General features: G+C 43.3%; 3 protein-coding genes and 1 pseudogene across 9 annotated transcripts in view; all 4 read right to left on the bottom strand.

Moving 5' to 3' along the window:
• Window positions 1-24,923: 24,923 nt before the first annotated feature.
• Window positions 24,924-57,708, bottom strand: LOC129816661 (ly6/PLAUR domain-containing protein 6B-like). Of its 2 annotated transcripts, none has more exons than XM_055871413.1 (5): window positions 57,507-57,708; window positions 28,525-28,651; window positions 28,294-28,392; window positions 27,941-28,071; window positions 24,924-27,354 (listed from the first exon to the last, which is right to left on the bottom strand). In XM_055871413.1, the coding sequence occupies exons 2-5, from the start codon at window positions 28,625-28,627 to the stop codon at window positions 27,157-27,159; spliced, it is 531 nt and encodes a 176-aa protein (XP_055727388.1). In that variant the 5' UTR covers window positions 28,628-28,651; window positions 57,507-57,708; the 3' UTR covers window positions 24,924-27,156. The 2 variants fall into 2 exon arrangements, with proteins under 2 accessions (XP_055727388.1, XP_055727389.1); XM_055871414.1 differs by lacking the exon at window positions 57,507-57,708 and adding an exon at window positions 44,697-46,242.
• A 100-nt stretch (window positions 57,709-57,808) lies between these two features.
• Window positions 57,809-89,366, bottom strand: LOC129816180 (kinesin heavy chain-like; annotated as a pseudogene).
• A 12,681-nt stretch (window positions 89,367-102,047) lies between these two features.
• Window positions 102,048-112,842, bottom strand: LOC129816664 (enhancer of polycomb homolog 2-like). 2 transcript variants are annotated; one of them, XM_055871418.1, is made up of 14 exons: window positions 112,419-112,842; window positions 111,269-111,428; window positions 110,765-110,910; window positions 110,385-110,591; window positions 109,643-109,791; window positions 108,783-108,918; window positions 108,310-108,522; window positions 108,103-108,186; window positions 107,757-107,905; window positions 107,229-107,554; window positions 106,576-106,712; window positions 106,254-106,404; window positions 105,780-106,059; window positions 102,048-103,355 (listed from the first exon to the last, which is right to left on the bottom strand). In XM_055871418.1, the coding sequence occupies exons 1-14, from the start codon at window positions 112,569-112,571 to the stop codon at window positions 103,283-103,285; spliced, it is 2,364 nt and encodes a 787-aa protein (XP_055727393.1). In that variant the 5' UTR covers window positions 112,572-112,842; the 3' UTR covers window positions 102,048-103,282. The 2 variants fall into 2 exon arrangements, with proteins under 2 accessions (XP_055727393.1, XP_055727392.1); XM_055871417.1 differs by having other exon boundaries at window positions 108,079-108,186.
• Window positions 112,843-113,281: 439 nt separating this feature from the next.
• LOC129816662 (methyl-CpG-binding domain protein 5-like) overlaps window positions 113,282-144,179 on the bottom strand; it is a 48,271-nt gene continuing 17,373 nt past the window's right edge. Inside the window, exons 2-10 of one of the 5 annotated variants that reach the window (XM_055871415.1) lie at window positions 142,415-143,110; window positions 128,763-128,865; window positions 128,377-128,557; window positions 124,654-126,813; window positions 120,671-120,906; window positions 119,499-120,530; window positions 118,419-118,495; window positions 116,224-116,299; window positions 113,282-116,065 (exon numbers count right to left, since the gene is read on the bottom strand). In XM_055871415.1, the coding sequence (XP_055727390.1) occupies window positions 116,003-116,065; window positions 116,224-116,299; window positions 118,419-118,495; window positions 119,499-120,530; window positions 120,671-120,906; window positions 124,654-126,813; window positions 128,377-128,557; window positions 128,763-128,865; window positions 142,415-142,524 (4,038 nt within the window). In that variant the 5' untranslated portion in view covers window positions 142,525-143,110 and the 3' untranslated portion in view covers window positions 113,282-116,002. Of the gene's footprint in view, window positions 116,066-116,223; window positions 116,300-116,774; window positions 116,993-118,418; window positions 118,496-119,498; window positions 120,531-120,670; window positions 120,907-124,653; window positions 126,814-128,376; window positions 128,558-128,762; window positions 128,866-142,414; window positions 143,111-144,179 lie in introns of those variants that run through there. The other 4 variants (XR_008753585.1, XR_008753586.1, XR_008753584.1 and 1 more) reach the window with 4 other exon arrangements.

Consider the following 144,179-nt stretch of genomic DNA (forward strand, 5'->3'; position numbering starts at 1 on the left):
ACATCAGAACTAGAGTGAAGGCTATTGTTCATTGCAGCTACATTAGCATGATGTCAATTTCATTTCAAATAGTGTATTATAGTATTGATTAAAAAAAACGTTGATGACTCATTATTTTGTGGATCAAATCAATTCAAATATTATTTGTCATATATTTCGTAAACAACAGTGAAATACTTACTCATGGGCCCTTCCCAACAATGCAGAGAAAATATAGAAACAATTGTATCACAAGGAATAAATCCACAATGTGTAACGGTAACTTGGCTACGGTGTACCAGTACTGAGTCGATGTGCAAGAGTACGAGGTAATTGAGGTAGATACACTACATGACCAAAGGTATGTGGACACCTGCTCATCAAACAACTCATTCCAAAATCATGGGCATTAATATGGAGTTAGTACCCCTTTGCTGCTATAGCTGCCTCCATTCTTCTGGGAAGCCTCCATTGTTCTGGGAAGGCTTTTCACTAGATATTGGAACATTGCTGCAAGGACTATCTTGCCACTTGCTCCTGAGTGGTGCAGCGGTCTAAGGCGCTGCATCTCAGTGCTAGAGAAGTCACTACAAACCATGGTTCAATTCCAGGCTGAATCACAACCGGCCGTGATTGGGAGTCCAATAGGGCGGCGCACAATTGGCCCAGCGTTGTTCGGGTTTGGCCGGGGTAGGACGTCATTGTAAACCAGAATTTGTTCTTAACTGACTTGCCTAGTTAAATAAAGGTTCAATTTAAAAAACGATTAAAAAAAACAAGAGCATTAGTGAGGTTAGGCACTGATGCTGGGCGATTAGGCCTGGCTCGCAGTCGGTGTTCCAATTCAATCCAAAATTGTTTGATGGGATTGAGGTCAGGGCTCTGTGCAGGCCAGTAAAGTTCTTCCACACCAATCTCGACAAACCATTTCTGTATGGACCTCGCTTTGTGCAGTGGGGCATTGTCATGCTGAAACAGGAAAGGGCCTTCCCCAAACTGTTGCCACAAAGTTGGAAGCATAGAATTGTCTAGAATGTCATTGCATGCTGTAATGTTAAGATTTCCCTTCCCTGGAACTAGTCTGAACCATGAAAAACAGCTACAGACCATTATTCCTCCTCCACCAAACGTTCTACTGCCAATGTTTGTCTATGAAGATTGCATGGCTGTATGCTAGATGTTATACACCTGTCAGCAATGGGTGTGGCTGAAATTGCCGAATCCACTAACTTGAAGGGGTGTCCACATACTTTTGTATATATAGTATATGTACATATACTGTAGGTAGTGGTCAATTGACTAGGCAACAGGATAGATAATAAACAGTAGCAGCAGCGTATGTGATGAGTCCAAAGAGTTAGTGCAAAGAGGGTCATTGCAGAAAGTCCAGGTAGCTATTTGGTAGTCTAATGGCTTGGGGGTAGAAGCTGTTCAGGGTCCTGTTGGTTCCAGACTTGGCGCATCTGTACAAAGAGAACAGTCTGTGACTTGGGTGGCTGGAGTCTTTGACAATTCTTAAGTCCTTCCTCTGACACCGTCTGGCATAGATGTATTGGATGGTAGGGAGCTCGGCCCCAGTGATGTACTGGGCCATACGCACTACCCTCTGTAGCTCCTTGCGGTTGGATGCCAAACTAAGCCTTACTAAGCGGTGATGCAGCCAGTCAAGATACTCTCAATGATGTAGCTGTAGAACTTGTTGAGGATCTGAGGGCCAGTGACAAATATTTTCAGCCTCATGAGGGGGAAGAGGCGCTGACGTGCCGTCTTCACAACTGTGTGGGTGTGTGTGGACCATGTTAATTATTGAGTGATGTGGACACTGAGGAACTTGAAGCTCTCGACCCGCTCCACTACAGCCCCGTCGATGTGGATGGGGGCATGCTCCGCTCTCGGTTTCCTGTAGTTACCTATCAGCTCCCTCCACTGGTCAAACTTTAATAGGAGGGAGCGCAAACAAACAAAACATCCCTCATGCTTATAAGACTACTTACAGGGTAGGCTAATATATATTTTTTTTTACAGTGTGTGTGTTTGTGCTTGTGTGAATGCAGCTGTGTGTGTGTCAGGCTTGGAGTTAATTCGAATTGAAGGCAGTCAATTGAGGAAGTGATTTGAATTTATAATTGAAAAAAGCTCAAATGTACTTCCTGAACTGACTGACTTAATTTCAAATTGACCCCAACCCTGTGTGTGTGTGTGTGTGTGCATACGATAACTGTTGAACGACAGGTAGGCCTATATGACATTTGATGACACAACAAATCACAGTACCAACATGTACTAACACTGTAGGCCTGTATGCGAATCGTCTCTCACTGACGCTATAACAGATTTACCACAGAGACATAAATGGGGGCATGATTTACGTGCTGATTATGTCTTTTAAAGATCTCCGCTTCCTTTGCTGAAACCAAATGGGAGGGTTGTTCGCTCTTGATAAGTAAATAAATCAAGGACACATTAAACGATCTGCCTAAAGTTACACCTCAAATGGAATGTGCCCAGGTTCTACTGTATGTCTGGATGTTGAGTTTGATTTGTGTTGTGCGGATCTGAGAGTCAGCGGAACGGAACAGCTTGTGGATGAAAGTCATGTTATTTGGTGGAAGCGTTGATAGATAGATGGCTGGTGCATTGTCCCATGAGGAGGGAAGGGGTCCTTTTCTCTGGTGCTTCTTGTGATCTTGGTCTAGTCTTAACTCTAGAGCTAAGAGTTCTGTTGTTACTAGTAAATGTTGGGATTCAGCTGTTGAACGGGTTTGAAGCAGGCTGTAACGATCGTCGTCTTCCTCGGATGAGGAATAGGAAGGATCGGACCAAAACGCAGCGTGGTAAGTGTCCATGTTAATTTTAATAAATAAACTGAATACTGCAATAACAAAAATACAAAAAAAAGAGAGTGAAACACTTCTGTAAGGTGAAGACACACCAAACAGAAAACACCTACCCACAAAACACAGGTCGGATAAGGCTACCTAAGTATGGTTCTCAATCAGAGACAACGATAGACAGCTGCCTCTGATTGAGAACCACACTCGGCCAAACACATAGAAATATAAAACATAGAACAAAAACATAGAATGTCCACCCCAACTCACGCCCTGACCAAACCAAAATAGAGACATAACAAAGGAACTAAAGGTCAGGGCGTGACACAGGCTTTCTAGCTCAACTATTTGTTTATCTTGTATAAGGGCAACTATTATGTAATTAATACATTTTTCAAAACATGAATTCATCAATATATTTCAAATCACGGCTTCAATATTTTTTTCAAATTTGAACATGTTCAGGGCGGGCGGCAGAATGAAACAGTTGTACGGGCCTTTGATTTGTAAAGTGGGGGGGGACGTTTTATCAAGAGACCTCCTGTGTGTTCAGGCGCTTGCCGGTTCACCATTTTTTGGGGTGTTATGGTAAAGAATAGACCAGAGACAGCTCATGAGTTTCAATTTTGGGGAAACGTACAATTTAGCCTACCATTTCTACCGATCTGTGTGCCAGTTATGATCAATCAATCAAGTTTATTTTATATAGCCCTTCGTACATCAGCTAATATCTCGAAGTGCTGTACAGAAACCCAGCCTAAAACCCCAAACAGCAAGCAATACAGGTGTAGAAGCACAGTGGCTAGGAAAAACTCCCTAGAAAGGCCAAAACCTAGGAAGAAACCTAGAGAGGAACCAGGCTATGAGGGGTGGCCAGTCATCTTCTGGCTGTGCCGGGTAGAGATTATAACAGAACTATTCCAAGATGTTCAAAATGTTCATAAGTGACAAGCATGGTCAAATAATAATCATGAATAATTTTCAGTTGGCTTTTCATAGCCGATCATTAAGAGTTGAAAACAGCAGGTCTGGGACAGGTAGGGGTTCCATAACCGCAGGCAGAACAGTTGAAACTGGAATAGCAGCAAGGCCAGGTGGACTGGGGACAGCAAGGAGCCATCATGCCCGGCAGCCCTGACGTATGGTCCTAGGGCTCAGGTCCTCCGAGAGAGAGAAAGAAAGAGAGAAGGAGAAAATTAGAGAGAGCCAAGATTTTCAAAATGTTCATAAATGACAAGCATGGTCAGATAATAATCAGGAATAAATGTCAGTTGGCTTTTCATAGCCGATAATTAAGAGTTGAAAACAGCAGGTCTGGGACAGGTAGGGGTTCCGTAACCGCAGGCAGAACAGTTGAAACTGGAATAGCAGCAAGGCCAGGCGGACTGGGGACAGCAAGGAGTCATCATGCCCGGTAGTCCTGACGTATGGTCCTGGGGCTCAGGGCCTCAGAGAGAAAGAAAGAGAGAAGGAGAAAATTAGACAGAGCCAAGATTTTTTATGATTATTTTATATGCGCATTTTCGTGGAACAGTTTAATTTCAATAATAACATTTTTGTTTCTCAAATTCATTGTCACATGGTTAATCCTAAAAATCTGAATTCAAAAATATAAATGTTAAAATGTAACTATGGCGAAACTAATGCGCACTAATTGGCGGGAGACAGCTGAGCGCATTCTGGGAGAGCTGAGTGCATGTATGCTGGAGAGAGACGCGCTATATCTTCTCCACACCCTTCCCCTTCTTCTTGTTGCAACATTTTCTATTATACTCAAGACACATATTTTAGATGCTTTTCGCTGACAGCAGCAACTCAATCAGCTAGGCCGCTTAAATGCGTGTTTCCCATAATAGGCATAAGCCTATCTATGCACTTGGGATTTGAAACAATCCACAGCTATTTTTTAAAGAAGCTAATGATCCTCTGTGGCTAATTCGTGCTGTCTGGTGAAGTATATTGAATGATTTTATTTAGACAGGAGTAATTGTATAATTTTGGCAAGACATCCATTTGCTTTAGGGGAAGCCAGCAGCCGAACAGTGCAATGTGCTATCACCAACTTTCCTTTCCATTTCGCAAGAGGCTAAAACCAGAGATCTGTATAATGATGAGATGCTCATGTCTCCGCCCTAACAATGGGAGTCATTGTCCCAAAGGTGGGAAGACACTAGAAGCTTAGTCCTGCTTAATATGCCCATAAAAAACGCATTCAGCGTTTTCTGGACGGACTTGGGCAAGAGTGAGCCCTCTCCCTTTGCTTCTTCCTCTCTGCTTAAACTATCACCGGAGAAGGAGTTAGAGTGAGCTACACATGGGATAAACAAGCGTACAGTAAATAACACAATAGAAACATCTATATACAGTGTGTGCAAATGTAGTAAGATTAGGGAGGTAAGGCAATAAATAGGCCCTGGTGGCGAAATAATGACAATTTAGCATTAACACTGGAGTGATAGATGTGCAGATGATGATGTGCAAGTAGAGATACTGGGGTGCAAAATAGCAAAAAAATAACAATATGGGGATGAGGTAGTTGGGTGGGCTATTTACAGATGGGCTGTGTACAGGTGCAGTGATCGGTAAGCTGCTCTGACAGCTGATGTTTAAAGTTAGTGAGAGAGATTTAAGTCTCTAGCTTCAGTGATTTTTGCAATTAGTTACAGTCATTGGCAGCAGAGAACTGTAAGGAAAGGCGGCCTGACAGTGACTAAGATGGGTTATCTAGGTGATTAATTATCTATGTTGGCCTGGTATGGTTCCCAATCAGAGGCAGCTGTTTATTGTCGTCTCTGATTGGGATCATATTTAGGCAGCCATTTCCCTATTGTGCTTTGTGGGATCTTGTCGAGGTATAGTTGCCTGCGAGCACTACTTTGAGCTTCACGTTTGTTTTCTTTCACTTTATTGTTTTTTCTTTGAGTTTCTCTTCCAAAATAAAAGGATGGAAACATACCACGCTGCATCTTGGTCCACTCCTTATAACGATCGTGACACGGCCAAATGAGGTGATGGCTTTGGGGATGACCAGTGAGATATACCTGCTGGAGCGTGTGCTACGGGTGGGTGTTGCTATGGTGACCAGTGAGCTGAGATAAGGCGGGGCTTCACCTAGCAAAGACTTATAGATGACCTGGAGCCAGTAGGTTTAGCGACGAATATGTTATAAGGGCCAGCCAACGAGAGCATACAGGTCGCATTTTGTAAATTACATTGCCAAAGTCAAGGATCGGTAGGATAGTCAGTTTTACGAGGGTATGTTTGGCAGCATGAGTGAAGGAGGCTTTGTTGCGAAATAGGAAGCCAATTTTAGATTTAATTTCGGATTGGAGATGCTTAATGTGAGTCTGTAAGGAGAGTTTACAGTCTAACCAGACACCTAGGTATTTGTAGTTGTCCACATATTCTAAGTCAGAACCGTCCAGATTATGCTAGTCGAGCTGGCGGGTGCGGGCAGCGATCGGTTGAAGAGCATGCATTTAGTTTTACTAGGATTTAAGAGCAGTTGGGGGCCACGGAAGGAGTGTTGTATGGCATTGAAGCTCGTTTGGGGGTTTGTTAACACAGTGTCCAAAGGGCCAGAAGTATACAGAATGGTGTCGTCTGCGTAGAGGTGGATCAGAGAATCACCAGCAGCAAGAATGACATCATTGATATATACAGAGAAAAGAGTTGGCCCGAGAATTGAACCCTGTGGGACCCCCATAGAGACTGCCAGAGGTCCGGACAACAGGCCCTCTGATTTGACACACTGAACTCTATCTAAGAAGTACAGTCGTGGTCAAAAGTTTTGAGAATGACACAAATATTAATTTCCACAAAGTTTGCTGCTTCAGTGTCTTTAGATATTTTTGTCAGATGTTACTATGGAATACTGAAGTATAATTACAAGCATTTCATAAGTGTCAAAGGCTTTTATTGACAATTACATGAAGTTGATGCAAAGAGTCAATATTTGCAGTGTTGACCCTTCTTTTTCAAGACCTCTGCAATCCGCCCTGGCATGCTGTCAATTAACTTCTGGGACACATCCTGACTGATGGCAGCACATTCTTGCATAATCAATGCTTGGAGTTTGTCAGAATTTGTGGGTTTTTGTTTGTCCACCCGCCTCTTGAGGATTGACCACAAGTTCTCAATGGGATTAAGGTCTGGGGAGTTTCCTGGCCATGGACCCAAAATATCGATGTTTTGTTCCCCGAGCCACTTAGTTATCACTTTTGCCTTATGGCAAGGTGCTGCATCATGCTGGAAAAGGTATTGTTCATCACCAAACTGTTCCTGGATGGTTGGGAGAAGTTGCTCTCGGAGGATGTGTTGGTACCATTCTTCATTCATGGCTGTGTTCTTAGGCAAAATTGTGAGTGAGCCCACTCCCTTGGCTAAGAAGCAACCCCACAAATTAATGGTCTCAGGATGCTTTACTGTTGGCATGACACAGGACTGATGGTAGCGCTCACCTTGTCTTCTCCGGACAAGCTTTTTTCCGGATGCCCCAAACAATCGGAAAGGGGATTCATCAGAGAAAATGACTTTACCCCAGTCCTCAGCAGTCCAATCCCTGTACCTTTTGCAGAATATCAGCCTGTCCCTGATGTTTTTCCTGGAGAGAAGTGGCTTCTTTGCTGCCCTTCTTGACACCAGGCCATCCTCCAAAAGTCTTCGCCTCACTGTGTGTGCAGATGCACTCACACCTGCCTGCTGCCATTCCTGAGAAAGCTCTGTACTGGTGGTGCCCCGATCCCGCAGCTGAATCAACTTTAGGAGACGGTCCTGGCGCTTGCTGGGCTTCTTGGGCATCCTAAAGCCTTCTTCACAACAATTGAACCGCTCTCCTTGAAGTTGTTGATGATCCGATAAATGGTTGATTTAGGTGCAATCTTACTGGCAGTAATATCCTTGCCTGTGAAGCAAAGCAATGATGACGGCACGTGTTTCCATGCAGGTAACCATGATTTACAGAGGAAGAACAATGATTCCAAGCACCACCCTCCCTTTGAAGCTTCCAATCTGTTATTCGAACTCAATCAGCATGACAGAGTGATCTCCAGCCTTGTCCTTGTCAACACTCACAGCTGTGTTAACGAGAGAATCACTGACATGATGTCAGCTGGTCCTTTTGTGGCAGGGCTGAAATGCAGTGGAAATGTTTTTGGGGGATTCAGTTCATTTTTATGGCAAAGAGGGACTTTGCAATTAATTGCAATTCATCAGATCACTCTTCATAACATTCTGGAGTATATATTTTTGTCATTCTCAAAACTTTTGGCCACGATTGTAGTTGGTGAACCAGGCGAGGCAGTCATTTGAGAAACCAAGGCTATTGAGTCTGCCGAAAAGAATGCGGTGATTGACAGAGTTGAAAGCCTTGGCCAGGTCGATGAATATGGCTGCACAGTACTGTCTTTTATCGATGGCGGTTATGATATCGTTTAGGACCTTGAGCGTGGCTGAGGTGCACCCATGACCAGCTCGGAAACCAGATTGCATAGCGGAGAAGGTACGGTGGGATTCGAAATGGTTGGTGATCTGTTTGTTAACTGGGCTTTCGAAGACTTTAGAAAGGCAGGGCAGGATGGATTTAGGTCTGTAACAGTTTGGGTCTAGAGTGTGGTTCTGATTCTGTCTGGCTAAAAATAGGATGACATGTCATACTATTTTTGTCCAGACAGCATCAGATGCATGGTCTACACATACTAGGACAGAGGGGCGCTGTTTGGCTCGATCAGATGCTTTATCTGAGAATGATGCATCTTTCTGTCGGTGTGCGACTCGGTCAAATGAATTATAAATATTTCAATATTTTATTTGGACGGGCAAGGAGGTACTGTAGGGCAGGCAGGCCCTCTAATGCCATCCATAACACCGTCCCTGGTCATCTTACAGAGCAGTTATTCATTGGCCTATATATGTTTTCCAGCATATAAACTCAATTAGGCTCTGGGGAACCAAGCTAGAGATGGTATCCTTTAAGAGAGTTGGCATGATGCAAATTTAATTCATGACCAAGTGACCTCAACTTGCAGTTTGAATAAGAAACAGACATGTTTCAGAGTAGAGGTCTGTAGCCTATGCAAAAATGTGTTTGATATGCACAATGTCTCACTGATGAAATTAAGACAAACATTTTGTCATTATCATTTTGGGATCTCAGTGCAGGAAAAAACTAAATGGACTGGACACTCATTTAAAAATACCCATTGATTTAATTAAGTTATGCGTCTTGTGAACACATTTTTACTACATAAATCAAATAATTATATTACCCAATTGCGTCCATATTAAAATGTTGACTTATTTTCCCTCCTTCCGTACACTGCCTCCTATTCATATAATCCAACTGTCGTGAAAAGATCATCGGTTCCGTGTACAGATTTCAAGCATGACTGGATTCCACGTGCAGTTAAGCTGAAAAAACAACAACAGTAATTTGCCATAATTACAACCTCCTCCTCCCTGAGGATCAGGTGACTTCTAATGGTGGAGTGAGAATGTCAGAGGGCCCATCCTCCAGATAATGATGGTTTCTCTTCAGGATAAAAGAGAAAGGAGAGAGATCAGGGGGGAGGGGGGGGGGGGTGTCTGAAGAAGAATAGGGGTACCTAAGGAATGGAAGCTGAGAGAGAGGTGACCATAGGTTCACATATTAACACTCAATAACATATAAAGGGATGAGAAAGAGAGAGGGAAAGAGAGAAAGAGAGTGAGAGCACGCAACACACACTCCTTTGGCCTAACCACGTCACTCAGCCTGACGTGTCATAACTAGATTTATCTGTGATGGTGTGTGTACAAAATGCCTACAGAAAACCCATTGCAAGTACAGCTCAGGCAGACCATCAAAGCATATTCATATTTCAATATTGCTTCTGTCTATTTTTAGGCATTGTATTAAAGTTCCATTAATGAATCATCTTCCCTCGGCCAACTACGCTCGACCATATCTTGTTTCCATTCCATTTTTCTGAAAAATAACATGGTGAAGTTATAGGCCTATCTCTTCCTTCTGACAGGGGATGCTGCCTGCAATGCAGTCTGGGATATCACATCCTTTAACGTTATCAGAGTTGGTCCTGTCAATCAGGAGAGACAATGGTTACAGTGAGGAGGACAAGTCTGCAGACAGAGGCCCATTCATATAGTGGTGAACATCAACTCTGCAGTCGCACAGAGGAGATAGGAGAGAGGCCAGGGCTCAGGTCTACCGCTCCACTGCAAGACAAGACCTGAGAGCATTTTTTGGATGTCCGATATTGGCCTTTACACCCATTATTTATCAGTATATCCGACACAAGAGCTGGGCTCATCCCATCTCACACGCCTGTTTGAAGTGCACTTTGAAAACGGCTGCATGACGAAGCAAACGGAAACTTTTCCTCTAGAACTCTCTGGTATTTGTCATGTGGATGTACAGTGAGCAAAATCTGAACACAAATATAGCTGGGATTAAAACCCTGGATAGCAGAAATTATTAACACTGTACTGTATATATTTGTGACATTGTCTTTAAAGGGGAATGGAAACACTTTAGGAAATAAATCTCTCCTGCCAGTGATGCAACAACACCAATATGGCGATTTACAGTTCTAGTTTTCTGGCGATGAAAATCCTAGTGTTTCCATTCCCATTTAAAGAGCCATTGAAGTGACCTTTACTGAACCTTCTATTTGCTTTTCACATCTTTCTAATACATTTAAACCCAACAAAAATCTCCTTCAGCCCAGAGGGGTGTGTTACTGTGTGCATGTCGAGTCTAAGTGTTTTGTCCACACATCAGAGCAGAGCTGTAGAGACAAGGCCCTGGGCAAGGGAAGCCACTGACAACACCCTTGGCCTCCTCTCTCAGCACCTCAGACAGGGTAGCATGTTTGGACTAAATGCAACCATCTGTATCCTAAACAGGGTTGGAGAGTAACTGATTACATGTAATCTTATCACAAAAAGCTGTAATCAGTTACAGATACTTTTGAAAAACTAGATTCATCTTTTACTTTTAGATTTGTGAGTATTGTTGTGAATTGTTAGATATTACTGCATTGTTGGAGCTAGGAACACTAGCATTTCGCTACACCCGCAATAACATCTGCTAAATACGTGTATGTAACCAATAACATTTGATTTTGATTACTTATTGGATTACTTTTAAATTTAGGAAGAACGTTACCGATAAAGTATCTCATATCTTTTACGCCTCCTGATACAGTATGTCTGACATGCTGTGAACAATCTACAGAATCTCATTAAAATAACATTTGATTAATTATTTTAGGAAACCGTTATCAACAATCTAATCTGTATATAGAGATTCCAGATATTTACGTATGTGAAATAGAGAATATATACTTCAGACACCCTAGAAAGGTTGCTGGTTCGAATACCCGAGCCAACAAGGTAGCTCTGTCGATGTGCCCTTGAGCAAGGCACTTAACCCTAATTTTCTCCAGGGGCACCGTACTACTATGGCTGACCCTGTAAAACAACATATTTTTCACTGCACCTATCCGGTGTATGTGACAATGAAACATCATTGATTTTATCTAAGGAAACAAGTCACCCTCTCCAAACTGTGAATGATAGGAGCCACCTGTCTTGTGACCCGGGTCAGAGGCAGGGGCATTCCACCCCATGGTCCCTACAAGGGGACCTTAGTCTGTGGCCAATACCTGACACCCTGCTCATGGCCATCAAATGACATCTCCTAAAACCTGGGGGAGATAGACAGGGACAGAAAGATGACGTGAGACAGGATATCTCCTAAAACCTGGGAGAGATAGACAGGGACAGAAAGATGACGTGAGACAGGATATCTCCTAAAACCTGGGAGAGATAGAAACAGAAAGATGACGTGAGACAGTGTTACTGTTTCAGTCACAATGCTTGTTGATGGTTATCAACATAACAATTATAATGAATAACAAAATACGTCATAATATCAGACAATACATTTTATTGAATGCATTGGAAATTCCCCAAACTGCAGAAGGACAAGAGGCTGAGAACAATTAGTGAGAGTATGGACATCTTTGATGTGAGACCAATAAGCAATCTCTGACTGTTGATAATTGGACATCTCAACTCAGTCAACCAGAAAGACTAAATACAGGTCTTCAAGTAACTGCTCTGACAGGTTTCAGCTTATGTTCTGTGGAGGCTTGACAGCATGTTGAGGAGTTTCCCTCTGTACCGTCTTAGTTATTGCACCTGGACATTCCCGGGCTCTCAACTGTCCTTTAGACTTAGAACGTAAATCATAGACCACAGACGCCGAGACGCGATAGTCCAGCTTTCCATCGTGACATAGCTTATTGGCTCTGATACCAGCCCAGAACACACCCCTTAACACAATTTCCAACCAACCGTGGCTCCAGTACACGCCCTCTATGAATTTGAATGTGTTGACAGTTGGAGAAATAGCTTGAGCTGCGCCCTCAAACTCAAAAAGTAGGAATGCCAATAGTCCAATATTTTCGAACACTGCTGTGTGTACACATACACATTCGGTACTCTGATAGACGGTTAACAGACAACAACATTGATGAAAACGCTGATTCGGTGAGCGAGTTCATTAGCAAGTTCATTGGCGATGTCGTACCCCCAGCAACTATTAAAACATTACCCAACCAGAAACCGTGGATTGATGGCAGCATTCGCACAAAACTGAAAGCGCGAGCCACTGCTTTTAACCAGGGCAAGGTGACTGGAAACATAACCGAATACAAACAGTGTAGCTATTCCCAACGCAAGGCTTTCAAACAAGCTAAGTGTCAGTATAGAGACAAAGTAGAGTCGCAATTCAACGGCTCAGACACAAGAGGTATGTGACAGGGTCTACAGTCAATCACGGATTACAAAAAGAAAACCAGCCCCGTCGTGGACCAGGATGTCTTGCTCCCAGACAGACTAAACAACTTCTTTGCTCGCTTTGAGGACAATACAGTGCCAGTGACACGGCCCGCTACCAAAACCTGCGGACTCTCCTTCACTGCAGCCAATGCGAGTAAAACATTTAAACGTGTTAAACATCGCAAGGCTGCAGGCCCAGACGGCATCCCCAGCCGCATCCTTAGAGCATGAGCAGACCAGCTGGCTGGTGTGTTTACGGACATATTCAATCAATCCTTATCCCAGTCTGCTGTTCCCACATGCTTCAAGAGGGCCACCATTGTTCCTGTTCCCAAGATAGCTAAGGTAACTGAGCTAAACGACTACCGCCCCGTAGCACTCACTTCCGTCATCATGAAGTGCTTTGAGAGACTAGTCAAGGACCATATCACCTCTACCTGACACCCTAGACCCACTCCAATTTGCTTACCACCCCAATAGGTCCACAGATGACGCAAACACAACCCCACTGCACACTACCCTAACCCATCTAGATAAGAGGAATACCTATGTGAGAATGCTGTTCATCGACTACAGCTCAGCATTTAACACCATAGTACCCTCCAAACTCGTCATCAAGCTCGAGACCCTGGGTCTCGACCCCGCCCTGTGCAACTGGGTACAGGACTTCCTGACGGGCCGCCCCCAGGTGGTGAGGGTAGGTAACAACATCTCCACCTCACTGATCTTCAACACTGGGTTTCCACAAGGGTTCGTTCTGAGCCCTCTCCTGTACTCCCTGTTCACCCACGACTACGTGGCCATGCACGCCTCCAACTCAATCATCAAGTTTGCAGACAACACTACAGTGGTAGGCTTGATTACCAACAACAACGCCTACAGGGAGGAGGTGAGGGCCCTCGGAGAGTGGTGTCAGGAAAATAACCTCACACTCAACGTCAACAAAACAAAGGAGATGATCGTGGACTTCAGGAAACAGCAGAGGGAGCACCCCCATATCCACATCAACGGGACAGTAGTGGCGAGGGTAGAAAGTTTTAAGTTCCTCGGCGTACACATCACGAACAAACTAAATTGGTCCACCCACACAGACAGCGTGGTGAAGAAGGCACAGTACCCTACATTACTCATCTCATATGTATATACTGTACTCGATACCATCTACTGCATCTTGCCTATGCCGTTCTGTACCATCACTCATTCATATATCTTTATGTACATATTCTTCATCCCTTTACACTTGTGTGTATAAGGTAGCTGTTGTGAAATTGTTAGGTTAGATTACTCGTTGGTTATTACTGCATTGTCAGAACTAGAAGCACAAGCATTTCGCTACACTCGCATTAACATCTGCTAACCATGTGTATGTGACAAATAAATTTGATTTGATTTTGACTTATGGGTTAACAGACTCTAATGGGTTAACAGGGTCTCTGTACAATACACATTGAGAGGAAGAGGTTGGAGTAAACAGGCCAGGAGCCTTAAAGATGAAAGATTAATTAAAGGGTTGGCTTTAAGGGGATACTATGAGGAAGACAAGAAAAATTTTGCCGCCTCAAGATATGATCTATCCATCAACACATTTCTTTAAAAAAATGCCGGCCACATTTGGAACCTCATTCATATCATATAAAAAGTTGACTGCCAAGACAATCTGAAATACAGCAGTCAGCTGATAGGAACTAATCTTTTCTCGTTTTTCAGTTTACCACCTTTATTTTCAATCGTCAACTCCTCCTCCTGTTTTGCACCTCTTCCCCTTCAGATCGTTGAAAAGGTTTGGCATGGGCCCTCAAATCCTCAAAAAGTCCCACAGCTGCACCACTGAGAGCATCTTGACTGGCTGCATTACTGCTTGGTACGGCAACAGCACCGCCTTCGATCGCATGGCGCTACAGAGGGTGGTGCGGACAGCCCAGTACAGCAATGGGGCCGAGCTCCCTGCCATCCAGGACATCTATACCAGGCGGTGTCAGAGGAAAGCCTGGAAAATCGTTTAATACTCCAGCCACCCAAGCCAGAGACTGTTCTCTCTGATTTCGTACCGCAAGCGGTACCAGTGCATCTAGTATGACACCTGAACAGCTTCTAACCATGAGCCAGAACAGTACTAAATAGATAACAAAATGGCTACACAGACGATCTGAGTTTTATTAGTTTTTATTTTGCATTATCTCTATGCACACTCACAGGACTCTACACACTTATACTGCTGCTACTCTCTATCATATATATCATGATGCCTAGTCACCTTACCCCTATACATATCTACCTCTATCTCTGCGCAATGTCAATATGGTAAATGTTCTTCTTATTTCTATTTCTCATGTGTTTTTGCTCTCCTTATAAGGGCACACGGCGAGACCCAGATGCAGACACAGGAGGCAGATGGTTTGAGTCTTTTATATTTATTATATCCAAAAGGGGTAGGCAAGAGAATGGTCGTGGACAGGCAAAAAGTTCAAACCAGTTCAGAGTCCAGGAGGTACAGAATGGTCAGGCAGGTGGGTAGAGTCCAGAAAACAGGCAAGGGTCAAAACCGGGTGGACTAGTAAAAGAGAACAGAAAAGGCAGGCGCATGGGAAAAACATGCTGGTTGACTTGGAACGTACAAGACGAACTGGCACAGAGAGACAGGAAACACAGGGATATATACACCAGGGATAATAAGCGACACCTGGAGGGGATGGAGACAATAACAGGACAGGTGAAACTGATCAGGGTGTGACTCTACTTGATTTTATAGTACTACTGATATTGATTACTGCATTGTTGGGTTTAGAGATGGCAAAAAAGGCATTTCACTGTACTTGTGCACATGACATCAACCTATATCTTAGTCTTTAAAAGTCTCCCTTATTAAGAGAGAGAGAGAGAGAGAGAGAGAGAGAGAGAGAGAGAGAGAGAGAGAGAGAGAGAGAGAGAGAGAGAGAGAGAGAGAGAGAGAGAGAGAGAGAGAGAGAGAGACTGTGATCTATGGTTGAGTTGCTACTGTCTCTCTTTTCCACACCTAAAGCCACAGCCACCTACTCAGCTCTGGATGGATCCCCAGTAGCATAACCAGTCTTTGGGTAAACAGGAGGAGTGAGATCCCAGTAGGGTCTCTGGCATCATACAGGAGGAGTGAGATCCCAGCAGGGTCTCTGGCATCATACAGGAGTGAGATCCCAGCAGGGTCTCTGGCACCATACAGGAGGAGTGAGGTCCCAGCAGGGTCTCTGGCATCATAGGGCCTCTCCTGCTGGGACAGAGTGAAAACAAATCACAGGGATGGTCTGAGGAGCCTTGAGTTCAGTGTTTTCACTACACTACAGGGGAAGGCAAGGGCCTGACCTGCCATTACATCTCCAGACATGAAGGGGTGTCTGTGGGGTGGGCTGGAGGACCGTGACCCTCTCTGCAGGATCCTCTAAGCCCTGGGCCTCAAATCTGAGAGGGCATAATGACTAACCCAGACAACATGTGTTGACACCTGGCAGGGGATGAGGCTGGTGACAATTGATGAGAAGACCTGTAGAACCAAATCAAAAATACCAGCCTAGTCAATCAGTATCACTGATGTTGAGAGCCAAATCAATGACAACATGGTGGTTCCAATTCTTCCCATAAGTATGTACATACAGTGCCTTCGGAAAGTATTCAGACACCTTGACTTTTTCCACATTTTGTTATGTTAGAGCCTTATTCTAAATGTGCATAAGTATTCATACCCTTTGCTACGATAGTCGGAATTCAGCTCTGGTGCATCCTGTTTCCATTGATCATACTTGGAGATGTTTCTACAACTTGATTGGAGTCCACCTGTGGTAAATTCAATTGATTGGACGGGAGTTGGAAAGGCACACACCTGTCTATATAAGGTCCCACAGTTGACAGTGCATGTCAGAGCAAAAACCAAGCCATGAGGTCGAAGGAATTGTCTGTAGAAGTCAGAGACAGGATTGTGTCGAGGCACAGATCTGGGGAAGGGTACCAAAACATTTCTGCAGCATTGAAAGTCGCCATGAACACCGTGGTCTCCATCATTCTTAAATGGAAGAAGTTTGGAACCACCAAGACTCTTCCTAGAGCTAGCCGACCGGCCAAACTGAGCAATCGGGGGAGAAGGGCCTTGGTCAAGGTGGTGACCAAGAACCCGATGGTCAGTCTGACAGAGTTCTAGAGCTCCTCTGGGGAGATGGGAGAACCTTCCAGAAGGACAACTATCTCTGCAGCACTCCACCAATCAGGCCTTTATGGTAGAGTGGCCAGACGGAAGCCACTCCTCAATAAAAGGCACATGACAGCCCGCTTGGAGTTGGCCAAAAGGCACCTAAAGACTCTCAGACCATGAGAAACAAGATTCTTTGGTGAAACCAAGATTGGTTTGTCATGATAAAACCAAGATTGAACTCTTTGGCCTAAATGCCAAGTGTCACATCTGGAGGAAACCTGGCACCATCCCTACGGTGAAGTATGGTGGTGGCAGCATCCTGCTGTGGGGATGTTTTTCAGCGGTAGGGACTGGGAGACTAGTCAGGATCGAGGCAAAGATGAACGGAGCAAAGTACAGAGAGATCCTTGATGAAAACCTGCTCCAGAGCGCTCTGGGGACGAAGGTTCACCTTCCAACAGAACAATGACCCTAAGCACACAGCCAAGACAATGCAGGTGTGGCTTCAGAACAAGTCTCTGAATGTCCTTGAGTGGCCCAGCCAGAGCCTGGACTTGAATCCGATAGAACATCTCTGGAGAGACCTGAAAATAGCTGTGCAGCAACCCTCCCCATCCAACCTTGAGAGGATCTGCAGAGAAGAATGGGAGGAACTCCCCAAATACAGGTGTGCCAAGCTTGTAGCGTCATACCCAAGAAGACTCGAGGCTGTTATTGCTGCCAAAGGTGCTTCAACAAAGTAATGAGTAAAGGGTCTGAATACTTATGTAAATTTCCATTTTACATTTTTATAAAATTAGCAAACATTTCTAAAAACCTGTTTTTGCTTTGTCATTATGGGGTATAGTGTCACGCCCTGACCTTAGTTTTCTATATTTTCTGTATTATTTTGGTCAGGTCAGGGTGTGACGAGGGTGGGTATGTGTGTTTTTGTCTTGTCTAGGGTTGTTGTCTAGGGTTGTCTATGGGGATTTTGTATGTCTAGATAATGTAGGTTTATGGTGGCCTGAATTGGTTCCCAATCAGAGGCAGCTGTTTATCGTTGTCTCTGATTGGGGATCCTATTTAGGTTGCCATTTCCCATTTAGGTTTTGTAGGTAGTTGTCTATGTGGAGTTGCATGTCAGCACTCGTTCTATTTAGCTTCACGTTCGTTTTTTTTGTTACTTTGTTAGTTTGTTCAGTGATCTTCCTTGATTAAAAGAAGAATGTATTCATATCACGCTGCGCCTTGGTCTCCTCAATACGACGAACGTGACATATAGTGTGTTGATGAGGAAAAAAATACTATTTAATCTATTCTTGAATAAGGCTGTAAAGTTACAAATATGGAAAAAGTCAAGGGGTCTGAATACTTCCCGAAGGCACTGTATGAAAAATATAGGATAAAGTCAAGGAGTCTCTAATCTGTTTTACGCTGACACAAAATATAAACACAACAAAGATATAACTGAGTTACAGTTCATATAAGGAAATCATTCAATTGAAATAGATTCATTATACCCCAATCTATGGATTTTACATGATTGGGAATACAGATATGCACCTGTTGGTAACATGCCTTAAACTGCCAACGATTAAAATGCAATTGTGTTCGTTGTCCGTAGCTTATGCCTGCCCATACCATAACCCCAACGCCACCATGGGGCACTCTGTCCACAACGTTGACATCAGCAAACCACTCGCCCACATGACACCATACATGTGGTCTGCAGTTGTGAGGCCGGTTGGACATACTGGCAAATGTTCTAAAACGACGTTGAGGGGGACTTATGGTATTTATGGAACTTATGGTACTTATGACTTATGAGAAATTAACATGAAATTCTCTGGCAACAGCTCTGGTGGACATTCCTGCAGTCAGCATGCCAATTGCACGTTCCCTCAAAACTTGAGACATATGTGGCATTGTGTTGTGTGACAAAACTGCACATTTTAGAGTGGCCTTTTATTGTCCCTAGTACATGGTGTACCTGTGTAATGATCTGTTTAATCAGCTTATTGATATGCCACACCTGTCAGGTGGATGGATTATCTTGGCAAAGGAGAAATGGTCACTAACAGTGGTGTAAACAAATTTGTGAACACAATTTGATAGAAATAAGCTTTTTGTGCGTATGGAACATTTCAGGGATCTTTTATTTCAGCTCATGAAGCATGGGACCAACACTTTACATGTTGTTTTTATATTTTTGTTCATTTTACATTTATAACCTGAGACTTTTCTAAGACTGAAGAGACTGAACTTTTAACCTCATCCACACACCCTGATCAAACATTGATGAGGGAGAATTGTTCCCCAAAAAAAGGAGCAGTGACCCTCACTGCACCATGGCTATGAATAATACATTCCGAGGGTACTAGGAATATTAAAATACTACTGGCCCAGTTTAACTTTATACGAGTCTGCTTTGGTAAGAATCTCTCTGGGGTCTGGCTAGGCCTTTCGTAAGAGTCTGTGTGGTCAGGCCAGGCCTTTTGTAAGAGTCTGTGTGGTCAGGCCAGGCCTTTTGTAAGAGTCTGTGTGGTCTGGCCAGGCCTTTCGTAAGAATCTCTCTGGGGTCTGGCTAGGCCTTTCGTAAGAGTCTCTCTGGGGTCAGGTCAGGCCTTTTGTAAGAGTCTGTGTGGTCAGGCCAGGCCTTTTGTAAGAGTCTGTGTGGTCAGGCCAGGCCTTTTGTAAGAGTCTGTGTGGTCAGGCCAGGCCTTTTGTAAGAGTCTGTGTGGTCTGGCCAGGCCTTTCGTAAGAGTCTCTCTGGGGTCAGGCCTTTTGTAAGAGTCTGTCTGGGGTCTGGCCTTTGCTCCTCACCTTAACCCTGTATCAAGGGGCTAAGATCTCCGTATCAAGGGGCTAAGATCCCTGTAGCAGAACAAAGTGCTGGGATTTCTCCCTCCGAAACCCTGTCAGCCAATTAGCACAGTGAACTCTGCCCTCAAATCGAAATGTTAATCCCTGATTGGCCGTCACCGTGTAAACATACAGTACCAGGACAAATAATTATGTTAAGTAACCTAAACCCGCCACCACCGACCAATACGGTCACTGTAAGATCAGGCCAACTAGGGGCCTGGGGATCAAACAAACATATTGTCCACAGAGGGTAAATGGTCAGATTTGCTATTAAACATGAGTAAGAGGTAAGTGATATCTCCTTTTAGAGTCCTACCCTACAACACCAGAGGGAGAGTATCCAGCCAAGAGAGGAGTTGGGGGGGGGGGGGGGGCAAGAGGTGAGTGGATTGATGTGCATACACCACTGGGAAACAAAGCACTGCAGGAAGTCTTGACCGTGCTTAGTTGATTATTGGCGTCTTGGCTCAACCATTTCATTATAGTAGCATTATGAGATAAGCCTAACTGTAGTTATAAATGTGGTTTGGTTTCCTAAATAATTGCCCAGACCACTTCAAATGGGCCTTCAATCACTACGGCGCCAACAATGAGAAACACTATTGATATAAGTCATAAAACCCAATACCAAACAAATGCTTTTCCATTTTCAATCCATCAATTCGTTTTTTAATAACTTAAAAGTATTTATTTAAAAAGGTCAAATAGTGTGTGGTGTGAAATGGACATGTTTTTTTCTTCTTCCATAGCCCACTCCCCTTGAGGCACCCTCGGAGTGGGGTCACGGCCAGGGATCAGCCACTTGCTCAAGGGCAGATTGACAGCTGCTTCACCTAGTCAGCCCAGGGATTCAAACTAGCAACCTTTCGGTTACCGACCCATTGCTCTAACCGCTAGGCTACCTGCTTCCCATTCAATTGAAAACTGTGCTTCAGCGCAATAGAAATGTATCAAGTTTAATGCAATAGAAGATCACATAAAGAAAATTGTTACGGCATAGTAAAGCAGGGACTAAATGTTGTCCATGTCAGACGTTACTTAACATCTCTCTGTCAATAGCATTCACTTAAGATGTACTCCAGTACCTCAGAATGGCTTGATCAAGCGATTGTTTTAAATCGGAGCAAGCAATGCATTTAGGCAACCTCCTATAACGGCTGACAGTAAATTACTGAGTCACAAAACAGCCATCGGGGACCAGTCTGAGGGGGTGTATGGGGGGGGGGGGGGGGGCAGGAGAGTGCCAGTGGGTCTTTGTTAGGCTGATGACTCCGAGAGGGCGGAAAGTGACAGGCTCTACGCCTAATAAAGCCAGAACAAAGAGAGCAGCGGCCAGAGCACATACACACACGCACACACACAATCAACGGCTGTCCAATGGGGGGTCTTCTGTGAAGCCAAAACACCCAGACAGTGACACACACACACACACACACACACACTTTCACTGGTCTCAGACAACAGAAACCCATCCCCCACATATCACACCATACATTCTCTCTCACTGTTTACCTGTATCGTTCTTAGATCAATGGTTATGTAAACCAATGGTTTGTTATGTAAATGTTTGGCTTGAAGAAAAAACATCAGACAAGGTTAAAAATGAGAAGGTAGCCCAAGGGCCTGATTTTAGGAAGTGAATGTCTTGTTTTGACATTCCCTTCAACACCGTCCTTCATGGTACACGCAAGGGCAGGGTGCAGGTGGTGCCCCTACTGGCTATACTCTCACTGGATAGGGGTGTTATGGGAGCTGTGATGTGAGACGGGCCGATACATCACAACCAACCATGCTATTCAATCAGCAACATCTTCGCTGCAAGCCGAGCTGAGTGCCACTCCTGAGAAAAGAAAGCAAACAGAAGAGCTTCTGATAACGTCCCTCCAGTTCCCATTAACGCTATCACAACAAATACAGATCGCCTCTCCGATATATGGGGTATCGGTCATTGTACCATATGAACCTTGCACCCAGCTAGCACTTAATGTTCTGAGAACCATATGTTTCTTAGAGTGTGGTTGTACTGTGGTTATTTTGCATACAACCTTCCTACAACTTTCTGGGAATGGTGCAAGGATAGTTGCTTGGCTTTGGAACATTCTCAGCACATTTAAGGAATTGACAACAACAAAAAAATCTTAATACTTCATTGCTTTAACAGAACGTTTGCTAAAAGTTCAATCATGGTTACATTTCATTAAAATGTTGGTAATGTTCTAGGAATGTTCTCCAATTGGTTTGACTGGGGAATGGCCTCAAATAGTTCAGAGAACGTTAAGAAACAATTTCATTACTTCAGCTACTTTTAAGTTATTCCATTTGCACAACAGCATGTGACATTTATTGTCAATCAGTGTTGCTTCCTAAGTGGACAGTTTGATTTCACAGAAGTGTGATTGACTTGGAGTTACATTGTGCTGTTTAAGTGTTCCCTTTATTTTTTTGAGCAGTGTATATATAATGTATATATATTTTACATTTGTATATATATACATGTATATATATTACATTTGATTTAGAATTTAAAAGTAATAACTTGTTGTTCTTGTCTATAACCGTTCTGTACTTTGTCATGCATTTGTATGTAGTTTGTAGAGTGTAGTAGCTAATGGGGATCCTAATAAACTAAAGTTAACAGGCAAAATGTTCACTTCTGTTCTCAGAACGCTTAAAATACGTTCAGTTTAACCGGTCAGGAAACGAATGGCTTCATTACCAGAAAGAATCGGGAAACCAAGACTTCCAAGGAACCAAGTGTGTGTAACGTTCGTCTAATTCCTCCTCCTCAGATGAGGAGGAGGAGTAAGGGTCGGACCAAAATGCAGCGTAGGTTGAATCCATGATGATTTATTATAACAAGACGAAACACGATGAACACTTGGAAAATTACAAAACAACAAAACGACGTAGACAGACCTGAACATGGAACTTACATAATAACACGAAGAACGCACGAACAGGAACAGACTACATACACGAACGACAACGAAACAGTCCCGTGTGGTGCGACATACACAGACACGGAAGACAATCACCCACAAACAAACAGTGAGAACAGCCTACCTTAATATGGTTCTCAATCAGAGGAAACGTCAAACACCTGCCTCTAATTGAGAACCATATCAGGCAACACATTAAACCCAACATAGAAACACAACACATAGAATGCCCACCCCAACTCACGCCCTGACCAACTAAACACATACAAAAACAATGGAAAACAGGTCAGGAACGTGACAGTGTGCTAGGTGCATAAGGTGGAGATTGAGCAAATATGAACTGCCCTTTTACGATTCCTCACAAAACTAATAAGGTTAGTTTGAAATCATCTTTTAGCTTTTGCCATTTGATTGGATCCAGGCAGTCACAGTCATCAAGCTCTGAGAAAACAAGTAACAACCAATATTTTATAGCAGTTCATAGGAAAAGTTATTACTTGGTCATAAATAATGCAACATTCCCTGGGTTCTTGACATATTCATTAGATATCAATAAAACACGATAAGAAGGTTAATTCCCTAGGTCAACCTTTATGTTGCTGACAGAGAAAGTCATAATATCCCTTATCTCTCACAACTTTATGGCAATGATAATTTTTGCATTTAACTGACCAGACATTGCATGTTTTTATGTAAGTAAATGTCACATTCCATCTTAGTGCTTGTTTGTCAGGTTTCCAGTTCTAAGATCAGATGTGATAAAACCTCTTCACAACATGACGCAGAAACAGTGACAGTATAAAGCCTGGTGTTGCGTGTCAGCCTCACATGCTAGGATCTATAGAAGGGTTATGATGCGCACCATATGATCAAAGACATGGGTCTTCTGCAATGTTACTGATAAATGTAGTCTCTAGATTTAAAGAGATAATACATCTGGTAAATGTAGTCTCTAGATTTAAAGAGATAATACCTCTGGTAAATGTAGTCTCTAGATTTAAAGAGATAATACATCTGGTAAATGTAGTCTCTAGATTTAAAGAGATAATACATCTGGTAAATGTAGTCTCTAGATTTAAAGAGATAATACCTCTGGTAAATGTAGTCTCTAGATTTAAAGAGATAATACATCTGGTAAATGTAGTCTCTAGATTTAAATAGATAATACATCTGGTAAATGTAGTTTCTACATTTAAAGAGATAATACATCTGGTAAATGTAGTCTCTAGATTTAAAGAGATAATACCTCTGGTAAATGTAGTTTCTACATTTAAAGAGATAATACCTCTGGTAAATGTAGTCTCTAGACTCTACAGTAGTTTAATACTGTGTCGGGGCTGGGTGAGGGAACAGTCTCATGGTCTCTACAGTAGTTTAATACTGTGTCGGGGCTGGGTGAGGGAACAGTCTCATGGTCTCTACAGTAGTTTAATACTGTGTCGGGGCTGGGTGAGGGAACAGTCTCATGGTCTCTACAGTAGTTTAATACTGTGTCGGGGCTGGGTGAGGGAACAGTCTCATGGTCTCTACAGTAGTTTAATACTGTGTCGGGGCTGGGTGAGGGAACAGTCTCATGGTCTCTACAGTAGTTTAATACTGTGTCGGGGCTGGGTGAGGGAACAGTCTCATGGTCTCTACAGTAGTTTAATACTGTGTCGGGGCTGGGTGAGGGAACAGTCTCATGGTCTCTACAGTAGTTTAATACTGTGTCGGGGATGGGTGAGGGAACAGTCTCATGGTCTCTACAGTAGTTTAATACTGTGTTGGGGCTGGGTGAGGGAACAGTCTCATGGTCTCTACAGTAGTTTAATACTGTGTCGGGGCTGGGTGAGGGAACAGTCTCATGGTCTCTACAGTAGTTTAATACTGTGTTGGGGCTGGGTGAGGGAACAGTCTCATGGTCCCTACAGTAGTTTAATACTGTGTCGGGGCTGGGTGAGGGAACAGTCTCATGGTCTCTACAGTAGTTTAATACTGTGTCGGGGCTGGGTGAGGGAACAGTCTCATGGTCTCTACAGTAGTTTAATACTGTGTCGGGGCTGGGTGAGGGAACAGTCTCATGGTCTTTACAGTAGTTTATGACTGTGGCAGGGAAGGGGCTGGGTGAGGGAACAGTCTCATGGTCTCTACAGTAGTTTAATACTGTGTCGGGGCTGGGTGAGGGAACAGTCTCATGGTCTCTACAGTAGTTTAATACTGTGTCGGGGCTGGGTGAGGGAACAGTCTCATGGTCCCTACAGTAGTTTAATACTGTGTTGGGGCTGGGTGAGGGAACAGTCTCATGGTCTTTACAGTAGTTTATGACTGTGGCAGGGAAGGGGCTGGGTGAGGGAACATTAATTTAGGGCTCTGGAAGACGCTGGGTGAGGAAACAGTAGTGTAAGGCTCTGGAAGACGCTGGGTGAGGGAACATTGGTTTAGGGCTCTGGAAGATGCTGGGTGAGGGAACATTGGTTTAGGGCTCTGGAAGACGCTGGGTGAGGAAACATTGGTTTAGGGCTCTGGAAGACGCTGGGTGAGGGAACATTGGTTTAGGGCTCTGGAAGACGCTGGGTGAGGGAACATTGGTTTAGGGCTCTGGAAGACGCTGGGTGAGGGAACATTGGTTTAGGGCTCTGGAAGACGCTGGGTGAGGGAACATTGGTTTAGGGCTTTGGAAGATCCTGGGTGAGGGAACATTGGTTTAGGGCTCTGGAAGACGCTGGGTGAGGGAACATTGGTTTAGGGCTCTGGAAGACGCTGGGTGAGGGAACATTGGTTTAGGGCTCTGGAAGATGCTGGGTGAGGGAACATTGGTTTAGGGCTCTGGAAGACGCTGGGTGAGGGAACATTGGGTTAGGGCTTTGGAAGACGCTGGGTGAGGGAACATTGGTTTAGGGCTCTGGAAGACGCTGGGTGAGGAAACAGTAGTGTAGGGCAGGGCTGGGTGAGGGAACATTGGTTTAGGGCTTTGGAAGATGCTGGGTGAGGGAACATTGGTTTAGGGCTCTGGAAGACGCTGGGTGAGGAAACAGTAGTGTAGGGCAGGGCTGGGTGAGGGAACATTGGTTTAGGGCTTTGGAAGATGCTGGGTGAGGGAACATTGGTTTAGGGCTCTGGAAGACGCTGGGTGAGGAAACAGTAGTGTAGGGCAGGGCTGGGTGAGGGAACATTGGTTTAGGGCTTTGGAAGACGCTGGGTGAGGGAACATTGGTTTAGGGCTTTGGAAGATGCTGGGTGAGGGAACATTGGTTTAGGGCTCTGGAAGATGCTGGGTGAGGGAACATTGGTTTAGGGCTTTGGAAGACGCTGGGTGAGGAAACAGTAGTGTAGGGCAGGGCTGGGTGAGGGAACATTGGTTTAGGGCTTTGGAAGACGCTGGGTGAGGGAACATTGGTTTAGGGCTCTGGAAGACGCTGGGTGAGGGAACATTGGTTTAGGGCTCTGGAAGACGCTGGGTGAGGGAACATTGGTTTAGGGCTCTGGAAGACGCTGGGTGAGGGAACATTGGTTTAGGGCTTTGGAAGATGCTGGGTGAGGGAACATTGGTTTAGGGCTCTGGAAGACGCTGGGTGAGGAAACATTGGTTTAGGGCTCTGGAAGATGCTGGGTGAGGAAACAGTAGTGTAAGGCTCTGGAAGACGCTGGGTGAGGAAACCGTAGTGTAGGGCAGGGCTGGGTGAGGAAACAGTTACTGGGCCTCCATCTTTGAATCAGCAGTAGATATTAGACAGACTTATGATGGGCAAAATGGAACAAACCATTATCCTCCTTGAACCCTTCTGGCTGCTCTGCTAGCCAACTCCCCTAGCCAACAAACTACAGTAACTCTATGCATCTGCAGTCCGATGCTCTGCATCCAGTTCTGTAGATCCACTGACCATTGTTATTGTTCCTCTGGCCAATTCTATTGGTTCCATGGATGTTTTTCTCCAGTTCCATTGGCTTATGTAGATCCAACCAGTGTCATCAGTGGTCATTGGTAAACCAAGCATCAGTCATTATGACACTGCTGTAGTCCTTTGTGATTGATCGATCCATGTGACATCTTTATCACAGATTACCATCAGACTTGTAAAAACACACATCCTCCATGTTCAGAGGGACATGTTGTTCTGGTCCAGTCTGGTCCCCTCTATGGGGACCTGGTTTTAGGGACATGTTGTTCTGGTCCAGTCTGGTCCCCTCTATGGGGACCTGGTCTGAGGGACATGCTGGTCTGGTCCAGTCTGGTCCCCTCTATGGGGACCTGGTCTGAGGGACATGCTGGTCTGGTCCATTCTGGTCCCCTCTATAGGGACCTGGTCTGAGGGACATGCTGGTCTGGTCCATTCTGGTCCCCTCTATAGGGACCTGGTCTGAGGGACATGCTGGTCTGGTCCAGTCTGGTCCCCTCTTTCGGGACCTGGTCTGAGGGACATGCTGGTCTGGTCCAGTCTGGTCCCCTCTTTCGGGACCTGGTCTGAGGGACATGCTGTTCTGGTCCAGTCTGGTCCCCTCTATGGGGACCTGGTCTGAGGGACATGCTGGTCTGGTCCAGTCTGGTCCCCTCTATAGGGACCTGGTTTTAGTGACAGTAGTTTCACAGTAGGACCAGCCTGGTCAGCCCCAGGCCTAGAGTGGACAGTAACGTCAGCCAGCAGCAGCTCCACGTCGTCCTAACAGGAGTCTGGGATGGGGCTGAGCTGTAGGCCTGCTGCCTCATGGCAAACACAGCATTGGTGTGGTTGGTAGGGACCTCCACGTTGCAGATCATACCCTCACAGCATGACACACACTCCTAGAGGAACACAAGGACAGGGAGACGAGAGAAGAGAAGAGAGAGAGTGGAGGAGTGTGTGACAACAAATTCAAAACACAAGGGCAGCAGTAATGGCAAATACTTTTTAGATGATTCTACAAATGAGACTGAATAGATAATGGTTAGTGATTTACGGTGTGTGTGGAGGGGTTTAGGTGATTTACTGTGTGTGTGGAGGGGTTTAGGTGATTTACTGTGTGTGTGGAGGGCTTTAGGTGAATTACTGTGTGTGTGGAGGGGCTTAGGGGATTTACTGTGTGTGGAGGGGTTTAGGTGAATTACTGTGTGTGTGTGTGTGTGTAACAGTATAGCTTCCGTCCATCTCCTCGCCCCTATCTGGGCTCGAACCAGGGACCCTCTGAACACATCAACAACTGCCTCCCACGAAGCATCGTTACCCATCGCTCCACAAAAGCCGCGGCCCTTGCAGAGCAAGGGGAACAACTACTTCAAGGTCTCAGAGCGAGTGACGTCACCGATTGAAACGCTATTAGCGCGCACCCCGCTAACTAGCTAGTCATTTCACACCGGTTACATGTGGAGGAGTTTAGGTGTATGGACTTACAGTGTGACCTGTGTCCCTGTGATGTCTACAGCCAGACGTATGACACTCCTCACGAGCAGCACACTTCTTGGTTACAAACTTGGTCTTGCCGTGACTGGTGAAATGGTGCACTGTCATACAGAACTGGCTATCTGAGGAAAGGATAACCAATAAATATACATTACTCAACTGGTTAGCTGGTTTTGTCATGCATTGGCTATAACTGCATAATCATAAGCTATTATAATAGTGTAACAGCAATAACAACAATGGTCATTAAGTACTGGTTAGCCCCATCAGTAATGCCAATGAGAAACAATAAAGACATGCATAATATCTGACAGTATCATTGTGTAACAACAGAGGGAACTCACTCGGTGGACACCACTTGTCCTCAGCCCAGCGGTTGCAGGTGTAGTTGTCTGCAGCTCTCTCACAGGTGAAGCACTTGAAGCTCTTAGGGAATGGAGTCGCTGTAAAGAGATGTTTTCACTCAAATTCCTCCTGTTCAAACTTCTCTTTTGATGGATATCAATGTTACTTCAGGTAGTTGATGTCATTGTTCAAGAAATTACATACATTTCAACCAGTAAGCAGAAACGCACCTTCCACAGGAGGTTTGACATTGTTGAAGTTGATGCGATGAGATTTAACCCGGTCACATATTACCACCAGTGCCAGGAGATGAACAGCAGTGGTGAATGACATCTTCACAGTCCCTCTAGCAGTAACCTTCAACACAGACACAGAAGCGATCAGGATGGCTATATAGTCAGGGATTCTAGTTAGTCATATTTGAGAAGCATTGGCTGTGATCTAGAACCAGGAGGGGCGGAATGGAAACGAAGAGAGAAAGGGGTGACTAGAAGGAGTAGTTCATATCGAGACAAACATAAATAAAGAACAGTTGACCCTCTCTGGGACATTGAGAAGGTGGATTACCACGGTATTGAATAACTCCATGCTGAGGGGTCTGAGCTGAAGGGTAGGACTCCAGAGAGCTTTTGAATGGCTCTGTTCTTTATCAGGTCTCGGGCCCTCCAGCCTCTGAACCTTGACCTCTGGTCAGGTAACCTGGGGTACAGGTGAGTGGGGCGGGGTAATCAGAGACATCAGGAGTTACGGCTCAGGGAGCACACTGGCTCACTGGGATCCGCAGAGGCTGTAGAGGGGATAAAGAGATGATTCCCTCCCTGTATAGCTGATATTTGAGCAGGCAATGGAGAGTAGCCTACAGGCCCTCATAGGGACCTCTGGGGCCACTTATGAGAGGAGCCAAGAGCGATCGACCGCTGCTCTTTTGGGACTTTATGATGAACAGAGCAAACAGGCTGAATCTTGGCTGAACATGTTGTTATATGTTGTTAATATCACATTATTATTATCAATTTTTTTAATCAAGCATCATTAATGTAATGGTAGTCGTAAGTAGCAAAGGCAGGCAAAACAGAAGAGTGGAGAGGCCAAAACACAAAGCAGCGTCAGCTGAACACGAGTCTTGTGTCACGTTAAATACTAGCAGCACATTATTGGGATTCTGATAACATTCAAATTACAAATTGGAGGCATTTGAACATAGAGAAAGTCTAGCAGCACATTATTGGGATTCCGATAACATTATGTTGAAATGCCTCCAATTTCTCATCTTAGATCAAAGAGACAAGTCTTTTAGAGACAGAAGTGACTGCAGGGAGTTGGTCGCAGGATGAACCCCAAGGCACATGATTCAAATATCGAATAAGTTCATTAAATCAACCAAAGGAATTGATTCTACATTGTCTCAAGTCACCATCTTTAGGCTCTCTCTCATATCCAACTGTCCTCAGTCCCAGTCAGAGTTGAGAAAACACACCTTTTGGCATTTCCAAATCACAAGCGGTTGAGTCATCACTCTGAAATAATTACTTAATAACTATAACATTATGGAACTATATTGTAATGCCTTTAGAGTTTGAAAATGCTGACAGTCCGTCATCTATTATTTGTCAAGTAACGATGCCAATGAAAAACAAGATAAAACAAAGCACATTTTCCCAGAGGCGATAATCATTGAGTTTTCAGACGACACCCATTTCCTCCTCCTGCCTGGTGGTGCAATAGTGGCTGGTGTTGATTCAATCACTTCCTGTGTCTGGGCCGACACCTCAATAACAAATAGACCCAAGTCACCCAAAAACGATTACCATTTTATAACCATTCTACAACACAGACAGTTTCTTTCAGGTTAGCATAGAGCTGCGTTTCTTAATTAAAGTATGGGTCGCGACCCACCTGTTAATGGTTCGTCGCGACGTAAATGTATAAATATTTAATTTCTGCAGTTTTCCTGAAGATCACTGTGCGACCCACACGCTGCAGCGCTGTTGTTCAAGCCACTGACTTGTTATTCCACTCGCCATCCCTTACCTCTGTCATGAAATGGACTCATGATAGCCATAAGTTCTGACTGAGCTCAATCGTCATGAAACACAAATACAGTGATGACTTTTTGTCTGTTTCATACAAACTTTGAGAAATAACAAGGAGTGCTCACAATGTGTTTTGTGTGGGGAAGTGCTTAGTAATGAGTCTCTAAAAACGAACAAATTAATAAAACGACATGTCCTGACCAAACATCCAGGCACAACATAACGGTAAACCCAGGGAGTTCTTTCAGAACAGGGCAGAATGCTTCAGGAAACAGTGCTTCGAAAGTGTAAAAGTAAATCAACTAACATGGCATTGTTGTCATTTGATAACAGGTGATGATTAGCAGAAATAAGGGAGCACTATATCTCCGAGTAGTAGTTGTGAATGTCTTTCAAACAATCCCCTAGCCTTGTAACGTTACACAGCTAACGTTAATAGCTAACGTTAGCCAAAACAAGCAAACTAGCTACTGATAGTAGTGCAACCATAAGATACAGTACAAGTGAAGATGAAAAATTATCAGGCTTACTGTACATTTTACTGTATAAATTATCGTTGAAAACAAGTCTAGGTTGGAACTGTTGCAAGTATTAATATTGTAACGACCCTGGGTTTATAAGCGCGGAAATCGACATTGCCGCTTGAGCATGCTTTTGCAGCACAGTCGATAGCGCGCCGGACTTCGGGCTAGAAGGTCGAGGGTTCGAGACCTGCTCCCTGCTGTTTCATTACAATATTTATTCTGAACTGGAATAAACTGATTGAAGCAAGATGCTTTTTGAGACAAACAGTCACACATAGTTCTGGGTTGTTCATCTGAAGCAGAAAGCGGTCTCCTGCCTGACTGAGAGAGCAGTAGATGTTCTGATCCAGTTTGGCACCACATTCCTATGCAAGCCAGGGTTCTGAAGTACAGAAACAGTGTCATTGCTGAGCATCACCTCAGTGTTGCACTGTCTAAAGCAAAGCCCAGAATAGACCTGCTTGTTGAAAATTTCAACCAGACACACACCTCTCATTAGGACTGTGTGTATGTGTGTGTTTTCTGGTCTACATTTGTGTGATGTGATCAATCCGTTTATTCCAGCTCAGAATGATATAATTTATTGTATTTTAACAGCAACAGTTTCAACCTAGACAGGTATGTAAGAGTGTTTTTAATGGAGAAAAATAAACATGAAAATATATTTATGGGTATTTCATTGTTATTTGTTTTTGTCTATATTGCTTTTTCTTTTTAGGCATAAAGGCAATGAAAGCCGATATTTACGTATAGTTGCATATTTTCCTAAGCTTCGGTCCCAGGAAAACACAGAATTTCTATTTTGGGTCTCAGGCTGAAAAAGTTTAAGAACCCCTGGCATAGAGACACAGATTCAACTGCACTGACAAGTCTTCGGATTTTTTTTATTTTTCGGCCAAATTTGTAACGATTATCTAATTAATTGGGATAGGGGGCAGCATTTTCACTTTTGCATGAAATGCATGCCCAGAGTAAACTGCCTGCTACTCTGTCCCAGATGCTAATATATGCATATTATTAGTAGTATTTGATAAAAAACACTCTGAAGTTTCTAAAACTGTTTGAATGATGCCTGTGAGTATAACAGAACTCATATGGCAGGCGAAAACCTGAGAAAAATCCAACCAGGGAGTGGGAAATCTGAGGTTTGTAGTTTTTCAAAGCTTGGCCTACCGAATACACAGCATCTATGGGGTTAAGTTGCACTTCCTAAGGCTTCCACTAGATGTCAACCGTCGTTAGAAACTTGTTTCAGGCTTCTGCTATAAAGGAGGGGGGAATGGGAGATGAATGAGTCATGGGTCTGGCAGAGTGTCTCAGGCTCGTGACGCGCACTCCCGACAGAGTTAGTTCTTGTTCCAGTGCTTTGCTGCAGACAATGGAATTCTCCGGTTGGAACATTGTTGATGATTTATGTTAAAAACATCCTAAAGATTGATTCCATACATCGTTTGATATGTTTCTACTACCTGTACCGGAACTTTTCGAGTTTTTGTCTGGACGCAGTGCTCATGAAGATAGATTACTGGGCTGAACACGCTAACAACTAGTGGCTATTTGGACATAGATGATGGACTTTATGGAACTTTATGGAACAAATCAGTCATTTATTGTCGAACTGGGATTCCTGGGAGTGCATTCTGATGAAGATCATCAAAGGTAAGTGAATATTTATCATGTTATTTCTGACTTCTGTTGACTCCAACATGGCAGATATTTCTTTGGCTGGATTGGGCTCTGAGCTCCGTACTCAGATTATGCTTTTTTCGTAAAGTTTTTTTGAAATCTGACACAGCGATTGCATTAAGGAGAAGTCTATCTTTAATTCTGTAAATAACACTTGTATCTTTTATCAATGTTTATTATGAGTATTTCTGGGATTTCTGTGGCTATCTGCAAAAACACCGGATGTTTTGGAATCAAAACATTACTGCACGTAACGCGCCAATGTAAACTGAGATTTTTGGATATAAATATGCACATTATCGAACAAAACATACATGTATTGTGTAACATGATGTCCTATGAGTGTCATCTGATGAAGATCATCAAAGGTTAGTGATTCATTTTATCTATATTTCTGCTTTTTGTGACTCCTATCTTTGGCTTGAAAAATGGCTGTGTTTTTCTGACTTGGCTCTGAACTAACATAATCATATGTTGTGCTTTCGCTGTAAAGCCTTTTTGAAATCGGACACGATGGGTAGATTAACAAGATGTTTATCTTTCATTTGCTGTATTGGACTTGTTAATGTGTGAAAGTTACATATTTCAAAAAAATATTTTTGAATTTCCCGCGCTGCCTTTTCAGCGGAATGTTGTCGAGGGGTTCCGCTAGCGGAACTCCTGCGCTAGAAAGGTTAAAGTAGCATTGATTGCCCAACCAAGCACGCAGACTGATTAGAGAAGTAGCAAATGTAATCCTTCCTTAAAAAGACAGTTCACTACGCCAGGCTGTAAAGACAGTTCACTATGCTAGGCGGTGAAAACAGATCACTACGCCAGGCGGTGAAGACAGTTCACTACGCCAGGCGGTGAAAACAGATCACTACGCCAGGCGGTGAAGACAGTTCACTACGCCAGGCGGTGAAAACAGATCACTACGCCAGGCGGTGAAGACAGTTCACTACGCCAGGCGGTGAAAACAGATCACTACGCCAGGCGGTGAAGACAGTTCACTATGCCAGGCGTTAAGACAGTTCACTATGCCAGGCGGTGAATATAGCCAAAATGACATGCTAATTAAAACATGAACAGTAGCCTTACCTTAGGTTCAAATTAAGTGAAACCTTATCCACGTGTATGTATCCACAGAGACAAAGTAAGAGCCTTGTTTAACCGATCTTTCCAGTCAGGTTGAGTGTGACAAGATAGAGTCCTGGTTTACTAGAAGCACTAGGAAGTCATTTAATTCCCTGCCACCCCCTCCTTAAATCAGAGTTCCAAGAGGTCAGCGACCCTCAACTTCCTGACACTGCAGCAATGTGATTGGACGACAGGTTGGGGGAACTATGGGAACAGTCACTATCTATCAGGAGTGTGTCAGCTAGTCTGTCTGCCGGCCCACCTCATTACCAATCACACCACACACACACACACACACACACACACACACACACACACACACACACACACACACACACACACACACACACACACACACACACACACACACACACACACACACACACACACACACACACACACACACACACACACACACACACACACACACAGGGAGGGCAAACTCCAAAATACCCCTTATCTAGTGAGTTTGTCCATCAAGCAGCTAAAGGCAGCCCAGATAAAACATGTGCCTGGGAGAGAGATGAGTCATATCATGACAAGTCATTTTCTCCTTCACAAAGCTAAGCCAGGTGGAATCATGGGAAGAGTTGACAGGTTAGTGCATCGATGTACCTGTTACTGAGTCACAATCTCTAGTATTGAACAGTTAAGTCTGTTGCGGTCTCCTGTGACCTATCAGTTCAGTACTGATACTCTGTCTCCAAACATCTTAGCATACTGGTAAGTCATTCATCTGCTACACACTCCCCATTATCAAACACTTGAGTGGAAACAGTATAATTGATAAGACAGTTTGTGCTCTTTGGAAATGACAAGGTTCTCTCTGGTTTCAGTAGTAACTACAAAACATCACCTTCCTTCAACCCTATTCCCCTCCTCCTCTATTCCCTTATTCCTCTCCTCCTTTAGGAAATCACCAGGTCTTCCCCTGAAGGTCACTGGGATCAGTGTAGGAATCTAGTTCACATGATAAGGAAGGAAAGGAGTCTGAAATGGAAACAATCCACTTCCAAGCGCACTCTCTGCAGGGGTCCAGACATTTTTAAGAGGGGTTTTAAACCACTTCCAGAGTTCTGAGTTCCGGTGAAGATCAGCTATGTCTGGAAAACACATTCCATTGGAGCGGTGCACCTGACTGGCTTACTCAGTTAACCAACCAGCACCTGGCTCTGATAACACAGTACATGTGGGGAGAGAGGAGAACGCAGCACAGCAGCCTTTTTCCCCCCAGCTTTTATTTTAAGCCCCTCAGCTTTGTTTCACTGAGTCAGGTTGCAAATTGCCCCTATTCTCCATGTGGGTTACCATGAGAAGCTCATATTGTATTTAAGGCAGTTGGCTTTCTGGTGAATTCCTCAGTGAATGGCCACGGTCACACTAAAATCTTTGCAGTATGTTGAGTGTTGACCTAGGAGATATGCATGCAATAACTTTTTTTCAATCATATAGTATTTATTTTTTTATTTTTTATATCTGTCCATATTGTCCATGAGTTTCTAGTAGATAGACAATATGGTTCAAGAAAAAAATAGCCTAATTAATGAAAAAAGCATCTAAATCAACAACGGCATTATTTTAAATGACCTCTGCAACTCGTCCAGCTATTGACTTTTTTCACAACTGCCACCAAAACACTGACAACAAATACATACTAACATAGTAGTAAAAAAAATGAAAGTGTGTAAAAAAAGGATATTTCATGCGGAAACCAAAATGGTATTCACTAAGTTGATGGTTTATATTTAGGATAACGATTTCCAGCTTTGCCATTCTATTTTTTATTATTTAATTATTTCATATGATAAGGCCACACAGAGGGCAAGAGATTACAGACACCTGTGATAATCTGAAGTACCCAAAACGGCCACTAGATGTCTTGTGATAGAGTACATAAAATCCCTTAAAACTGCAATATGTATCTTTTTGGGCGACCCAACCAAATTCACATAGAAATGAGTTTTACAGATCTGTCATTTTCATTGAAAGCAATGAAAAAGCAAGCGGTAAATCTGTTCTATGTGCACTATTTCTATGCTTCCCGTTTTTTAAGTTTAGTTTTTGCGTCTTTTACTTTCAGTTTTGTACACCAGCTTCAAACAGCTGAAAATACAATCTTTTTTGTTATGGAAAAAATATTTCACAGCGGTTTAGACCGAACAGTAAATTCTTTACACTATACTTGATCGTCTTGTCACGTAAACAAAAATGTGGCAAACTTTTAGAATTTTAGCAACCAGGAAATGGCGGAGCGATTTCTGCATAGTGCAGCTATAAAGAAACCAAAGTTCTAATAGTTCATTGGTAAACTTTGAAAGTTTCCAGTAATATACCCTCCCGAGGGCCTCCCGGGTGGCGCAGTGGTCTAGAGCTCTGCACCCACCAGAGTCTCTGGGTTCGCGCCCAGGCTCTGTCGCAGCCGGCCGCGACCGGGAGGTCCGTGGGGCGACGCACAATTGGCTTAGCGCCGTCCAAGTTAGGGAGGGTTTGGCCGGTAGGGATATCCTTGTCTCATCGCGCTCCAGCGACTCCTGTGGCGGGCCGGGCGCAGTGCGCGCTAACCGAGGGGGGCGGTGCACGGTGTTTCCTCCGACACATTGGTGCGGCTGGCTTCCGGGTTGGAGGCGCGCTGTGTTAAGAAGCAGTGCGGCTTGGTTGGGTTGTGCTTCGGAGGACGCATGGCTTTCGACCTTCGTCTCTCCCGAGCCCGTACGGGAGTTGTTGCGAAGAGACAAGATAGTAATTACTAGCGATTGGATACCACGAAAAAAATTGGGGAGAAAAGGGGATAAAATTAGAAAAAAAATAATAATAATTAAAAAAAATAATAATAATGTACCCTCCCTTTGCAACCCTAGACATGACCATTCAATTAAAGTAATGCAAATCAAAGACAATATATCCCAACTGTGACAGCTTCTACAAGTCCTTTTAAATGGTTGATAGCGTAGGGGGTAAGGGAACGGAGAGTGTAATCCGATAAGGAAACGATCAAAGCCATCATCCACTAACGACTCCTACTAGTGCCCCACAGGTCCCTCAAGGCTGACACACTAAACTCAGGGGCGATAGCACAACACACAGTGTTGTTAAAGTGCCTCCCGTCAGGGAAGTTGACTGCATATTGTGAAGAAGAGGCATACAGTACAATAATTTAGGCATATGTCTAAATGAACAGAACATTCCCCAAATCCATCAACATCAAGACAATGTAACACTTATTGGTTCTCACAGACTAAAAAGACACGTCAATGTAAATAACCATACCTGGCACTCCGTAAATACCATTATCACCCTGGTTAAGCAGGTTTCCAGGACTGTCAAACAAATATGCTTTGGTTTACTTGAAATATGGTGCCTGGTTTACTTGAAATATGGTGCTTTGGTTAACTTTAAATAGCTGCTCAGTTTACTTTAAATATGATGCCTGGTTTACTTTAAATTTGGTGCCTGGTTTACTTTAAATATGGTGCCTGGTTTACTTTAAATTTGGTGCCTGGTTTACTTTAAATTTGGTGCCTGGTTTACTTTAAATATGGTGCCTGGTTTACTTTAAATATGGTGCCTGGTTTACTTTAAATATGGTGCCTGGTTTACTTTAAATATGGTGCCTGGTTTACTTTAAATTTGGTGCCTGGTTTACTTTAAATTTGGTGCCTGGTTTACTTTAAATATGGTGCCTGGTTTACTTTAAATATGGTGCCTGGTTTACTTTAAATTTGGTGCCTGGTTTACTTTAAATTTGGTGCCTGGTTTACTTTAAATATGGTGCCTGGTTTACTTTAAATTTGGTGCCTGGTTTACTTTAAATTTGGTACCTGGTTTACTTTAAATATGGTGCCTGGTTTACTTTAAATATGGTGCCTGGTTTACTTTAAATTTGGTGCCTGGTTTACTTTAAATTTGGTGCCTGGTTTACTTTAAATATGGTGCCTGGTTTACTTTAAATATGGTGCCTGGTTCACTTTAAATTTGGTGCCTGGTTTACTTTAAATATGGTGCCTGGTTTACTTTAAATATGATGCCTGGTTTACTTTAAATTTGGTGCCTGGTTTACTTTAAATATGGTGCCTGGTTTACTTTAAATATGGTGCCTGGTTAACTTTAAATATGGTGCCTGGTTTACTTTAAATATGGTGCCTGGTTTACTTTAAACATTGTGCCTGGTTAACTTTAAATATGGTGCCTGGTTTACTTTAAATTTGGTGCCTGGTTCACTTTAAATTTGGTGCCTGGTTTACTTTAAATATGGTGCCTGGTTTACTTTAAATATGGTGCCTGGTTAACTTTAAATATGGTGCCTGGTTAACTTTAAATATGGTGCCTGGTTTACTTTAAATTTGGTGCCTGGTTTACTTTAAATATGGTGCCTGGTTTACTTTAAATATGGTGCCTGGTTTACTTTAAATATGGTGCCTGGTTTACTTTAAATATGGTGCCTGGTTTACTTTAAATTTGGTGCCTCGTTTACTTTAAATATGGTGCCTGGTTTACTTTAAATATGGTGCCTGGTTTACTTTAAATATGGTGCCTGGTTTACTTTAAATTTGGTGCCAGGTTTACTTTAAATATGGTGGCTGGTTTACTTTTCAGTCATGGTGGCCTCCTCGGTTTGACATCAAGCAGAGAGGGGATAGTAGAGGGAGAGAGATATTTTCACACCACAGATATGGAAGTGTACTGTATACCTCTAGCAGAGGAGGCTGGTGGGAGGAGCTATAGGAAGACGGGCTCATTGTAATGGCTGGAATTGAATTGATGGTGAATAGTCATATGTTTGATACCGTTCCATTGACTCCTTTCCAGCCATTACAATGAGGCCGTCCTCTTATACCTCCTCCCACCAGCCTCCGCTGACCACTAAAGGCAGGAACACTTGGCAAGAAACTGATTCTTCAACTATAAACTGACAAAAAAAGAACAATAGATGTGGGTAAACATCCCATAAGGCTGAATATAAAACACTGGAGGAGTCCAGCCCAGACCACACAGTGTTACACTTATGTAGCTGACTCACAGTGATACTATGGCAAACGTTAAACAGAGATGATAAATACCTGGTATCATTCTGTGAGAAACTAAGAATGCAAACTAAACTGTCCACCTAAAAGTCATGGTGTGGTTTATCCTGAGGGCAACAGCATTTTCACTTTAGTTAAGACTTACTTTAAACTGGGTGGTTCGAGCCCTGAATGATGATTGGCTGACAGTCGTGGTATATCAATCAGACCGTATACCACGGGTATGACAAACCATTTATATTTACTGCTCTAATGACATTGGTAACCAATTTATAATAGCAATAAAGCACCTCGGGTGTTTGTGGTATATGGCCAATATACCAAGGCTAAGGGCTGTATCCAAGCTCTTAGCCATTGTATATTGGCCATATACCACACCCCCTCATGCCTTATTGCTTAAATAGACCAGAACGACTGGATTTTAATAAGATATGCAGATATTTTCACAATACACATGACTCAAGACTCAATTAAATAATACTGTTTTGACTTCTAAGAATGAAGAGTCCACTTTGATTGATTTTGATGAAGAGAACCTCCCCTGACAGTTTTGATTTCTTCTTGTCAAGACCAGTACGTAGGGCATCTAGTTTCAGACGTTTATTTTACGCCCGCTACGTTAGGTTAATAGTGTAATGACTGTTTATGGTGGCTGTCTCAATTAAAGAGAGGTTTGTGGAACGGTGACCGTCTACTCAGACCAGATACATCAATGAAATAAGAAGTACAGAGACTGCTGAGACAAAAATCTTCAGGCAGCTTTACACTGAAATGTTTATGCTATTTTCTGTATAGCGTTACACCCTACCAGTTTGGAAAGCCCTGGGCCAATCCAAATTACAGATTTATAGCTTTGTTTTTGTTAAACGTACAGAGGTAGAGAGACGGGGAGTCGCGTCATGACAGGGACTGTATGTAGGTGGACACACCAGTCACTAGTGTCAGCATGGCTTGACAGCGTGACAATGCTCAGTGACGCCTCGAGGGTTGTGGGTACCTCAATGGACACGGAATACAATGTGCGTCCCTATTTTTAGCTGCAGCTGATTGTGGGGGAGGAAAATGGGAGAAAGGCTTGAGTCATGGATTCAGAGGTGTTGTAGAACAGGATGGTGGTAACAAGCTGCTGATTCAGGGACAGTTATGCCTTCTGTTTTATTGAACACAACCTATACAATAGCTATATTTTCTTATACCCTTTTCAGTTGTGACATTACCCACTGCCTGCCTTGTGACAAGAGACAAAGAAATGGGGGGGGGGGGGGGGGGGGGGGGGGGGTTCTGGCTGCATCAGGTCTGCAGAAAGAGAGAGAGCTTCCATCGGCACCTTCCTGACCTGGCACAAAAAAACATCACGTCTATAGAGAGAAACCATCACCTCTACAGAGAGAAACCACCATGTCTATAGAGAGAAACCATCACCTCTACAGAGAGAAACCACCATGTCTATAGAGAGAAACCATCACCTCTACAGAGAGAAACCACCATGTCTATAGAGAGAAACCATCACCTCTACAGAGAGAAACCACCATGTCTATAGAGAGAAACCATCACCTCTACAGAGAGAAACCATCACGTCTATAGGAGAAACCATCACGTCTACAGAGAGAAACCATCACGTCTATAGAGAGAATCCATCACGTCTACAGAGAGAAACCATCACGTCTACAGAGAGAAACCATCACGCCTATAGGAGAAACCATCACGTCTATAGAGAGAACCCATCACGTCTACAGAGAGAAACCATCACGTCTATAGAGAGAAACCATCACGTCTATGGAGAGAAACTATCACGTCAATAGAGAGAAACCATCACGTCTATAGAGAGAAATCATCACGTCTAGAGAGAGAAACCATCACGTCTATAGAGAGAAACCATCACGCTTATAGGAGAAAGCATCACGTCTATAGAGAGAAACCATCACGTCTATAGAGAGAAACCATCACATCTATTAGAGAAACCATTGCGTCTACAGAGAGAAACCATCACGTCTACGGAGAGAAACCATCACGTCTATGGAGAGAAACTATCACGTCAATAGAGAGAAACCATCACGTCTATAGAGATAAATCATCACGTCTAGAGAGAGAAACCATCACGTCTATAGGAGAAACCATCACGTCTACAGAGAGAAACCATCACGTCTATAGGAGAAACCATCACGTCTACAGAGAGAAACCATCACGTCTATAGAGAGAAACCATCACTTCTATAGAGAGAAACCATCACGACTTCTACAGAGAGAAACCATCACGACTTCTACAGAGAGAAACCATCACAACTTCTACAGAGAGAAACCATCACATCTATAGAGAGAAACCATCACGTCTAGAGAGAAACCATCACGTCTATAGGAGAAACCATCACATCTACAGAGAGAAACCCTCACGTCTACAGAGAGAAACCATCACGTCTATAGGAGAAACCATCACGTTTATAGGAGAAACCATCACGTCTATAGAGAGAAACCATCACGTCTATAGAGAGAAACCATCACGTCTATAGAGAAAAAACATCACGTCTATTGGAGAAATCATCACGTCTACAGAGAGAAACCATCATGTCTATAGAGAGAAACTATCACGTCAATGGAGAGAAACATTCACGTCTATAGAGAGAAATCATCACGTCTAGAGAGAGAAACCATCACGTTTATAGGAAAAACCATCACGTCTACAGAGAGAAACCATCACGTCTATAGGAGAAACCATCACGTCTATAGGAGAAACCATCACGTCAATAGAGAAAAAACATCACGTCTGTAGAGAGAAACCATCACGTCTATAGAGAGAAACCATCACTTCTACAGAGAGAAACCATCACGTCTAGAGAGAGAAACCATCACTTCTAGAGAGAGAAACCATCACGTCTACAGAGAGAAATCATCACTTCTAGAGAGAGAAACCATCATGTCTATAGAGAGAAACCATCATGTCTATAGAGAGAAACCATCACGTCTACAGAGAGAAATCATCACTTCTAGAGAGAGAAACCATCATGTCTATAGAGAGAAACCATCATGTCTATAGAGAGAAACCATCACGTCTATAGAGAGAAATCATCACGTCTATAGAGAGAAACTATCACGTCAATGGAGAGAAACCATCACGCCTAGAGAGAGAAACCATCACGTCTACTGGAGAAACCATCGCGTCTACAGAGAGAAACCATCACGTCTACGGAGAGAAACCATCACGTCTATGGAGAGAAACTATCACGTCAATAGAGAGAAACCATCACGTCTATAGAGAGAAATCATCACGCCTAGAGAGAGAAACCATCACGTCTACTGGAGAAACCATCGCGTCTACAGAGAGAAACCATCATGTCTACGGAGAGAAACCATCACGTCTATGGAGAGAAACTATCACGTCAATAGAGAGAAACCATCACGTCTATAGAGAGAAATCATCACGTCTAGAGAGAGAAACCATCACGTCTATAGGAGAAACCATCACGTCTACAGAGAGAAACCATCACGTCTATAGGAGAAACCATCACGTCTACAGAGAGAAACCATCACGTCTATAGAGAGAAACCATCACTTCTACAGAGAGAAACCATCACGACTTCTACAGAGAGAAACCATCACGACTTCTACAGAGAGAAACCATCACAACTTCTACAGAGAGAAACCATCACATCTATAGAGAGAAACCATCACGTGTAGAGAGAAACAATCACGTCTATAGGAGAAACCATCACATCTACAGAGAGAAACCCTCACGTCTACAGAGAGAAACCATCACGTCTATAGGAGAAACCATCACGTTTATAGGAGAAACCATCACGTCTATAGAGAGAAACCATCACGTCTATAGATAGAAACAATCACGTCTATAGAGAGAAACCATCACCTCTACAGAGAGAAACCATCACGTCTATAGGAGAAACTATCACGTCTACAGAGAGAAACCATCACGTCTACAGAGAGAAACCATCACGTCTATAGGAGAAACCATCACGTCTACAGAGAGAATCCATCACGTCTACAGAGAGAAACCATCACGACTTCTACAGAGAGAAACCATCATAACTTCTACAGAGAGAAACCATCAGGACATCTACAGAGAGAAACCATCACGTCTATAGAGAGAAACCATCACGACTTCTACAGAGAGAAACCATCATGTCTATAGAGATAAACCATCACGTCTATAGAGAGAAACCATCACGTCTATAGGAGAAACCATCACGTCTACAGAGAAAACCCCTCACGTCTATAGGAGAAACCATCACGTCTATAGAGAGAAACCATCACGTCTATAGGAGAAACCATCACATATACAGAGAGAAACCCTCACGTCTATAGGATAAACCATCACGCCTATAGGAGAAACCATCACGTCTATAGAGAGAAACCATCACGTCTACAGAAAGAAACCATCACGTCTATAGAGAGAAACCATCACGTCTATGGAGAGAAACTATCACGTCAATAGAGAGAAACCATCACGTCTATAGAGAGAAATCATCACTCTTATAGGAGAAAGCATCACGTCTATAGAGAGAAACCATCACGTCTATAGAGAGAAACCATCACATCTAGAGCGAGAAACCATCACGTCTATAGGAGAAACCATCACGTCTACAGAGAGAAACCATCACGTCTATAGAGAGAAACCATCACTTCTACAGAGAGAAACCATCACGACTTCTACAGAGAGAAACCATCACGACTTCTACAGAGAGAAACCATCACGATTTCTACAGAGAGAAACCATCACAACTTCTACAGAGAGAAACCATCACATCTATAGAGAGAAACCATCACGTCTAGAGAGAAACAATCACGTCTATAGGAGAAACCATCACATCTACAGAGAGAAACCCTCACGTCTACAGAGAGAAACCATTACGTCTATAGGAGAAACCATCACGTTTATAGGAGAAACCATCACGTCTATAGAGAGAAACCATCACGTCTATAGAGAAAAACCATCACGTCTATTGGAGAAACCATCACATCTATTGGAGAAACCATCACGTCTACAGAGAGAAACCATCACGTCTATAGAGAGAAACTATCACGTCAATGGAGAGAAACCATCACGTCTATAGAGAGAAATCATCACGTCTAGAGAGAGAAACCATCACGTTTATAGGAGAAACCATCACGTCTACAGAGAGAAACCATCACGTCTATAGGAGAAACCATCACGTCAATAGAGAAAAAACATCACGTCAATAGAGAAAAAACATCACGTCTGTAGAGAGAAACCATCACGTCTATAGAGAGAAACCATCACGTCTACAGAGAGAAACCATCACGTCTAGAGAGAGAAACCATCACGTCTAGAGAGAGAAACCATCACGTCTACAGAGAGAAATCATCACTTCTAGAGAGAGAAACCATCATGTCTATAGAGAGAAACCATCATGTCTATAGAGAGAAACCATCACGTCTATAGAGAGAAATCATCACGTCTATAGAGAGAAACTATCACGTCAATGGAGAGTAACCATCACGCCTAGAGAGAGAAACCATCACGTCTAGAGAGAGAAACTATCACGCCTAGAGAGAGAAACCATCACGTCTAGAGAGAGAAACCATCACGCCTAGAGAGAGAAACCATCGCGTCTAGAGAGAGAAACCATCACGCCTAGAGAGAGAAACCATCACGCCTAGAGAGAGAAACCATCGCTGAGAAGTGCTGCCAACAAGAATGTGTTGGCTTTTAGAATCCCCTATTAGGAAGTAGAGAGAGGGGCTCGGGTTACTGTGTGTGTGTTTGTGTGTGTGTGTGCGTGCGTGCGTGAGTGCTTGTGTGTGTATGGAGAGCAGCAGACTCGTTGAGCCTGTCGCAAAGACTGAAAGAGATGCACAGTTTCCCTCCCTGTATCATTTCCCTGGAAGGCCTTCCAATAATGCCAATAGTTATAAAAGTTGACCTATAGGATACAATCACAAACAAATAAAAACATGTTGCAGAATGCCCAGAAGGACAACAGAGATGAGAAGCAGAGTGAGGAACATCAACGTAAGGGAGCATGACAACCTAGAAATAACAGAATTACCTGAGATATCCTGATACAATCTTCAGTCAGAGTGTTTCTCTCAGTCTTCAGTCTTCTTTTACATAAAAAAAGAGAAGGGGAGGTGGTGAGAAAAATATCCCCAGTCTTCTCCCGACACTGTCTGCTCTAAACAAGATCCCGTCTCTGTTCTCGTCTTCTCCCGACACTGACGCTTCACTGTGGATCATCCTCCATTACAGGAAGTGACTGAGGGACTGGTCACTGCTCTTTCACAAACCCCTCAGGCCTAAGCGCCTATAAAACCCAAGGGTCCTTTACTTCAGCCTTTACTGCTCTTTTGTGTGTGGGTCATTCTCCCTCTTGTTTGACAATACCAGGCAGAGCACAGGCAGGCACAGGGGTTGTAAAGCACTCAGGCTCTGTAGACAACCCTCTGATCAACACCAGGGTCTTAGTGATGGCCATTGTGAGCTACAGGGCCAGAGGTCTCACCTGCTGTGGATGGCCTAGCAAGTCTAGACTAGAGGTTGACCTCCCTTCGGTAGGCCTATAGCCTGGGCTGAACGCTTTTAATAATGACTATTTGAGGAACAACTTGCAGAGGGATTGGCTACATTTTAAAGCAAGTCAGGAAATTGCATTAAAAAATACCTTATCATTATGGAAATCACTGTAGATGCTGTTCTTAGAGAACACCTGTATTTTCTTCATTTGCTATGTGCTCTCTAAAGTTTAGCCATCAGATTAGTCAGCAATATGCTGGTTAAACTATGTTGGTTCACATGACTGGGCTCCCGAGTGGCGCAGCGGTCTAAGGCACTGCATCTCAGTGCTAGAGCTGTCACTACAGACCCTGGTTTGATTCCGGGCTGTATCATAAAGGGACGTGATTGGGAGTCCTATAGGACGGTGCACAATTGTGTTAGGGTTTGGCCGGGGGTAGGCCGTCATTGTAAATAAGAATTTGTTCTCAACGGACTTGCCTAGGTAAATAAAGGTTCAAAAAAATAATAATAACTGGTCTCATTTAGGGAATATCCTAAAGACAGAGGATTATAGTAAACAAAGCCAGTAAAGTGTGAAAAAGGACTTAAGAGAATAGCTGGGAGCAAAGCAATCCTCTAGCCTCAAAGGCTGCTCAGAAATCTAGGTTATGTCTGTGGTCGGTCAGTCAAAAAACGCCGTTGGGAAGAACGGGAACTTTCATCTTTCTTCTTTAACTTTTTCTCTCTAAAATCAGATTCCGTCAGTCAAGATCTCATCTATAGTTCTCTCTGAAAGCTTTGAAATGCTAATAAAACAAACACAGAGCCTAAACTAATCCAGGTGGATGGAGTTTACTGCGTTTTTACTGCCTGGTAATGGCCATATAAAAGCTACCCTAAGTGTTCTACGCGGGACTCTTTCCAACACAACCTTAACACAACCATCTGATTAGAGTCAACCATTAGCTAGGAGGTACAGTATTTATTTAGTCATTTTACAGCATGATGTTCATCAGTTTGGACATTTCTCAACTTTGCCTTTGACTATGATGGCTGATACTAAAACTGTGTGTTATATACATTGCATGTTACATTTAAGCAATAAGGTACAAAGGGGTGTGGTATATGGCCAATATACCATGGTTAAGGGTTGTTCTTATGCACAACGCAACGCAGAGTGCCTGGATACAGCCCTTAGCCGTGGTATAATGGCCATATACCACAAACCCCCGAGGTGCCTTATTGCTATTATAAACTGGTTACTAACTTATGGCATATGGTATACGGTCTGATATACCACGGCTGTCAGCCAATCAGCATTCAGGGCTTGAACCACCCAGTTTATAATTTAGCAATAAGGCACGAGGGGGTGTGGTATATGGCCAATATACCATGGCTAAGTGTTGTTCTTATGCATGACAATGCCCAGAGTGCCTGGATACAGCCCTTAGCTGTGGTATATTGACCATATACTGTTCCACAAACCCCCAAGGTGCCTTATTGCTATTATAAACTGGTTACCAACGAAATTAGTAAAAAGTACTTGTTACAGCATTCAGGGCTAGAACCACTCGGTTTATAGTCGGTAGTTTCCTGTCCTACATGGTGCACTACAATGTTTTACAATGACAACAAAAACATGGTGGGAGATGAAAAGACTGGGGGAATCACCTTGGTACTAAATTTGTGCGAGTCCATTCATTTAACCTAGAAAATGTCTTATTGGCGTGCCAGAGACAGCCCTCTCATTAAACACAGGTGGGTATACAGTGATACAGTGGAGGACGTGAGGTGATGTATTGAGGTAATAAATTGGCGAGGGTAATGTGTGGTTGTTATCTGACCTCGTCCTTTCATGCCTCAGTGAGAGGCGAGGGGTGGAGCAGAGCAAAGGGGAGGATCCTGATTGTTTGCCCCTTGGATATAGGTTTGTTTTCCTGCGTGCTGAATCTTGGGTCATGCTGGTTCTGAATGACGTTCCAGAAAAAGAGCGGGAAAGAAAACACCCGTTAAATGATTTATTCCGGTTGCATCATGTTAAAGACAATGTCACGTTCTAGATATAAGACAAACATGGCAGCTTCTAGTTGTGCTGTCGACAGTGCAGAATCTCCATCTTATGTGGACATTATTGGCAATGGAATAATTTGTGTAGCTCTCAAAGACATTCTAAATGGGGATATTGAAGACAGAAATGCAACATTGTTGCATTTGAATAAATTGTCTTGCATTAGCCTAATAAATGTCTAGCAGTCTCATTCAATGGGCAAAGAATAGGAAATGGTTTGAAGACGCATAAAACAAATCTGACTATGACCGAGGGTGTGTTAAATTCACTTATCCCTCAAAGTGAAGTGAGAAGAGAGATACTTTTCAGGAGGAGGAGCAAGGGATCCATATAAACAGGTTAATCCGTTTCAGATGCCTGACCAATTATGGCTAAGTTAAACAAAACATACAACTCTATGGTAACAGAATGACGTTTTGTGCTGTTTGTGCCGTCATTCTGTCACCAAACTTTGCATCTCCACTGTTCTTCAAGTAAAGGTTCTTCAGTGGAAATTGTTAAAAGTAGTCCTTGTGCATAGAGTTTAACTTTGCAATCATTGATTTTTGTTTGACGTACATTTAAAGTGAGTCTCGGCATCACTGTGGAATTAGCTCTCACATTTCATTATTTTCTCTGAAATAGTCAGTCAACTTTTCCTTGTGCATCGTTTTCATCTGGAGAAATGTCTAAAGTAACTGCCAATCCAACATGCTTTAGGATTACTTGAGTAATGTGTATCCCAGGCTAGCTGATCGTCAAACAGTAGCCTAAACAGCCCAGAGTTTACCCAAATCCAGGAAACACACCACTAATCTGCATACTAAGAAAAACAAATTTACATCCAGTAGCCAAATTAAAGTTTGTCAAATAGAGTTTATAGAGCTCGTTTAAAAAGGAAATTTACTGAAATGATTTAACATTGCAGACTCTTACAGTACCCTGATGTCTAGATTAAATATAACTTTCAACTTTTGTGCCATTTGCTCCACGACATCAAGGCATCACGACACCATCACCACCTTTACTCTCCTTCTCAAGACAGCACTTCCTCCAGAGAACTATCCTTTGTCATTATACAGGTGTGAGAGAGACTAGACCGGGTCATTACACAGGGGCGAGAGACCAGGGTCAGTTTAATTGACCGTCTTATTCTGCCCCTCTGCATCCCCTTACAGCTTCTTAACCCCCCCCCCCCACCCACCCCCCCTGCCGCTCCTACCCTACTCCTCAGGTTCCAGCCCGTTAGGTCCAGGAAAAGGGAGATACAAGGACCGTCTTTGTATCACCCCACTCTGCCAGGAAATTGAAAACGCTTTTGCAGTTGAGACCGCAGAGAGGAGAGGACATGGTCCTAGAAAATCACCTGAGCCATCTCAGGTATCGTTGTGATGTCCACTGATCTCCAAGATGGCGTAGCAGTCAGACGTCTTTGTCCTCATCCTGTCCCGTGTATATATCTTTTGTATCTTTTTACTTCGCATATCTTTATATTATATATATTTTTCCTAAACCGCAACTTCAATATACTCTCCTGCAACCCGCCTCACCCAATGTGGTACGGATCTGGTATTTTCCAAAGTATTTTTCTTTACTTTCGAACCGGATTCCCCCAACAGAAGCTAGCCAGCTAACTAGCTACTAGCTAGTAGTCAGCTAACCACTGCTAGCGGTCATCAGCTAACCTCTAGCTCGGAAATCTCTCGCCAGTTTGCACAACGCGATTCAAACCAGAGCATACCGGACTTATTTTCTCTCCATACCCCCGGATTCCTAGAGAAAGCTCTGAACCTTTTCACCTGGATCATCGCAGCTAGCTAGCTGCAATCCGAGTTGCTACTCCTGGCTAACGTCTCTGTCCTGAAGCAAGCCCCAATTAGCCTGGAGCTAGCCCATGCTAGGCCCATCTCCCGGCTAGCTGAAGAGGTCCATCAGCCACTCCTTTTGGCTACAATACCTATTTTGGACCCCTTTTACTACACAAAGCCCAGCTAATCCATCACGACTGGACTACCGACGTAATCTGCCCGAGGGTTATTTTTGCAACAGGCCCCTCCGTCGCGACGTCCCCTGAATGCCCATCTGCTAGCCTGCTATCTTTGGCCCGCTAGCTGTCTAGAGCATATCGGACTGTTCGCTGAATAGGTCCATCGGACAATTTCTTGGACCACTATACCTATTTTGCCAATTGGACTGGGCACCTTTACTACACGGAACCCTACTAATCCATCACGGCTGGTCTGCCAACGGAACCGGACGAGGAGGCTCTGCACGAGGAGGCTACAACAGACTTCTTCCGTCGCGATGTACCTCTAAGGCCCTTCTCCTAGCTTGCTAGCCCCGGCCCGCTAGCTGTCTGAATCGCCGTGTCTCCAGCCAGCTTTAACTACTCACTGGACCCCTATGATCACTCGGCTACGCATGCCTCTCCCTAATGTCAATATGCCTTGTCCATTGCTGTTCTGGTTAGTGATTGTCTTATTTCACTGTAGAGCCTCTAGCCCTGCTCAATATGCCTTAGCTAACCCTTCAGTTCCACCTCCCACACATGCGGTGACATCACCTGGTTTAAATTATGTTTCTAGAGACAATATCTCTCTCATCGTCACTCTAGGTTTACCTCCACTGTATTCACATCCTACCATACCTTTGTCTGTACATTATGCCTGGAATCTATTCTATCGCGCCCAGAAACCTGCTCCTTTTACTCTCTGTTCCAAACGTACTAGACAACCAGTTCTTATAGCCTTTAGCCGTACCCTTATCCTACTCCTCTGTTCCTCTGGTGATGTAGAGGTTAATCCAGGCCCAGCAGTGCCTAGCTCCACTCCCATTCCCCAGGCGCTCTCATTTGTTGACTTCTGTAACCGTAAAAGCCTTGGTTTCATTCATGTTAACATTAGAAGCCTCCTCCCCAAGTTTGTTTTATTCACTGCCTTAGCACACTCTGCCAACCCAGATGTCCTGTCTGAATCCTGGCTTAGGAAGACCACCAAAAACCCTGAAATGTCCATCCCTAACTATAACATTTTCCGACATGATAGAACTGCCAAAGGGGGCGAAGTGGCAATCTACTACAGAGATAGCCTGCAGAGTTTTGTCATACTATCCAGGTCTGTGCCCAAATATTTCGAGCTTCTACTTTTAAAAATCCACCTTTCCAGAAAATAGTCTCTCACCGTTGCCGCTTGCTATAGACCACCCTCTGACCCCAGCTGTGCCCTGGACACCATATGTGAAATGATTGCCCCCCATCTATCTTCAGAGCTCGTGCTGCTAGGTGACCGAAAATGGGACATGCTTAACACCCCGGCCATCCTACAATCTAAACTTGATGCCCTCAATCTCACAGAAATGAGCAATGAACCTACCAGGTACAACCCCAAATCCGTAAACACTGGCACCCTCATAGATATCATCCTAACCAACTTGCCCTCCAAATACACCTCTGCTGTCTTCAACCAAGATCTCAGCGATCACTGCCTCATTGCCTGCATCCGTAATGGTTCTGCGGTCAAACGACCACCCCTCATCACTGTCAAACGCTCCCTAAAACACTTCAGCGAGCAGGCCTTTCTAATCGACCTGGCCTGGGTATCCTGGAAGGATATTGACCTCATCCCGTCAGTAGAGGATGCCTGGTTATTCTTTAAAAGTGCCTCCTCACCATCTTAAATAAGCATGCCCCGTTAAAAAAAATTAGAACCAGGAACAGATATAGCCCTTGGTTCACTCCAGACCTGACTGCCCTTGACCAGCACAAAAACATCCTGTGGCATACTGCATTAGCATCAAATAGCCCCCGTGATATGCAACTTTTCAGGGACGTTAGGAACCAATATACACAAGCAGTTAGGAAAGCTAAGGCTAGCTTTTTCAAACAGAAATGTGCATCCTGTAGCACAAACTCAAAAAAGTTCTGGGACACTGTAAAGTCTATGGAGAATAAGAGCACCTCCTCACAACTGCCCACTGCAATGAGGCTAGGAAACACTGTCACCACCGATAAATCTACGACAATAGAGAATTTCAATAAGCATTTTTCTACGGCTGGCCATGCTTTCCACCTGGCTACCCCTACCCCGGTCAACTGCCCTGCACCCCCCACAGCAACTCGGCCAAGCCTCCCCCATTTCTCCTTCACCCAAATCCAGATAGCTGATGTTCTGAAAGAGCGGCAAAATCTGGACCCATACAAATCAGCAGGGCCTGACAATCTGGACCCTTTCTTTTTAAAATAATCTGCTGAAATTGTTTCAACCCCTATTGCTAGCCTGTTCAACCACTCTTTCATATCTAGATCCCCAAAGATTGGAAAGCTGCCACGGTCATCTTCCTCTTCAAAGGGGGAGACACTCTAGACCCAAACTGCTACAGACCTATATCTATCCTACCCTGCCTTTCTAGGGTCTTCGAAAGCCAAGTTAACAAACAGATCACCAACCATTTCGAATCCCACCATACCTTCTCCACTATGCAATCTGGTTTCCGAGCTGGTCATGGGTAGACCTCAGCCACGCTCAAGGTCCTAAACGATATCTTAACTGCCATCGATAAGAAACAATACTGTGCAGCCATATTCATTGACCTGGCCAAGGCTTTCGACTCTGTCAATCACCACATCCTCATCGGCAGACTCGACAGCCTTGGTTTCTCAAATGATTGCCTCGCCTGGTTCACCAACTACTTCTCTGATAGAGTTCAGTGTGTCAAATCGGAGGGTCTGTTGTCCGGGCTTCTGGCAGTCTCTATGGGGGTGCCACAGGGTTCAATTCTTGGACCGACTCTCTTCTCTGTATACATCAATGATGTCGCTCTTGCTGCTGGTGAGTCTCTGATCCACCTCTACGCAGACGACACCATTCTGTATACTTCTGGCCCTTCTTTGGATACTGTGTTAACAACCCTCCAGGCGAGCTTCAATGCCATACAACTCTCCTTCCGTGGCCTCCAATTGCTCTTAAATACAAGTAAAACTAAATGCATGCTCTTCAACCGATCGCTGCCTGCACCTGCCCGCCTGTCCAACATCACTACTCTGGACGGCTCTGACTTGTGGACAACTACAACTACAGAATATGTGGACAACTACAAATACCTAGGTGTCTGGTTAGACTGTAAACTCTCCTTCCAGACTCACATCAAACATCTCCAATCCAGAGTTAAATCTAGAATTGGCTCCCTATTCCGCAACAAAGCATCCTTCACTCATGCTGCCAAACATACCCTTGTAAAACTGACCATCCTACCAATCCTCGACTTCAGTGATGTCATTTACAAAATAGCCTCCAATACCCTACTCAATAAATTGGATCCAGTCTATCACAGTGCCATCCGTTTTGTCACCAAAGGTCCCATATACTACCCACCACTGCGACCTGTACACTCTCGTTGGCTGGCCCTCGCTTCATACTCGTCACCAAACCCACTGGCTCCAGGTCATCTACAAGACCCTGCTAGGTAAAGCTCCCCTTATCTCAGCTCGCTGGTCACCATAGCGGCACCCACCTGTAGCACGCACTCCAGCAGGTATATCTCTCTGGTCACCCCCAAAACCAATTCTTCCTTTGGCCGCCTCTCCTTCCAGTTCTCTGCTGCCAATGACTGGAACGAACTGCAAAAATCTCTGAAACTGGAAACACTTGTCTCCCTCACTAGCTTTAAGCACCAGCTGTCAGAGCAGCTCATATATTACTGCACCTGTACATAGCCCATCTATAATTTAGCCCAAACAACTACCTCTTTCCCTACTGTATTTATTTATTTTGCTCCTTTGCACCCCATTATTTATATCTCTACTTTGCACATTCTTCCACTGCAAATCAACCATTCCAGTGTTTTACTTGCTATATTGTATTTACTTCGCCACCATGGCCTTTTTTTTTGCCTTCACCTCCCTTATCTCACCTCACTTGCTCACATTGTATATAGACTTTATATAAACTTTTCATGTGCATTGACTCCCTCAGCACCATCAGTTTCGAAGAGGAACTATTCAGTTGGGTGGAGTCTCTCTCTCTAGTTTAAAAGGCTGTAAAATTGGACCGTTCAATCCTTCAGTGACACAGAAGAGCAGGCTATTGGGCCATTGCCCCAGTCAGTCTGCCTCTACCTTCGTCGACCTTGCACCTCCGAGATCTAATCTGTAGAGATGATGAGAGATTGGATTCTATCCCGGAGTACCCTTGTCCGATTAAGATTAAATGACATTTCTTGACCGGTCCCACCTGGGCCCAGAGCCAAGGTAATTGAATAGAGATGTCTGGACGTTTTATCCAGCTAGGTTTCTCCTATGTCACCTGAGTGCAAAGCCGGTGATGGTGATGCGACCTGGGCATTTTATTGGGCAGTGCCATGGCGAAGATTCAATCAGACAACGCCCTGCGTAGGTCTCTCCTGGGTCAGAGTTGTTGGAGCTACGCTTAACTCAACAGTCCAATGATGAACCATTTGCTTAGGCATTCATCTTTTTCCAGGACAAAACACCTTCTGGTCACAGGTGCCAACATTAAGATCAACACATTTGGGACAGGATTAGAAATGAAGATTTGGGTGTTCTGTTTATGGCCATGAGGTCTTTCCACAACACGTATGATTCACCACCTTGGAGACTAACCAGAGAAAGCCCACTCCCACTCTGAAAGGCAGATCCATGACAGAGTTTAGTAAGTATTCACAAGTCAGTAGTGCAAGAAATTAAATAAAGCTTTTGCACTTTCTTATTCAATACTCTTGCTTTCAGACAAATCTCTCCCACCTTTCTTTCTGCTTTACCCTATCTTGCTTAAAATGTTGATTAAAGATAACCTCATGAGTTCCTACACGTTTTCCTCAGGTAGGACACAATGGGAAATGTGCCAACGGTCGTAAGCCACTCTTATCAGTCATTGTAGCAACCTGTTTGTCTTTGAGCCATAAATTCACCCCTGGACAGGGACCATCACCTCCCATCATCCACTCCCTTTTTTCAACAATTACACATCTATGGGGATTATTTCTTTTGACATCATGGGTTGGAAACTACCAGTCAAATGAGAATAATGTGGAAATGTTGTAGAATATCTCATATCCATTTAATTTGACTGGGGATTTCTCAAGACCCCACAGGGAGGCAGATTTCCTGAGGTAACTATGTTTAAGTATGGGGGGGAAGCCTGAGTAGGGGAAGTCCATCAATCTCTCTCTACACACAATGACATCCTGTCCTCATCTTGTCAATGACATAAACCGGTAGGTAGGCAGCACGACAATGGCATGACACCTTTGACGGATGTGTACTGCAGCCTCAGGGCTGAGCCGTTTTGCATGGCTTCATTAAGATCCTACACCTCAAAGCCCTGATGTGAACAAGATATGGGTTCTTACTGACCCTGTATAATTATTATACTACATATTCGTGTAATGTTATGTTCTCATTTTGCTCCTGACGGAGTTGCTTCGATGTTTCACTAAGGTTAACTCCTTGCTGCAGGGGAGTTTATCTAAACGCCTTCTGAACAAAACTGTTTCCATCTGGTCATCCAACTTGATTCTCTTTGGCAAGATTCCATTGAGTCTTAAAGTGAAGAAAATGCTCACAAACTACTGTAAGTGAGCAGCTATTTTATATAATAGTTTATATAATATGTAGCTTTCTTTTAGTGTTAATGCATGTATCTTTGCATTGTCACTTTACCCCTACCTACGTGTACAAATTACCTCGACTAACCTGTACCCCTGTACATTGACTCGGTACCGGTAAGTAAGCATTTCACTGCAAGGTCTACACCGGTTGTATTCGGCACATGTGACAAATAACATTTGATTTGATTTATTACAGTAGGTTTGTTGCAGGGGTTTATTTGGAGGGAGATACAACGGGGGGTTAAAAACTGAGAAGACTGAATGAAAACTGAAAACAAATGTTCCCTCTCCACCTTTGCCATCTCTCTGGTCATCTTACCCCACACCATCCTCCATCACTCTCTCACTCCGTCTATACATCTCTCCATCTGTCTCCTTCCCTCTCTCCATAGGGAAAATCCAGACAGTGAACAAGGCTTGGATCCACATTGTAGTTACTGTTGATAATAGTAACTACAATGTTACTGTTATGTAATTTAGTTCATTCTGTTGTTCGTTACATCCAGACAGTCTCTTGAAAAACACAATGACTTCTCCAAAGAAGATACTTTTAAACAAAAACAAAAAAACATTGATATATTTTTAATATATTCCGGCCTCTTTAGTATCTTGATTTGAAACCAGCGCTACCACTTATTTACTGCTTTGCTGAAACAACAAAAAAACATGTTCAATACATCTACTGTACGTACTTGTCAAGTTTCAGATTAGGCCCACTCAGAATGTGGTGGTATATTATATTAGATGGTATCACCAATGCTTAATTATGACATGTGTTCTTATCAGATAAACTCTGAGTCGTAAACCAATAATAAAAAAAATCATATTCTGTTATCTAATCTATCCATAGCATTAGTAGTAGTCGGTCTTCACAGATTGTTTATAGTTATTTATCCTGCTACAAGTCACTGTCCTAATCCCTCGCCTACATGTATATATCTGTCTCATATTACTCCAGTATTCCTGCATTGTACACAAAATGTCTTGTGCTTTCTTTTATTATGTATTATTTTTATTAGGTAGCCTGGGGGGTAGGAGTGTTAGGCCAGTAACTGAAAGGTTGCTGGATCGAATCCCCGAGCAGACAAGGACAAAATCTGTCGTTCTACTCCTGAGCAAGGCAGTTAACCCCCAACAACAACTGCTCCCCAGGCCCCAATGACGTGGATGTTGATTAAGGCAGCCCCCCCTCTGATTCAGAGGGTTAAATGCAGAAGACACATTTCAGTTGACTGCATTCAGTTATACAACTTACTAGGTATCCCCCTTTCCCTGTTTGATATTGATTGCTGCACTGTTGGGTAGAGCTTGCAAGTTAAGCATTTCACCATACTTGCGCATGTGACAATAAAAGGTGAAACTGAAACGTGCTTCTCCTTTACTATAAACTAATAACCCAGACGTCTGATGCCGACACTCCGTTTTTTTAAACTTTAAAATCTGTGTTAAACAAAAACCAATGATTGCAAAGTTAAACAAACCATACAACTCTATGCACAAGGACTCATTTGTACAATTTCCACATATTTACAATGCAGACGCAAAGTTTGGTGACAGAATGACGGCACAAAGAGTCACCACACTTTGCATCTGCTCTGTTCTGCCATTAAATGGGAGGTGGGGTGAAGCCAACACCTTGCCCCCTACTCTTCCCACACACATAACATCAGACTAGTCTGGGAGTAGTCACTTTTCAGCTTGTTTTAGTTGTGTGGCAGCCGTTGGTGTGTATGGGACCAAGCGGAGAAGCCTAGCAGCTGTCTGGACAAAGCGCACCAAGAGTACCCTCTAATCTAGTGAGTGCAGATGCTTCAGCAGGCCTTGGTTAGATTTAGTTTCATATCAAATATCTTTAATGACCGAACACAAACATAGGTAGCGTATGATTTCAGAGCTATATACTGTATCAGCTGTACATTTACATGAGTGACAGCTATATGTTGAGTGAGAGCAATACTCAGGACATTTCAAATAAATACACTTATAGAAACTGTCAAAGGCAATATATTTCTGTTGGGTGTGCCTTTCTGTTTCCTGAAAGCTGTGTGGCCATGGCTTGGCCATGGGTGACAGATTGACACAGGGGTCAGCAGTGGATCCCTGGGCAGGCAGGACACACAGAGAGAGGCCATGTGCCACTGCAACTGTCATTACTGAACATGAACTGAGAAAGAGGGAGGGGTATGGGTGTCTGGTTGGGTGGTTTCCAGACCACTAGAAAAAAAACTAAACTGATTTAAATGTAGGCTAACTACTAAAAACACAATATGGTATACTAAATGCATTATTCTGTCTCATACTTGCTGAACAATCAAGTTTTGTGTTACACTATTTCAATGGGCCAAATACAATGGCCTTTGTTCCATGGTTAAACATGTCTCCAACAGCTGTCTGCTGGGTGGATAACAGTTCACAACAATGGACTACAATGAATGTAGCAGTCGTTGATAAGATTTGCGCTGAGGAGGAACATTCAATATTTTACATGGTCTACACCGCTGCTTCTGGGTCCCCACAATTTAACACTTCTGTAAACATTTCCATATCCGACGATGGTTTTTACAGTTTTCTGTAATACTGACAATAATGCCTCTATATAAAATATAAACTGTAGCCTGTTCTCTATCAATCACTTATTGCGCTTTCCTCCCACGTGAGCCAATGCAACACCGTGTAACCGCGCAGTTGACTTACTTTTGGCAGTGTCTGTTCTGGATTCAGTTGAAAACGGAGAGGTGTCTTTATCGTCGCCTACAGCTTCCGTGGATGAACCATGTTGACTCTACCCGGTGGTTGGCCTGGCGGCGGGCGCAGTGGGACCGGGTAAGAGGCGGGAGAGCCAACCGGAGGGCGGAGCTGAAGGGCAGGTGAAGTTTTTTCCGCGAGGATAAGTGGATGTGGAAGCTTGCGTGGGCTAATGTCATGACTCAAATCTCCCCCGCACATGTTTGAATATGAAAATTGCACAATTTCCCAAGAAAAAAAATACATATTGATTAAAATAATATTCAGTGTTTTATTCTGTCTGAAACAAAGGGTTCAGTATAGGTCCAATATTATTATGTAGACCTATGTAAATAAGTAGCCTTGGGCTATTGTTTGCTAACAATATACTTGTTCAGTGTCATCTTAAAAAAAAATATACATCTTGACATCTGATAATTGAGTTTCACACCATGCAGTCATCACCTGCACAAGTTTGACCAAAAAGAACAGTTGTGGTAGCCAATAGGTACAGGACAGATACAAATGGTGATGGACATCTATCATTGCATTTGATGAGAAAACTGCTATATACAGTTGAAGTCGGAAGTTTACATACACCTTAGCCAAATACATTTAAACTCAGTTTTTCCTCACATTAATCCTATTTAAAAAATCCCTGTGTTGGGTCAGTTAGGATCAACACTTTATTTTAAGAATGTGAAATGTCAGAATAATAGTAGAGAATTATTTATTTCAGCTTTTATTTCTTTCATCACATTTCCAGTGGGTCAGAAGTTTACATACACTCAAATAGTATTTGGTAGCACTGCCTTTAAATTGTTTAACTTGGTTCAAACGTTTCAGGTAGCCTTCCACAAGCTTCCCACAATAAGTTGGGTGAATTTTGGCCCATTCCTCCTGACAGAGCTGGTGTAACTGAGTCAGGTTGTAGGCCTCCTTGCTCGCACATGCTTTTTCAGTTCTGCCCACACATTTTCTATAGGATTGAGGTCAGGGCTTTGTGATGGCAACTCTAATACCTTGACTTTGTTGTCCTTAAGCCATTTTGCCACAACTTTGGAAGTATGCTTGGGGTCATTGTCCATTTGGAAGACCCATTTGCGACCAAGTTTTAACTTCCTGACTGATGTCTTGAGATGTTGCTTCAATATATCCACATAATTTTCTTGCCTCATGATGCCATCTATTTTGTGAAGTACACCAGTCCTTCCTCCAGCAAAGCAACCCCACAACATGATGCTGCCACCCCCGTACTTCACGGTTGGGATGGTGTTCTTCGGCTTGCAAGCGTCCTCCTTTTTCCTCCAAACATAACGATGGTCATTATGGCCAAACATTTCTATTTTTGATTCATCAGATCAGAGGACATTTCTCCCCAAAATCTTTGTCCCCATATGCAGTTGCAAACCGTGGTCTGGCTTTTTTATGCCGGTTTTGGAGCAGTGGCTTCTTCCTTGCTGAGGGGCCTTTCAGGTTATGTCGATATAGGACTCGTTTTACTGTGGATATAGATACTTTTGTACCTGTTTCCTCCAGCATGAGTGTGACACCAAAGTACATTCATCTCTAGGAGACAGAACGCGTGTCCTTCCTGAGCGGTATGACGGCTGCGTGGTCCCATGGTGTTTATACTTGTGTACTATTGTTTGTACAGATGAACGTGGTACCTTCAGGCGTTTGGAAATTGCTCCCAAGGATGATCCAGACTTGTGGAGGTCTACAATTTTTTTTTCTGAGGTCTTGACTGATTTATTTTGATTTCCCCATGATGTCAAGCAAAGAGGCACTGTGTTTGAAAGTAGGCCTTGAAATACATCCACAGGTACACCTCCAATTGACTCAAATGATGTCAATTAGCCTATCAGAAGCTTCTAAAGCCATGACATAATTTTCTAGAATTTTCCAAGCTGTTTAAAAGCACAGTCAACTTAGTGTATGTAAACTTCTGACCTACTGGAATTATGATACAGTGAGTTATAAGTGAAATAATCTGTCTGTAAAAATTGTTGGAAAAATTACTTGTGTCATGCACAAAGTAGATGTCCTAACCGACTTGCCAAAACTATAGTTTGTTCACAAGATATTTGTGGAGTGGTTGAAAAACAAGTTTTAATGACTCCAACCTAAGTGTATGTAAACTTCCGACTTCAACTGTATAGCTTCTCTTTAACTGTGGAAAACCGTCTGATCAGCATTTTCCCCTGTCTCACAGTCACGAAACACTTGCAGTGCATTGTTGCCTCAGAAACACTTGCTTCACAAACCTATCAATCATACAAAGAGTTAGGCCTACTAACAGTGCCCAAAGACACATGGAGAGACAGAGAGAGAGAGGCGATCAGATAAATTAAATTAAAAACAGGAAATGACGTTTAGCTCAGTATTTTAACAGAAGACAGCAGTCATCATTCAGTCATCATGATAATACCTTAAGGACAGGTCAATCATATTTATAAGACATCAAATCAGGAACATAAATAAATTGATGACTTTCACCAGGAACCAAGTATGAAGGGTGAAAGAATGCCATATACCCTGTTCAAAGATACCGTAGTAGAACACATTTCACAACAGCATAATGTGGTGGGATATTTGAGACTGGATTTTTTTTAAACCTCGTACAAAGTTCAGCAAAATACTTGGCTTTGTGAACTAGAATGAAAGAAGCATCAATATCAACAAAGCATCGATATCAGCAAAGCATCGATATCAGCAAAGCATCGATATCAGCAAAGCATCGATATCAACAAAGCATCGATATCAACAAAGCATCGATATCAACAAAGCATCGACATCAACAAAGCATCGATATCAGCAAAGCATCGATATCAGCAAAGCATCGATATCAACAAAGCATCGACATCAACAAAGCATAGATATCAGCAAAGTATCGATATCAGAAAAGCATCGATATCAACAAAGCATCGATATCAGCAAAGCATAGATATCAACAAAGCATCGATATCAGCAAAGCATCGATATCAGCAAAGCATCGATATCAGCAAAGCATCGATATCAACAAAGCATCGATATCAACAAAGCATCGACATCAACAAAGCATCGATATCAGCAAAGTATCGATATCAGAAAAGCATCGATATCAACAAAGCATCGATATCAACAAAGCATCGATATCAGCAAAGCATCGATATCAGTAAAGCATCGATATCAACAAAGGATCAATATCAACAAAGGATCAATATCAACAAAGCATCGATATCAGCAAAGCATCGATATCAACAAAGCACTTCATTTGATACATTAGACAGAGCCTATATCTACATAAACATTTGTCTGACTATCACTTAGCACTGTGAATACAAGTGGATCACAAGTGGACAAGTGACATGGAGGAAATAGACCAGTGATAACAATGACAAGCATTCATCCTTTATAAACAATTCTGATTGCGGAACTTCTTTCGAGGGGAGAGCGTAAATCCAAAAAGACCAAACATGAAATCCCTGATAAACCCTATAACTCAAATACTCCAGTTCAAACAACCCATACACTAGAAGATGTGCTGATTGGATGATCAGCATCATGGCAGAACCAACCAATCACAGGTCTCATCATCATCAACTTCGGAATACCACAGATATTCAATAATCTTTTTGGTCCGTGTTTCTATACCTTCATTTACAAAAGGTCAGTTATTCACAATGCACTCTGCTTTAAAAAAACAGCCTGGAATGCGAAACGTTCTAGTCTAAAACACCAACACGAAATCCAGCAAAGGAAGGAATAGAATAACCATCTTTTAGTTCAAATTCCTCACAGTTTAATATTTTCCTAAGCTGTATGATCCCTCAGTTTTGGCTTCGTATCACCTCATTCCCGTATTTCGACTCGGTTTGCATGTGACACATATTAAAAGATTCAACTCCCCCTGAAACCTAAAAAGAAATTCAAGGTTGTCTCTCAACAATTTATGCACCAATGCTATTTTAGACTGTTGCTACTGTAGCTTGACAATGATTAAACACATATTGGATACATAATTGGAATTCTAAAAGTTGAGATAGTTGTTCTGTATCTTACCCATGTGCTTCTCAAACACATATGAGAAACATACTGTATATATAAAGTAGATTAGTCATCTCTGATCATAAACTCTTCATGTTACTTCAGTGGTGTGTGATATTGTCAAAGCAAATTTTCAAATGTCTAACATCAATGTTGCATAACTAAAATGTATAAAATAAATAGCCGATATCAAAGTTGTGTAAATAATGAAATCAACAAAATTGTTGTACTCCTTTCAAAACACTAACATCTACTATTGAAAGTGATCCAGAGAGCCATCAGTAACACCATGTGAGTTCTAAAACACACTACAATCCTAACAGTGTCAGTTTTTTAAAACCAGTTTTAATCTTTAATAACATCTTTGGCCATTCTAGTGTTTTTGAGGGAATTGGTGTCAGGCAGAAACCCCTAAACAACCATATTCAATGTGACCCTCCAGACCATCTTTTCTCATAATTTCTCTTATAGGAAAACCAGCCTGTTTCACAAGATACAACATTTACATTTTACATTTAAGTCATTTAGCAGACGCTCTTATCCAGAGCGACTTACAAATTGGAAAGTTCATACATATTCATCCTGGTCCCCCCGTGGGGAATGAACCCACAACCCTGGCGTTGCAAGCGCCATGCTCTACCAACTGAGCCACACGGGACGTGTGAACACTGAACGGGCGTCAGAGAGAGAGGAACCTCAACAGCATACAGTAATAGTTCATTACACAATTTCACTCAGAGAGAGAGAGAAAGAGAGAGAGAGAGAAAGAGAGAGAAAGAGAGAGAGAGAAAGAGAGAAAGAAAGAAAGAGAGAAAGAGAGAAAGAGAGAAAGAGAGAGAGAGAGAGAGAGCACCAGACACAGAGGTAGAGTAAGAGCGATTCAAGGAGGAGATGAAAAGCACTTGTTCAGCATTAAGGAGCCTCTCTTTCCTCTTGGCCATGAGGAGAGGAGACCTTAATAAGGATATCTGGCGTAAAAAAAAATCAGAGTGTTTTTTTGGGAATGAGGAGTCTGAAGCCCCAGTAAAGGCAGAGTGGTGAGAGAAGGAGAGGAGGATTGTTCCCAGTGGTTAGAAAGACAGGTCCATGGAGAAAGAGAGTATCCAAGACAGTCCCAGTGTGGGTTCAGGTCCAGAACGGAGAGATCTGTACATCCAACAGGAAAAACCAGCTACCACCTGCCGCTATTAAAAAACGAGAGACAGACTTAGGGAGACTCAGAAATATATTGTTTATGGGTCTATTGACTAATATTGCACTGTAAGTGTGAGTTAATAGCATAAGATCGGTGATGCACAGTATATCCGATAGCATGAGGTTATGAAAGGGACAAAAACACAGTTCTGATTTTATAGACATGTGCTGCCCCCTTTTGGACCAATACTGAACTTTACATTTGAGATTTAGAGGCTAAAGTGCTTCTGAACACTTTCCTGGGGACCCTAAGGGCTCCGAGACACCAATAGCTTTTGATGGCCGAGAGTACTTAGCACGTCTGAAGGTAATTTAACAAACGAGTGTGAACCGATTTTACATGTAGAATCGCATGAACAATGTCGGCAGTTAAACATCTACAGCCGGTGCTCCATAAAACACAGTGTGCTGAACGATCGGCCGACGAATGCTAGATCCATATTCAGTGCAATGTGTGCGAGACTTAATGCTCTTTAATATTTAAATCTCTTGTACTTGTTTCTAGAATAGAGTGAATGCTTTGGTCCTGACATGGCTATTGGCACCAACACAGATGTCAGTGAGGCCTTTGGCTTTCTCTATAAAACTCAAAGCTGGTTCAAGCCTGAATTAAAGCCTTTGAAACTTCATTAATTAATGGCTGGTTTCCTGACGGTCATTCATTTTTTCAAAGGCCAACAGCACCAGAGTGGTCCAACACCAGAGTCCAACATCAGTTAGACCAATATGATTAATTCATGCTAAACGCATGACACAAAGAGACGTGGCCACACAGCTGGGCACAGGGTTCTACCACAGTCATTTCTTCTAAGATGTGATTTGGATGAATCAAGCGTTCAATAGGTGTATTGTTTCAATCTGGCTGTTGAAAATTGAGCAGTGTGGGAAGTAGGACTTTGGAAACTTGGAAAGGTCATTGGAGTCTATCAGAGAGAAGTGAACTACTAAGCTTTCTGGAGCAATCGCTAAGCACACCCACCTGTTTGACCTCACTAAGTGTTAAGTTCATGTTTTAAGTATCCCTATATTTCTGTTATTACAGTGCTATCACTCTGTTATTAGTACGCCTGCGCAGTAGTCTGACTGGAGATGTACCTGTCCTGGGTGTGATGGCGACTATGTACTGTGGTAATACGGTGAAGCAAACGTTGTTCAACTGGAGCCTAGTCGTTGTGTCATTTTGAGTTAACATTGGTAGCAGAGGATGGTTAATAACTACAATGTGCCCCCTCGCTTCGACGAGAAGAGGTCGTACGAAAGTTGGAAAAATGAACTTGGAATCTGGACACGGGTTACTAATCTGGACGATAAAAAGCAAGCACTCGCGGGGGTATTATTGCTTGAGGGAAGAGCGAGAGATACAGCACTGGAAATATCCCTGGAGGATTTGAACAAGGATGACGGTATGGGAACTTTGATCAGAGCACTGGATTCTGTGTTTCTTAAAGAAGAGGATATCTTAAAGTTTCTTAAAGAAGAGGATAAAAGGCATATTCAAACTTTGACAGTGTTACTAGAGACATTTCGGTTGCAACGACGGACAACATAATTGATTTCGAACAGAGGTACAACAGGATGCGCAAGTAAAAGAAAGATTTTTGGTGAAAAGACGTCAGTCGGGCCAATAACATGGAATGCAAGTGAGTGACGCAGCATATTACACTGAGCAGCAGAGAAACGGCACCAACAGGTCACGTTCTCAATACAACCAGACGAGGGCGCCATTGCCCAGCACAAATCCACTGGACAGGTATGGAAGGAGATCAAAATGTCAAAATGTTTGACTTCTGGTTCCAACCGCCATGTCTTTGTGAGACGCAGAGTAGGTGAACGGATTATCTCCACATGTGTGGTTCCCACCGTGAAGCATGGAGGAGGAGGTGTGATGGTGTGGGGGTGCTTTGCTGGTGACACTGTCAGTGATTTATTTAGAATTCAAGGCACACTTGAATTTTACCCTCTCGGCAGTGGCCCGCAGACGTTTCTCCAGCTTGGGAAGCTCACAGTGCAGGTCGGCGTTATCACGCACCAACTGGAGAGAAGAGACAGGGTGGATATGAAGTTCTGTTATGTGTGTGTGTTTCAAGTTTCACGTTTTATTGTCACGTGCGCAGGTACAGTGAAATGCCTTTCTTGCCAGCTCTTTCCAAACTATGCAGTAATCGATATCAGAAGTACTATAAAATCAAATAGAACAAAAACACATGAGAACTAGAAATAAGAAAAACATTTACCATATTTACAATGTGCAGAGATACTGGAGTGATAGAGGTAGATATGTATTGGGGTAAGGTGACTAGGCATCAGGATTTATGATAAACAGAGTAGCAGCAGCATATATGAGAATTGAATGTGAATGTGTATGCTTGTGTATATAGTATGTATGAATGGGTGTACGTGTTATGTGTGTGTGTGTGTGTGTGTGTGTGTGTGTGTGTGTGTGTGTGTGTGTGTGTGTGTGTGTGTGTGTGTGTGTGTGTGTGTGTGTGTGTGTGTGTGTGTGTGTGTGTGTGTGTGTGTGTGTGTGTGTGTGTGTGTGTCGTACGTGTTTGTGGACCTTGGTAAGCTGCTCCAGGTTGTTCTCCAGGAAGGTGATCCTCTGTCTCTGAGCCAGACGGCCCCCAGCCTCATCATTATCCATCTCTGCACTCTGATTGGACAGAAACAGGGAAGTGACTTCACACAACATACGTGAATAAGTGAATTCCTTGCATAACATAGGCTACGAACAAACCCCATCCAAGCACTTGCTTCACACAACTTACACATGAATAAATGTCAACATTCCCACATGGGACTTTAGTGTGAGAACAGACACATTCAGTAATTTCCTAAAGGAAACAACAGCCCAACACAAATCAGTAACAGAAAACACCGTGTCATCAAATACAGCCTGCGGCACGTTACACTGTGAGACCAGAGTGATGTCACCTTCCCCAGCAGGGAGGGACACATCACAACTGCTGACATTTACAATACATGTCTGAAAAAGTGGTTTCTAAAGTCTACTTGTTTTGTGGTTTGCCTTCCTCTTCTGGTTTTAGATAGTGATGACACTGAACCAAACAACAGCCTGTTAGTTGTCAGCTGGTTTTAGATAGTGATGACACTGAACCGAACAACAGCCTGTTAGTTGTCAGCTGGTTTTAGATAGTGATGACACTGAACCAAACAACAGCCTGTTAGTTGTCAGCTGGTTTTAGATAGTGATGACACTGAACCGAACAACAGCCTGTTAGTTGTCAGCTGGTTTTAGATAGTGATGACACTGAACCAAACAACAGCCTGTTAGTTGTCAGCTGGTTTTAGATAGTGATGACACTGAACCGAACAACAGCCTGTTAGTTGTCAGCTGGTTTTAGATAGTGATGACACTGAACCAAACAACAGCCTGTTAGTTGTCAGCTGGTTTTAGATAGTGATGACACTGAACCAAACAACAGCCTGTTAGTTGTCAGCTGGTTTTAGATAGTGATGACACTGAACCAAACAACAGCCTGTTAGTTGTCAGCTGGTTTTAGATAGTGATGACACTGAACCAAACAACAGCCTGTTAGTTGTCAGCTGGTTTTAGATAGTGATGACACTGAACCAAACAACAGCCTGTTAGTTGTCAGCTGGTTTTAGATAGTGATGACACTGAACCAAACAACAGCCTGTTATTTGTCAGCATAGAACCCTGGATAATATAAGGCATACAGCATGCCCACGAATGGGTGAATATGTGATAGTTTACAGAGTGGAAACATTGCAGCTGAGATTTAGGAGATTTCTCCCCCAAATAGCCTATCCTTCCTGTACTTACCATGCTGACGTGGGAGGTCAGCTCTTGGATGAAGAGCCTGCGCAGGTTGTGCAGGAGTCTGAAGCTCCTTGGCCTGGAGTAAGGGACAAATCTCTCATCGTCAATGAGTTCAACATCAATCAACACCTGAGATGTATTTTTTTTTAAAGCCAGCACAAGTAACAGTCAGATTGACTACATTATGTTAACTCCACTCAGCACAGTGTTGCCTAGACCCTTCAGAACCTCCTTGGCCTGCTCTCGACATCTCATTCATGAAGCTACAGCAGAGACACGCAGAGGACTGATGGGGTTCTGACCATGTTATGACCCATCTGTACAGTCTAAGCCTGAGGGGTGAGGGAGGGGTGGGGTGCTACTAAGCTGACATATGGAAATGTTTTAATAAGGTCATACCAAAGACCATTTAGCTATTGGATGTTGAATTTTAAGACCCCTTGAAGTATAAAAAAAAATGGTTTGATGAAACATTAAATTTGGCCTTACTGCTATTAGCCCATACAAACGCATTGAATAACAGATAGTCCCCCCACAAAAATCTAAAGGAAGTTCGTCCTGAAGTGTCTGTTCTATATCTGAGAGATATAAAAAAGATCAGGAAACGATTTATTTTTGTTTTACTTCAGCCGAGTCCCAAGACGTGTGTGGGGGTTGTAGAGAACCCTGTCGTGTTCGTGAGAGTCACACCTTTCCATAGAGGGGTCATAATAGTTTTGTAGGCCAAACCGTTCAGATACTACAGTGAGAAGACTGATTTTCGGGATGACAAACACTGCTTTAGCTCTGCCACCTTTCACTGCAGATGCGGAAGTGGTGGATTGAGACACATCCAATCTCTAGCTTAAATGAATTTTGATGGATATTTTTTTCTCATGCCAATTAGATTTCTGTGGGTCTGCAGAAATCGACTCTAGGGGGTTATGATTATGCTATGACCATGTCTGTAGAGAACCAAACACAACTGTGGTAGATACTGTAATAAATAGACTTGCACAATTTTCTGCAGTTGCTCGTCCTTCTGCCGCTCTTCAGCCTTCAGTTTGTCATAGTCTGACTGCAGCTTCCTCTGTTCCAGCTGAAGGCCTTGGTTCAGACTAGAGGAGAGCAGATTGGTTGTTTACAGTACAAATCAATGCTATACTGTACATGCCGTAATTATCTCCTGGGACTGTGTTCACTACCTGAAATGGGACTTGAAAAAGACCTGCAAACGAAACAAATAAAATCTATCTTACTCCTTGAGCTCCTCCAGGACCCTCTGATTGTGGTCGATCTAGTCTCTGACGGGACAGCTGCTTCTGATGGACCTCTCTATGGTTCTCCATCTGTTCCTCTAGGGTCTTCTATAGGGTGCAGAAGGGAACACAGGGTCAAGGGTCAAGTTGAATAGATTTACCTTTCACAGGAATTTGAAGAGTGGGGGGGAAAAAGAAAGGGGGATAAAGGGGAGGGATGGGAGGAGGGGAGAGAGGGAGGATGAGAGAGAGAGATCTTTACCTTCATCCCTACTGCATCCTGCAGTTTGGTCAGGTGCTCCTTCTGTTTATCCATCACATGCCCCTCCTTCATTTTGTCTATGGAGACAAAGCAAGAGACATTGTTTGTTTTGTTCAAGTGACGTAATGATTGATGACAGGCTTGTTTGTGTTTGGGGGTCTCTCTGCGTTTCTCAGCCTGTGTGTGTAGAGCCTAAACCTCCTCCACGAGGGAGTCCTGGGTCTGCTCTAACTGTCTCTTCTTCTGCTCTACGTTCTGCATTGAGTCTGTGAGAGACGTGATCTTAGCCCGGTGCTGCATGGAGGACCCCATCAGGCAGGGACAGGGTTAACAGCTGAGGAAAATAATGCTGACACTGTCTCACTTTCCAAACAAGCTGCATGAACACAATAGTCTACTGAATAAAGGAAAATATTATCTTTTTTCAAGATATAGAAATGGATGTTAAATCCACTTCCTGGTTACCTGGGCGATGAGTAACTGACAGGAGGTCAGCTCCTTCTCATTGGCCTGCATCCTGCGGGAGGTGTCGGCCAGGGAGCTCTCCAGCTGCGGTTCACCAGAGACTTGACCTCTGACTTCATCTTACTGATGTAGAGACGAGCCATGGTGAACTCCTCCTCAATGACCTCATTCACCTCCATCATCTGAAGAGCAGAGAGATCAGGACTGAGTGTGTGTGTGTGTGTGTGTGTGTGTGTACGTGTGTATGATTACGTGTTACAAACAGTTTATGTCTGTCTAAATAACAGTGTGTATATGTGTGTATGATTCTAATTGCGTAATTGTTTAATTGTGTGTCCTTACAGCCTTAAGGTCACTGGTGCCGATGATACCTCCTCACTGAGGTCTCGAAGCAGTAGACTGAGAATCTCTGCTGGTCAGCTCCCTCTGTAACCCCGCCAGAGTGGTCTGAGACACACAGACAACATTGACAGATTTAAAAACCATTAAAGAAAGGTAATCACTGATTTAAAAACCATTAAAGAAAGTTAATCACTGCTTTAAAAACCATTAAAGGTAATCACTGCTTTAAAAACCATTAAAGAAAGGTAATCACTGATTTAAAAACCACTAGGGAAAGGTAATCACTGCTTTAAAAACCATTAAAGGTAATCACTGCTTTAAAAACCATTAAAGAAAGGTAAACACTGATTTAAAAACCATTAAGGAAAGGTAATCACTGCTTTAAAAACCATTAAAGAAAGGTAATCACTGATTTAAAAACCACTAGGGAAAGGTAATCACTGCTTTAAAAACCATTAAAGGTAATCACTGCTTTAAAAACCATTAAAGAAAGGTAAACACTGATTTAAAAACCATTAAGGAAAGGTAATCACTGCTTTAAAAACCATTAAAGGTAATCACTGCTTTAAAAACCATTAAAGAAAGGTAAACACTGATTTAAAAACCATTAAGGAAAGGTAAACACTGATTTAAAAACCATTAAGGAAAGGTAATCACTGCTTTAAAAACCATTAAGGAAAGGTAAACACTGATTTAAAAACCATTAAAGAAAGGTAAACACTGATTTAAAAACCATTAAGGAAAGGTAATCACTGCTTTAAAAAACATTAGTATTTGTATTTTTTATGGATCCCCCATTAGCTACTGCCAAGGCAACAGCTACTCTTCCTGTGGTCCAGCAAAATTAAGGCAGCTATACAATTTTAATAACATTACAATACATTCACAACAGATTTCACAACACATTAAGTGTGTGCACTCAGACCTCTACTCTACTATCACATACAGTACCAGTCAAAAGTTTGGACACACATTGTAGAATAATAGTGAAGACATCAAAACTGTGAAATAACACATATGGAATCATGTACTAACCAAAAAAGTGTTAAAAAAAATCCAAATATAGACATCTGCCCTGAGGCATTTCTGATTCTACCTGGATTATGTTGGAGAAGCTTGCATTAAAGAACACCGTCTGTGTTCTGCTAGACAGGTAACTTTTTATCCACAATATAGCAGGGGGTGTCAAGCCATAACACATACGTTTCTTCCAGCAGCAGACTATGATCGATAATGTCAAAAGCTGCCCTGAAGTCCAACAAAACAGCCCCCCCAATCTTTTTATCATCAATTTCTCTCAGCCAATCATCAGTCATTTGGGAAAGGTATGCACTGCTTTAAAAAAAAAACATCAATGAAAGGTAATTGCAGCTTTAAGGAAAGAACACTTGTATCTGATATCACTCACAGAGTAGGCAGCTTACTGAGTGACTAATTCTACTACTACATCATGTTCATAGCTTGCACTTTGCCAGAAGAAACAAAGCTCTACCAGATTTATATCTAATGCAGATACATTTCTGACCACTAGATGGCAATAAACACAAACTAAAAGTTTTGCACTCTAAAAACATGTACAGTGCAGTCGGAAAGTTTTTAGACCCCTTGACGTTACCACATGTTGTTAAGTTACAACCTTATTCTAAAATGTATTAAATTATTTTTTTACCCTCATCAATCTACCCCATAATGACAAAGGAAAAACAGTTTTTTAGATTTTTGCAAATGTATTCAAAAAACAAGAACTGAAATATCACATTTACATAAGTATTCAGACCCTTTACTCAGCACTTTGTTGAAGCACCTTTGGCAGCGATTACAGCCTAGAGTCTTCTTGGGTATGACGATACAAGCCTGGCACACCTGTATTTGGGGAGTTTCTCCCCATTCTTCTCTGCAGATCCTCTCAAGCTCTGTCAGGTTGGATGGGGAGCGTCACTGCAAATCTATTTTTAGGTCTCTCCAGAGATGTTCGATCGGGTTCAAGTCCGGGGTCTGCCTGGGCCACTCAAGGACATTCAGAGACTTGTCCCGAAGCCACTCCTGCATTTTCTTGGCTGCATGCTTAGGGTTGTTGTCCTGTTGGAAGGTGAACCTTCACCCCAGTCTGAGGTCCTGAGCACTCTGGAGCAGGTTTTCATCTCTTTGTACTTTGCTCCGTTCATCTTTGCCTTGATCTTGACTAGTCTCCCAGTCCCTGACGCTGAAAAACATCCACACAGCATGATGCTGCCACCACCATGCTTCACCATAGAGATGGTCCCATGATTCCTCCAGACGTAACGCTTGGCATTCAAGCCAAAGGCTTCAATCTTGGTTTCATCAGAGCAGAGAATCTTGTTTCTCATGGTCTGAGAGTCCTTTAGGTGCCTTTTGGCAACTTCAAGAGGGCTGTCATGTGCTTTTTACCGAGGAGTGGCTTCCGTCTGGCCACTCTATCATAAAGGCCTAATTGGTGGAGTGCTGCAGAGATGGTTGTTTTTCTGGAAGTTTCTCCCATCTCCACAGATGAACTCTGGAGCTCTGTCAGAGTGACCATCGGGTTCTTGGTCACCTCCTTGACCAATGCCCTTCTCCCCCGACTGCTCAGTTTGGCTGGTCGGCCAGCTCTAGGAAGAGTCTTGGTGGTTTGAAACTTCTTCCATTTAAGAATAATGGAGGCCACTGTGTTCTTGGGGACCTTCAATGCTGCAGACATTTTTTGGTACCCTTCAAGGGGTCTGAATACTTTCCGAATGCACTGTATGCCTTTGCTCAATGGACTAATTAAATGTAATGAAAACCTTGAATCTCATCAAGTTATACCATGTCAATCTATGATTACTACGGAATGTAGATGAAGGAGATGTGTTGTATAGGGTAGGATAAGCTCACCTCATCTAGATGAAGGAGACGTGTTGTTTAGGGTAGGATAAGCTCACCTCATCTAGATGAAGGAGATGTGTTGTATAGGGTAGGATAAGCTCACCTCATCTAGATGAAGGACACGTGTTGTATAGGGTAGGATAAGCTCACCTCATCTAGATGAAGGACATGTGTTGTTTAGGGTAGGATAAGCTCACCTCATCTAGATGAACGAGATGTGTTGTTTAGGGTAGGATAAGCTCACCTCATCTAGATGAAGGAGACGTGTTGTTTAGGGTAGGATAAGCTCATCTCATCTAGATGAAGGAGATGTGTTGTATAGGGTAGGATAAGCTCACCTCATCTAGATGAAGGAGATATGTTGTATAGGGTAGGATAAGCTCACCTCATATCGATTGATCATCTGCTCCTTGAACTTCTCTGCCCACTGGCTGTGTTGGTTGATCTCATCATCCTGAGATAGGAGCAAAGAAGAAAAAGATGTTCCAATACAAAAATGTTGCATTCATGTTTGGATTTACCAAGATTCTGTAATCCACTTTTTGGGGGGCAGCTAGCTAATGCAGGGCTATGGCTGTTACTGTGAGAGGGATTTGTGTTTACACCAATATGTTCATTTTCCCAACAGTTAATTGGTTAGACCATTATGACCTAGGGCAAACAAACCTAATAATCCCTCATTAAGTTAATGATTGGGTGATTAAAACAGATTTAATATAATTCCACAGAATTATGCATGTATGCTATTGTATAGTATTTGCATATGATTAAATACATTAACTGTGGTTAATTACATCAATAAAACATCAACCACAGACACAGACACTTTCCAGTCATCCATGACCATGAACCTTCATCCCCCAGGGAATCATCCTGCTGTATGTGCTCTTGGAATGATCGGAAACTGGGAACATTCGGAAAGGGAAGCTCCATCCCTTCCTACCCAGCCGCACCCACCTTGTCATCCAGCTGCTGGTATATGTCGGTGATGAGCCCCTCGTATCGGGTCTTCTCCTCGTCCAATAACGGGACACGGGGCGGGGCTATAGTGTTGATCATGGGTGTGGCCGTGGCGTTACCACTACTGTCTTTATTCTCCTTACTGCTCAGCTGCTCCTACACTGGAACAGCTCACCTGGGAGAGGGAGGGAGGGTTGAGACGGAGGGAGGGAGGGAGGGAGGGAGGGAGGGGGAGGGATGGATGGAGGGAGGGGGGGGATGAGACAGAAGGAGGGGGGAGGAAGGGAGGGAGGGAGGGGGGGAGGGAGGGAGGGGGAGGGATGGAGGGAGGGAGGGAGGGAGGGGGGGGGTGAGACAGAAGGAGGGGGGAGGAAGCGGGGGAGGAGAGACGGAGGGAGAAATGGAATGACAGAGGCAGGAGGGAGAAAGGAGGGAGGAAGGGGGAGAGGGAGGAAGAGAAGGGGGAGGGAGGAGAGAGGGAGGGAGGGAGGGGGCAGCAGTGGTTAGAGTGATGGACCTCAACCAAACATGTACGTTGTGGGTTATGGAGAGGGACAGCAGGGACAGATTTTAGCTCACTAAATGTGCCTACACATCCTTATCACATTCATCAACTGAGTGTGTGAGGAAATGCACTAAATACACTGTACAGAAACCTAGTTCAGAGGAGAATAATATCTGCTATCTGTGTCTACGATCGTTTCATTCCGTCTATTATGATTTGTTACTTGTATTGAAAAGCGCTATACAAATAAAGTTATTATTATTATAAATACAACACATCCATATCTCAAAACACTAACATTTCTACAGGATCCAGAGATATATTGGGACATGATTAAAGTGACAGGTGATGAGGCAACTTCTTAGGGATTGGTGTCCCGTCAACAGGACAGTTGTAAATCATGCAGCCGGTTATGTCAAGATCACAGATTTTAGAGAAACAACAAACGTCGGTACATATAAGTGTCTTATATCGGCTGAAAGCTTAAATTATTGTTAATATAACTGCACTGTCAAATTTACAGTAGCTATTACTGCGGAAATTAAATTAAAATGCAAATCAATTTATAACATTTTTGACATGCGTTTTTCTGGATTTTTTTGTTGATATTCTGTCTCTCACTGTTCAAATAAACCTACCATTCAAATTACAGACTGATCATTTCTTTGTCAGTGGGCAAACATACAAAATCAGCAGGGGATCAAATACTTTTTTCCCTCACTGTATGTAGCATTCCATCTCTCTCCACACTCCCTCCCTTTTGGTTCCAGGTCAAACCCTTTAAAGTTAAGAGTAGAACCAAAAAGGGTTATCCTATGGGGACAGCCAAATAACCCTTTTGGAACTGTTTTTTGTGAGAGTGTAGCCTCCACAATGGAGAACTCTGACCATAATGGTCTTCACATGTGGAAGGGGTAAACAGTGTGCCCCATTTGGGAGAATCAACAATCTGTTTGCATTATTATACATTATTTTGCAATGCAAAATGGAGATACTTTTATATATATATATATATATATATAGTGTATGTGGACAACCCTTCAAATGAGTGGATTCGGCTGTTGCTGACAGGTGTATAAAATTGAGCACACAGCCATGCAATCTCCATAGACAAACATTGTCAGTAGAATGGCCTTACTGAATAATTTTTCTTTGAAGAGCTCAGTGACTTTCAACGTGGCACTGTCATCCAACAAATCAGTTCTTCAAATTTCTGCCCTGCTAGAGCTGCCCCGGTGAACTGTAAGTTCTGTTATTGTGAAGTGGAAACGTCTAGGAGCATTGGGAACGCATTTTCTGGAGGGATGAATCACGCTTCACAATCTGGCAGTCTGACGAACGAATCTGGGTTTGACGGAAGCCAGGAGAATGCTACCTGACCCAATGCATAGTGCCAACTGTAAAGTTTGGTGGAGGAAGAATAATGGTCTGGGGCTGTTTTACATGGTTCGGGTAAGGCCCCTTAGTTCCAGTGAAGGGAAATATTAACCCTACAGCATACAAGACATTCTAGATGATTCTGTGTTTCCAACTTTGTGGCAACAGTTTGGGGAAGGCCTTTCCTGTTTCAACATGACAATGCCCCAGTCCACAAAACAAGGTCCATACAGAAATGGTTTGTTGGTGTGGAAGCACTTGACTGGCCTGCACAAAGCCCTGACCTCGACCCCATCGAACAACTTTGGGAGGAATTGGAACGCCAACTGCGAGCCGGGCCTAATCGGCCAACATCAGAGCCGGGCCTAATCGGCCAACATCAGAGCCGGGCCTAATCGCCTAACATCAGAGCCGGGCCTAATCGCCCAACATCAGTGACCTCAATAATGCTCTTGTGACTGAATGGAAGCAAGTTCCCAAAAGCAATGTTCCAATGTCAAGTTGAAGCCTTCCCAGAAGAGTGGAGGCTGTTGTAGCAGCAAAGGGGGGACCAGCTCCAAATGAATGCCCATGATTTTGGAATGAGATGTTCGACGAGCAGGTGTCCACATACTTTTGGTGATGTAGTGTATATGTTTCATTTATATCAACCACAATCTCAAAAAGAGAAAAGTACTGTATAAAAGGAGGCAAGTCTGCACAGCAGGTTGCTAGCTGACTAATGAGTACTGAGAGGAGGGCCGTGATCACGGCTACAAATCCAGCATCCAGAAAGTATATCATGATGAACATCCTGTTGTTGAAAACACAACAAGACTAAATATGTCAGTATGTTTGACAGACAACCTCTATCCAGGTCAGAACAGAACCCAGCCCAAACTGAGATGACAAATTGCCTGCTGCTTAAAATCCCAACATCAACCGACCTATTTATTCTAACAAGGATCTTATTTGGGAAAAACAAAGCTTGCAAAGGGGGAATAATCAGTGAGTAAATGAGAAAACTGGAAACAGAATGCATGAACGGATGAGTGGTTTGGGAAAACATCTCCAGTCCTCATCCTACCGTATTAGTGAAGCCTATTCTACACGTGTTCAGTGGCCAGGATGAACAAAACCCCTCTGGGTCATCCACAGATCTTCTATATGACTTTCATTAAAACAATTTCATCAAATTAAAACAAAGTTTCATCAGTAACAATGATTGGTTTATCTAAACACATCCCCTACAACCCCATGACCTCTGACTGTCAGTGAAGACCTTAGCGTTCATAGGACAGAAGAAGGTGAGAGATGTGTGGAAACAGTTTCTGATGCTTCCAGAGAAGGTTGTGCAGTAGAGTAACTGGGTTCACAATATATTCAATTGGTTTGCGTAAATTATCATAATTTACTGTGTATGCCTTGCAGTCGAGATGTACTCATCAGAATTCTAATCCCGTTAGACCATAATTGCTAAAGCTCCTCCGCTTTCGTTTATGCTCTCTCTGTCTCTCTACATTTTTCTCAAGCCTCTCTCTCTCTCTCTCTCTCTCTCTCTCTCTCTCTCTCTCTCTCTCTCTCTCTCTCTCTCTCTCTCCTCCAGTCCTCTACTCCCTTTCTTTGTTACCTTTTCTCCAGCGTTTGAGCTCGGTCTCCAGTTTATGGATCATGTATTTCAGGCCTTTGGTCTTCTCCTTCTCGTACTTCTTCTTCCACTCCTCAGCTGTCAGCTCCTGGTTCACTGACACTGTGTTCTTAATGGTTGTAGCTCTGCAACATAGAGAGAAAGAGAGCGAGAGAGAATGAAAGAGCGAGAGAAGAGCGTGAAAATGAAAGAGAGAGAGTCAGCGGTACAACTGAATGATGCATTCATTTAACCAAATCCCTCTGAATATGAATGTAAGTAGTGTTTATGTATTGAAGGTCAAAGGTTTGCACATCCTTGAACTGTTTTTTTGTTACACTAACGACAACACAGCAGTAATCAATGTCAAATATATGTATATCACCCTCTGTTAGGTTGAACAGCAACATCGACACAAGGTCACAGCTGATCCAGACTCATTACAGATCTCATCTCTATTTGAACAAATAAATTCACACTTGCAGACTGACTAAAAGAGATACCAGACCACCAACATTCCTCCATCCCTTCCCTCAGAGATCCAGAGCCACAACAGTGTGTATTCTGAGCTCTGATCTCTGTCCGTAATGTGATGTGGTGTGTACAGTGTGTGTATTCTGAGCTCTGATCTCTGTCCGTAATGTGATGTGGTGTGTACAGTGTGTGTATTCTGAGCTCTGATCTCTGTCCGTAATGTGATGTGGTGTGTACAGTGTGTTTATTCTGAGCTCTGAGCTCTGATCTCTGTCCGTAATGTGATGTGGTGTGTACAGTGTGTTTATTCTGAGCTCTGAGCTCTGATCTCTGTCCGTAATGTGATGTGGTGTGTACAGTGTGTGTATACTCAGTGATGACCTCTGTTCGAACATGAGGGTGGACTTGGTCTCTGCCTCGTTGTAGACAGTGGGGGAGGCACAGATGATGATGGTAGTCCTACAGTTTTCCCTTAGAGAGTCCTGCAGGATACAGGTCATCTTGCTGTCTCTGTAAGGCACGTGGGTTTTCTAAAGGACGGAAAGAGAACATTTATATGCACATCAATACAAAACATCAATACAAAACTTAAAAATAAAATATACAAAGAAATCATTATTTGATTATGTAAAGCAGGGATCATCAACTAGATTCAGCAGTGATATCCAATTGGTAGTTACAGTCTTGTTCCATCGCTGAAACTCCCCTATGGACTCAGGAGAGGCGAAGGTCGAGAGCCATGCCTCCTCCGAAACATGACCCTGCCAAGCCGCACTGCTTCTTGACACACTGCTCGCTTAACCCGGATGTCAGCCGCACCAATGTGTTAGAGGAAACACCGTCCAGCTGGCAACCGAAGTCAGTTTGCAGGCGCCGGGCCCGCAACAAGGAGTCGCTATGGCGCAATGGGACAAGGAAATCCCAGCCGGCTAAACCCTCCACTAACCTGGACGATGCTGGGCCAATTGTGCCTCATGGGTCTCTCGGGCAAGGCCAGCGGTGACACAGCCTGGGATTGAACCCAGGTCTGTAGTGAAAACTCAAGCACAGCGATGTAGTGCCTTAGACCGCGTCGCAACTCAAGAGGCCCCCAGAACATAATTACAAATAATTTGTAGACTGCAAATTGACCGCAAGAAGCGCAAACAGATATAACTTTTGACTAAAACATAAGCATTTCAAACCTTGCTTACATTTGTATATGATCACGTGTCTCTCTATTATGCATGGGAATACTTGGGAACAGATTACCAAAATGAAAATCACTTTGAGCTGATTTACTGGTGTTTTTATAGTATTTAATGTCCAACAATGAAAAAAAACAACATTATATACAGTGCCTTGCAAAAGTATTAATCCCCTTGACGTTTTTCCTATTTTGTTGCATTACAACCTGTAATTTAAATGGATTTATATTTGGATTTCATGCAATGGACATTTGGACTACACAAAATAGTCCAAATTGGTGAAGTGAAATGAAAAAAATAACTTGTTTAAAAAATTAAAAATTAAAAAATTAAAAGTGGTGCGTGAATATGTCTTCACCCCTTTTGCTATAAAGCAAATAAATAAGATCTGGTGCAACCAATTACCTTCAGAAGTCACATAATTAGTTAAATATAGTCCACCTGTGTGCAATCTAAGTGGTACATGATCTGTCACATGATCTCATCTATACATGCTACGTCCGTTGTTGGAATGAGACCAAGGCGCAGCGTGGTGTGGCAGTGGTCTAGGGCACTGCATCGCAGTGCTAGCTGTGCCACCAGAGTCTCTGGGTTCGCGCCGAGGCTCTGTCGCAACCGGGAGGTCCGTGGGGCGGTCCGTGGGGCGACGCACAATTGGCATAGTGTCGTCCGGGTTAGGGAGGGTTTGGCCGGTAGGGATATCCTTGTCTCAGTATGTAAAAATGTAATGAAATGTAAAAAAAAAAAAATAATAATAAAAAATAAAAAAATGTAATAAAATGTATGCACTCTACTGTAAGTCGCTCTGGGTAAGAGCATCTGCTAAATGACTAAAATGTAAAAAAATGTAAAATGTGGTATGCGTACATCTTTCTTTATTTTGATGAACACCAAAAAAACAACAAAAGATAAACAAGCGTAACATTCTGCAGGCTACACAGTAACTGTACAAAAACAAGATCCCACAATCTAAGGTGGGAAAAAGTATGATCCCCAATCAGAGACAACGATAAACAGCTGCCTCTGATTGGGAACCATACTAGGTCAACAAATAAATAGAAACATAGATTGCCCACCCAAGTCACACTCTGACCTAACCAAATAGAGAATAAAAAAGGCTCTCTAAGGTCAGGGCGTGACAATACACCTGTTCTGAAAAGGCCCCAGAGTCTGCAACACCACTAAGCAAGGGGCACCATGAAGGCCAAGGAGCTCGCCAAACAGTACAGATTGGGGTTGGGTTATAAAAAAATATGAGAAACTTTGAACATCCCACGGAGCACCATTAAATCCATTATTAAAAAATGGAAAGAATATGGCACCACAACAAACCTGCCAAGAGAGGGCCGCCCACCAAAACTCACTGATCAGGCAAGGAGGGCATTAATCAGAGAGGCAACAAAGAGACCAAAGATAACCCTGAAGGAGTTGCAAAGCTCCACAGCGGAGATTGGAGTTTCTGTCCATAGGACCACTTTAAGCCGTACACTCCACAGAGCTGGGCTTTATGGAAGAGTGTCCAGAAAATATTGGTACTCGCCTAAAGACATGGAGGGGGACTCCCCAAACATATGGAAGAAGGTACTCTGGTCAGAAGAGACTAAAATGGAGCATTATGGCCATCATGGAAAACGCTATGTCTGGCGCAAACCCAACACTTCTCAACACCCCGAGAACACCATCCCCACAGTGAAGCATGGTGGTGGCAGTATCATGCTGTAGGGATGTTATTCATCAGCAGGGACTGGGAAACTAGTCAGAATTTAAGGAATGATGATAGCGCAAAATACAGGGAAACTCCTGAAGGAAACCTGTTTCAGTCTTCCAGAGATTTGAGACATGGACGTAGGTTCACCTTCCAGCAGGACAATGACTCTAAGCATACTACTAAAGAAACACTTGAGTGGTTTAAGGGGAAACATTTAAATGTCTTGGAATGGCCTAGTCAAAGCCCAGACCTCAATCCAATTGAGAATCTGTGGTATGACTTAAAGATTGCTATACACCAGCAGAACCCATCCAACTTGAAGGAGCTGGAGCAGTTTTGCTTTGAAGAATGGGTAAAAATCCCAGTGGCTAGATGTGCCAAGCTTATAGACACATACCCTGAGACTTTCAGCTGTAATTGCTGCAAAAGCTGGCTCTAGAAAGTATTGACTTTGGGGGGGTGAATAGTTATGCATGCTCAAATTATTTTTTTTGGTCTTATTTCTTGTTTTCTTCACAATAAAAAAATATTTTGCATCTTCAAATTTGTAGGCATAAATCAAATGATACAAACCCCCCAAAAATACATTTTAATTCCAGGTTCAAGGCAAAAAAATAGGAAAAATGCCAAGGGGGTGAATACTTTCGCAAGCCACTGTATATTTAAACTCAGCAAAAAATGAAACGTCCTCTCACTGTCAACTGCGTTTATTTTCAGCAAACTTAACATGTGTGAATATTTGTAGGGATGTTTGTAGGGAATAATTTATAGGGAATAACAAGATTCAACAACTGAGACATAAACTGAACAAGTTCCAAAAGACATGTGACTAACAGAAATTAAATGTGTCCCTGTACAAATATGGGGGGGATCAAAATCAAAAGTAACAGTCGGTATCTGGTGTGGCCACCAGCTGCAATAAGTACTGCTGTACATCTCCTCTTCATGGTCTGCACCAGATTTGCCAGTTCTTGCTGTGAGATGTTACCCCACTCTTCCACCAAGGCACCTGCAAGCTCCCGGACACTTCTGTGGGGGAACGGCCCTAGCCCTCACCCTCTGATCCAACAGGTCCCAGACGTGCTCAATGGGATTGAGATCCGGGCTCTTTGCTGGCCTTGGCAGAACACTGACATTCCTGTCTTGCAGGAAATCACACACAGAACCAGCAGTATGGCTGGTGGCATTGTCATGCTGGAGGGTCATGTCAGGATGAGCCTGCAGGAAGGGTACCACATGAGGGAGGAGGATGTCTTCCCTGTAACGCACACCGTTTAGATTGCCTGCAATGACAACAAGCTCAGTCCGATGATGCTGTGACACACCGCCCCAGACCATGACGGACCCTCCACCTCCAAATCAATCCCGCTCCAGAGTACAGGCCTCGGTGTAACGCTCATTCCTTCGACGATAAACGCGAATCCGACCATCACCCCTGGTGAGACAAAACCGCGACTCGTCAGTGAAGAGCACTTTCTGCCAGTCCTGTCTGGTCCAGCGACGGTGGATTTGTGACCATAGGCGACGCTGTTGCCGGTGATGTCTGGTGAGGACCTGCCTTACAACAGGCCTACAAGCCCTCAGTCCTCTCTTAGCCTATTGTGGACAGTCTGAGCACTGATGGAGGGATTGTGCGTTCCTGGTGTAACTCAGACAGTTGTTGTTGCCATCCTGTCATTAATTGTTTATGGTTCATTGAACAAGCATCGGAAACAGTGTTTAAACCCTTTACAATGAAGATCTGTGAAGTTATTTGGATTTTTACAAAATATCTTGAAAGACAGGGTCCTGAAAAAGGGACGTTTCTTTTTTTGCTGAGTTTATATACACTGAGCATACCAAACATTAGGAAAACCTTGATAATATTGAAAACTCAATTCGTCAGGGAATGGACTCTACAAGGTGTCGAAGCATTGCACAGGGATGCTGGCCCATGTTGACTCCAATGCTTCCCACAGATGTGTGAAGTTGGCTTGATGTCTTTTGGGTGATGGACCATTCTTGATACACAAGGGAACCTGTTGAGCGTGAAAAACCCAATAGTGTTGTAGTTCTTGACATAAACCGGTGCACCTGGCACCTACTACCAAACCCCGTTCAAAGGCACATAAATATTTTGTCTTGCCCCCTCTGAATGGCACACATACACAATCCATGTAACAATTGTCTCAAGGCTTAAAAATCTTTCTTTAACCTTCATCTACACTGGTTGAAGTGGATTTAACAAGTGACATCAATAAGGGATCATAGCTTTCATCTAGATTCACCTGTTCAGTCGATGTCATGGAAATAATAGGTGTTCTTAATGTTTTGTACACTCAGTGTATATTTGTATTTATTATGGATCCCCATTAACTGCTGCCAAGGCAGTAGCTACTCTTCCTGGGGTCCAGAAACATTAAGGCAGATATATACAATCAACAATATTACATGACATTACATTTCATAACACTTTTCACAACACATTGTGTGCCCTCAGGCCACTACTCTGCTACCACATATCTACAATACAAAATCCATGTGTGTATAGAGTACATGTGTTAGCATGTGTATGTGTGTTTGTGCGTGTGTATCTCTTCACAGTCCCAGCTGTTCCATAAAGTGTATTTTTATCATTTTTTTCAATCTGATTCTACTGCTTGCATCAGTTATCTGATGTGGAATAGAGTTCCATGTAGTCATGGCTCTATATATTACTGTGCGCCTCCCATTGTCTGTTCTGGACTTGGGATTGTAAAGAGACCTCTGGTGGCATGTGTTGTGGGGTATGCATGGGTGTAAAGATGATTTATTGAAAAATATGATTTATTGAAGAGAGAGAGAGAAGGAGAGGCAGGGGAGAGAGAGAGAGAAGGAGAGGCAGGGGAGAGAGAGAGGCAGGGGAGAGAGAGAGAGAAGGAGAGGCAGGGGAGAGAGAGAGAGAGAGAGAGAATGAGAGGCAGGGGAGAGAGAGAGAGAGGAGGAGAGGCAGGGGAGAGAGAGAGAGAAAAGGAGAGGCACGAGAGAGAGAGAGAGAGAGTGCAGGAGAGGCAGGGGGAGAGAGAAAAGGATAGGCAGGGGAGAGAGAGAGCAGGAGAGGCAAGGAAGAGAGAGAAGGAGAGGCAGGGGGGAGAGAGAGAAGGAGAGGTAGGGGAGAGAGGTGAGGAAAGGAAGAGGAGAGTGAGAAGTGGGGTGGGAGGGAAAAGAGGAAGGGAAGACCAAGTGAGAGAAGGAGATGAGAGGGATGAGAGGCGGAGAGGGAGGGTAGTAAGAGGGAAGACCACTCACCTTCTCACTACCAGCCAGATCCACCAGGTAGACTTCTCACCTTCTCATTACCAGCCAGATCCACCAGGTAGACTTCTCACCTTCTCATTACCAGCCAGATCCACCAGGTAGACTTCTCACCTTCTCACTACCAGCCAGATCCACCAGGTAAACTTCTCACCTTCTCACTACCAGCCAGATCCACCAGGTAGACTTCTCACCTTCTCATTGCCAGCCTGATCCACCGGGTAGACTTATCACCACCAGCCAGATCCACCAGGTAGACTTCTCACCTTCTCACTACCAGCCAGATCCACCAGGTAGACTTCTCATCACCAGCCAGATCCACCAGGTAGACTTCTCACCTTCTCATTACCAGCCAGATCCTCCAGGTAGACTTCTCACCACCAGCCAGATCCACCAGGTAGACTTCTCACCTTCTCACTACCAGCCAGATCCACCAGGTAGACTTCTCACCTTCTCATTACCAGCCAGATCCACCAGGTAGACTTCTCACCACCAGCCAGATCCACCAGGTAGACTTCTCACCACCAGCCTGATCCACCAGGTAGACTTCTCATCACCTTCTCATTACCAGCCTGATCCATCAGGTAGACTTCTCACCTTCTCATTACCAGCCTGATCCACCAGGTAAAGTTTTTGACAGCTTCAGTTCTATCTCTATGTTCTCCTGCTTGATGTTGATCAGGAAGATGCTGTGACTGCGAGAACTGCGAGAACATTCATGTCTGTGTGGACAAATAAACAGCAGCACAACATTTGAGTGGTAGCACAGAAAATGGGCAGTCTTTTGCTGAATCACTGGATATAAAATGTAGCTCAAATGTATTTATTCATTAAATGTGTGATTCCAGAGGAAAAGAGAAGCACTTACTTGTAACAGCCACGTGACTATTGGACTTTCCCTCATCGATGACATCCATAACCTCTTCTGGACTGGACACAGAGCGGTCCGTACAGCCCTGTGTGTGTAAATGGGAATGAGTGTGAAGCTGAGGTAAATGTTGCATCAGAACCACAATATTGTGGGGTATTTACCAGAAATATTATTTACTGTGCTTAGTGAATGAACAATAATATTATCAACAGTTTAAATAATTTCTGTTTAGAGCACTTTAGCAACAGAGATTGGATACCCACCTTAACATAGAGCACCTTGTTTTTGTCCTCATGCACCACCAGGTTGGTCTTTGACACTGAAAAAGAAAAATATTTAAATCAGAATTGTCCATCTCACTTTTCAGAAATCCAAACTTTATTAAAACTAGAAAGTCTTTACTCACCATCCAATAAGTCTCTGATTTTGTCTAAGTAGATTTCAAAGTAGGAGACGTATAAAGACACAACATACACTATATTTACAAAAGTATGTGGACACCACTTCAAATTAGTGGAGTCGGCTATTTCAGCCACACCTGTTGCTGACAGGTGTATAAAATTGAGGACACAGCCATGCGCTCTCCATAGACAAACATTGGCTAAATAATGGCCTCACTGAAGCGCTCCTTGCCTTTCAATGTGGCACTGTCATAAGATGCCACTTTTCTTCAAATTCCTGCCCTGCTGGGGCTGCCCTGGTCAACTGTAATTGTGGTTATTGTGATGTGGAGATGTCTAGGAACAACAATGGCTCAGCCGCGAAGTGGTAGGCCACACAAGCTCACAGAACGGGACCGCCAAGTGGTGAAGCGTGTAGAGCGTAAAAATTGTCTGTCCTCGGTTGCAACACTCACTAACGAATTCCAAACTGCCTCTGGAAGCAGCGCAAGAACAAGATGTGTTCGTCGGGGGCTTCATGAAATGGGTTTCCATGGCTGAGCAGCCGCACACAAGCCTAAGATCACCATGCGCAATGCCAAGTGTCGGCTGGAGTGGTGTAAAGCTCGCCGCCATTGGACTCTGGAGCAGTGGAAACGCGTTCTCTGGAGTGATGAATCATGCTTCACCATCTGGCACTCTGACGGATGAATATGGGTTCGGCAGATGCCAGGAGAACGCTACCTGCCACAATGCATAGTGCCAACTGTAAAGTTTGGTGGAGGAGGAATAATGTTCTGGGGCTGTTTTTCATGGTTTGGGCCACGCCCCTTAGTTCCAGTGAAGGGAATTCTTAAAGCCACAGCAGACAATGACATTCTAGATGATTCTGTGCTTCCAACTTTGTGGGGAAGGCCCTTTCCTGTTTCAGCATGACAATGCCCCACTGCACAAAGCGAGGTCCATACAGAAATGATTTGTTGAGATTGGTGTGGAAGAACTTTACTGGCCTGCAGAGCCCTGACCTCAACCCCATCGAAGACCTTTGGGATGAATTGGAACTCCGACTGTGAGCCAGGCCTAATCGCCCAACATCAGTGCCCAACCTCACTAATGCTCTTATAGCTGAATGGAAGCAAGTCCCTGCAGCAATGTTCCAACATCTAGTGGAAAACCTTCAAAGAAGAGTGGAAGCTGTCATAGCAGCAAAGCGGGGACCAGCTCCATATTAATGTCCACGATTTTGGAATGTGATGTTCGACAAGCAGGTGTCTACATACTTTTGGTCATGTAGTGTATATCACACACTGCATATTAACAAACCGTTAATAAACAGGACTATGACAGCATTACTTCTGTGCCAGTCTTGTCCTTGGTGAAGTACCCACTATTCTAACAGATGAGCACTCGGGTTCATAGGCTTTTGTGTTGTGACCTTCCATTTGGGTTACTAGAGGACCACACAGCCACACAGTCACCAGTTGGATGTGTCACTGCAGTGACCATATGGTACATGTAACCTACCCCAGAGGAGCTAGCACCATAATGGACACCTGGCTGTGTGGGTCCTGTCACTAACACTAGCACAGCAAAGAGCACTGGACTATCCCTCAGCCACCACAGCACCTGTTCCATTCACATTGTATATGGTACACATAATACACTGCTCTTACACTTTCATAACATCTTAATATACATTCTCATATATTGACAAATCCTGCAAAATTATATCTTAACATAGACTATTTGCTCTGAAGGCAAGCTAACCTAAATTACATGGACACTGAGCACCTAGCCCAGGTTCCGGAGGGGCCATGGTGTGTCTATTACCTTAATGTGGAACCTAGCCAGGGTTCTAGATGGGCCATGGTGTGTCTGTTACCTTAATGTGGAACCTAGCCAGGGTTCCAGAGGGGCCTTGGTGTGTCTGTTACCTTAATGTGGAACCTAGCCAGGGTTCCAGAGAGGCCATGGTGTGTCTGTTACCTTAATGTGGAACCTAGCCAGAGTTCCAGAGGGGTCATGGTGTGTCTGTTACCTTAATGTGGAACCTAGCCAGGGTTCCAGAGAGGCCATGGTGTGTCTGTTACCTTAATGTGGAACCTAGCCAGGGTTCCAGAGGGGCCATGGTGTGTCTGTTACCTTAATGTGGAACCTAGCCAGGGTTCCAGAGAGGCCTTGGTGTGTCTGTTACCTTAATGTGGAACCTAGCCAGGGTTCCAGAGGGGCCATGGTGTGTCTGTTACCTTAATGTGGAACCTAGCCAGGGTTCCAGAGGGGCCATGGTGTGTCTGTTACCTTAATGTGGAACCTAGCCAGGGTTCCAGAGAGGCCATGGTGTGTCTGTTACCTTAATGTGGAACCTAGCCAGGGTTCCAGAGAGGCCTTGGTGTGTCTATTACCTTAATGTGGAACCTAGCCAGGGTTCCGGAGGGGCCTTGGTGTGTCTGTTACCTTAATGTGGAACCTAGCCAGGGTTCCAGAGAGGCCTTGGTGTGTCTGTTACCTTAATGTGGAACCTAGCCAGGGTTCCAGAGAGGCCTTGGTGTGTCTGTTACCTTAATGTGGAACCTAGCCAGGGTTCCAGAGAGGCCATGGTGTGTCTGTTACCTTAATGTGAAACCTAGCCAGGGTTCCAGAGGGGCCATGGTGTGTCTGTTACCTTAATGTGGAACCTAGCCAGGGTTCCGGGGGGGCCATGGTGTGTCCGTTACCTTAATGTGGAACCTAGCCAGGGTTCCAGAGGGGCCATGGTGTGTCCGTTACCTTAATGTGGAACCTAGCCAGGGTTCCAGAGAGGCCTTGGTGTGTCTGTTACCTTGATGTGGAACCTAGCCAGGGTTCCAGAGGGGCCTTGGTGTGTCTGTTACCTTGATGTGGTACCTAACCAGGGTTCCAGAGGGGCCATGGTGTGTCTGTTACCTTGATGTGGAACCTAGCCAGGGTTCTAGAGGGGCCATGGTGTGTCTGTTACCTTAATGTGGAACCTAGCCAGGGTTCTAGAGGGGCCATGGTGAGTCTGTTACCTTAATGTGGAACCTAGCCAGGGTTCCAGAGAGGCCATGGTGTGTCTGTTACCTTAATGTGGAACCTAGCCAGGGTTCCAGAGAGGCCATGGTGTGTCTGTTACCTTAATGTGGAACCTAGCCAGGGTTCCGGAGGGGCCATGGTGAGTCTGTTACCTTAATGTGGAACCTAGCCAGGGTTCCAGAGGGGCCATGGTGTGTCTGTTACCTTAATGTGGAACCTAGCCAGGGTTCCGGAGGGGCCTTGGTGTGTCTGTTACCTTAATGTGGAACCTAGCCAGGGTTCTAGAGGGGCCTTGGTGTGTCTGTTACCTTAATGTGGAACCTATCCAGGGTTCTAGAGGGGCCATGGTGTGTCTGTTACCTTAATGTGGAACCTAGCCAGGGTTCCGGAGGGGCCTTGGTGTGTCTGTTACCTTAATGTGGAACCTAGCCAGGGTTCTAGAGGGGCCATGGTGTGTCTGTTACCTTAATGTGGAACCTAGCCAGGGTTCCAGAGGGGCCTTGGTGTGTCTGTTACCTTAATGTGGAACCTAGCCAGGGTTCCGGAGGGGCCATGGTGAGTCTGTTACCTTAATGTGGAACCTAGCCAGGGTTCCGGAGGGGCCATGGTGTGTCTGTTACCTTGATGTGGAACCTAGCCAGGGTTCCAGAGAGGCCATGGTGTGTCTGTTACCTTAATGTGAAACCTAGCCAGGGTTCCAGAGGGGCCATGGTGTGTCTGTTACCTTAATGTGGAACCTAGCCAGGGTTCCGGGGGGGCCATGGTGTGTCCGTTACCTTAATGTGGAACCTAGCCAGGGTTCCAGAGGGGCCATGGTGTGTCCGTTACCTTAATGTGGAACCTAGCCAGGGTTCCAGAGAGGCCTTGGTGTGTCTGTTACCTTGATGTGGAACCTAGCCAGGGTTCCAGAGGGGCCTTGGTGTGTCTGTTACCTTGATGTGGTACCTAACCAGGGTTCCAGAGGGGCCATGGTGTGTCTGTTACCTTGATGTGGAACCTAGCCAGGGTTCTAGAGGGGCCATGGTGTGTCTGTTACCTTAATGTGGAACCTAGCCAGGGTTCTAGAGGGGCCATGGTGAGTCTGTTACCTTAATGTGGAACCTAGCCAGGGTTCCAGAGAGGCCATGGTGTGTCTGTTACCTTAATGTGGAACCTAGCCAGGGTTCCAGAGGGGTCATGGTGTGTCTGTTACCTTAATGTGGAACCTAGCCAGGGTTCCAGAGGGGCCATGGTGTGTCTGTTACCTTAATGTGGAACCTAGCCAGGGTTCCAGAGGGGCCATGGTGTGTCTGTTACCTTAATGTGGAACCTAGCCAGGGTTCCAGAGGGGCCATGGTGTGTCTGTTACCTTAATGTGGAACCTAGCCAGGGTTCTAGAGGGGCCATGGTGAGTCTGTTACCTTAATGTGGAACCTAGCCAGGGTTCTAGAGGGGCCATGGTGAGTCTGTTACCTTAATGTGGAACCTAGCCAGGGTTCTAGAGGGGCCATGGTGAGTCTGTTACCTTAATGTGGAACCTAGCCAGGGTTCCAGAGAGGCCATGGTGAGTCTGTTACCTTAATGTGGAACCTAGCCAGGGTTCCAGAGGGGCCATGGTGTGTCTGTTACCTTAATGTGGAACCTAGCCAGGGTTCCGGAGGGGCCTTGGTGTGTCTGTTACCTTAATGTGGAACCTAGCCAGGGTTCCAGAGAGGCCATGGTGTGTCTGTTACCTTAATGTGGAACCTAGCCAGGGTTCCGGAGGGGCCATGGTGAGTCTGTTACCTTAATGTGGAACCTAGCCAGGGTTCCAGAGGGGCCATGGTGTGTCTGTTACCTTAATGTGGAACCTAGCCAGGGTTCCGGAGGGGCCTTGGTGTGTCTGTTACCTTAATGTGTAACCTAGCCAGGGTTCTAGAGGGGCCTTGGTGTGTCTGTTACCTTAATGTGGAACCTATCCAGGGTTCTAGAGGGGCCATGGTGTGTCTGTTACCTTAATGTGGAACCTAGCCAGGGTTCCGGAGGGGCCTTGGTGTGTCTGTTACCTTAATGTGGAACCTAGCCAGGGTTCTAGAGGGGCCATGGTGTGTCTGTTACCTTAATGTGGAACCTAGCCAGGGTTCCAGAGGGGCCTTGGTGTGTCTGTTACCTTAATGTGGAACCTAGCCAGGGTTCCGGAGGGGCCATGGTGAGTCTGTTACCTTAATGTGGAACCTAGCCAGGGTTCCGGAGGGGCCATGGTGTGTCTGTTACCTTGATGTGGAACTCCAGGTTCTCGTCCATAGAGTAGATGTGGTCAAAGACATCCCTGCTGATACGGGGATAGTACCCATCTGCTGAGAGTCATGTAGCTTGTCCTGGAAAAAACACTCCTGGTCAAATAAACAAGATACACTACAGCACTTAGCATTCCCAGAAGTTGAAATGGCAAGTAGCAATACAGGTTCATTACATAGGGAAAAAGCACTCTCCTCAAACAAAGGCCTTATCCCTCTTAGCTTTCATAAGGCCTGAGTCCTCATATTGATAAGAAATATACATGCACCTCAAGGGGGTTTCATTCCAAGCTCCTTTGCCAGCCTGAACTTCCTTTACTTTAGTCCCCTCATCCCCCACCTCAATTTCATTCAGTCTTACCTCTCCTTATCCAGCCCAAACATAATAAAAATGATATTGACTTGACAATAAAAATGTAATGGACTATCACAGTCTGTCATTCGCCTCAGGGCTGATGCCATTCATATGGTAATATGATGCTGGCGAGGTAGACGAGGATAGGGAGATGTATAATAGCACCATAGATTAAGCACATAACAAGGATAGTTTTACATTCTGGTCAGGCTGGCAGCGTGGAAGCTAATCATACTGCCACCATCGCTTCCCCGCCCTTCCATTAGCTGCTGAGGAATAATGGAATAAATGTTTTCCAATTTTATCCTGGGGCTTGCTGAAGGCTCTCTGGGCTGTTTCCAGGGCAACGGATGCAGCTGAATAGGAGGCTATTGTGTGTATGTGTAATCGCATGGTGGCACATCATGTGAACCATGGCGGCGTAACACCTCGCTGCTATTTTGGCGTGCCGTCTGGCATAGGCAGTCAGCCTAAATAAAGGTATGCCAGGAAGGAAGACACAGCAGGAGGGAAGGACTGTTGGGAATGTTCCCATTCAAGGAGAACCAGACATTTTCTTCCGCAACACAAGCATGACAGAGATTTTTGCTGAAAAGTCTGTCGGTGATTTATTGTATATGCATACTGACTGGCACCTCCCTTAAATGAAGCAAACATGTTTGACAATCTCAAGTGTCTGCCGCCTGAGTAACCACAGCACAATTTCGATCCGCCTGTAAAAAACATGTTTCCGCAACACTACATTTAATCGTCTAAAACTCACTTTTGAAATCATGTTAGGATTATGACTGAGGTAATCATCTTAAAGGGATAGTTCATGCAAAATATATATTTGTGTTAAATTACCCTTACCTTGAGTTGTGTCTTAAGGCCCATGGTGACAGAATCCACAATAATCCATTATTTACTTCTGGCTACAGTCAGATTTAATGAATGGAAACAGCCAAACCGATGTTAGCAAACCTGCACTGCAAAACGAAACTTCTTAAACAACGCTTCAAACTAAGTTTGGTAGAGTCAATACTCACGAAGAACCTGTCCAGGTTTTCTTCCACGCGAGAATGTTGTCATTTTGCAATAAAACATTTTAAATGCTCTGATACTTCCTATGGTTTACCGGTTCCTATGTTTATCCGGAAAGCAATCTGCGTCTTAGTGCCTGCCCCAGGAGGACATCATCAATGGAAGACACATAAAGATACCCTGTGCTGTTGCTACGTGAGGTAATAGTTTCAGATCTGAGGAACTAAGTTCCAGCAATTATTTTAGCAGTACAAACGTTAAAAAAGTCTCGGCTTGCAGTGCAGCTTTGCTAACATCGGTCCGGCTGTTGCCATTCATGAAATCTGATGATGCTAGTATGCCAACTCCAGGCTGTAGACAGAAGTACATAATGGATTATTGTGGATTCTGTCACCATGGGCCTTCAGACACAAATCAAGGTAAAGGTAATTTAATCCAAATATAGATTTTGCATGAACTATTCCTTTAAACTCCAGTCACTACCAACTCAGCCAATGGGTCACTAGATCACCTACAGATGCAGGCAGCGAGGCCAAAATTTAAACCTGATTCTAGTCTGTACCTCTGGCTCCTCTTTAAACGGTTTTACGTTCCATGAGCCTCTCCTTTGTACTGGCTTGTAAAACTCCATAAAATTAGCTGCTAATAGTCATACTTGCACAGTAGCTTCAGTGAAGCCTAATGTCTGCTATCCTTAATCTAATCTCTAAAATAATCTCTTTGGTTCTAGCACAAATCCCAGTGAGGCATCAAAATGTCCTCCATGGTGTGGGTCTTTCCTGATGAGGTCTGGCCATAGGCAAAGATTGTTCCATTGTACCTGCCCAGCACATCTACAAAATGCAGACACTGGGGTTACGTCTTTCATAGTAGCTCTGGAGCTGAGTTGATATGATGATAAAATGATGATGATAAGGATGATGATGACGGTGAGGAGGAGAGGAGGTCAGATAAAGAGACTGCAGTACAGTGTCTCTGACCTTTGACGATCTGCTTGGCACAGGCATCGTAGACTTGCTCCTGGGCTGTGTTGGGTGGCAGGACTCGGACAAACACATAGGGCTTACTCTGCAAGGGACGAAATAAAGCAACTGTCAATAGTCTAATTTCACCGTTAGTCCATTCCTGAGGAACCGTTGTGAGTTATTTTCATCAACAAAACTGCATGTAAGAACGTGAATAAAGCCTAAACATTTTCCGCCTCAGACATTTTCTCACTGTTGAATCTTTTGACTGCAAGCAGGGTCTGACAATCTGACAAGGTGAGAAAATAGAGTCCGTATTACATCCAGTAAGGTTCCATGACTGTGGTGACCTTGTTCCCTCCAGATCTCTTTCAGAGTCAGTGTGTCTAGAAGGTGTCACACTAAACAGGTCTCCTCCTGCACTGAGGTACAGCCGCAGCAACTCTAAACTGACCTCAGATCAGTTATTCTGTCTGTTTAGGAGGTGTCACACTAAACCAGTCTCCTCCTGCTCTGAGGTACAGCCGGAGCAACTCTAAACGGACCTCAGATCAGTTATCCTGTCACAACAGTACGCCTGTCTGATTATTCACTTAGTATAGGACAGATCACCTGTCTCCTTACACTGTGGGCCTGGAGGTTACTTTGGAGACAGAGACAACAGCAGATGTTTCTGTTAACAGCATCCTGGTGTAACAGTTTAACTTTACGTACGTCCCCTCGCGCGAACCAGGGACCCTCTGCAAACATCAACAACTGACACCCACGAAGCATCGTTGCCCATCGCTCCACAAATGCCGCGGCCCTTGCAGAGCAAGGGGAACCACTACTTCAAGGTCTCAAAGCGAGTGATGTAACCGATTGAAACACTATTAGCGCGCACCACAGCTAACTAGCTAGCCATTTCACATCCGTTACACTGGGACGGGCTTGAATCAAGCCGGCCCACAAACAGTTACACAGGAAAACAAAGGATGGAGAGGAGATGTTTTCAAGACAAGATTTGTATTTGTATTTATTATGGATCCCCATTAGTTCCTGCCAAGGCAGCAGCTATTCTTCCTGGGGTACAGCAAAAATAAGGCAGTTATACAATTTTCCAAGCACACAAAGTGTGTGCCCTCAGGCCCCTACTCCACTACCACATATCTACAACACAAAATCCATGTGTACGTGTGTGTATAGTGCGTATGTTATCATGTGTGTGTATGCATGTCTCTGCCTATGTTTGTGTTGCTTCAGAGTCCATGCTGTTCCGTAAGGTGTATTTTTATCAGTTTTTTAAATCAAATTTTACTACTTGCATCTGTTACCTGATGTGTAGTCATGGCTCTATGTAGTACTGTGTGCATCCCATAGTCTGTTCTGGACTTGGGGACTGTGAAGAGACCTCTGGTGGCATGTCTTGTGGGGTATGCATGGGTGTCTGAGCTGTGTGCTATGTCGTTTAAACTGGCAGCTCAGTGCTTTCAACATGTCAATAACTCTCACAAATACAAGCAGTGATGAAGTCAGTCACTCCTCTACTTTGGGATGGTGGGTTATGAGTGTTTTAGAACTTCTGTGTAAGATGTACAGCACATGTGGATTCACATGTCCATCTGTGTTTGTGAAATGTTATTGAATGCCTGTGTGCATGGGGAGCTAGAAGTGCCACAGTCAGAAATACTCTCCCTCCTCTTCCATAGCAAGCGGGTGTTTTTATGTGTGCATGTAGTTGTGCATGTGTGTGTAGTTGTGCATGTGGGTGTGTGTAGTTGTGTATGTGTCTCTCATCCCTCTTGGAGACAGGCCACCACCAGACACTACTCTATACTGCTGTAGGAGTGAAATATTGCTTCCCACTTTGTTGTTGACCTGCTAGTCTAATCTAAAATAAAATATCTGGGACAGTTGACATTCGGTCAGACTGATTTCAAACCCATGTAATTACCTTAGTTTAACAAAGGAGATGATTTGACAAGCAGCAGAATTGATGGATCTTATAATGGGACATTCCTCCTGGCTAAGAGTCGGTTTACTCACCCTGGGGCTTTGATGGAGTGAGGTGGGGGTGGACTCATTCAACTGAAGGTCATATGCATTTTCCCCATCAAGCAATGGTGTTTCTAGCTATCCTCCAGTCCCCAGTTTCATCAAGCAATGGGGTTCTAGCTATCCTCCAGAGTCCCCAGTTTCATCAAGCAATGGGGTTCTAGCTATCCTCCAGAGTCCCCAGTTTCATCAAGCAACGGTGTTTCTAGCTATCCTCCAGTCCCCAGTTTCATCAAGCAATGGGGTTCTAGCTATCCTCCAGAGTCCCCAGTTTCATCAAGCAACAGGGTTCTAGCTATCCTCCAGAGTCCCCAGTTTCATCAAGCAACAGGGTTCTAGCTATCCTCCAGAGTCCCCAGTTTCATCAAGCAACAGGGTTCTAGCTATCCTCCAGAGTCCCCATTTTCATCAAGCAACAGGGTTCTAGCTATCCTCCAGAGTCCCCAGTTTCATCAAGCAACAGGGTTCTAGCTATCCTCCAGTCCCCAGTTTCATCAAGCAACAGGGTTCTAGCTATCCTCCAGTCCCCAGTTTCATCAAGCAACAGGGTTCTAGCTATCCTCCAGAGTCCCCAGTTTCATCAAGCAACAGGGTTCTAGCTATCCTCCAGAGTCCCCAGTTTCATCAAGCAACAGGGTTCTAGCTATCCTCCAGAGTCCCCAGTTTCATCAAGCAACAGGGTTCTAGCTATCCTCCAGAGTCCCCAGTTTCATCAAGCAACAGGGTTCTAGCTATCCTCCAGAGTCCCCAGTTTCATCAAGCAACAGGGTTCTAGCTATCCTCCAGAGTCCCCAGTTTCATCAAGCAACAGGGTTCTAGCTATCCTCCAGTCCCCAGTTTCATCAAGCAACAGGGTTCTAGCTATCCTCCAGAGTCCCCAGTTTCATCAAGCAACAGGGTTCTAGCTATCCTCCAGAGTCCCTAGTTTCATCAAGCAACGGGGTTCTAGCTATCCTCCAGAGTCCCTAGTTTCATCAAGCAACAGGGTTCTAGCTATCCTCCAGAGTCCCTAGTTTCATCAAGCAACGGGGTTCTAGCTATCCTCCAGAGTCCCCAGTTTCATCAAGCAACAGGGTTCTAGCTATCCTCCAGAGTCCCTAGTTTCATCAAGCAACAGGGTTCTAGCTATCCTCCAGAGTCCCTAGTTTCATCAAGCAACGGGGTTCTAGCTATCCTCCAGAGTCCCCAGTTTCATCAAGCAACAGGGTTCTAGCTATCCTCCAGAGTCCCCAGTTTCATCAAGCAACAGGGTTCTAGCTATCCTCCAGAGTCCCCAGTTTCATCAAGCAACAGGGTTCTAGCTATCCTCCAGAGTCAAAGCCCTTGAATAAGTACAGTGCATTCGGGAAAGTATTCAGACCACTTGACTTTCCCCCCTCATCAATCTACACACAATACTCCATAATGACGAAGCAAAAACATAAAAAAAAAATTGTGGGCAAATTAAAAAATAAATAAAACCGAAATATCAAATTTACATAAGTATTCAGACCCTTTACTCAGCACTTTGTTGAAGCACCTTTGGCAGCGATTACAGCCTCGAGGCTTCTTGGGTATGATGCTACAAGCCTGGCACACCTGTATTTGGGGAGTTTCTACCATTCTTCTCTGCAGATCCTCTCAAGATCTGTCAGGTTGGATGGGGAGCGTCACTGCTCAGCTATTTTCAGTTCTCTCCAGAGATGTTCGATCAGGTTCACGTCTGGGCTCTGGCTGGTCCACTCAAGGACATTCAGAGACTTGTCTCGAAGCCACTCCTGCGTTGTCTTGGCTGTGTGCTTAGGGTCATTGTCCTGTTGGAAGGTGAACCTTCACCCCCAGTCTGAGATCCTGAGTGCTCTGGAGAAGGTTTTCGTCAAGGATCTCTTTGCTCCATTCATCTTTCCCTCGATCCTGACTAGTCTTCCACATCCCCACAGAATGATGCTGCCACCACCAGGCTTCACCGTAGAGATGGTCCCATGTTTCCTCCAGACGTGACCCTTGGCATTCAGGCCAAAGAGTTCAATCTTGGTTTCATCAGACCAGAGAATCTTGTTTCTCATGGTCTGAGAGTCCTTTCGGCAAACTCAAAGCGGGCTGTCATGTGCCTTATACTGAGGAGTGGCTTCCGTCTGGCCACTCTACCATAAAGGCCTGATTGGTGGAATGTTGCAGAGATGGTTGTCCTTCTGGAAGGTTTTCCCATTTCCTCAGAGGAACTCTGGAGCTCTGTCAGAGTGACCATCGGGTTCTTGGTCACCTCCCAGACCAAGGCCCTTCTCCCCCAATTGCTGAGTTTGGCCCGGGCAGCCAGCTCTAGGAAGAGTCTTGGTGGTTCCAAACTTCTTCCATTTAAGAATGATGGAGACCACGGTGTTCTTGGGGACCTTCAATGCTGCATAAATGTTTTGGTACCCTTCCCCAGATCTGTGCCTCGACACAATCCTGCCTCGGAGCTCTACGGACAATTCTTTCGACCTCATGGCTTGTTTTTTGCTCTGACATGCACTGTCAACTGTGGGACCTTATATAGACAGGTGTGTGCCTTTCCAAATCATGTCCAATCCACTGAATTTACCACAGGTGGACTGCAATCAAGTTGTAGAAACATCTCAAAGATAATCAATGGAAACAGGATGCACCTGAGCTCAATTTCGAGTCTCATAGCAAGGTGTCTGAATACTTATGTAAATAAGGTATTTCTGTTTTTTATATTTAATACATTTGCAAACATTTCTAAAAACCTGTTTGCACTTTGTCATTGTAGGGTATTGTATGTAGATTGATGAGGAAAATGTTTTATTTAATCCATTTTAGAATAAGGCTGTAGCGTAACTAAAGGAGAAGGGGCCCGAATACTTTCCAGCAGTGACCATGTAGCTAGAATGCTAACATACTCTAGTCTAGTTTATATTGTTTTGTAAGCATAGTAGTTTAAATTAATAGAAAGTCGATAAACAGAATGACAAACAAATAAGATGTTGGACAACTGGAGACAACTCACCCTAAAAATTGACTGAAATGAAATACAGTAGAATTCCACAGAATAACTTATGCCTGTAGGGAGAGATTGGCTGTGTGCCGGCTTTCACATTCTCCACTGTGTGTCGCAGTAGTTTGTGAAGACTACAACCTACACTACTACCCCAAATTCCCCCGTGGCCGGCTACAGCCAGGGAGCCAATTGGAACGTCAGGGCTGCTTTACTGTGACGAAACACTTATTTGAGCTGCGCTGTCACGCTACCCAGATAGGAGAGTAAAATGTCTTAATGAGTTCAGAACGCTCTCCTACCCCAGTATTTAGTGCTGGCCCTCAACTTCACATTACTGTCTGTTCATGTTGGGCAATAGCTCTTTATGTACCATGGTTTCAGGGGGCATTGTTGTACGATGTTGTTTATTTATGGGTCTCAAACTCCATCTGTAACTGCAACACTGATCCACAACATTGATCCATAAAAGTATTTTATCTCTGCCTCTTTGTTCTGGACCAGCTTTCTGACAGAGGGGCGACTTTTCTTTTATAGCGTAGGCAAGGGGTCAAGGAACCCAACAGTGGGAGAGAGAGAAAGCTGTTGTTCTAACAAGGACCCGGTCGCCACGGAAACTGACTCCCAAAGGGAGAGTCTTGTGCTGATTGGATGTCGGCCAGCTGTTGAGTGATGGAGACTTCTCTCTCTCTCTCTCTCTCTCTCTCTCTCTCTCTCTCTCTCTCTCTCTCTCTCTCTCTCTCTCTCTCTCTCTCTCTCTCTCTCTCTCTCTCAGTTTCTCTTACTCTCTCACTCTTCCCCTCTCTACCCCCCCTCTCTCTCTCCCTCTCTGTGAAAGGAAGGCTGTCTGCTGTGTCTCAATCTCTTGTTCAGTCGAGACCAAGATCTTCTCAGCATTGTTAAGGTACTGCTTTGTGTTCTACGAAGGTTCTAATGCTACAACAACTGTCAAAGAGACAAGGTTGCCACTCTCAACCATTCCAATGTCTTTGTAAGAGAACGTGTTCAATATAGAATGAAATAGTAACATGCCACGTCTCCTATAAAGGCACCTCAGGTCAATACACCCCATGTGTTCTAATTGACATGTAAGCATTACTTCAGCCTAGCTTGAAAGACAAATGGGAAACCCATAGCAGTATGGCAGAAATATGCAAGATTTACAAATGTGACCACACATACACTATATCCCACAATCTCAATAAATGATGTGTGAACACACACACACACACGCAGCAAGCACACGCAAACACACACACATACACGGTCAAAATGGCATTTTCTCAATAATAGAAGTGTTGTAAAAAGGAAAGGCCAGACCTTCGCTCTGCTGGAGTGCATGGTTTCCATCCCCGATGAAGGATTCAGTTCAAGCATTATTAAATCAAATCAAAGTTTATTTGTCACGTGCGCAGAATACAACAGTGAAATGCTTACTTACAGGGTATAACCAATAGTGCAAAAAAGGTATTTGGTGAACAATAGGTAAGTAAAGAAATAAAAATACAGTGAAAAATAACAGTAGCGAGGCTATTTACAGTAGCAAGGCTATAAAAGTAGCGAGGCTACATACAGACACCGGTTACATACATACAAATCAACATGCTCTCATTGTGTGCTGTGGACATCACTATGGTGGAGGACTGACTGATTAGGAACGTCTTTCAGCAGAATAAACCTTCTCTGCATCACCTAGGGAAAGTAAAGACAACATGCTCCTTTGGCAAACCTGATGCAGAGAGGGAGAGTTCATGTGTTGCTGTGGGAGAAAGCGGCGTCAGACGTACACCTGTACAGCATGTGACCAGCCATACACTCTCCTGCTCTTGGTCAGGGATAGCTAGTGTAAGAGCACGTGCAGAAACTGTATGTCTGTGTGTTTGTAATTGTTGATGATGATTCCAGCCAGTGACCTTCTGCTCCCCTGTCAATCATTTCTAATGACCTCCAGCCTCCATCGTCATGGAGACAGAATTACCCAAGAGACTGTGCTCCTGCCCCTGTTTAGAGGGAACATTTATCAATAGTAAAGAAAGACACAGCACTATTTCACCCCTATAAAACACACAGACTGGAACAGAACTGAAACAAGGTTGAACTTGTTCGCTTTAATAGTGAAGAAAGTCTATCCCCTCAATAGCCGACACAATGTAGTCTCATGTCATTGTTTACAACAATGTATTTTAAACTATAACACATACAAATGAATCATTCATTCAGTTCAATATAATGTATACAGTATATCCTCTGTATCTGTTTAATCATTCATGTTCTTTTTATTTCTCATTTCATTTGCTACCGGTGTGAAGCTGTTTGAGGCTTTGCAATTATATCAATGAAATCATCAGCTTCTTTCTGATAAGCAATTAGACAATTGTCTCAAAGACCCTCTGCAGAAAAAACGTAATTCTTCAAGCCTCAACGTCACAGTGCATCACAAGCCAAGCAGATCAACTATCCTTCCACATGGTTCCGACTATAACTTACTGAATGTAAAGTCTGTTTTACTTTTACTATATTTATTGCCTTTTAAATAATATGTACTGTAGTCTTTATCTGTCCAGGATATCATTTGGAACTAACCATATGTGCATGGTGGTATTTATCAAATGACTAAGATGTGGGGAAAGACTACGTTAGTTTGTTGAAGGTTTTTGTATGAGGTTACACCATTGAAATTATACTGCAAATCAATACCTCTAAATGTCAGAGCAAGAATAAGAGGATTACATGGTGCATGCCTTTATTTTACATGATACTCTAGACTTCTAGTGAATATCTCATTTATGTATCGATCTGAATTAGTGGAACAAACAGTAAGAACAAGACTAGGCCTAAGTGTGTGTGTCTGTGTGTGTGTTTGAGTGGGTTACTTAACACTTCCCCCTTCCCCCACTTTACAAATGATCCATGCATTCACGGCTGTGCTTCCCTTTGTAGTCTGTAATAGTTTGCAAGCCCTGCCACATCCGACAAGTGTCGGAGCTGGTGTAGAAGGTGTGAGGGTATGCAACCATACCCCCAACCTTCCCCTGGGCGAAGGCAAACACTGGTCAGGCCATATGAAACCATATGCGTGTGTGAGCAAATGATGAAGTGAATGTTTGTGTTGGAGTGTCACTGTGCGTGAGTGTGTAGAGTCCTGTGAGTGTGCACAGAGGGTAAACATACAAATAAAGTACAAGGGTCAACTCAAGCTCACTTAGATATTGCTGTGAAGTTGTATGTGTGTGTGTTTGATTGTATGTCATGAATGTAAACAATTTAACATTTGTTAAACACCACCACCGTTAGGCTATGGCAGCCTCTGCAGCCTCACTCTTCCCATGATATCAAATTATTTTTTGAGAAGGCGCAAAAATGAAATACATTATTTGGTACAATTTTGATTATGGAAGATTGAATAGGCGTGCGCCAAACTATTTGCTTGGAATTGTTTCTAGCTGTCGTCTTTATCTGTGCATGAGAGCGCACCCAACTCAGTTTCCCTACCAGAAAACACACGATAACGTCAAGTGTTGTGTATTCGCGCACGCAATTCAGAAGGAAACAAGCGCGGATGAGCGTCCGCTCTCTGGACCGCAGTAAATTACTGGATTTGCTTCCATTGATAGCAGAGTTAAGGATTTATTGATAAAAATGTCGGTCCCTTTTGGCGTTTACACCATTATTATTCCAAACAATTGCCCATTAAGGCCCCAATGAATCACCACCCATGTCCATGATCAATTTACACATCACCGTTTATTTTGCCAAACTGAATTTGTGAGTGAATATAAGCACCTGTGCACCGTGGCTTTGTTTGTAGACTACACAATGAACATTAGCTCTATCAAATTGTTTTGCTCACCGTTATTACCACCGCATCTTCGCCCTTGAATTTCGGAATGTATTTGTCTCCTCTGTTGGTTCAAGGGCCTGAATCGGCACATCACTTTCACACCGCACTCAGCAGCATCCGCAATGTCCACAGTACTACGTTATATCCAAACAGATATCCCAAATAACTTTCTCTGCGTATCGTGAAGTTTACACCAGTTTTCTTCGAAGAGGTGACGTTAACCACTCATTTCCATTGTGGTTCGCTGAAATTCAATCTCGAGCGTCCATTCCTGCCAATTAAACAATTGGTGGTAGGCTGAATTCAAGTTTTAAAAAATAGCTTGCTGAATGGTCTGTTATGGATTTGAGTTCAAGTTTCCATTTTCGTGGTCAAATATTTGCTTCAGACTTCCAGTATTCCCGTATCCAACGACGGCGCCTTGCATCATAACCAGCATCCACCAATTTGAAGCTCGTCGCGCTGATGCTGTCCAGTCAATCCCATCTAGGTCCACCCAAGTGATGGGGATGCTGATGTTGCAGTTTATCACGTGCTTGCATCCCGAACATGACACCTATGCAATTTTGGGAGCAGTAGTGAAATCATATTGATAAACGATAAAATAAGTTATTGCCATTGATATTACTTTGCAAATGTTGTTATACACCTAGTCCCCTAATTTAACTCATCACCACATAATACATTTCTGTGTAAAATAGAATTGATGGTCCAATATGATCCTTTAAGGCACAGTGATGCCGAAACGTTGTTTTACCCATTAATTACTGGGAGTTTATATATATATATGTTCAGCTATTTTTTTTTTTATAGCTTGCAGTTTATTCAGAGTTAGTCAGCACCTCGATACAAAATACATTCCTCTGGGTGTGCACCAGCTCATGCTTCTTATTTGATAAATATGATCCTTTGAAAGCTAATCACTCAACCCAATGCTTCCCTCTAGTGGGTTTCCTATGAATGAGGTGGCCTCTAATCTCCCCAATGCTAATAATGGGTCCATTCAACCTGTCAGCCTGGTCTCATAGACATAACATAGCTGGGTTAGGGGTTAAGTCTAGGGGAAGGGTTAGCTAACCTGCTAAATAGTTTCAAAGGAGCTAAAACTAGTTGCTAATTAGCTATAACTGTCCCTGATGAGATTCAAACACGAGATGTTAAGAGTTGTACACCTGACCAACCACTCTGTTTTTGTTTTTGCCTCAAGTAACCATGCCTTATGTAAACATACCAAACGTAACATATACTAATTTGAGCTTCCCGAATTTACCTCTACTATGTTACGTCTAGTCTATGAGACCAGGCTGGTCCATGTCTTTAGTTGGCCTACCTTACATGACTAAAACCTCACTCTTGAGCTTGTTCGGAATACATTTCAGAATGCAGTGAAGGATGCAACAGATGTTGCAGACGCATACAATCACTTTGAGTAAAACTTCACTTAAGGCTAAATACATAACTCACTTCGGTGAAGAAATTTCAAACAAGATGAAAAATAGTTAATATACTGATATGAATAGATATGTTTATTTCCCTGCACTTTTTTCTGAAACCCTCCAAGAACAAGTAACAGGGAAACATGTATGTCTGAAGAAATAGTGCATGAACACTAGATAATTATCTAAACATATTTCTAATATCTGTACAGGAATCACTACATCAACTACACTAATCTACAGGAGAGGTCAAGCACCGACCATCAGACATCGTTTCAACATGTTTCTTGCCCCTTCACCAAGGGAGAAAAAAAAATCCCCAAAACATTGATCTGCACCCCCCAATCCAAAGGGTTAGTCATTCAACAGAGTTGCCAAGTAATCTTAATGATTATACCGCGAAATACATTACATACAGAATGGTAAAATTCATATGTACTCCTCATTGGCTCCCTACCTGTTTAAAAAGACAAATATATTATTTAAAAAAACGTTTTCCTGCTTTACATTTGCAGATAGATCTTAGGATGCATTTATTTGTCATTTCAATGTAAATTTAAATAAATAGGTTTGTATGGCAAATGGCACATTTAAGATTTCTTCACTGTTTTTGGAAAATTCTGCATCGAATGAAAAAATAAAAAACAGAATTAAAAAGACAAATTTCTGTTACAACTGACAAAGTAACAGAAAATAAATTGTCTGAAGGGGAAAATACCATTACTAATCTAACATTACTTACAAAAAGACCATATCTATTCAATTTGTGAAACCAAATCAAAAATCAGGATAATTTCTCCATCTTCAGAAAAAAAAGCACAATAATAAAATATGCTAGCAACACCAATGTCCACATTTTGTGGATTCATTTCCTCTTTAGAGATACAAAAATGTAAACATTGCAAAATAAATAGTGAAAACGAGTGATACAGGATCCGTGGTTCATGCTCATGATCCCAACAACAAAAATGTATTTTTTTTTGCTTTTTTACATGTACATTTTTTTTTGCATTTTCAAGTGCAAAAGCATGATGACAAATTCGCTAGAATTCAAGTAACAGAAAAAAAGAAACATACCAATGATACAAATATACTATTTTACAAGTTAGTGATATTCCCAATTTACAAAATGTACATTTATAATAGACAAATTTGTTATAGTATTTTGATATGCTCGATTCTGTATAGGTCCTTGTATATGCTTGCCCTCTGGTGGCTGGGGCTTGCATTCTTCCTAGCGGAGGCGAGTTAGTTTGTCACATTCACCGGTCTGAGGGGAGGAGGAAGGGACGAGGTTATGTCACCTCCATTGGTACTGTGGTCTCTGAAATACCGTTCAACGCAAGTCTCTCCAGTTCGTGATTATCCCTGAAAAAAAGTAAGAAATATAGTCAGTCATTGTTCAGATAAAAAGCAAAATTGGTATGCCTGGAAAATTAAAAACACAAGTTATGTACAGTACCAGTCAAAAGTTGACGCACGTACTCATTCAAGGGTTTTTCTATATATAATGAAGACATCAAAACTATGAAATAACACATATGGAATCATGTAGAAACCCCCCAAAAGTGTTAAACAAATCAACATATTTTAGATTCTTAATTTAAAAAGGCACTCACATCTGAGCTATCTTTTTGCAGGTGCATGGTAACAGTTGAATAAAACGAGAAAAAAAGAACCCGGCACACTGCTCGATATTAAAAAGCAGTGATAATAAGCATTACGTATCAGCTTCACGGCCTTCGTCAGGGCTTTTGTGAGTTTTTAAATTAGCACCCTTATGTAGACCTAGCCCCACCCACATCCGTTCCACGCATCGAATGGGGTTAGTACGTATTTATTTTCCCTCTACTCTATCAAATATAACAATATGCATTTCATAAATATTAAAATAAAGTGTGTACATAAAACGTATTTAACACGTCTGTAAAACCACAATGAGGACATGACCTACCAAGCAAGTTTTCATAAATCACAGTGAACCGCGCAAGAAAAACAAAGTAAATCTGAAATAGGGGTATAATTCATGTTCAAATTTACAACATAACATACACAGGCATTTCATCATTAAGACCTTTAGGAAATAATGTCTGGAGGGTGAAAATCTAAAAACATTCTATTTTGCTCAGAGTATTATTAGTATCACCTCCCCTGTCTGATAAACTTTCTCTATGCCACAAAATCTTTATATATAAAAAAAAAATATATATATATATATATCACAGGCCACATTGACATTTAATAATTTAGATAACATGGGAGGTGGAGCACATAATGGCATTTATTTGGAACTGTTTTCCTGTATGTGGGTGGCAGAAATATTCACACTTCATATTGTTGCACTGTGCGCAACCTCTGCATTTATAGCTGCCATTCGGAAGAGGCCATAAAAGAGCCTGGCTGATTTTCTTTTGTGGCTGGCAGTTGGCATGGACCAATTTATTGTGTAAACTGCGAGCTCTCCTATATACAATAAGTGGTGGATTCTTAAATTCAGCTGGCAAAGCTGGGTCCGTTGATAAAATATGCCAGTGTTTCTTGACAGCATCTCCCACTTTTCACGAGTTCAAAGTATATGTGGTTGTGAACATTACAGAATGTTATTTAGCTCTAGTGGCTCTTTTTTGATCAAATAGCCTTGAGGTGTGTTTGGGTCATTGTCCTGTTAAAACAAATGATAGTTCCACTAAGCCCAAACCAGATGGGATGGCAGATCGCTGCAGAATGCTGTGGTAGACATGCTGGGTAAGTTTGCCTTGAATTCTAAATATATCACAGACAGTGTTACTAGCAAAGCACCCCAACACCACCACCTCCATGCTTCACGGTGGGAACCACACATGCAGAGATCATCCGTTCACTTACTCTGCATCTCACAAAGACAACGGTTGGAACCAAAAATCTCAAATTTGGACTCATCAGACCAAAGGACAGATTTCCACTGGTCTAATGTCAATCATGTTTCTTGGCCCAAGCAAGTCTCTTCTTCTTATTGGTGTCCTTTAGTAGTGGTTTCTTTGCAGGAATTCGACCACGAAGGCCTGATTCACGCAGTCTCCTCTGAACAGTTGATGTTGAGATGATGTGTCTGTTACTTTAACTCTGTGAAGCATTTATTTGGGCTGCAATTTCTGAGGCTGGTAACTTTAATGAACTTATCCTCTGCATCAGAGGTGACTCTGGGTCTTCCTTCCTGTGGCGGTCCTCATGAGAGACAGTTTCATCATAGCTCTTGGTGGTTTTTGAGACTGCACATTAAGAAATTTTCAAAATTCTTGACATTTTCCAGATCTTCATGTTTTAAAGTAATGATGGTCTGTATTTTCTCTTCGCTTATTCGAGCTGTTCTTGCCATAATATGGACTTGGTCTTTTACCAAATAGGGATATCTTCTGTATACCACCCCTACCTTGTCACAACACAACTGATTGGCTCAAACACATTAAGGAAAGAAATTCTACAAATTAACTTAACGCACACCTGTTAATTGAAATGTGTTCCAGGGAACTATCTCATGAAGCTGGTTGAGAGAATGCCAAGAGTGTGCAAAGCAGCCATCAAGGCAAAGACTTTGAAGAATCTAAAATCTCAAATATATTTTGATTTGTTTAACACTTTTTGGGTTACTACATGATTCCATGTGTTATTTCATAGTTTTGATGTCTTCACTATTATTCTACAATGTAGAAACAGTAAAAAATAGAAACCCTTGAATGAGTAGCTGTGTCCAAACTTTTGACTGGTAGTGTATATCAGCCATTCTAAATGAAAGAAGAAATTAAAAGGTCTTACCTGGCCATGCTGCCGATGGCTGGCGTCACCTTGGGCACGCGCTCTAGGCTGCTTGCGGCCATGGTAGCCAGCTTCAAGGCAGACGGTGAGGGCCGGGCGTTGTTGTGGTGGTGGGCAGGGGAGACAGCGCTGCCGTGGCCCCGGTGATTGGGCAGAGACTGGGGTGCAGTCGAGTGGGAAGCAGGGAGCAGAGGGCCACCGCTGGAGGGGGTCCGACCTGACCTGTCCAACCCTGTGCCGCCCTGGGATGTGCTGGTGGAGTGAGGAGGTCTGGAGGTCCCTGCAGGAGAGGTGATATGACACCGTCAAACCTGAGTAGGCCTATTGCCCGAATAAGCACATATCTTAAAATGTGAATTAATGAAGTGGGATGGTCATTTAGCAATAACTCAATTCCTCTACGGAACCCAACAACAAAATAATATCAGAGAGTAGTCCATAGATTTCAAATGTATGATATATTCTGAAGCAGACCTAAAGGCTGGACGACCCCGTTGACGCTGGTGTTGTCTGGTTTGTTCTCATTGTTGACCTGGCCTGGAGCACTGATCACAGCTGACGCAGCAAAATGGGCACCGGCCGAGTCAAGAGTCTTTGATATGATGCAGTCAGTGGAGCCAGCAGTCTACAACACAATATAATGACAGTCTTTAGAACAGAACACAGCCAAAGCAGTCATCCAAACACACTTGGAGCTGTTTGAAACCTATCAACACATTAAATGAAAATGCATTCTGCCCCACTGACTGGACTGAAGTCATTAGGAGTGCTGTGTAAGGGGTGAAAGACTGTGTACCTGTGTGTTTTGTCGCTCGGGCAGTGAGAAATGCTGCTGGGGAGGAGGAGCTTTCAGCTGCAGTTGAGCCAGCTGCTGTTTCTGCATCTGGGCCAGAGCCTGCTGATGGACCTGGTATTGTTCCTCTGTGATGCCACCTGCAGATACAGGAGATCAAGGCCATCAGACTAAGAACAACAAAGATAAGAGAGACCAATACATATACTAAGGTGGTGTACAAAGCAACGAGGGAGGGAAGACTAGCAGACTAATACAGCATCCTTGAAGGGAGGAGGATATGGTGAGGAGATGAAGACTGCCTGCGGTGCCACTCCTTAACACTAGGGGTCAGAGAGAAGAAGCGGCAAAGGAAATTGCAAACAGAATCAGGAGGCCAGTTCCTCAATATGCAAGCTCCTAACATGCTACAGTTCAGTGGCAGTCTTTCCACTTCCCTGAACAAATAATTTCTGACTGGGAGTTGTGAATCAACCCTTCCTGGCAGTTCTGAGAACAGTTTCTGTAGAGAAATGTGAGGAAGACCAGGGGGGCTGACAAGAAAACAAAACCACAATGTGAAAATTAACAGAAAAACCAAATGTGTTAAATTATGTTTGGTAGTGGCTTGGAAAGTGGAAGATGGACCTTCGCTATGGTGTTGAGGAGAAGCTCACCTGAGCCACTGTTCTTGGTGTGGACAAACAGCCCTCCAGACAACCTGTTGTCCATGGAAGGTCTACCCGTCCTGCCTTCCCCACTGCCGTCACCCTGGGTGGACCTAGGTCTGAAAAAGCGCCACCTCAGGGCTTGAATGTTGCTCAGAAGGTCTGTCAGCGAGGATGCAGAGCCAGGCATAGTTCGATGGTTCTGTGAGGGTACCTGGTGGTCCGATAGCTCTGGAACCGCAGAAAGGCCGTTAGGGAAGGAGGAGCTGAAGACGTCTGAGTCTAGCTGCTTCAGTACTCCATCCAGGTCTGACGATGCCCGATCCAACAGGACCCTGAGAGAAGAAGAGAAACATTCATTCTGATAAATCATAATGTGAGTTAACATTGATGAATAGACTTAAATCAAAGTCACGATAAATACCTAACCTACAATATACCTAACCTATAGCATAACTATCTGAACAGAAGACAGCAAAGACAAATATTTCAAAGGAGAATAAGTGGACGCAGTGTGAGAGGTATGCTGTGACGTACCTGCCACCTCGGCCCACCCTCCTACGGGCCAGTCCCACACAACGTTGGGGTACAGAGAGGGCGGTGAGGGACTGACGATGCCGCAGAGCATCCAGCCCTGCCAACTCAGGGTGATCCCACAGGAGGCCAGAGGTCTGGTCCAAACAGGGCTGGAGAGACAGGCAGAGGAAACCGTTACTCATTTAGGCTAGCTACCACAGTGACATACAGACAGGACCAAATACCACCTTAGCCACAGACTAGACCCAATAGCACAATATTACCACCGATACTAATAATGTGTGGAATTGCAAATGAATGTGAGAGAATATACTTTAATTACAGTTGTGATTGCAGTGAGACTCACAGCACGGTAATGGCATCCTGCTTTCCTTCTGAAGGCAAACGTTCCATCTGGATCATTCTCCTCGTCCGGTTCTGATGGTGGAGACTGAAGGAGAAGACAAAACCAACACTATAAAAGGCACACTTGCACACAAACTAAATATGTCATAACGCATGAACTTCTTCAATATGATATTATCATCAGGACCCTGTTCTCAGAGGTACTGACCAGCGGGTAGTCCTCCTCTCCAGAGCTGTGGAAGTCATACTGTTTAATATCGGCCTTGTTAACGATGTGCTGGCGCTTGGCAGGCCTGCCGGGGCGGCACAGAGGTTCCCGCCTGGTGTACTTTTTCTTTGGTCTGACAAAGTCAAAGGGATCCTCGTCCTTCACCGAGACGTGGTGGTACCCATGGTGCTGGAGACCACCTGACTTGTGCGTCTGAAAGAGAAAGACAGTGGAGTTAAAGGTCGTTAAGTGTCAGAGCCACACAGACAAGATTTCTTCATAGTCAAATGATCAGAGTGAGAAGAGTTCATTGCTGCACTCAATTTCTTGAAATGTAATCAGTGTGATGCAGGTTTCATCCTCCAGCATCTCCCTATTCTGAACTGCTTGATGGTCAAATGTAACCCCCCCCCCCCAGGTAAAAGTAAAGAGTAAAGAGGTAATGTTATGGTTGACAGAAGCCCTAATATTACCTTGATTTTGATATCAGCTTTGTGGTTATGGCGGTTTCCGTTGGTTACAGTGATTGGAACTGTGTAGACGGACTTCTCAGCCAAAGGGGCTGTCACCTCACTGAGGACTTCACCCGTAAAGTCACCCATCTGATATCTACACGGAAACAACACATAAATAATAAGAATACATTCATTCAATATACAAGGGGGGAATTAAAAATAAATAAAATAGGCAGCCGTAACTTCACCATCATTCATATTGACTGACGGTATTCACAGTCAACATGAGAGAACAGGCCGAGACAAGCCTTTTCTTTCAGCACCGGGACTAGTAGTGTGTTACAGTGTTAGAAACTAGGTGACCTGCAGCCTGCTCCGACAATGACCACCCGGCATGACCTGCAGCCCGCTCCGACAATGACCACCCGGCATGACCTGCAGCCCGCTCCGACAATGACCACCCGGCATGACCTGCAGCCCGCTCCGACAATGACCACTCGGCATGACCTGCAGCCCGCTCCGACAATGACCACTCGTCATGACCTGCAGCCCGCTCCGACAATGACCACCCGGCATGACCTGCAGCCCGCTCCGACAATGACCACCCGGCATGACCTGCAGCCCGTTCCGACAATGACCACTCGGCATGACCTGCAGCCCGCTCCGACAATGACCACTCGGCATGACCTGCAGCCCGTGCCAACAATGACCACTCAGCATGACCTGTAGCCTGCTCTTACACAGGAAACCCTGCTGGGTTCCTCCATGCACCACTAGCAGGACACAGGCTACAGTCACACGCGCATTGTGAGAAACAGGGCACCAATAAGGCAGACTGCAATCTCACAACACCCCCCTCCAATGCTTTAAAGGCTCACCTTTTCTCCACCACCTCCAGGGTGAGGTGCAGCAGCTCTCTCTTGCTCTTCTCCCTCCGCTTGATCATCTCCAGGATGGTGACCGTCCGGCTGAACTCCCTCCTCAGCTTCAACATCTTCTCATAGGACGCCTCATCATTCTTACGGTTCTAAACATCGAGAGACATGGTCAAACAACTATACCAACCCTCAGGATCATCAAGCCTACATAGGAGACCTGAGTGAGTAAGGGTACAGGGAGACATGAAAATGCTTGGAGCACATTACAGGGGCGACAACATATTGTAGCTAACATGAAACAAATCACATGCAACATGATTCAATTAATAATTAAATTGTGCAAGGCTACAAGCCTTGATAGAACAAAAACAATTTTTAAAAGTTTTCCTTCACAATGGGGCTCCTGAGTGGGGCTCCTGAGTGGCGCAGCGGTCTGCGTCTCAGTGCTAGAGGCGTCACTACAGACCCTGGTTCGATTCAACCGGACATGATTGGGAGTCCCATAGGACAGCACACAATTGGCCCAGTGTCGTCCGGGTTAGGGTTTTGCCGTCATTGTAAATAAGAATTTGTTATTAACTTAATTGCCTAGTAAAATAAAAAAAATAAAAAAATAAGAGTTGCTACAATGAAGGTCATCACAGACGGAAAGAGCAGCAAATGATCGCCTAATACTGAAACTGCATATAATCTAAGTGCGAGGAGACACTTCAGTCCAAGCCATGTGATTCTAATTCCTCACCTTCCTGGTCTGCATCTTCTCTGTGCGTCGTCTGAATGCCACGTAGGCGTCGTTGTTGGTGGAGCCGTCCCTCTTCTCCAACTTGATGAGGGGGATGAGCGACGGGCCCCGGCAGTTCTTCCTCTTCCTCACCCAGTAGTCATACACCGCCTTCAGGAGGTAGTCATCCTCGTTCAGCAGCAGTTTGGCCTCTGTGATAGTGACCATCTGTGAGAAGACGATGAGATGAAAGTTTAGTTTATTACAACGTTTCTCTTGATTATTTTCCAGAGCAAACGCCTCTTAAAGCAGCATTACAACCAGGTTAATCTTTTATTAACACAGAGAACCTCTTTAGATAACACAATTGCTGCTGGTCCAGGCGGAGGGTGTTATGTTACCTGATTTGTGCTGGCTTTCTCCAACCTGTCCACCATGGTCTCAAACTGTATGGGTTTGATTTCCATCTTGCGGTTGAGTCTGTTGAGGAGAATCTCATCCTCTGAGTCCATGTCATAGTCTGGCTGCTCATTGTCCAGACCCAGGGCTGTGAGAGGAGGAAGAGAGGATAAAATGAAGTCAGCAAAGGCTTTCTTGGTGCAAATGCTTTAGTGTAGGGCCTCTTTAACCAATTACAGTTGGTCGGCTGCTGGACAGATTTCATCTTGTGAAAGTGATGTGGTAACAACTGACATCAATTGTTCTGTAACCTTGGCTAAAAGACAGTCAAATATGTACTAGCTAGCTGGTCAAAGAGTCACTATTCAGATTTGCCACGCAACCTTTCAGAAACTATTTGATAGCTTGTCGACATTTGTCCTCTGAGTCAATATGCGTGCGTGTTAGACAGTTGGATTGGAGGGGGTCTAGCCTACAGAGGCTGCTTCCAAGAAAATGCTACTGACGCTGGATGTGGAAGAGCTGTTTGGGGATCCTGAGTTCTCCTTTGTAGAGGCGGTCGTAGTAAGTGATGTTGCTCTCTGCCTCAGGCACCGGGATGACCATGTTCTCCTTTTTCTCCCTGAAAACCGACTGAGCAGAGATGGCCCTCTGGAGATGGTGCTCCTGAGAGAGGGAGAGAAATATTCTATTTCTTTGAAACCCTATATTTGCACAATTCAGAAAGCGAGAGAGTGAGACAGAGGAAGAACCAGATAGAGTAAGGGAGAGAAAGAATGATGAGATTATCTTAATGTGTTTACTTTGTAACTGGCCTGTCTGTATTTTAAACGAAATAAATCCCATGTTTGCATAGCATGAATGCAAGAGGCTGCCTTTCATATACTGTACAAACGGAGGGCAGACAAGACCGTTTTGTCTGCAAATAACACTCTGTATGCCCTGGGTTCATTGGCAGCTCAGCTGCACAGGCAAACCAATAGCGGCTTGCAGCATGGTGATGAAACCTCCTGCAACAATTTGAAAGGTGTAGGATTCTTTCATTGCGGTTTGACTGCAGGCAATACTACATCTGCATTGATGTAACAAGAATAGAGATCAAAGACAGAAGTAGCTAGCTACCCTGCTAGTCTAACAAGTGGGCCAAGGTTCTTTTACGGCGCCTATAGCCATCTGCCACCCATACATCTCCTGTTAGTTACTTAGTAAAGACAGCTAGCTAGAGTTAACCCAAGTTAACTAACCGTTAGCCAACTAGTATACAGTAGTCACTTTATTTAATTACCTACTTCAGACATATACAGTTGGATAAGAAACTCACTGTAAATTAGCTTGCTAATGTTAGCTACGCTAACTTGTTACGACAACGCATGCCTGTTTGTTATCAATAGCAACCAAGAAAATTTGCGTAAAATCATTCACGTCACTAGTCGAAGAAAGCGTCGCCAATCATACAGAAGCCTCGTTGTTTACGCTATGAGAGTATATATTGGCGTAAAGACCACGATTTACTACGCAACGAGCGTGAAATGAAGGACCCTCGGCATAGACAGAACATACGCACAAGACGTTGCGTAAACGCATCAAGAATACAATCGCCCTGCTGTGCACCTGAAATATTTTTTAAGAGATCTCAATTTTAAAACGTTTTCTTACCGATTCTTCTTCTTTTTCCATCCCCGTAGGCATTTGTGGCACAGCCCGGTTGATCGAAACGCAGTCATTTAGGTCTGGAAGGTCTTTGTTGCGGTATATGGGGAGAGGTTTGGCGGCGTCTAGCGCTCGCGCTCGGAACGATAGTTTACTCATTGTTGGCCCCTATCGCAATCACATTGAATGCGAAGAAAACATGTATCCCGCCCGAATTCGCTCAAATTCGGTATAAATCCACAAGGGACTCCGCTGTTTCCACAATAGAAGGATTCATTGGTTCTCATTCGGTCGAAATTCAATGTGAAAAGCCATTTCTGGTCGCGTTCACATGGATTTAGAAGCTATTTTTCTCGGTTGATCCACTCCCAGTGCCATGGAAAACATGGCGGACATGTTCACAGCGTCTGAGCAATCCCGACAGCCAGCGCGACACATCTGAAAAACATGGGCCCTGGTGTTGCGCGCGCATCTCATACAACGCGCATGAAGAAATCATGTAACATGGTTTTAATGACTATGCATGCAAACCACCACACTTTGAATTTTGCCTAGTTAAGTATTACTTTTTAGTTGTTGGAAAAACATATAACATGGGGATTGTTCACTTATCCCAAACACTCAGCCCAGTATGCTCAATAACATTTCTGCCTATCATTTCAAAAGTTGCAAAGAGGGTAGTTGAACAATTTACAGATCACTTAAGTGTCCTTGAATATACAAAATATAACATATTTTACACTGGCAATGTAAAATACAGATGTGTTTGGATTTGAAGTGAATTAGGGTAGGTGTGTTGTAGTTAGTTGCTTTAAGGGGAAACTTGATAAAAGGACTGGAAGAGACTATAAAAAAATCACAAACCACAGTTGATAGAATACATAATTTTATTGCAAAATTAATGCAATACTTTGTCAAATCTGTACATCCCTATGGAACAAACACAATGGAAAGATTTTGAACGAAGCATAATAGCCACCTTCCACTGCCTGTAATTTCAGGCACACTTTTTTTAAAAATGTGAAACATTTCTGCTGGAGAAGCAGAAAGGGGAGATGCTACAGCTGTTATGTATGCAGAAAGATATTAAAAACTATAAGAACTTCAAGTACAAAATATACTTCAATGTTGGTGCCACATTGTGACTGTTAAAATGCCAAATGACTTAAAATAAAAATACTTTACTTTTTTTTTTTCACACCATAAAACCAATGTGGGCCACTCAGCTTGTACCGTATGTCCTGAAATAAAGATCACAAAATGACATGGAAAAAAACATTCAATAAAAAGCTAATTCAAACAATGTTTTTTTTTAACAAGATGGCAAAACATTTATTCCATATAAACACAATCACTCAAGATCATTGCAGTAGACAAAAAGTTGAAAATGGAAGACCTAAATCATTTTTATGGAATGTAACTCATAATACTTTCATGATAAATAGGCCTAGTGTTAGCCAAGTAATTTGAAATGGAATACAACATTTAACATGATTTACTTAGTCCATGAACTAGTGGTGAGCTCTTCATATTTTAGGAGTAAGAGTGCTAAATTAAATAATTATAAACAAGATGGATATAATGTTGATGACACTTGTATTAACACTTGGTCACCTAGCGATTACATTTTAGGATGACCTGTTGTTCTGTTACAATTGAATACAGATGACTTGATATTGTATTTCAAATACAACATTTTTGGACAAACTTATCAAGAACATTTCAGTTTTACAATTTCAGATTTACCCAAGACCGATCAAATCAGAAGGTTCACCTCCTGAGTCAGGGTATAAAGTACAGAAAATTAAGTTCACTCATTTAATATAAACATTTAAAAATGTCTTCAGGCTGTGGGTATATACTCAGTTTTGACACGAGTAAGAAGAAAAAAAAACACTATATGCACATACAAGCATCCCAAAGAAATTACACTTCATAAATAAACACAAATATATAAATTCATATTTAAAAACCACTGACTGAATATTTATCCATATATAGGCTGTTAATTTGTTAAGAGAAAAATATAACACTATAAAGGCTTTTCAGAGTGTACAACTCTTAGTATTATTGCTAAGTAACCATTTTAATGCAATGTAACAAATCTACAAATAAATATGGGGTTCATAAATAAATAATAAAGTACAAAAGCAACAAAAACAATGAAAATCAACTAAATTAAGGCCACCTATTCAATAGAGTATTAAAAAGGTAAATAATATAAACTAAAAGTCCCAACTTGTGATGGGGCATAGCTTTGGCAGCTGGGGGTTATAGCATTGGATATAAGGCTCAAATCAAAGTTCACTCTCATACTTTCTTGGGTCGTTTAAACTTGTTTTTCAGAGCAAAGAAAACCAATGCGTATAATACTGATCTCTTCTGAACTGTAAATGTGCAGTTCATCCAATAAGGCATTTTGACACTTGAAAATGACACATTCAAGAGTATATATATATTTAAAAAAAACAACACAAAAACAGAGCAATGCTCAAATTACATGATTTGCACCATTTAAATATTAACTTAATTGTAAATTAAACACTAGTGACAGAACCATATATTACAACTGTTAATATTGAATACTTAAGTTTCAGAATGCATGTATACCACAAATTTGTTTATACTTTACAATAACTTACCCTTTTTTTTTTTAAATGAACACAAAACACTCACAATTAAAGTCATTTGGCAGATATAACACAGAAAATCTGTATCAAAAATATTCAGAGAAAATACATTTTTACTTTGGGAGTAAATATAATTTAACTTAGAGGCATTTTTTAGACTCCTTCCCTTGATGGCTTTTTCTTTTCTTGGATAAAAACATAAGAGAAAGTATTTGCATGTCTCTCTATGTTCAGATAGACCCACAGTGTCCATCTTCAAATCTACCAGTTTACTTTTCTTGGGACTCTGTATGCCTTTCCAGCAGGAGAAGAACATCCTTACTGAAAATAGTGTCTGTTGAAGTTCAAATGTTCCTAATCCTTCTGCGGTTTGATGCATGTTTCAATAGATCTGTAGAAAAATGCCTTTATGCTGCTTTTCTTTTGAAAAAAGAAATCTCTGGCCGCACTGTTTTGTGCAACATAAAAACATGGAAGATAGACATGTACATTAGAAAATGAGCAGTAGATCAACTCATCTATGATAATACTGAACAATATATACAATTAAATCACTGAATATAATGTACTGTTTTCCTTTGTCTATTGTACATCTAAAATGCATCAGAAATATTTGTACCAACAATTTCCTCATATGGAAAAGGATGAGATTCTATATAAGGACAAGCTAGCAGTGAATATATCATAGCGATTATTTTGCAGCTAGGTTCCTCCACCCTTTCTTGTACTTCTTTCACTGTCAGTGTCTTGGTGGTGGTCACGGTGGAAGGGGTGTTGACTAATTGTACACCAATCCATTTCGACTAAGTACCAAGCTGATTTAACAGAGTGGACAATGGTCGCGTCTAATGCACACACAGCTAACTAGCTAGCGGTTCCACATCGGCTACAATGAAACCCATTGGCTAGATGGACCGCTACTCAGAAGGCCACTGAAGTAACAGATCCACACATTCACTGTCATCTGGAGATCTTCCTCCTCTTGGGTTTAGGGGTCTTGACTTGTCGGTCTCTCTGTGACATCTGGTGCGCCAAAGAAATTAGGAAATAAAAATGGAACACCATCTTTAGAGACTGTAGACTCACACACATTTGGGCACCCAAAGGTCATGTCTAGAAAGGTGTGTACATAACCAAATACTATGAATCTACCCATGATGTTTAGACGTCAGAGTACTCACATTGCCCGTCATCTTATCCAGCTCGCTCATAGCCTCCTGTATAGCAGCTTCTAGGTTGTTATTCCGTTTTCCCCCACTGTAAGAAAGACAACATTTGTATTACTGTATCTGATAAAAACTAGAGGAACAGATTTTATATATCTATATATATATTTTTATTTAACTAGTCAAATTCTTATTTACAATGATGGCCTAGGAACAGTGGGTTAACTGCCTTGTTCAGGGGCAGAACAACAGATTTTTAACTTGTCAGCTCAGGGATTCGATCTAGCAACCTTTTGGTTACTGGCCCAATGCTCTAACCACTAGGCTACCTGCCACCCCCTAGTTCTATTTCTATCTATCTATATCCAGTCAAAAGTTTGGACGCACCTAAACATTCAAGAGTTATTTGTACTATTTTCTACATCAGAACGATGATATAACACATATGAAATCATGCAGTAATCAAAAGTGTTGAACAAATAAAAAAATATTTTATATTCTTCAAAGTAGCCACCTTTGCCTTGATGACAGCTTTGCATTCTTTTAACCAGCTTCAAGGTAGTCACCTGAAATGCTTTAACAACAGTCCTGAAGGAGTTCCCAAATATGCTGAGCACTTGTTGCCAGTTTTTCCTTCACTCTGCTGTCACTCATCCCAAACCATCTCAATTGGGTTGAAGTCAGGTGATTGTGGAGGCCAGGTCATCTGATGCAGCACTCCATCACTCTCCTTCTTGGTCAAATAGCCCTTACACAGCCTGGAGGGGTATTTGGGGTCATTGTCCTGTTGAAAAACAAATGATAGTGGGACTAAGTGCAAACCAGATGGGATGGCAGATCGCTGCAGAATGTTGTGGTAGCCATGCTGGTTAAGTGTGCCTTTAATTCTAAATAAACCACTGACAGTGTCACCAGCAAAGCACCACCACACCTCCATGCTTCCCAGTGGGAACCACACATGTGGAGATCATCCGTTCACCTACTCTGCGTCTCACAAAGACACAATGGTTGGAAACAAAAATGTGGACTCATCAGACCAAAGGACAGATTTCCACCCGTCTAATGTCCATTGCTTGTGTTTCTTGTTCCAAGCAAGTCTCTTCTTATTATTTGTGTTATTTTGTTGTGGTTTCTTTGCAGCAATTCGACTACGAAGGCCTGATTCATGCAGTCTGCTCTGAACAGTCGATGTTGAGATGTGTCTGTTACGTGAACTCTGAGGTGCAGTTAATTGCAGATTTCTGAGGCTGGTAATTAATTAACTTATCCTCTGCAGCAGATGTAACTCTGGGTCTTCCTTTCCTGTGGCAGTCCTCATGAGATCCAGGTTCATCATAGCGCTTTCATGGTTTTTGCGACTGCACTTGAAGAAACGTTCAAAGTTCTTCAAATGTTCTCTATTGACTGACCTTCGTGTCTTAAGTAATGATGGACTGTTGTTTCTCTCTGTTTATTTGAGCTGTTCTTGCCATAATATGGACTTGGTCTTTTACCAAATAGGGATATCTTCTGTATACCACCCCTACCTTATCACAACACAACTGATTGGCTCAAACGCATTGAGGAAAGAAATTCCACAAATTAACTTAAGGTACACCTGTTAATTCATATGCATTCCAGGTGACTACCTCATGAAGCTGGTTGAGAGAATGCCAAGAGTATGCAAAACTGTCATCAAGGCAAAGGGTGGCTACTTTGAAGAATTTGTTTAACACTTTTTGCATTACTACATGATTCCATATGTGTTATTTCATAGTTTTGATGTCTTCACTATTATTCTACAATGTAGAAAATAGTAAAATAAAGAAAACCCCTTTTTCCCAACTTTTGACTGGTACTGTATATTTCTTTTTAAAATTATCTAAGCTCGGGAAATTTTTTCTCAAATCACAGTATTTTCAATATTTATTAGCAGCGCTATTTAGCGGATTTGGTTGATTTTGTGGTCTCAAACCAGTGAGATTGACATTCTTCATCAAGAATATGGGAAATTGCAATTATTGATAATGAAAAGGTGGGACTGTTGTTCTCGTTATGTAAATTGGTGCATTTACTATCAACAATGCATTAAACCTAGTTTTCCAGATTTTTTGCATTTTGGCTAAACAAATAATAGCAATGTGAATATTGGAGCGTGACAGACAACCTGGTTCAATTTGCATCCAGAGACAAAACCAGTTGAGAACCACTGATTAGGGTAAGTAACTTACTTTCTAGTTATTTTGTTTGCTTTGTGTAGTGTCTCCAGATCCTCTGTTAGTGTCCTCTGGAAATTGTCTGACTCTACCTGAGGGCAAGTAGAAAAAAACATTACCAAAACACTGACCGGGGGAATAAAACCAAAACTTTACCAAAGGCTAATCTGCATTGTGTTAAGACAGCCAAGTGAAACCAAAAGAACATTACCCTGTTCAGGACAGGAGTTCTAATTGAGTTTGCAGAATGACTCATGTCAAAGCAATGACTTCATTTAACACTCAATAATCACAACAATTCAACTTCAATAAAGCCTTATTGTCTTATGACTAACTGGCAAGCTTCTTTAATTAAACACACGACAGAGAATTCAACAGTTTTCTATTTAAAAGAGGCAGCATTTTCTCCTAACCTTCAAAACTGCTTTCAATTTCTGTTTTACTCAACACAAGGGGTCAGATTTATTCAAATAGCTGTCCACACATAGGCCTATAAAAAGGATGGGTGTGGCAAATTCATCCACCACTGCATATTATCTGTAAGGTCAAACTAGGCAAGAAACCAAACTGAAATAACACCTAGTCCAATTGTTAGCCTAAATTAACGTGTGTTACGCTAAAAATATAAAAGCAGATTCCCCCAATCCCAAATTGAAGAGCCTGGAGAGTAGTTTTGAAAATAACAATAGGCACAGTAGGCTGTAAATAAATTCAAGCAATGGATGTCGACAGAAGTGAAAATGGGGGTGAAATGACTAATTCTTTGGCATCTCTGAGGCCGTTGGCAGTGCCACAGAGCAGAAATAGTTTTTGAATGCAGAACACCTGAGTTGTTCTCTTTCCCTGCCATGCTCCTTGTGAATAATATAATATCCTTTAGGGACATGCCATGCCTAATGTCTGCACATTTTAAAACTCCTCTCTTATACAAAGCATTATCAAAGGTATGGTGCACAACAGTAGTAACAGCAAAAGTGTAATGTAAAATAGTGTTGAAACTGAGGGTGGAATTGTGGCGGAGAACTCCACTTCCTTATGTGGTGTAGTCATGTGACCAATCATAATCACACAACACTGACAATACAATAATCTCACTTTGCCCTGTATGCTGTTCACCATCCCAAGGGAGTACATGTGCCCCTCGCTCCCCATCTTGCCTGACCATGGAGGGAAGCCGTTGCCCTGGCCCCAGAGCAGCTCTCCCGGGTAGTGGGTCTGAGTTCTTGGCCTGTGGTGGAGCTGGAGCCCCTCACTGGAGGAGGGTGAGTCCCCAGGCCTCAGGTCCTCCTCGCCGCTCAGGCTCCCGTTCAGGTGCCCATTGTAATACCTGTTGTAGCAGTGCCCGTTGAGTTGGCCGTCGAGTTGGCCGTTCAGATGTCCGTTGAAGAGGCCGCAGTCCTTGGTGAAGTGGCCCTCTGGTGGGGACAGGCTGGGGTGTCTGGGTCTTCCCGAGGTGTGGCCCCTACCGTTGCCGTTCATATGGGCATACATACCACTGGGGACTTGCAGTGGTGTTTGATCCTGGGGGCCTAAGTGGGCCTGACCTTTGGGCCTTTCTGGGTAGGTGCCGTTTCTGCTCTGGGCTAAGGTAAGCTGTTGGAGGGGCTCGTCATCACGCCACAGACCAGCCTGCTCCTTGCCCTCCGCCTCTCCGTCCCATTGTCTTCTCTGGGCTCCACGTCGAGGCGAGCGGAATCTTGTAGGAGATTCCATGGCAACGGGAGAGAAGATGTTGTTCCGTTCAGGGGTCTTCTTGCGGGGCCGGCCCACCTTGGGATGGTGTCGGTGCTCCGGCACTGGCTCCTGAAATGAGCGGAGGGGGCCGGTGTGGATGACAGAGTTGACCGCGTGGGAGAGGTCAACAGGCTCGCAGACAACAGTAGCAGCGAAGGTACTGCTACCACCCGCTGATGTAATGACATTAGACGTGCTCTTGCTGGCCATGCCCATCGCTTCCCTGTGGATAGGATCAATAACTTCTCCCCCACCACTGCGAAGGCCCTGGGGAGACTGGTATTCTCGATGAACCTCCTGGAGGCAAGGGGCACCGGGTTGGGACATGGACATAATCCCCGGTCGACTCATCATAGCTCTGTTGGGCAGTGGAATCCTCTCAGGCAAACCCCCCTGTAACAAAAAGAGAGGGAGAAGGGCTGTTATGTTGACAGTAATCAACAATAATCATCCTTAAAATACAACACTAATACATATACACAGAAAGTAAGAGAAAATAAGGCTGAAACAGACCAGGAACACATCAGCCTGACCTGGAATCTCTGAAGGAGGCTGTTCATGGGGTTGGAGGCAGCACCACCAGGGAGAGGGGCAACAGGATGGGAGCCCTGGCTCTGGAACCTGTGGAGCTGCTGGCTCTGTATGGAGTGACGACCCGGACCCTGAACAAGCTGTTGCTGTGTATTGGCTTGGCTGCTCCTGATGAGAGACTGGAGACTCTCCTCTTGGGCCTGCCTCAGCTCACAGGTCAGAGAACTACTGACCTCAACTGTACAGGGAGGGAGGGAGAGAGAGAGAGATGTGAGAGATTACAAAGAAACACAAGAGGGGTGAGAAAGTTGGGAGAATGAGGAGTGAATTGAGGGATTAGGTGTGTAGAGGGAGATCTGATCATGAGTGAAGTGAGGAAGGGAGAGTCTAGGGAGATCTGATCATGAGGTCAACACTGCTCCAAGCTAACTGAGGCTTTTCAAAGATATGCAAACACTGAAGTCTTGGAACTTGGCAAACTACAGAGAACAACGGGAGACCTAACAGACTGTGACGATCACAAAAAGCAGGGGATTCTCTGAGAGGAAGTAGTGAAGGGGGATCACTTGGGAATAGCACAATCACTCCAAATAAGACAATTACCTGTGGTAATTGGAAGAGGATGTGTTGAAATACAAAGAGACAGTAAAAGAGAGCAGTGTGGTCATAAAAACAAGCCCAAAATGTACTCCCATTTACTTCCCTTGATTTGTGAGGACTTGATTGAACAAATACGAAAGAAAAAGGAAACCGACAAAACAAGTGAGAAAAGAAAAATGTTGTTGAGATGAAAATCAAAGGGGTCAACTGGGGTTCATTTGGGCTTTTCCTGACTACACACGGACTCTTAAATCAAGATGGCCACTGACTCTTAAATCAATCAGGATATAAAATTTGAACGTACACTTCTAGAACTCGAGCCATATGCCTAGATGGATATCCATACATTACCTCAAAACTGTCAGCAAGGTTATGGTGTAGAACAGGAGAAGTAGTCAACAATAGCAGTCAGTGACAACATTAGGAGTCTATTGCTATTGAAATAAAAAGGTTCATTTAACAAAAACAGATGACAAACCTCAACAAAGTAGCCAGTAGCCACCATGATCCGCTAACTTTGACGGTTTCGGAGGACATTTGCTGAATCCACAGAGCTTGGACAGGAAGTGAATGTGATCATATGTGTGGAGCTCCTGTATCGAAACAGAAACGCATCCATGTTTATGGATGTGTGGCACATCTCTCACTGTAAGGGCATTGGCTTGTCCAGGTGAAAGTGCTCCCTACTCTCTGGCAGATAGCTAGTGACTAGACACTACTATGAAAGTGTATAAAATACAAGATTCCACCTATTGTAATTAGCTTACGCTAAAGGGTTCATCTGTCTAGATACATTCGACTCCTGATAATTGCACATCAAAAGGAAATGCAATTTCCCTTCAAGGGGAGTGCATCTCACTAGTCTCAATTCAATTCTTAATTTTCTCATGCCATCGCCTGCTATCTGCATTCACAACAATCCCAAGCCGTTGCATACATCAGGAGTGGACTGTACGTAATTCAAATCAGACTAATGCTAAGAGAATGTATCTAGACTAAATGCCGTAACCAACCTTTACTTACTACGTATCACCTCAGAATAAAATGACAGAGACAATAAGTATATGGTGGCAGAGATGGTATCCTACTCATCCACCCAACTACCTACAACCATTAAGATTAGAGCTGGGATGATAAACCAAAAATGATCGACACCGACCATACCGATCACTTACCGCAGACATTTTTGCTGATATCATTCATTGCAATAAGTAGCCTAGACTAGAGAAATGTGAAGTTTGAAATCAAATAAGTTCTCTAATATGGGTGACTGTTAAAGAGACAATTGATGGCTACAACCCTCAAACTAGTAGGAGTAGTTTAAAGAATAATAATAAACAGTGTGGTGCACATTGTTATAAACGTATCCTTTGGTTTATCATTATGGCATCAACTCAGGCAATTTATAACCATATGGATTTTTGTCCATATCGCCCAGCTCTAATTAAGATCAAATCCCAATCTCAATAATTCAGATTAAATATTACATTACTTGTTTACTAGAACCGCTGTTCTCATTTTCCATGACCCTCTCGCCCATCCTTCGCTCTCTAAGAGCAGGACTGTAGGTTACTACAGGCTAGCTCCAGGACAGAGACATTAGCCAAGAGGACGCACATAGCCGTCTGATACACGAACCAGTGACGCGTGGCTAGTAGCGCTTCTTGGGCTCTCAGTCACAGACTGTCACCCGTGGCAATGCAGAGGCCTGGCTGCAGACCACAGAGGACATAGCAAGGAAGTGCATTCCACAACACTGAGGTCTCGCCACTCACTGTCTAAAGGCTGATTACAATGACACAGATAGAAACTAGGCCTACTGTTTACAGTAGAACAACTTCTAGCATAATACTTGATCATCTAACTTGGTGAGTCGTTGTTTGGTCTTTATCATTTCATACAATGAGAAACACACATTATCATAATAGCCAAGATTGGAGAGTTGGGTTTCAGGTCAAAGCATTGCTGAAATGATGACTTAGTTGAGCTGAAAATGGGTTAAAGAAATTAGAGCCCCCCCCCCAAAAAAAGCACAAACAATAAGGCCTGATGTGAGAAATACAAGTTGAAAAACATCAGAAATGTTTAATCTGCCTGCTTGGACAAAATGTTTGCCTTTAAAGAGGTCTTGCACAGGCTTAAAATACATCACTATTATTTGGCTATGCAGCAGAAAATGTTTTGCGGTCAGCTCAATGTTGAAAGCTTCTAAAAGAGCACAAGTGACAAAGACGCCAACAAAATGAGACTGAACTGAATGAAAAGGCCAAAGAGTTATGCAAAAATAATACAAAATAGTCATTTTTTTGTGATCATTGTAATAAAGTAGGCTAATGTACACTACGTTAAAAAGTTTGGGGTCAGACATTTTCTTGTTTTTTTGTCCATTAAAATAACATCAAATTGATCAGAAATACAGTGTAGACATTATTAATGTTGTAAATTACTCCTGTAGCTGGAAACGGCAGATTTTTTATGGAATTTCTTCACAGGTGTACAGAGGCCCATTATCAGCAACCATCACTCCTGTGTTCCAAAGGCACGTTGTGTTAGCGAATCCAAGTTTATCATTTTAAAAGGCTAACTGATCATTAGAAAACCCTTTTGCAATTACATTAGCACAGCTAAAACTGTTGTCCTGATTAAATAAGCAATAACTGGCCTTCTTTAGACTAGTTGAGTATCTGGTGTACCAGCATTTGTGGGTGATAACAGGCTCAAAATGGCTAGAAACAAAGAAAAGAAAAGAAAAACAAAGAAACTCGTCAGTCTATTCTTGTTCTGAGAAATGAAGGCTATTCCATGCGAGAAATTCCCAAGAACCTGAAGATCTCGTACAACGATGACTACTACAACGATACTCCCTTCACAAAACAGCGCAAACAGGCTCTAACCAGAATAGAAAAAGGAGTGGGAGGCCCCGGTGCATAACTGAGCAAGAGGACAAGTACATTAGAGTGTCTAGTTTGAGAAACAGACGCCTCAAGTCTTCCACTGGCAGCTTCACTAAATAGTACCCGCAAAACACCAATCTGCAGTTTCCAGCTACAATAGTCATTTACAACATTAACAATGTCTACACTGTATTTCTGATAAATTTTATGTTATTTTAATGGACAAAAAACATGGTTTTCTTTCAAAAACAAGGACATTTCTAAGTGACCCCAAACATTTGAACGGTAGTGTATATCCAATTATTTGCAATACTAGAACAAAAACTATACCAGTTCTCCATAAGGGCGCACAATAAATTACTGTCCTTCGCTTAACCATAAAAATGCGTAGGTAGAGACTATTGACTTAAAACATAATACAAATCTATGATTTTGCTACACACTTAGGATAAGAGGACAAAAGTAAACAAAATCAAGAAACAGCCTCTTACCTGACTTAGAGAGGGCTTGGACACTGCCATTGGACATCATGGGAGGCAATCCTGCCCTGCCTCTGAAGTGGGGGTTGCCTTGCACCTGGGATGGTTTCTGATAACGTCCAAACTGCTGCTGCTGGTGAGAGTTTGGGTTGTCCTGCATTGACCCCATGGCTGCATGTTGTCTACCACCGTAACCCAGTACACCAACGTTCCCAGCTAAGGCGGGATCCTGCATTACGTTCATTGGCCCGTTAAATTGCTCCATGTTTAGACCTTGGCCTGAAATCTGACCTTCGTTGTTCATGTTCTGGAAGAAAGGGACCAACGCTCTGCCCTGGAGCTGAGGCCCCCGCAAGCTCTGCTGCAAAGCTGACATATGAGGCAAAGCTTCCTCCAAGAAGGGAGATTTGCTGGATCGGGCTGGGCTGTGGCCCACGTGGCTTGGCCCATTATGGGCACTCTGGTGGCTCATGGACTGGAGTAGCTGGGCCATGGAGGTGTTTGAGGACAGGCTACCCTGCTGAAACATTCTCCTCAAAGGCTCTGGAAAGCTAGCCGAACTTGATCCTGAGCCACCCATTGGATGCTTGAGCACGTCGAAAGCCCTGTCATTGTTGACGCCACCACCGCTGACATCATTGGACAGTTTCCGCTTGCGATTCGCCTCTCTCTGCTGAGCCATACCCATGAGTTTGTCTCTTAATGCTGCTCTTCCGGTTTGAACCTCGCTCGCCAACGGCCCAGGATTAGGTAGATATCGCTGGTTTAAAGTGCTGTGTCCATCTAGGTTCCCACCTCTGCCTCCACCAACCAGCCCTGGGTGTCCCAAACCGCTGCCACTGTGAGCCTCTGCAGCCGCTGCGCTGTCGGGATGTTTGTTTTGATTCACTAGCTGTGCTTTGGCTGCGGCTGACAGAAGACTGCTGGCTGGGAAGGAAGCGGGATTCTGCTGATCTAGCATCTTGTTTAGGGGCATTCCTACCGAGTGATTCCTTTGAAGGACACTATCAGAACCAGGAGCTGGAGGGCACATGGAGTTGGAATGCCTGCTTAGACTACTGTTCCCTGGCAGGTAGTTGGGGTTATCGTTCAAGTGATGGAGTTTGTCCATCTTATATGAACTTGGCGGCATTGCAGGTCGAGGGGACACCAAGGAGGCCCGAGGGGACCGAGGAAGTGGCTTTGAACCCCCACAAGGAACCTGGAGCCCCGTGGGGTGAGCGAAGCTCCCATGTTCAGAAGATCCGGAGGAGCAACGTGAACGGTGGGGTGACTCCTCCACCCTGGCAAGGACAGGCCCAGCCATATGTACCGGGGACACAATAGGCGAGGACGAGACAGATGAAGGGGTAGGGTGGTGCTGGACCCTCTGGCCATGCCCAACATGTCCAGACTTTCCAGTTGGTAAAGGCAGGTTGCTGGGCAAAGGGACACTGGTAGGGGGGATGTTTACATTCATTGGTGGTACCTGAGAATGGGCACTGTGTTGGAGGCCAGATACATTTGACACTAAGGGACCCTGGCTTGGAGTCTTGCTTGGAATGGGGTCCAGGATTCCAAGAGGGTCCATCTCAGAGGAGGGAGGGAGCTGAGACAGGGACAAATGCGACTGTGGGTGTGGATGGCATGCAGGCTGGAGCTTATGTTGAAAGTTATTGTGGGGGAAGCTGTAGAAGGGCTTCTGCATATTGGGGCTTTTGGCATTGATGGGTACATTAGTCCTTCCTGCTATGGCACACGAGGGCTGGGTGGCCGAAGGCGAGCCGTGGAGCAGAACACTAGGTGGTGAGAGAGGTGTAAAACGATCACCGTTCATAAGGGCAGAGCCTGGGCTGCAAGCTCCATGAAAACCAAGCATGTTGGGCTCAGGACTCCCCAGAAGTTCAGTCCTTGGGGAGGGAGTGCCATCACCATAATGCTGCGAGCCACATGAGGTGGAGGAGGAGGGGCTGAGCAGGACACTGTGGCGGATACGGTAGGGTGACCGTTGTTGGCTACAGTGATCACTTCCCCCCAGTCTTGTCCTGCTGTAACCAGAGTACGGATCTCTCTGAGGAGAACCCAGTTCATGGTTATAGTACCGTTGACCAGGTATTGTCATCTTGTTGGGTGGACCATCGTACATACTGTTCTTTATTGCTGGATGACTCATAGGACCCACCGTCGCCGAACCTGCAAAGCAGAGTAATATTGTTCATATTAGTAATCTCAGTTAGTAGTCATCTTAGTTTTGTCAAGTTGATATTACAGATCAAAATTGAGATGATTCTGAGTGACTCACTCAGCATTTTCCATTCTGAACTTGCAAATATACAAACAGTGCTTAATTGACAACAGACACCTTATATTTACAGCAAACAGTTAGAAAACAGCAGATAAGCAGACTGAACGTTATGGAAATATAATCTAGCTGATATGTGTATGCATGTTCAGACAGTGTCACATTTTTGCTTCTCTTTTATAACGCAATGCTGACAGGGCACAATGCAGCACAGCAGCTGTAAAAATGCTGCACGGAACAGAGCATTTCTGACAGAGCTGATCTCAATCTGCCATAAAGATATTGTCTTTCATTTTAATTTCTCCATGGCATATGGAAAAACGGAACAAAACTTGCTGAGAATGCACAGATGCTCACATCATCATATCTAGTGACACCCATTGGAGGGTAAAAGCAATTGAATGGCAATCAAATACTGTAAGATCTCAAAGCACTTATGAGTATAGGCCTATTTTTTTTTTTATATACTTTGTTTTTATTGTAGGAACACAAAGTACAAATAAAGTAAAATAAAAGAACAAAAAAGCTCTGGCAGTTACAGTGCACTTCATATCTTCATCATCATATTAGTTACATTAGCATCTTTGAATTAGACCTTTTCCAAGTATGAAACCCATTTCTCCCAGTATTCCTGACCTCTCTCCTGTTGAGTTCTTAAAGCAAAGGTCATACACTCCATGTGGCGTATATCTTCTACAATGTCTATCCATTGTGTCACTGTGGGAGGGTCTTTTTGTAGCCATTTCCTAGTGATAGCCTTTTTACTGGCTGCCAGTAGGACCTTCAAGAGGTACTTTTCTCTATTGTGTAAGTTATCAGGTATTTCACCCAAGTACAAAGAAATGAATGTTTGTTCTATGTCAAATCCCATTATTTTTCCAATGTTAGATCTTATTTCTCCCCAGTAAGTTTCGATTGCGGGGCAGGACCAAAAGATATGAGAGCGGTCCGCCCTCAATAGACCGCATTCTCTCCAACAAAGGTGTAGTGAGCCAGTCTGTTTTGATTTCAGTTTAGGTGTTATGAAGAAACGTATAACATTCTTCCAACAGAATTCTCTCCATGATCTTGGAGCTTTGGTGGAGCTTTGTTGAGTCTCTAATATGTTCAACCATGTTAAGTTCCTCCTCCCATTTCTTTTTAATATAGTTTGTAGAATGTTTCTTTGTATAGGCCTATTTCTGAACGTGATCAGATATGAGATATTGAACTTCCTTATCAACCAATAAGCTATATGATTGGTTGGATTGTTATAATATAAATAATAATAATAACCATTTAGCAGATGCTTTTATCCAAAGTGGCTTAGACATGCGTGCATACATTTCACGTATTGCTGGCCCCGGGAATCGAACCCACTATCGTGGCGTTGCAAGAGTCATGCTTTACCAACTGAGCTACAGAGGACCAGAGGGCAAGCTTGCCTCTCAAATTGAGAAACAACTTCCACATACCAGTGCCACTACCGTGACTAGCCAGAGCCAGCGAGGGGTACAGTGACTCCATATTCCTGTGCAGAGTTGCCGTAGCAATTATCTTCCTCTTGTGGATACACAGCTTGGTGACATCGGCATCGGCTCGTGCATCCTCAGCCATCCTATGCTTGACAGCCGCCCCGGGGTCAAAGCTGAATATCTGAGGAGGGGGGGGTGAAAGATGTTAGCGTGTGTAAGTGGCTACTCCTAAAACATACATGTCACCTCTCTCCTCCAACCCTGGCTACAGTTAGAAGTGTGTTAGTGTTCAGTAGCATGTGCAGTGTGTTTTCCCTTGAACTTTATGACCCAGCTACCAGGAGTGGCCCCATCACACACCCACAAACAACTCCTGGCTGGCTCACCTTGTGAATGGTGAGAGGACACTCCAGGCCACACTTGCAGGTGCCATCAGTCAGCAGGTAGCTCTTCACCTGCTCCAGACAGGCAAGCACAGAGCCACTGGGACTGGAAAGCGGAAGAGGAGAAGTTCTGTGACTGACCAACGTTAACGGCATACAGTAGCATAACCATACAGTAGCTAAATAAAGACAGTCTGCATCAGAAATGGCCCCCTATTCCCTAAAGTGGTTCTGGTCAAAAGTAGTGCACTATACAGGGAATAGGGTACCATACGGGACACAACCATACACATTCATTTATATATCAAAATGGCCTGGATAAAGTAAATCAGGCACAGCAAAAAAAGCAAAGCTCACAAAACATGGGAGGGCCACATTACCATGACAACGGCTCTCTCACAATGACAACAAGAGTGTCATCAGCATAAAAGGCTCGTTTCCGGAGGTTTTTTTTTTTTAAAACAAGCGTCACACCAAAAAAAAAATCTTAATGAAAGGGAGTAAAAAGCGGCTGACGCGTGGAGAATTATGGTGCCATAAAACACAGATCCCGACAGCGTTTCACAGTTTTTCAGAGAACACAATTTTCTCTGTATAATACAGTCACTGTTCTCAAACATGCTTCCCCTCAAGGCCATGTAGCACAGATCTGCCCACCAGAAAGGGAATATACTTCATATGAAGAGGGAGGGTGGCAATATTGGATTCTGGAAGGTGTTATGCTTGACTGGCCCTGGTATTGAAACGCTTCCCTTCACTACAGCTCATGGACAGACAATATTGATATAATAACCATCATGTCAAAGAAAATTTGGAGTCACGCAATGTGGTGTATAGTCCTCCCCACTTCGACTCGGGAAACGTCACAGTTTATTAGACTACAGATAAAATAAGTTATTAACTTCACTGGGTGGTGAAAGTGCATGGTGATGAGCTTGATGTTGCTTTCCAATAAATATTGAGGGTCTTATTCTGGTGACATTATCATCGATGCTTGGCTGCCATTTGACAAATAAAAATATTCTTGCTCTTATCCATCATCTCATCATGTAGACTAGTCTACCCACACAGCCTACCCGCACTGTATCATCGAGCTGTTGGCTAGAGCGTAGGTGCCCAGACCAGAGTAGGCAGATACAATTAGGGTTGCAAAGGGTCAGAAACTTCCCTGTAAATTTCCCGAATTTTCCCAGAAATGTTCCATGGGAAGTTAAGCCCGGGAATTTGGGGAATTATGCTTAAATTCATCAAAGAAGTTAGCTTATAACAGTGAACCTTTTTTGTGGGATACACATAAGGCAATTCTAGGTCTTGTAGCATATTTTGGTTAAACTATTCCCAATTCAATGGAATTGCAAACCTCAGCATGCACAGTGCATTCTTCCATCACATGTACAGCTGATTCTCAAGATCTTGCACACTAATGAGATGCTATTGAGCCCACACTACTAAACTGTCTGAGCCAAGTGTTGATTACAATACTGGGTAGGGTGAATATATTTTATATGACCAACATGTTCTTTTGTTAATTAGAAGATAGTAGCCTACAGCAAAGTGTGTTTAAATCATGTCTAACTTGTTAACTTCTCTGGGATAGGTGGCATTATTTTCACATCCGGATGAAAAGCATGTCCAAAGTAAACTGCCTGCTACTCAGGCCCAGAAGCTAAGATATGCATATTATCAGTAGATTTGGATAGAAAACACTCTGAAGTTTCTAAAACTGTTTGAATCATGTCTGTGAGTTTAACAGAACTTATTTGGCAGGCGAAAACCTGAGAAAAATCCAACCAGGAAGTGGGAAACCTGAGGTTCGTAGTTGTTCAACTCATTGCCTTTCCAAGATAGTGTAAATGGGGTCATATTGCACTTCCTAAGGCTTCCACTAGATGTCAACAGTCTTTAGAACCTTGTTTCAGGCTTCTACTGTGAAGGGGGAGTGAATAAGAGCTGTTTGACTAAGGGGTCTGGCAGAAAGCCATGAGCTAAATCATGCGCGCGGCCGTGAGAGCGAGCTGAGTTCCTTTTCATTTCTAAAGACAAAGGAATTGTCCGGTTGAAAGATTATTGAAGATTTATGATAAAAACATCCTAAAAATTTATTCTATACATCGTTTGACATGTTCCTACAAACTGTAATAGAACGTTTTGTACTTTGTCTGAACTTGCCCGCGTCTTGTGAATTTCGATTGGTGAACTAAACGCGCTAACAAAAAGGAGGTATTTGGACATAAAATGGACTTTATCGAACAAAACAAACATTTGTGGAACTGGGATTCCTGGGAGTGCATTCTGATGAAGATCATAAAAGGTAAGTGAATATTTATAACGCTATTTCTGACTTTTGCTGACTCCACAACATGGCGGGTATCTGTATGGCTTGTTTTTGTGTCTGAGCGTTGTACTCAGATTATTGCATGGTGTGCTTTTTCCTTAACTTTTTTGAAATCTGACAGCGGTTGCATTAAGGAGAAGAATATCTTTAATTCTGTGCATAACACTTGTATCTTTTATCAAAGTTTATGATGAGTATTTCTGTAAATTGATGTGGCTCTCTGCAAAGTCGCCGGATGTTTGAGGCACAACATTACTGAACATAACGCGCCAATGTAAACTGAGATTTTTGGATATAAATATGAACTTTATCGAACAAAACATACATGTATTGTGTAACATGAAGTCCTATGAGTGTCATCTGATGAAGATCAAAGGTTAGTGATTAATTTTCTCTATTTCTGCTTTTTGTGACTCGTCTCTTTGGCTGGAAAATGGCTGTATGTTTTTTTGTGACTAGGCTCTGACATAACATAATCATATGGTGTGCTTTCGCTCTAAAGCCTTTTTGAAATCGGACACAATCAGTAGATTAACAAGAAGTTAAGCTTTAATTTGGTGTATTGCACTTGTATGAAAGTTAAATATTTTGTAATTTCGCGCTCTGCCTTTTCAGCGGATGTTGTCGAGGGGTTCCGCTAGTTTAAGAAGTTTTAAATGGCATTAACATTCATTTCCATATATTCCCGTTAATTCCCTTGGAAAGTTTCCACCTCTGAATATTCCCCAAAACGTAGATGCAATTGCTATTTAACGCAAAAGTTGTCACCCCACTTTGGTTCTGAAATCACCACCTGTTTCAAGGTCATGCGCACAAGTACAGTGAAATGTCTATCTTGTTAGCTCTACACCCAACAATACAGTAGTAAACAGGTAAAACAAAAATAATAAAATAAAAATGTTACATTTACATTTGAGTAATTTAGCAGACGCTCTTCTACAGAGCGAGAGTAGTCAGTGCATACATTTTCATACTTTTGTCATACTGGTCCCCTGTGGAAATAGAACCCAAAACCCTGCCGTTGCTCAACCAACTGAGCTACACAGGAACATAAGCAAGCATACTATATACAGGGTCGGTCAGTTCCAGTACCATATTCAATGTGCAGGGATACTGGAGTGATAGTTGTAGATACACTATACATACACAAAACCATGTGGACACCCCTTCAAATCAAATTAATTTATAAAGTGCTTCTTACATCAGCTGATATCTCAAAGTGCTGTACAGAAACCCAGCCTAAAACCCCAAACAGCAAGCAATGCAGGTGTAGAAGCAATGAGTGGATTAGGATATTTCAGCCACACCCGTTGCTGACAGGTGTATACAAATCAAGCACACCGCCATGCAATCTCCATAGACAAACATTGGCAGTAGAATGGCCTTACTGAAGAGCTCAGTGACTCAACGTGGCACCGTCATAGGATGCCACCTTTCCAACAAGTCAGTTAGTCAAATTTCTGCCCTGCTTGAGCTGCCCCAGTCAACTGTAAGTGCTGTTACTGTGAAGTGGAAACGTCTAGGAACAACAACGGCTCAGCTGTGAAGTGGTAGGCCACACAACCTCACAAAACAAGTGCTTAAGCGCGTAGAGCGTAAATACCACCTGTCCTCGGTTGCATCACCCACTACAGAGTTCCAAACTGCCCCTGGAAGCAACGTCAGCACAATAACTGTTTGTTGAGAACTTCATGAAATGGGTTTCTATGGCCGAGCCACCGCGCACAAGCGCAAGATCACCATGCGCAATGCCAAGCGTCGCCTGGAGTGGTGTAAAGATCACCGCCATTGGACTCTGGATGGATGAATCACCCTTCCCCATCTTGCAGTCCTACGGACTAATCTGGATTTGGCGGATGCCGTGAGAGCACTACCTGCCCAAATGCATAATGCCAAATGTAAAGTTTGGTGGAGGAGGAATAATGGTCTGGGACTGTTTTTCATGGTTCGGGCTAGGCCCCTTATTTCCAGTGAAATTTTAACGCTACAGCATACAAGACATTCTAGATGATTCTGTGCTTCCAACTTTGTGGCAACATTTTGGAGAAGGCCCTTTCCTGTTTCAGCATGACAATGCCCCTGTCCACAAAGCGAGGTCCATACAGAAAGTGTTTCTTGAGATTGGTGGGAAAGAACTTGACTGGCCTGCACAGAGCCCTGACCTCAACTCCATAGAACACCTTTGGTCCTGACGTCAGAGTGCGCAGCTGAACACTGTATACTGGAAACACCCAGTTTGTTATTTTAACTAAAACATAACCAATCTTTGTTAAACAAAAATACCATGGATTCTTCGACTTGGTTAGCTTTTAACAGCTAAGACCGCTATTTCTTATCCCAGATTCCCGCTTAAAGTCGGCTTGAAAGAGACGCTAACCAAGCTAAACTGCTAACGTTAGCCATCAAGCTAATGAAGTTAGTCCCAGATGAGTTTTCCAATGGAGTCCTCTGAAAAAGTAAATGAATGGTTCCAGCGCTATAGGAGCTGTATTCACTACGCTTTGTTCGGGAAAAACTTGATCACTTAGAGTTCCATTGCAGCAAGGATTATAGGCTTGAGGTGGCTTCTTTAACCATGCAGGTAGCCAGTCAATGTAAGAAACTGTGGCAAATGCAGAGTGGAATGTTTACCCTTTCTCCGCCGGTGGCTTGACGGCGTTCGCACATGTTGTATGAATCTCCATCTTGTTGTTTGTCATTATCCGACTGGCTGGTGTTGCCCGGAGTTCGTTCGCCAGGGGAGCCATCTCTGCCTCTCCTCCCCCATCTGATAGAGTCGAAGGAGCACAGCAAGAGGAGCATGGCAATCAAAGATCGTCGCATGTCACGAGCCGCGGAAGCCAAAAACAGCAGCCTCCCGCAAAGCAGTCTACATTCCCAAAGAGAGGTCCGGAGCGGATACAAATATTGAATAGTTTCGCCGCGCTGTAGCCTGATCTTCCTACACCTTCGTTGCTGGGGGTACCTGTCTGCAGCCGCTGTGCCTACTCCTACGATTTAGAAGTCAACGTTGGCAACCTTTCATCCCTGCTCTGGATCAAGCGGGGCATCTCCATCTGTCTGGAGGCCTGCACCATCCTGTGAAAAGTGGGAGGGGGCAGATGTCCTTGTCCTTCTCGCCAGCTGTGATTTTGGGCAGCTCCAAGGTAAGAAATGTGACTGTTCCTGGTGCAAAAACAGTGTCCTATCCCAGGGCTCGAGTAAATGACATTACTAAGCTGCTCCTGAATGTACTACGCCAGGACATCGATTCTATTGTAGTTTCGGTGGGTTTTAATGACATTATGAAGGGCAGCTCTGAACAGTTGAAACTGGATTTCAAAGAGCTGATTGACTATCTGCTAGACACTAATAAAAGACTCATCATATCTGGTCCTGTGCCCTCTCTGAATCGTGGCATTGAACGCTTTAAATCAAATCAAATTTATTTATATAGCCCTTCTTACATCAGCTGATATCTCAAAGTGCTGTACAGAAACCCAGCCTAAAACCCCAAACAGCAAGCAATGCAGGTGTAGAAGCACAGTGACTAGGAAAAACTCCCTAGAAAAGGCCAAAGCCTGGTTCCTCTCTAGGTTTCCTAGGTTATGAGGGGTGGCCAGTCCTCTTCTGGCTGTGCCGGGTGGAGATTATAACAGAACATAGCCAAGATGTTCAAATGTTCATAAATGACCAGCATGGTCAAATAATAATAACCACAGTAGTTGTTGAGGGTGCAGCACCTCAGGAGTAAATGTCAGTTGGCTTTTCAGGATTCTTTCTCTTCACAAATGTGATAACTGCAGCTCAATGGGTATAACTTTTGTTGACAATTTCAATACCTTTTGGAAACAAAACACATTTTATAAGGAGGATGGGATCCACCCAAATCATTTGGGTTCCTGAATCCTTTCACAGCATTATAAGGCTGCATTGAGACAATGCAGCTCAGTGACCCCAGCTCAATTAATCCCAACCATTGTGTCGCTGAGTCATCATAATGCTTTAGCAAATGTACATTATACCAGGGACATAGGTAGACAATGTAAGTAACCTAATGTATGTCCCTCTAACTGCCCTGAATGCCTCTGCTGATCCTACAGCTATTGTATGCAGCAATCACGTGTCTATGAATCAGATTTATGCTGTTAGCAATGAGCCGGTGTGCCCTAGTTGGAAGTCCACTGTGCGCAGCTCACCCTGCACTAACATCAATAACATGAGAATATCTACTTCTGCTAAGCTTCCCAGTAGAGCTAAGAAAACAAGCAAGCATCCCAGAACAGTGGTCAAAATAGCCCACGTTAACATATATAGGTTAAGAAACAAGGTACATGAAATTAATAACTTGCTAGCAATAGATGACATTCATATTCTGAATATCTCCAACATTCACTTAGACCAGTGGTTACCAAACTTTTTATAGTCCCGTACCCCTTCAAATATTCAACCTCCAGCTGCGTACCCCCTCTAGCACCAGGGTCAGCGCACTCTCAAATATCTTTGGGACATCATTGTAAGCCTGCCCCCCCACCCTATACGATACATTTATTAAACATAAGAATAAGTGTGAGTGTCACAACCCAGCTCATGGGAAGTGACAGAGCTCTTATAGGACTAGGGCACATACAATATAATAATAAAATTTTTTCCTCTTTACTTAGCCATCTTACATATAAAACCTTATTCATCATCAAAAATTGTGAATAACTCTCCACAGGTTAGTCAGAAGGGTGTGCTTGAAAGGATGCACATAACTCTGCAATGTTGGGTTGTATTGGAGAGAGTCAGTCTTAAATCATTTCCCACACAGTCTGCTTCTGTATTTAGTTTTCATGCTAATGAGGGCCGAGAACACACTCTCACATAGGTACGTGGTTGCAAAGACCATCAGTGTCTTAACAGCACGATTTGCCAAGGCAGGATACTCTGAGCGCAGCCCAATCCAGAAATCTGGCAGTGGCTTCTGATTAAATTCAATTTTCACAGAACCGGTAGTTGCAATTTTGATGCGGCTCTCTTGTTCAGATAGTGTTAAGTGGACTGGAGGCAGGGCATGAAAGGGATAACAAATCCAGTTGTTTGTGTCATCCGTTTCAGGAAAGTACCTGCATAATTGCGCACCCGACTCACTCAGGTGCTTCGCTATATCACATTTAACATTGTCCGTAAGCTTGAGTTCATTTGCACACAAAAAAAAATAATACAATGATGGAAAGACCTGTGTGTTGTCCTTGTTAACGCAAATAGAGCTCCAACTTCTTAATCATAGCCTCAATTTTGTCCCGCACATTGAATATAGTTGCGGAGAGTCTCTGTAATCCTAGATCATTCAGGCGAGAAAAAACATCCTCCAGATATGACGAGTTTCTCACACGACGCGCCTCATGCAAGCGGTCAGACAAGTGAAAATAATAGTCAGTAAAGAAAACTAAGCTCATCTCTCAATTATAAAAAAAAACATCAATACTTTCACCCTTGATAACCAGCGCACATCTGTATGTCGTAAACGCGTTACATGGTCGCTGCCCATATCATTGTAATAGTGCAGAAAATACACGGGAGTTCAGGGGCCTTGTTTTAACAAAGTTAACCCTTTTCATTGTAGTGTCCAAAACGTCTTTCAAGCTGTCAGGCATTCCCTTGGCAGCAAGAGCCTCTCGGTAGATGCTGCAGGGTTCCCAAGTGGCGTCAGGAGCAACTGATTGCACGGCATTACCAATCCACTACGTCTCCCTGTCATGCCCAAAGACCATTTGATGTCACAAAGCTGTCCAGTACTTTAAAAATATCCTCTCCTGTTGTCCTGGTTTCCAGAAGAGGATGTCTTCCTTAAAACCTGTTATGGCTGCAGGGGGCGTATTGAGTAGCCAGAAAATATGTGCCCATTTCAAACGGCGTCGTACTCAATTCTTGCTCGTACAATATGCATATTATTATTACAATTGGATAGAAAACACTCTCTAGTTTCTAAAAACGTTTGAATTATTTCTCTGAGTGAAACAGAAATCCTTCTGCAGCACTTTTCCTGACCAGGAAGTGAAATGTCAGAAATCTATGCTCTGTTCAACTGCATGCCTATACATGGGCGTGTGACGTAGGAGTCTACAAACACTTCCTACGCCTTCCCCTGGTTGTCAAGATGCGGTGAGAGAAGAAATTTCGTGTCTATCTTGGTCAGAGGTGGAATAAAAGGTCTTTGTTTGACGTGACCGTTCATTTCCTGTTTCTGGAGCGCGCGAAAGAGGACATGGATATGGCTTCTGTTTAGCTGTCGTTATGAAATACGAACATCTCCATCTTAGATTTGATTTGATACATGTCACCATATCATCGTAAAGTATGTTTTTTCAATATAGTTTGATCAGATTATTGAAACTTTTTCGGGAGTTTTGCCGTGTTCCGTTTTCTAACTTTGTTGACGTTGGAGTAATCCGTGTCACTTGGCAAGTGCCCATGGTAAATGAAGAGGGATATTTGCCGTTCCAGATCAAAACAACGACTATTCTGGACAAAGGACACCTTATCCAACATTCTGACGGAAGATCACCAAAAGTATGAAACATTTTATGATGCTATTTCTAATATCTGTCGTGCATGTTGACTGGTCGTGGGCGCCCAAGTGTTTCTGGCTATTGTGGCTATGCTAATATCACGCTACATTTTGTTTGCGCTGTAAAACATTTAATAAATCGGAAATATTGTCTAGAATCACAAGATACCTGTCTTTCAATTGCTGTACACTATGTATTTTTCAGAAATGTTTTATGATGAGTAATTAGGTATTTGACGTTGGTGTCTGTAAATATTATGGCTGCTTTCGGTGCAATTTCTGATTGTAGCTGAAATGTAAACTATGAATTATACCTGCAATATGCAAATTTTTCAAAAGAAACATATGCTATACAATAAATATGTTATCAGACTGTCATCTGATGAGGTTGTTTCTTGGTTAGTGGCTATTTTTATCTTTATTTGGCCGAATTTGTGATAGCTACTGATGGAGTCATAAATGGATGGAGTAAGAATATTGGTGTCTTTTGCTAACGTGATTAGCTAATAGATTTACATAGTGTCTTCCCTGTAAAACATTTTAAAAATCAGACATGTTGGCTTGATTCACAAGATGTGCACCTTTCATCTGGTGTCTTGGACTTGTTAATGTGTGAAAGTTAAATATTTAAAAAAAATATCTTTTGAATTTCGCGCCCTGCACTTGAGCTGGATGTTGTCATAAGTGTACCGGTGTCGGGCTGCAGCCAGAAGAAGTTAATTGACCCCCCCATAAACGTAAGGGACATATACCAGGAGCTGTGCCAGGCCCGCCACGTCTGTTGACTCATCCAGCTGTAACCCATATAATTCACTGGCTTGTATGTGAAGCAGTAATTGTTTCAAAACATCTCCTGCCATGTCACTGATGCGTCGTGAAACAGTGTTGTTTGATGAAGTCATTGTCTATATAGTTTCTTGGGCCTTTTCCCCCAGCATTGTCCCAGCCATATTCGCGGCAGCAGGAAGAATTAAGTCCTCCACAATAGCATGGGGATTGCCTGTCCTAGCCACTCGGTAGCTCACCATATAAGATGCTTCTTGCCCCTTCTTATTAATGGTATCTGTTGCTTTTATACATGTCTTACTACTCGAAAGCCTTAATTCTCACTCAAAAAACTCCCGTGGCTTATTTCTGAAATTGGCATGTTTTGTTTCTAAATGTCTGCGCAAGAGTGAAGGTTTCATCGAGTTGTGAGATAGTACTTTTGCACACTGTGGCTGAGGAAAGGCACTAGTCCCAATATAAGTGGAACCCATTTTAATGTAGTTCTCATCATTTTGTAAATAATGCTGCTGCTACCGTCTCTTATGACCGAAAATAACTTCTGGACATCAGAACAGCGATTATTCACCACGAACTGGAAGAAGCTTTTTCCTTAAACAAATCCGACGAGAAGGATATACTGCTCTCCCGGGAACAGGCACAGATCCCTGTCATTTGCGTGAAGAAAAGACTGAGGAAAAGAGGACGTAGATCGAGCTGCCTTCTGAGAATCCGTAGTCGATCGAGTAAACTCCCACTGCCTTCCGTTCTACTTGCAATCATGGGAAAATAAATTTGATGACCTACGATTATCCTACCAACGGGACATTAAGAACTGTTATATCTTATGTTTCACAGAGTCGTGGCTGAATTTGTGTATTTTTGTCAATAACAACTGGTGCACGATGTCTAATATTAAAGAAGTCTTGAGGTATTGCTCGCCTGAGATGGTGTGGTCTACAGCTCATCATAAGATGCTCTATCTATATTATTCGTAGCCGTCTATTTACCACCACAGACCGATGCTGGCACTAAGACCTCACTCAACCAACTCTATAAGGCCATAAGCAAACAAGAAAATGCTCATCCAGAAGCGTCACTCCTAGTGGCCGGGGACTTTAATGCAGGTAAACTTAAATTTGTTTTACCAGCATGTCACATGTGCAACCAGAGGAAAAACTATTCTTGACCACATTACCTCCACACACAGGGATGCATACAAAGCTCTCCCCCGCCCTTCATTTGGCCAATCTGACCATAATTATATCCTCCGGATTCCTGCATATAAGCAAAAACTAAAGCAGGTAGTACCAGTGATTCACTCAATACGGAAGTGGTCAGATGACGCGGATGCTACGCTACAGGACTGTTTTGCTAGCAGACTGGAATATGTTCCGAGATTCATCCAATGGCATTGAGGAGTATACCACCTCAGTCATCGGCTTCATCAATAAGTGCATCAATGACATCGTCCCCACAGCGACCGTACGTACATATCCCAACAAGAAGCTATGGATGACAGGCAACATCCGCATCGAGCTAAAGGCTAGAGCTGCCGCTTTCAAGGAGCGGGACACTAATCCAATAGGACCTATATAATAGGCGGTGTCAGAAGAAAGACCATAAAATCGTCAGAGACTCCAGTCACCCAAGTCATAGACTTTCTCTGCTACTGCACAGCAAGCAGTACCAGAGCGCCAAATCTAGGACTAAAAGGCTCCTTAACAGCTTCTACCCCCCCAAGCCATAAGACTGCTGAACAATTAATCAAATGGCCAGCGGACTATTACATTGACCCCCCCTCTCCATTTGTTTTGTACACTTCTGCTGCTCACTGTTTATTATCTATGCATAGTCACTTCACCCCTACCTACATGTACAAATGATCTCAACTAACCTGTACCCCCGCACACTGACACGGTACCAGTACCCCCTGTATATAGCCACGTTAATGTTATTATAATGTTTTTTTTTTTACTGTATTTGGTAAATATTTTTCTTAGCTCTTCTTGAACTGCACTGTTGGTTAAGGGCTTGTATAAGTAAGCATTTCACTGTAAGGTCTACACTTGTATTCGGCGCATGTGACAAATAGTTTGATTTTGATATTTCCACCTTATTCCCATATGGTCCGTTTGCTTGTTTAATGACTCTGCAGAGGTCATCGATGGACTTCTTGTACTTGTTCCTGTCCTCAGCAGTAGCCTCAGGGTTGTGATCAGCAGCCATGTGCGCTAGCTTAGCGCCATCCTCAGTGTTAATCCAGGGCTTTTGATTGGGGAAGCAGAACATCTGCACTGTGTGGACAATGTCGCTGATGCATTTCCTAATGAAGCCAATGACGGAGGTGGTTCGCTCGATGTTATCGGCGGATTCTGGTGAGCTTCTGCTTGTAAACAGGAAGCAGGAGTACAGAGTCATGATCTGATTAGCCAAAAGGTGATCTAGGAATTTATCACCCCTAGTCACAAAGGAGACGTGTTGATGGAAGTTGGGCATCGCGTGTCTTAACATGGAATTAAAAATCACCAGCAATCAGAAAAACAGCATCCAGATAAACATTTTCCTGCTTGTTAATAGCCTGTACAATTTGTTAAGTACCAGCTTGCTGTGTGTGTGTGTGTGTGTGTGTAAACTAGTTTGTTAAGTGCCAGCTTAACATACCCAATGAACATGTAAGACAACTTTGGATTTGACCCCATCTCAAAATCATATGGTTTTGACTGTTTTAAAGTTTTACAGAGTGAACTTCTCCTCTCACGTCGGCCATGCAGCACGACTAACAAAAGTGATTGCTGTCCTCGTTATAAAACGATCACCTTTTTCCTGTATATCTAAAAATGACCATATAGACTGATTAATTAAAGCAAAACTATCAAAACTATTGCTGATGTTGAACCTGAACAATCAAAATAAATCGTATTGTAGGTCCCATTCAGCAGGTAGCCTACAGCAAGATGAGTTGTCTCCGGTAACTTACTTTAATTCCGGTAAAACACAATTTTCAATATGGCATAATTACATAGGCTTTATTAGTTGAGTGACAACCTAATATCACGCAAGCAATTATAGCATTTGAATGCTGAAGATGCCCGCAGAATAGATGTGCAAGATTAGGAACATGCCACCTACCGTGCGAAGCTGAGCACATTGTGTAGTTTGTTTAGGCTAGTGATATTCCCTGGGGTTGTTTGGCATGCACAATGACTTGTTTATCAGTGACTATCAATACAGTTACATGCTTAGTTTGACACTGAAGGAGAGGAAGCATCAGCTGTTACAAAATATGAGGTCTTTTTGGAAGGTAGAAAGAACAAAACATTTGAGTAAATCAGAGATTCGTAACGTTTGAATAGATTTTCTGACAAATGCTACATTTGGATCGGTTTGGGTTCCACGGACTGATCATAACTTTTTATTGTATTTATTTAACTAGACAAATTCTTATTTACAATGACGGCCTACCCCGGCCAAACCCTAACGACGCTGGGCCAATTGTGCGCTGCCCTATGGGACTCCCAATCACGGCCGGTTGTGATACAGCCTGGAATCGAACCAGGGTCTGTAGTGACGCCTCTAGCACTGATATGCAGTGCCTTAGACCGTTGCGTCACTCGGGAGACAAAAACACTTAAACATGTCAAATCGGGGACCGATGCGTATCAGTGAATCGTTACATCCCTAATGACAAGCATCTCTGAGAATATAAAGTAAAAGGACAATCGAAAGGGTATAGTGGGCTTAATATGCAAATAAAAGTTAAAAAAATAAAAATAATTATATATATATATATATATATATATATATATATATATATATATATATATATATATATATATATATATATATATATATATATATACTGTATGAAGGAACCTGTTCAACAAACACATTTCAAAAGGTTACAGACAGTTACATGATACATGAAAATCTTCCTGTAGAATGAAAGAAGTCATTAGCCTAAATTACGGTTGGGCAGATGGGCCCCAAGCTAGTTTAAATACAGGTAGAGTAGGTCCTTACCTTATGTAGACAACCCCGCTGTGGGTGATCCTCCGCTGCCAACCTATAGGGACTTCAGCCGGGGGCTTCCCCTCAGAACACAGACCTTCATACTTCTTTGTTCTGTTCATTGTCCACTCCTCAAGTCCGCACAACTACACCCTTGCGATGTGAGATATCACAAGTCTGTCAGAGAGCTCAGACTAGTGTGCGTCATCCTGGGGTCTCTCAGGAGTGAACTGACCAAGCAAGAGATGATGTGCTACAACAGCTTCGATGGTTGGAACTGCCAACTGCCAGTCCCACCGTTGCCTGCCTCTTCTGGGACAGGTTCACTGTGGAACCAGGCCTTTGAGGCCCTTTGTCCCCATCCTGTTTAATGTCGTCATGTTTAAAATCACCATTTTCATCAATGTTTTTGTGAGGCCATGGTAATGGTGGGAGAACCTGCTGACATTGAGATGGGTGACCTGAGGGAACTTGAAGTAGAGCTGCCCAGGCGTCCTCTCTCACAGACCAATGTTTCACTTTCAGTTCGCAGAAGCTGACATTGGACAAATCTGGATGGATCTGGTGATCAATGGTGATTAAGTGAGCTCTGGCTGATACTAACTGCTGCTGGCACCTTAAAACTCCTCATGTTGCAGGTTGTGTCAGCATTACATCATCCCAGAGAGGATAAAGGATTAAAGCAGCCACTGTCCCATATATTCCAACCTGTAAAACAAGTAAAAAGTAACACCGTCAAATTTACTACAAAAAGCTTTTAGGAATATATTTATAGTCTAAATATATTTATAGTCTAAATACTCTCAATGAGTAGGAGCTCATTGAGAATAATATTTCTAAATATTTCCCACACAAAACAGGCTTTGCAGAACTTTTGCATAATCCAAAATAAATGTTAAATCCATTGTGCATGTTTAAAAATATAGTTTTTCCTCTAAGAAAGGAATCGCTCTTCATTGTAATTAGGACTAGTTGTAGTGGTAGAAGTCAATAGCGGTAGTTAGCTGTATTAGGCTATATGCTGAGTGAATGGTCACAAAATCATGATGGATTGGATGCCATTGTTCCAGGCACTGACGTGACTCTGAATACTGTTAAGGCTTAATGATATTGAGTCGCCACGGCAATGGACCAGTCTACCTACCTCCCATTCCCCTTTTTAATCAAGCCCTTCTTTGGCCAATACCTTAAGAGATCATTTGTGGCAATAGGATGGGAATATTCCCCCTCCCACAGCCATTTCTAGGTGGGTGGATTTGGAGGACAAATATATTAGACTTTATTAGCTATATTTTCATTTTTGTTGTTTAATTTTAACAAAAGTATTACATTCTGTCATCTGAATGGTCAAATCTGTCTCCATCTCTTGTGAATTCTCTTGCTGAAATAGTGGGAGTGTAAAGGTGATAGTGGGCCTCCCAGGGGCTGAAACACTCGATAGCCCTGTGTGTCTCCTGGGCTGTGAGGTGCTCGTCTTCACCGCCAGGCCTGTCAGACTGACAACTTATCTGTAACTCTGGGGTGAAATAAAAACAGCAGCACTTTGATATTGCATTACAGAATGTGAATCACCCTCGCTGTGCATTTTCTGTGACGGATGACTCATCCACACAGCCGAGCGTGCACAGAAAACGCTGGTAATTAAAGCAAGGGTGCCTTCCTTCGCCTAGATACCAATACAAAATGGCTTGGTATTAAATCAGAGCGCGCACACACACACACACACACACACACACACACACACACACACACACACACACACACACACACACACACA

This window comes from Salvelinus fontinalis, chromosome 19 (assembly GCF_029448725.1).
Source record: "Salvelinus fontinalis isolate EN_2023a chromosome 19, ASM2944872v1, whole genome shotgun sequence".
NCBI classification, from domain to species: Eukaryota; Metazoa; Chordata; class Actinopteri; order Salmoniformes; family Salmonidae; genus Salvelinus; species Salvelinus fontinalis.

Coding starts and splice junctions, on each gene's coding strand:
- LOC129816661 (XM_055871413.1), bottom strand. CDS start 28,627: ATGTCATTCACCACTGCTGTTCATCTCCTGGCACTGGTGGTAATATGT. Junction 28,393..28,524: donor TGTCAAACCTCCTGTGGAAG/GTGCGTTTCTGC, acceptor ATCTCTTTACAG/CGACTCCATTCCCTAAGAGC. Junction 27,355..27,940: donor ACAGGGACACAGGTCACACT/GTAAGTCCATAC, acceptor GTGTTCCTCTAG/GAGTGTGTGTCATGCTGTGA.
- LOC129816664 (XM_055871417.1), bottom strand. CDS start 112,571: ATGAGTAAACTATCGTTCCGAGCGCGAGCGCTAGACGCCGCCAAACCT. Junction 109,792..110,384: donor AGAAGATGCAGACCAGGAAG/GTGAGGAATTAG, acceptor CTCGATGTTTAG/AACCGTAAGAATGATGAGGC. Junction 106,060..106,253: donor CGGGGTCGTCCAGCCTTTAG/GTCTGCTTCAGA, acceptor CCTCTCCTGCAG/GGACCTCCAGACCTCCTCAC.